Here is a 144,179-nt window from a genome sequence, read left to right as displayed (position 1 = left end):
GGAGGTAAACCAAGTAATTCTTCAGGAAACACATTCGCAAACTCATTGACCACCCGAATATCCTCGAGTCTCAAATCATCCCGCAGCGATTCCTTCACGTAAGCTAGGTACCCCTGACAACCATCCAAAAGTAACCTCCTCGCCTGCAAAGACGATAGAATCTGTGGCGTCGAACGCACATTCGATCCCACGAATTCATACTCCTACTTTCCAGGAGGTCTGAACACTACTACCTTTTCCGACAGTCAATCACTGCATAACCTGAGAACAATCAATCCATTCCCAGTATGATGTCAAAGCCCGACATGTCGTATACTACAAGAATTGCCGATAGCAGTCTCTCCTAAATTACAACTGGGCAGTTTCCTAACATCTTACTACAAATCGTTATACTCCCAGTCGGCATAGTTACAGACAACATCTCATTCATCACACTGGTTTCAACCCCACACAATTACACAAAACTAGTAGATATGAACGAATGGGTTGCCCCCAAATCAAATAACACAACAGCTCTATTCAAAAGCAGTAACATAGTACCTGTCACCACGTTCCCAGCGTGTTCTGCATCTGCTGGAGTAAGTGAATATACCCTCACCGGAGCTGTGGTTGCCTGGTAATTTTCCCGAGGCACCTGATTACTCCTACGGTTCTAGCTCTGTGCAGGTATAACCCTCCTCTGTTCCTGACAACTCTTTGTTATGTGGCTCGACTTGCCACAGTTGTAGCAGACACCCTAGAATGGCTGACATTCGCCATCGTGCCATTTACGACACTTGGCGCACGGTGCGGAAGATGGATCCTCTTGAGCATTCAACCACGCTGTGTCTTGCCAATAACCCGAGTTGTAGTTTTTCTTCTTCTTCCACTGACCCTGCCGAGGGCCACTCTGAGAACCAAAAGATACTGGCCTCTTCCCCCTGCTCATGTACCACCTTATCTCCCCAAAGGTCAGTCTCAACTATGGTGGCTTTATCCACCAGAACAGAGAATTCACGGATCTGTAGCATCCCCACAAGACGGCCGATGTCTTTCCTCAAACCCCTCTCGAACCTTTGAGACTTCTCGTGCTCATTCGGAACCAAGTACGGTGCGAATCGAGACAACTCGATAAATCTGGCAGCATACTTCTGCACTGTCTAAGTACCCTGTATTAGGCCCAAAAACTCATCGGCCTTCGCATCCCAAGTGGAGACCAGAAAGTATCTTTCGAAAAATACCTCCTTGAAATGGCCCCGTGTCATACCAAATGGACCAGCTCTCTGCCTCTCAAGTAGACTCACCGTCGTCCACCATCGCCCTGCCTCCCCAGTCAACTGGAAGGTAGCATACAAGACCTTTTACTTCCTAGTGCAGTGGAGGACTTCCAAAATTCTCTCGGTCTTCTCGACCCAATCCTCCGCCACTATCGGATCAGGTCCTCCTATAAATGTCGGAGGGTGCATGCGTGTGAACCTCTCGATGGTGCACCCGCATCAGTAGGAGAGCTCTCACGTCTCCTAACTCTCCGCCCAATTTCTCAGATCACCTGGCTCGCTAAACCACGAGACACAGAAGGAGACTCATTGCTCGCCGTCTCCTCAGAGCCACTGTCCAAGTTATTATCCTTGGGCTCCATTCTGAAAAAAAATAGGAATCGGTTAGAATTCCAATATCTTACATAGTTAACATAACCATACACCTAATCATGTCAACTATTACTCTCACAGGTATAAGTTGTTCCCGTCACACCGATACGAATCCATCAATGGTCTGCCCTGCCTTTACTGCAATCGTCATTCCAGGAAAAACATGGAATACAGTCTTTCTATACATAAATGGTATCATACCATGGTCTATACCATACAAGGATATACGTCCCTATGAATACATACATACTACGGGTGTCTACAAAATCCATCACAACAACTCGGTTACAAAAACTCGTACCTATCAGGCACTAGTAGTAGCTAAACGACACCCCCGCTTCCGAACGCTAGGATGCTAGTTTCGGCTACCCGAAGGACCTGAAAAACATTTATATATATTCGGGGTGAGACACCTCTCAGTAAGGAAGAAAACAGGTTATATCAGTGTGTGGCATACCAGTGTTATTTTACATACTTCATAACACTTTAAAATACGATAGAGTTTGAAACATTTCCATACAGTTTCATACAATTACAAATAGTTCCAATATTTTCACAAAACCATTCTAGTACATACGATACCCAAAACATACGGTCAGTGTCGTCACACTAGTACGCAACTACACAAGGTCACCTAGTATCACAGCGATTACATTGCTATATACGCAACTACACTGCGACGACCTAGGCCCACAATGATTACATTGCTCCATATGCAACTACACAAGGTCAACCAAGTCTCACAATGATTACATTGCTACATATGCAACTACGATGCGACGACTGGGGCCTACAGTGAATACATTGCTCCATACGGTGTAGAACACACCCTTTGGTGACCAGCCGAAACATACTGGTGATATTTCACACCCTGGATATAGAGCCGGCCACTCTCGCCCACGGTAGTTAATCGATATATAGCGCAGCGTATGGTAATTAGCCGCCACATAGCTATTTCGGCGTATGGTAATTAGCCGCCCCTATTTGATTTCACAAAACCTGGAATCATTTTGGAGCTCATACTCCTATACATATTAGCGTGTGGTAATAACCCGCCACATAACTGTTTTACAACATACTTGGAACAATTTCATACAACTATACATACCACACCTATTTGGTTTACGGAAAATCATATCATTTACAAACTCAAGTATACAGTTTATGCAAATATGGATTACGATCACCTCAATAATACAATTTTAACATTATCAACAGTTTTCCAAATAAAGTAGAGATGATTTTTGAAATCCCTAATTTTCTCAAAAACTGTAACCCAAAAATTACGCATTTTTACCCGATAGATTTCCCCAAACAAGTAATCAAATCATACATACGATCGTAGCCTACAAGCTTACTGATGCCGATTTCAAAAATAAACTGATATAAACAGAATCCCCTTACCATAACCCAAATTCCAACTACAAACTCTATGGTCCCCAAAACTACGAACCAGACTCCAAAACCTACATACCACAGTACAATACATGCTTACAACTTGCATTACTACATATATATTGAATCAGAAATGAAAACCGAGCCTTACCTCAATTTTAGCTTGAAACCCAAAAATCTTCGAAACGAGATTTCAATCCACTAGAAACGTAGAGAATTCTTTCCTAATCCTCGTAGTAACGTTGGATTTACAAATCAGGCAATGAACGACAAAGAAAACTAAAGAGAGAGTGTAAGCAGAGTTCTAGAGAGAAAGAGAGAGAGTTTAGGGAAACTTAGTCCCAAAGCAACCCAAAATATCATTTACAGCACCTTTGACCCGAGTGACTTCGTCGACGAATTGGCATCCTCATCGACGAATCCGCCATTAGCCTCGTCAATGAGTTGGTGGCCTTGTCGACGAACTAGATATTTCAATTTCTGCCGAACCTCTCGGCATTCCTTCATTGACGAGTTCTGAATTTCATCAACGAGGAGCCTTCAACCTTCGTCAACGAACCCTGTTCAATTTACCATTTTATCATTCTTTTACATAATTAACCCATATATCACAGTTCAGGTTCTTACAGAGAGAGAGACAAATTTGAGCAAGCCATGGTGTATAATTTATAGTGACAGTCGTAGGATATTAGTGACAGTTTTTTTCCATCACTAATATTCCACTATTAATGAAAATTTGAATATTCTGTCACTAATAAGTATTAGTATCTGCAACTATGGTGACAAAGTTAGAACCGTCACTAATACTGAGAGAACAGTCAATAATAGTATTAGTGACGATTTTTTGATTATTAGTGATGGTTTAAAACCGTCACATATAACCTTATTTCTTGTAGTGATTTTTCAAGTAAATGAGAGTATGGAAAATGATTTTCTCAAAATTTGACCTTTGAAATATCAAGAATATGAAGTTTTTGAGGCAAGTATATATAAGTGAATATATACTCAAAGTTTTCTTGAATAACCCAAAAGATTTTCTCCAAAAAGTATTTTCAAAAAGAAAGTAGAAGAAATTTCAATTTGATCTTTAGAAATGAGTATAAATAAAAACAAGAATCAAAGAATGTTTAAGTATGCTTTCAATATAATTCTCTATTAGCTTTGGTGTAATCCCAAGAGGGGGGCGTATTGGAATTTTAAAATCTATCCCCTAGGTCAATCCACTAGTAATAGTATTACACAAGCCTAAGGTCAATCTAATGCGTATAAAATAAATCAGTATATATATTTAGCGGAAATTAAACAGCACAAGTGATTTAACTAGGCATGCACAATAAAGCTGTAAAAGGATATGGCATCAAAAATGTTATTGAGGTTCAGTAAACTGCCTACGTCCCCGCCTTGGCACACATGCACAAGGATTACACTATATGCTCACTTCATGGGTAGAGTGGCACCAATTACATCCAGGTCAATTCACTAGGCTAACCTCAACCTTTACCTTATCAGGTTGGTGCACTTAACTTTCCTAACAGAGTCTAAGCCAATCCAGGACTATTCAATAGGGCTAGTCTCCCTTTTTAGGCTCACGCTTGGAATACAATAAATGTATGAAAATTTATGTACACGGAAATGCTTCTTACATAAGCGAATATGTACCACTAAGCACAGTATAATCAATCAATCAATGCACATCAATACTATAGGAACAGTAAGCTTAGTGATGTATATGTGTGCGATCAACCCTCAATGTAATGTTTATGTTCAATCAAGCACAAGAGTATTTCAACAAGCCTATCTTTGAAATTATGTATAAAATAACTCAATCTCAAGTTAGGGTTTCAAAGATTTTTAGCAAGTATAATCAAACAATTTCAACCAATGTTTTCTCAAGATGCTAGCACAAGATATGTTTGGAAATGAGATTGTGAAAATGCTTTTGCACACAAAAATATTGCTTAAGGAATCTTGCAATAACAATGCAAAGACCCTAAAGCCTCTGAGTTTACCCTACACAAGATTTATCAAATTAAATCCATGGGTAACTCTTGCTTAACTCTCTAAAAATTAAACATAATCAACAAACAACAATGAGTGTAACAACCCGAATTTAAAAATGAAATTTAAATAACAAGGAAAGGGAAATGAAAACCGGAAACAGAAGGAAGCTGTAGACTTCGTCGACGAATCCCCTGTATTCGTCGACGAAGGCTTAAGAGAATTCGTCGACGAACACAGGGCTTCGTCGACGAGAAAATTCCGAGAGAGATTCAGAGGCAGCCTGAATGTCTTCGACGAACATAGGGTCTCGTCGACAAAATTTGTGAAGGACTCATCGACGAAGGTCGGGCTCGTCGACGAAATCCTGTTTTATAAAAGTGAAAAATCTGGGAGAAATATCATATTTTTAAGAAAACTCTCTCTCTCCTCTCTCTCTCTCTCTCTCTACGATTCTCTCTCCCTTCTCTCTACGTGTTCGGCCCCACCAGTCGTCAGATTGACGATCCGAAGTCACCACGACGCTTTTGGCGGATTTTTCTCCAAATCTGCTGGAGCGGATCGTGGGAGAAAGTTAGTTGGAAATCATCCCAAAGTTGAGGTAAGAATTTTTAAGTCATATTTGGTCTTACGCTAGTTAGAAGAAGTGTCATACGCATGAAAATACTGAAGTTTAATACTGGGGGTTTTCAATTTCGGAATATTGGTCAAGAAACCCCTCAGGTGTTAAACTTGAATGCTTTTGGGCAAAAACTTTCTACCCAATATTTGAGTTTTTAGCAGTTGAGGAAAATATTGTATGCTTCGAAATACTGAACTTTAATTCTGAAATTTTTCATTTTCAGGGTGTTGATTTAGGAACCCTGCGGGGGCGGGGAAGATTTTCTTAGGGGCTATTCAGGAATCAGGTAAGGGGATAAACTAAGCTAGTTCTTTTTGTAATATGTATGTATATATTTATGACACTCGTTTTTAGGAAAAATACATATGTTATGTATATGTTTTATACTTGAGAAAACCCTGTTGAAAATAATGATATGTTGTATACGTGGAAAACTGGTTTAGTGTGGCATGAGTAGTAATGATTGTGACATATTGTTGTTCTGGGAATGTGGTGATATGGTTATTATGATGGGAAAACCGGCTTATGGGCCGAGATTTTTATGATGAGATTTTTTGTGATTTTCCAGAGTACGAGCTGTGCCATGTGATGTGAGTTGCCGGCGTATGGGCCGTGCTATGTGATGAGATTTGCCGGGGTACGGGCCGTGCGATGTGATGTGATTTTCCAGCGTATGGGTCGAGCTATGTGATGTGATGTGCCAGCGTACAGGCTGTGCTATGTGTAGCTGGTGTACGGGCCGAGCTACAATATAATGTGTAATACCGGTGTACAGGCCGATGATTTTCATGATACACTTATATATGTAAAATGATATGATTAATGTGAAAATTAAAGATATGATATATCTCTGTTTCACAATTTCAGTATATGTATATGTTATCAGAACCTGGTTGGTTGCTTTAGGCTAGCACTTGCACGGTACCATTGCTTTGTGTCCACGGTCTTCGTGATCATGATATCTATGTTAACGCCGCTGTACGGAGTGGTGTGAGATCGGATGGTCGATGTGGTTATGTTTGAGGAGTGTGTTGTTATCGCCCCTGGTGTATGGGTAGACCCATCGGACCTACAGAGTAGACTATCGACTTGACAGTGGTCGGCCAACCATTGTCAGGTCCTGCCTTCGGGCCACACAACCCAGTCATGTGGGGGTAATACATGACAACAGCCAGCTAACCTACTAGGATGTTTTTATGTTATTATTAGATATGAGATGAGTTATGTTATGAAATGCAGTATGATCTGCCATGATTTTGATATACGTATGTTTTCCCAGATTTGATAAATAGTATTGGATATGATATGTATGTTATATGTAGAATACGGATTACTCATGTTGTCACACACTAGTATTAGTTTATTTCCCTTACTGAGAGGTGTCTCACCCCTAAAATTCATACATTTTTCAGGAGCCCCTAATAGGAGAGCGGGAAAGGCCCCGCTGAACTAGATCAGTTGTTTGCCCTCTTTGGAAGGGTAAGTTTTGGTAGGGATAGTATGGTTTTGTGGGAATTGTCCCTAGATTTCATTTTTGAGATGTATATATGGGAGTACAGTGACTGTAAAAACTCTGGTACATTGTGATGTATGTTATGATAAAATAAATATGATTGTATATTTTTTGCTGCGTAGGCTTTTGCTGTATGTTGTGTTTTATCCTTGGTACCCATGGGTCCAGGTGAATGATGACCTGCTGAGTTGGATGTGGAATTTGTGTTATCGATATAAAATATATATATATATATATATATATGTGAAAAATGAGCAGGTCGTGACAATGAGAGTCTTAAGTAATATATGATGGATCTCTAGCACTCAAGGCACTCTCACTAAACTTGGTTTAATCAAGAAAATCGAATTGGGAAAGTGTATGGGAGTAGTATAAGCAAAATAGGGTTTTGAAAAATAGAGAGAATTTTAGCTTAATCTTATTTAGTAATCCATGCTTAATTTTTCTAAATGAATGGATATATATAGAGGAAGGGAAAATATAAAAGTGGGACACACTTGTCCTTTTAAAATTAATCTTACAATTTCCCTTAATTTTCTCAGGTAAAAATTCACCAACTCGAGAGTTTTGATCAACCGAACTTATGGTCCGGTCGCCCAAACTGACACAACTAAAAACACACATTTTCATTGTTCGGTAGCTCGAAAGAATGTTCGGGTGGCTAAATAAGGCAATTTACAAAAGGTCTATGATTCAATCGCCTATCCCTAAGTTTGGTAGCCCAAACATGTCAATTCGGTCGCCCGAGCGTAAAATGACCTATAGGTTCGGGTGCACAGGGACGATGAAAAAGTACATAGTACTGACTCGGTTGACCGAGGACCCTACGGTCCTTTCGAGTTCGGTCACCCAAACCCAAGTCAACATTTTGACCGGTTAGCTTTTCGGTCGACTGAGGCAAAATACATTGTCAGGATCGGTCGCCCGAAGTCATATGATTTTGCATTTAAAGTCCAATTTCAAAACATAAGACTCCCCAAATAATAGATGTGATAATGGGAACATTCCTAAGTGCAAGTGTTGGGACCTAGGGTCTTTCTAAGGCTTTTTTAAGTACGTCTAAAAATTTGGCGTTGGTTGACAGTTAGCCCTAAAGTCATTTGATTAACTTATGGTCTGCTTATGACATTTCTGAGCTTAGAGATCCTACATGCATGATATGTAGTGATTATTATAGATCCATTTGAAATGAAATTATTACAGACCCAAAATATATTAAAACAAATAATAAATATGTCAGGGTCTTCATATTTCTTCAAATTACTGCATGTCATCAATATGATCCAGTTAGTATGATCCTACACACAAACTTGAAGATCATCAAATACTTGAGTATTTGTTATTATCAAAACCGAGTATGACCTATAGGATCAATATTTCTCTAACATTCTCCAAGTGAAATGGTTTGGTATTTATAGGAAAATTTGAAATATGACCGTTTCATGGCCGTTGGGTAATAATAATAATAATAATAATAATAATAATAATAATAATAATAATAATAATAATATATTTCAAATTTTATGATCGTTTGGAGCTTAAAAAGGCTTTGACCCAAGAGCTCCGGTTGACTGACCCAAGGTTCGGTCGACCGGCCAAAGGGCGATTTCCCTTTTAGTGCAGTTTAGTCGGTTGGGCCTATGATTCGGTCTGCCAGATTATCTTTGTTTGAACACCGATCAACTGGACATATGATCCGGTCGAATGGCCTCTTAATAAAAATAAGTTTTTGGCCAACTTTGATTTCAAAACCATTTCAAACCTTTTTGTATAAGTTAAACATTTTAAATTAAAGGTTTTTCATACAAGATTAGAGTTCCTATGGTCAATCTAAGATCAGGTACGTAGAGCTTCAATTCAAATCAAAAGATCATTTATGCACAATTGAAACCTAAAAACAATACAACTGAAAAAATATAATGTATTTAAGCTTTACTCTTCACATATTCATGGAATGCGCCAAGATATGCTCGATACATGGCTTCCATTTTGTATCGGTCATCCATGCTTTCTGAAACTTAAACTTGTTTAAAATACTTAACGCACAAATGAGATGTTATGTTTTTTCATTATCAAAACGAGATAGGATTTAAAAAGTCAACACCCCTCTTGAAATTTATTAAGTATTCTTCTCTTTTTATAAAGCAAGTATTCAATATAATCAAGTCGTAAGACATGGCAAAATCTAAGATTGTGTCACCGGACTCATTTTTATCTCCATATTTATGACCTCCATGCATATATCCTCTTATACCTATATTATCCTTCCTAATGTGACCATTCAAATCAACTCCTATGAATGTCTTTTCGATCAGACATCGAAATCTCATGTAAAATACTATTCATATATTTCTAAAATTATTTTTTCAGATTTTCTACTAACTTATTTGGAGAACATATGCACTAATGACGTTCACTATCTCTAGGCCTAAAACTAACTTGATTGTAATGATCTTATTCCCTATTCTTTTAACATCTATTACATTATCTTTTAGGTTTCTATTTACAATAATACCTGCCTAGTTTTTATGCTTCTCTTTGTTAGTGTACCAAATTTTGAATCCTAATTTTTCAATTTTCCTGACTTTCTCTCCTGCCCATTTTGTCTCTTGAAGGCAGATTAAATTAATTTTCCTTCTAAATATTATTTCCACTATTTCCATTTTTAAAGATTTATTTGAATTTTTTTCAGGAATTTCGAAAATTTTCTATAAATAAATAAATAAATGAAACACAAAAGGGCCTAAACTTCTCAAGTGTCTCTTGAAGGCAGACTAAAAGATTAGGTACAACGAAAAAGTAAATTTATTTTTATTTTTTAAATTTGCTTTTCTCCAAATAGAAAATATTATCCAACAAGCACATCATTGACTATGGGATTTTTTTCTCAATAAATGTACTTTTTTCTTCATAAAAAAGGTATCGCTTAAAAAAATAATAAATTCATCCAAAAGGTTCTTTTAAGAATGTTCCTAATGGGCATAGTTCAAAATTTTTATTTTGCATGTTGAGTTTCAAACATTATAAGGTGAAGTAATGGAAAAGATATATATATAGATATAGATAACCTTGCTAAAAAGCAATGCAGAAGGTTCTTCATTAGATTTGCAGAGAATACACACGGGAGCAATACACCAACCTCTTTTATATGATAGTGCATGACACTCCATTCCCACATAATTAATCTTTATTTTTTATTGTTAATTATATATATAAATTTCTATTTTTAGTATTATTTGATTGATATAGAATAAAATATGTACAATGAAAAAAAAAATATATATATATATTTATTTATTTTCTTTGCTTAAAGTAGAAATTCTTTATGCTAGGCCGAGTCTAAAGTAATATAAAGCAAACATTGTTAGGGAAGCACCACACTACGGGATTTATTTCTCAATAAATGTACTTTTTTTTTACAAACTTTTTTTGTGAAATAAATTTATCAAAGTTGTTCTAAGGGATATCCTGACGGCAGAGTTTGAAACTTTTATTTTGCAAGTTTCAATTTCCAATATCAAGGTAGGCTGATTGATGATAGATATATCTCGGGGTCGTGGAATATATTTATTATACAGGCCCTGTGGCCTCCGATGAACAAAGAAAAAAAAAATACTGAGCGAGGGAGAAAGAGAGAAAGTATAACAAAACAAAGGGTAACTGCAATTTTATTAGTAAAAGCAGTCTTACTAATTTACATGCATGCAGCACATACTCTGATATGCATGGTGCGTCATATATCTAGCATGCATCTTCATCTCTGTAAAACTATATGAAAAAAGAAAAAGAAAGAAAGAGAAGGCAGCAGTCACCCATAGCTAGCTAGCGCTAGCTCTTGCCAGCTGCACCTTCACGTCACTCAGCTTGGCTAGGCAAAAGCAGAGGAACGGCAGATTCAATAGCAGCGGCAATACTGGCGCCCTTCGTCAGCCTGAAGCTTTCGGGGCACAGAGACTTCAAGCTGGGGCTTGGTTTCGGACAATCCGCATAGTCCTTGTTTGCAGAATCATAGTCGAAGCAGATATCGATCTCGTACAGCTGCACCACGCTCCCCGCCTTGTCTTTGTTGCACAGCAGGATGACCAGCTTCTTGTTCGCCAGACTTGAAATGGTTCCCGGAAAATCATCTTTTTTGGTCACCGTCTGGCCATGGGGAAACTTTCCCAGCGCGGTCAGCCGCGCACCCAGATTCACCTTGTCAAATAGATTGAGTCCCTGTTGAAAGAAGTCGCTGGGGGACAGCCCGGAGCACTTGCCGTGGGAGCTCCACTCGTGGTCCCAGAACTGCTGGTTCGTCTTGGTGCTGTAGCTGCCCCAGTCTGTGCCCATCCTGGTTTTGGTGGCCTCTGGGAATGTGTTCCAGTCGACGTTGTTGTCTCCGCAGGTGCCCTTGAACAGAGGCCAGAGGCCGTGAACGCTGAACCGGTTCGGCGGGCTGTTCTTGCACTTGGTGCCGGTATTGCACAGCGAGGTCGGCCAGGAAATGGCTAGTTTCATCAGCTTCTCCCCATTGCAGTGGGAGACTGGAGCGGAGAGAACCAAGAGAGTCACCAAGGCTGTAGTGCACACTGCAGGCAACATCTTTAGTTAAGATGTACAGGTAGCTTGTGCCTACGTTTCTGGTTTCTGCCCATTTCGTGTTTGCCGGAGCTATTATATACACAGCTGAAATTTTTGTTTTTTTTTTTTTTTTGGGCTAATCATCACCGTCTGTGCTTATGAGTTGATGCCACGTGCGATGAGGAGAAGGTTGAGAAGAAATTATACAGCCCCCTCCAAGTGGTGTGCCTATTTCCTTAATTATAAATAATTATTTATAAAAAGTTTCGGTTGGTTCATACCACCAATACAATTCAAATTCTTATTCTAATATTTCCAAAGAGTTTTAGTTAGTTCACACGGCCCATGCATTTCAAATTAATAAAAGAATAAAAGATATTGATGGTTTAATAAATTGCAAACAAATATTTTCAAAGAAAAAGAAAAAAAAAATTATAAAAAAATTACTCTGATATTTCCAAAGAGTTTCAATTGGTTCATACAACCAATACAATTCAAATTGTACTCAGTTCATGTTGGCCTGAGTTGTTTTTGAAAGATGGAAAAAGCCTTAATTATAAATTCCTTGAATAAGGATACTTTTTAAACAAGGAATACGTGGTGGGAGAGGTCTCCGCGTAATTTCTTTAAGGTTGAGTTAGGTACATAGCACACAAGAAAAAAACATTTCTCTCCCTACCATTTGAAAAAAAAGACAAAAAAAATGACAGATACTCTCCTAAAATTGGTCAAAAATTGCCTTTCTTAAAATAAAAGAGGAAATTTGTATTTTATTTTTTTTTGGGTAAAATTTAGGAGAGGTTCCCAAAAGTCTTGAACCCTAACTATATATTTTTGGCTCAGGAAAAGTTAATGTCTTTTATCTTAAAATATATATTTGATGGTTCATGGAGACATGAAGCTCAAAAATAGATACATATGCGTAATTGCCCTACATGAATTGAATAGTTAATTTCTAACAACTTTATTATCTTTCTTCTTTTTTTTTTTTAAGAAATATTCAATTGTTTTTGGTATAAAATTTTCCAATAATAAGATATTTTGGGTCTAATTCTATAAAACTAAATCGTGATTTATCAGGAGCCCGCTATGGGGCCGATTATGTAGTTCCGTAATTTGGTATCGATTAGATAAATTTAAAGGGATCATTCAAATAACAAATTTAAATATTTAAAAATAATAATAATATTTTTGTACAATACAGTACAAAAGATACATCACGTAATTGAAACTCGAATCATTCTTATCTATAATTCTAAAATCGCCTTAATACACATATAATGTGTGATCATAAGGAGTTGTCTCATCAAACCTAATCGAGATATAAAATCTACTAACATAAAAATACTTTTAAATTGTAATGGCCTCGACCAACTTCAATTAATAATAAACTAACTATTATTCATTTTGATTTACTACATTTATGTTTTATTTTATAAAAAATATATTGAATACTGACCATATTTATAAATTTAAGATTTTTCTTAATATGAATGTACTCCTAACGTTAACTTTATTATTATTATTATTATTATACATTAAAACCATGATTAAAGGTGGAGTTGATGATTAAAGGTGGAGTTGGGGTTGGAGAATATTATTGCGAATGATGCCTTTCGTGGCGAACGTGGGTGCGGGGAGATGGTGAAATTTAAGTCAACTGTCCGTTGCTTTTTTGTCATAATATATAAAATGGACTCTGCATTCAGTATTTGCCATGGGAACAGATGGCTTGATTCTGTTGGGCATTAAAAAAAAAAAGAATAATAATAATAATAATAATAAGGGGGATGGGACACGCCATGAGAGAGAGGAGAGAGAGGCCTTGGGGGCATAAGGATTGAATGGAACGCTAAAAGAGTATGTGAATAGTGCATTAAACATGCATGTATACGTCAATAGTATTTAAAATGACTTTTGAAAACACAGTTTTTACATAAAAAGATTAAAACTAAATTTTCAAAAGTCGATTTGGTCAGGATGATTCATTATATATTCAATCATCATCCCCCACCATCACTCATCCTTTCTCTTCTTTCATTTCATTCTTCTTCCTTGAACCTCCAACCACCTTCATCACCTTGCAGATAAACTCTATTTTTGAGAAGTCATAATAATTTCAAATTCATTAGTTAACAAAATTATGGTCTTATTATACATTGATGGTGATATTATTCATAGATCGACCAATATTGAGTACAACATATAAGTCCAACGAAGGTCATTCGAGTTCGAAAAAGGATGAAGTTAGAAAGTTTGAAATGAGAAATTTATCAAAGATTAGATATTGATCCAAAGGAGTACATGTTAAAATTGACATGTATCAAAATATCTACAATAAAGGGGTGGTGGAAATTTTTTGTACATTGATGCCACAATAAAAAATGATGCAGATGTCCTAATTGCATTGGACTCGCATAGTTCTTGTCCAGACGTTTATGTAATTGAGATTTTTGTTAAATGCATTCCTTGAAGCAATAGTATGGGTGGAGCTCCAACTATGCAGGGGGAAGCATTTATCCATTCTCAACCATATAACGAATATGATACTGGTGAGACGAGCAGACTATTTGATCACCTTTCATAGGTGACTGCGGCATTAGATTTAAATGACATCCCCGGTACATCATTTTAGCCAAAATTCTTGTCAATAGAGCTTTGATGTAAGGAGGCTACTTTGCAAGGATTCAATGTGAGAAGTAATTATTATCACGAACCACAACCATCAACAAAGTATAGGCATGACCAAAGTTCAACTAGAGGTGTGTTTGTACTAAACTTCTAAACGGTTCCATCTATTGTTGTAGTGACCCGAAAAATAATACTATTTAAATATTAAGAGGGAGAGAAATAGAAATAGAAACAGAAACAGAAGGAGGCCGTAGATTTCGTCGATGAACGCTCTGCGTTCGTCAACGACATTGCATTTTAGGGATAATTATAATTTCAGGAAAATTGCCAAACTTTGTCGACGAACACAGGGTTTCGTCAACGAGAAAATACCAAAAGACGGTTCGAGCTGCTTTGAATTTCGTCGACAAATATAAGGTTTCGTCAACGAATTTACTGAAAGATTCGTCGACGAAGTGACGTGTTTCATCGACAAATCTGGCCCTATAAATAGCTAAAAATCGGATTTTTATCCATTTTCAACGCTGCTCTCTCTCTCTCTCTACGTCTCTCTCTCTCTCTCTCTCTCTCTCTCTCTCTCTCTCTCTCTATCTCACTTTTCTCTTCGTTTTCGGGCCTGTTTCTCGCCGGATCGAAAATTTGAAGCCACTATGACATTCCTGGCATAGTTCTCTTCAAGGTTGTTAGGACGGATCGTTGGTGAAACGAAGTAGGAAATCATCCCTAAATTGAGGTAAGACTTTTTAAGTCAAATTTGATCTTATGGTAGTTATAAGAAATGATGTACACGTAGAAATACTGAAGTCTAGTACTGAGAATTTTCAGTTTCAAGGTATCGATTAGGAAATCCTTCGGGGATTAGGCCAGAATATTTAGGGGCTTTCCAGTAATCAGGTAAGGGAAATATGCTATGTTAGGTATTTTTAAAATATTATATAGTTTATTAAATGATGAAAATTATGTATTAAAGTATTGTGTGGCTTGTGATTATGAATATAGTACGAAAATATGTTTTACGATATTTCAGTATCCTAATTTTACGATATTTCAGTACCATGATTTTATGAATCTCACTACCATGATTATACGAATATCAATATTATGATTATGAAGTTTCACTGCTATGATTATACATTTCTTAGTATTACGACGTATGAATTACAATACAGTTTATGCAGCATCATGGTTATTACGATTATTTCAGAATCATGGTAAATCAGATAGTTGCATAAAGAAATACATTATATAGATCAAACCCTGTTAGACAATGCAGTTACAGAGCACGATACCGTTGCTACAGATATTATGTTACGTTATGAGTGCAACCACCTATTTAGATAATACATGGTAGTAGGTCAATCACCTAGACCCTTGACGTGGACAGACTCCCTATTAGATATGGATTAAGGTGGGCAGATCAGACCGATGAAGTATAGTGATTTATTCTTGGTTGGCTAGCCAAGGTAAATCTCGCCTATGGGCCGCACAACCCTGTCATGAGGGGTTAAATCATGACACACTGTTATCCACAGGGAACATTTTCAATTACTATTACATATATACGTATTACAAGAACAGGGAATAACTTATGTACACTAGAAGTATTGTGAATAGAAATCTACAATACTGTTATGTTAAGCAACATGAAAAAAGGTGGTGTATTTTATTGCTTATACTGTATTTACATATTCAGTTTTACATGTTTATATGAAAATAGATTTTCATAATATTGTAGCTCATTTGCCACACACTAGTAATAGTATATTTCGTCTTACTGAGTGTTGGCTCATCCCAGTGTTGAATCATTTTTCAGGTGATCCAGGTAAGCGAGCAGACCAGACTCGCAGATAGAGGGGCTTCGGTAGTGCCCTGTCAGTGAAGTGAGTATTGTGGAGGATTTTTGTATATCCCAACATAGTTAGGGATATTTTGGAAATAGTGATATGTGTATATTTTGTAAAACATGATAACACTCTGGTATTGTATTGTATATAATGGTTTATGGTTATGTTTATATGATTTCTGTTTCTAGCTGCTTAGGTTAATGATTGGGTTTATCCCGGTATGACATCAGAGCATGTAGAATATCATAGTATATAAAAAAAAACCAGTTTATTAAGCAGGTCGTTACAATTGTAATGAATGAGAGGGGGGCATACACGGTCCAGCCAATGCAACCTGGTATGGACTGTGACCATGAATTAGAGAAAGAAGAGGATTTACAATAGGATTTTGAAGAGGCGGACATGGGGGTAGATGAAGCCGGTGGTCAAAATGATCATGGGGTTCAGCATGAAGAAGTTGTGATGCCTCCTCAGAACACACATGTCGGTCATAGGAGGGTACTCAACGTGCCGCCATTAGTGTACATGGTCAATGTCAAAGCCAGTCATATCAGAAATGAAGTTGAAAGTTCTTTCAAGGGCACCCGATGGGATGGGGTCTTGAAATTTGGGAAATATATGTATGATTTTTGACACGAAGGATGATCTCATCCACTTTGTGTGTCCACCATGCATAAACACACAACTTTAAGGTGGTGCAATCCACCCCAGCAACATGGATGGTTAGGTGCAATGCATATGAGAGCTGTGTTTAGCCCGTTGTGTGCAACTCAACGTAGAAAGCATGAACTCTTTCACTACAAAAAACTAGTTTTTAGTGACGAAAATATTAGTGATGGTTTTGAATCCGTCACTAATACTTTCATCACTAAAAACTGATTTTTCTGCTCAAATCATTGCGGGAAACTAATTTTCGTGTAGAACTTATCCCGCGAAATTATTAGCAACGCTTCCTAGGGTATTAGTGATGAATTGAATCAATCACTAAAAGTAATTTATTAGTGACGATTAAGTATAACCATCACTACTATTATTGTATTAATAAATAAAAATAATTTAGTTAAGAATATTAGTGAGGATTTTGAAAATTTGTCACTAATAGTCAATTATTAGTGACGATTTAGAGAACGTACCGTCACTAATAGTTTTTTATTTAAAAAATATAAAATAATTTAGTTAAGAATATTAGTGACGATTTTAAAAATTTGTCACTAATAGTCAGTTATTAGTGGCGGTTTAGAGAACTGTCACTAATATTTTTTATTTAAAAAAATATAAAAATAATTTAGTTAACACTATTAGTGACGGTTTTGGAAATTCGTCACTAATAGTCAGTTATTAGTGACGGTTTAAAGAACCATTACTAATAGTTTTTCATTTAAAAATATAAAAATAATTTAATTAACACTATTAGTGATGGTTTTGAAAATTTGTCACTAATAATCAGTTATTAGTGGTAGTTTAGAGAACCGTCACTAATAATTTTTTATATAAAAAATAAAAAAATAATTTAATTAAGAATATTAGTGACGGTTTTGAAAATTCGCCACTTATAGTTAGTTCTAAACCATCACCAATAGTTTTTTTATATAAAAAAAAATATAAAAATAATTCAATTAAGAATATTAGTGACGGTTTTGAAAATTTTTCACTAATAGTCAGTTATTTGTGATAATTTGAACCATCACTAAAACTTTTTTATTTATAAAATATAAAAATAATTTAATTAAGAATATTACTGACGATTTTGAAAATCTGTCACTAAAAATAAAGTATTAGTGACGATTTTTTAAATTCGTTATTAATAGTGTATTTTATTTAAAAAGAATTTATGTAACTAATAGTGACAGTTTCAAAACCGTCATTGATACCCTCTCCGCACGATTTCCCCAATCTCCCACATTTATACTTTCCCAATATCCCTTTTTCCCTCCTCCCTTCTTTCCTCCTCTCTCATTTCTTCTTCAGGTCAGTGCACGTCCTCTCCAGCCTTCCCGTAACCCTCATTCAACTCGAACGAACAGGGCCCTAGCCCCTTTTGGCCCTTTGAAGCCCTTCGTGAATTCGTCTTGCACATTCAAACCAGCAAGAGCCTTCGTGATCCTTCGAACCAGCAGCATGAGCTCGTCTATGAGCCTTCGAACGAGCCAAAAACCTTTGCAATTTCGTCTTCGACCTTCGAACCAGGATCATAAGCTCGTATGTGGTTTTGATTTGATCTGGTGTTCGAGTGTGTGAGATCGGCCATTGGATCTTCTAAGTCCAGCCATTAACTTGTACTTTTCTAAACATGCATCGAGTCCTTCAAAACTTGTACCTAGCATTAAATCGGCAAAACAAAGCGAGTTTGTGGTCTTATCGTGTTCTCTTGATGTCTTCTAGCAAATCCCCAATGATGCAAGAAATTATTTGAAGATTTTCAGTTAGGAAGTGTTGGAATTGGTGTGATTCCAAAAGGGGGGGGGGGTGAATTTGACGTTTAAAACTTTTCGCTAATTTAAACAATTACGTCGATTTACCACTATATCTCATATCCCATTTGAAATAAAACATGTATGTAAAGTAAGTGAACAATGTGTGCATACATACACGTGTGCTGCATATCTCATTTAAATTAATTTTGTGCATATGCAAGATGGTTATAACAAAACATGATCAAACATACACATACTGAAATTAAAGAGTAGAAAGTAAATGAGATAGGTAGAGAGAGAGAGAGAGACACGATATTTGTTATCGAGGTTTGGCCAAACCAGCCTATGTCCCCACCTTAGGCATACTCCCTAAGGATTACACTAAACCTGCTCACTTAAATGGGCGGAGCAGAAGCCGTTTACATCCTCTCCTTACGGGACGAGAAAAACTCCAGTTCAACTACAAGGTTGAACCCAACTTGTTTCACTTAAGGGGCCGAGGCTCCCCAGTTCAATTTTCGAGTTGAATTAAATTGGTCTCACTTACGGGACTGAGACTCTTCAGTTCAATTTACGGGCTAAACCCATCCGGTCTATTAAAAACATTTTTGTATATATGAAAAAGCTTCTTTAACTAAGCTAAGATGTACAACATGCAAGTTATATAACATGCACTCTAAAATGATATGAGTTATGCTCAGTAAAGTAAGGGTGTTTTTCTAAAAATGATTTTGCAGTCTTTGAAAAGAATGTATATGATAAAAAGGTTCAAAGATTTAAACCCTACAAAAGATTTTCTCCAAACAATATTTTTCAAGAACAAACCAAAGAACCTAGGATTTTGGTTTCAAATAAGTTTGCACAAAAAAAATGCCTACACAAAATATTTTTTTGTAAAAATGATTTACAACTAAATGAAAGAGAGTTTTGGAGAGTAAAAAATTTGCCCCAAGAAAAGAGTTTTGCAATAAAAATGTATTTTGGGGGAACTTTGATTAGGATAAAATTAGAGTAAAAAATTGACTAATCAAAGTTGCTAATCTAAGTTATGAAAGTTATTTTTATAGTTTTTCAACAAAATATAACAGTTGGGGACAAATTAGGAATTTTGAAAATGTTTTAATTGAGTTTTAACCCTAATTACCCCGGTAAAAATTGGCAACCTGAGAGGTTCGATCGTCTGGTCTTTTGGGATGGTCACTCGAACAGATACAAATAGAAAAGTTACTTTTTCAAGTTTGGGTGCCCAAAGGTAAGTTCGGGTGGCTGGGTCAAGATGATTTTCCAAATGTTCAAGGTTCGATCGGTTGGTGAATGGTTCAGTCTACCAAACTTCATAATTTGGTTGCCCGGGGGGATTTTGAACTATAAGTTCGAGCGTCCGATTACAGTGAAAAAGTCAATGACAAGGGTTCGATCGACCGTGGAAAATGACTTCATTTTTGTTCGGTTGCCCGAGGCCCAGCCACCTAAATTACATTTTTTTCCTTATAAAAGATACATCACGTAATTGAAACTCGAATCATTCTTGTATGTAATTCTAATATCGCCTTAATACACATATAATATGTGATCATGAGGAGTTGTCTCATCTAATCTAATCGAGATATAAAATCTACTAACACAAAAATACATTTAAATTGTAATGGCCTCGATAAACTTCAATTAATATTAAACTAACTATTATCCATTTTGATTTACTACATTTATGTTTTTATTTTATAAAAAATATATTGAATACTGACCATATGAATGTTTAACTTCTTTTTTTATTATTTTACATTAAAACCATGATTAAGGGGTGGAGTAGGGGTTGGAGAATATTATTGCGAATGATGCCTTTCGTGGCGAACGTGGGCGCGGGGAGTCCGTGAAATTTAAGTCAACTGTCCCCCTTTGCTTTTTTGTCAGGGCCTTCATAATGTATAAAGTGGACCCTGCATTTATGGGAACAGATGGCTTGATTCTGTTTAGGTTTTGGGCATATATATAATATGTCCAATTCCAGCTCATAACTGTACGACTCAAATACAAATGAAATTAAACTTACATGTGAGAAATGCCCATCCACATATGAAATATGAATGAGCGGCCAGGCCTACTTATCTTTCTTAATTTTAATTTCACCCTATTTATATACTACTATAATTTTGTTATCAAATATTTGCAAATAAGTAAAAAAAAATAAAAATAAATAACCATGTAAATAAGGGACGTTGGAGTCAAAATATTTCTCAACATTACTATGAATATAATGTTTGTAACATACTACAGCAACAACAGCAGTAAGCTTTAAGACTTACTAGGCATGAATATATATTTTTTTAATTCACTCGATTCAAAGCATTTTCCTTTATTAGATTAAAAATTATTAAATCCTTCCTCACTACATCATTTCAAATAATTTTAGGCCTATTCCTACCATTTTTCATGTCAGAAACCATAACTAATTCAACTTTCCTCACAAACACTCTATTAGGCCCGCGTTTTAAATGTTCAAAACATCTAATCTTATTTTCAACCACTGCTATGCCTAAATTTTTACACATATATTCATTTCTTATTTTGTCTTTTAATGTTAGACTTCTTATCCATCTTAACATACTCATCTCAGCAACTTTCATTATTTGTATATGTTGCTTTTTAGTTCTCCAACATTTTGAAGCATAAAGCATAACTAGTCTTGTAGTTGTCTTAGAAAACTTTTTTTTATTTTTTTATTTTAAGGGTATTCTATGATCACACAACACACTTGACGCATTCCATTTTACAAAATCTGTCTTAATTCTATGCACTAGATCTTCTTCAATTTTCCCTTCACCGAGATATCTTAATCTATTAGTACTATTAATATTTTGATTATTCACTTTAATCTTCTCTATGTTGCTACTCCTTACATTACTAAAATTACATTTCATATATTTAGTTTTATCTCTACTTATCCTAAACTATTTAAACTCTAATGTGTCTCTCCAAAGTTCTAGTTTAGATTCCATTTCGCTCCTACTATCATTAATCAACACGATATCATCTGTGAACTACAAAGACCAAGGGATCTCATCTTTAATATTCCTATTAATTTTATCAATTACTAAAAGGTAAAAAGATAATGACTCAAAGTAGAACCTTGATGAACACCTATTGAGATTAGGAACTTTCTAGACTCTCCTCTTACGGCCCTAACGCTAGTCATTACTTCATACATATCATTAATGACCTATATATATCTACTGCAAACTCCTTTCTTTTCTAATACCCACTAAAACATTTTCCTAAGTACTCTACTATAAGCTTTCTCTATATCAATAAAAACCATATGTAAGTCCTTCTTTTTCCTAAAGCCTTCCATTAAACTTCTTAAAAAATAAATAACTTCTATTATTGATCTCCTAGACATAAAACTAAATAACTTCTTGCAGTTGGAGCAAGGGAGTGCCTCAGCTGCTAGTGGAGCTGCTGGAAAACTGCTAGAAAGCTGGAGAAGAAGGCTTTTTTTTGGAGAAAATCTTGCTCCCCTCCTCTCTGTGTTCAAAGTCCCTATGTTCCTCTTTATAAAAAAAATAATACTCCCAGCGACACCTCTCCCATGTCTTCATCCACGTGCACGCCCAGTTGTCCCTTTGAATTCTTGCTTCACAACTCACACACCCACAAATTTGGACTTTTCAAAATTAGATTTCCAAACCACCAATTTTTGACTTTTTTAATTACATATATATATATATATATATTTCAAAACCACTGTCTTTGACTTTTCCAATTTCATCTTTCCAAACTCTAAACACACACACACACACACACACACACACACACACACATAAATAAAGAAAAATCAAAAGAGAATATATATATATATATATATATATATATATATATTCTCTTTTGATTTTTCTTTATTTGTGTGAACGCAATCCTTTTCTCTTTCTCCATAAATTTTAATCGTCTTAATCGGAGCTTGGACAGAAAAAGTTATGCATGAAATACGAATAGGTGTCGGTTTCGGTTCTCGAGAATTTTCCTACGACAGAAAATTACCAAAAATTCATAAATGGTGCAATAAAACTCAAAAATGATAAATGTGGCACTTTATTAAAATATTGGATAAATTTGGACACTTAATTAAAAATATAAGCCGTAAAGATCGGATTAAAGTGCCCAATTATGCAGTTCTAACGCATAATCACATGTTTTTCTCCTAAAAGCGGCAGATGTAACTTCTTCCCATAAAGATAATCCTCGATCTGCATCCTCCTGAATCCAAAGTCTGTGCCATCAAACTTTTCTATTCCAAACGCTTTTCCTGCTTCCTCTGTCATTGCTCCCACTCGAACCTAACCCTAGGCTCTGATACTAGTTGTTGGGAATTAAGAACAAATTCCTGAAACCTGTGAGAAACAAAATAGAGAAAGAATACACGCCAAAGAAAAATCAATCACACGCACAAGACAGTATTTACGTGGTTTGAAAATTTTGCCTACGTCCACGGAGTTGTAGGAATTTCACTATTATCAAGAAGAAAATACAGAGGGTGCGGCGGTACAATGCTCTCCCTCTCGCTCTCTCGTGAAGTGTGACCGTATACCCTAATCACCCAGAAATAATCATTTTATATGTTGCGCACAGGGTTCCGAATGGGCCACAAAAGGCCTTGCGGTCCAATCCTTCGTTCCATGGACTAAACCTTAGGATAGAAAACTCTCATTAAAGAAAAGTCAGGTTATCATCCAAATTTAATGCAACTAAGCTCCACAAAAGCCCAACAGCCATTACAATTTAAATGTATTTTTATGTTTGTAGATTTTATATCTCGATTAGATTAGATGAGACAACTCCTCATGATCACACATTATATGTGTGTTTAGACAATTTTAGAATTATATATGTAAGAATCAATACGTTAGAGCAAATAGTAGCTAGCTAGTTTATTAAAATTGTAAAGAAAGTATTATTATTATTATTATTATTTTAATTATTCAATTTTTTTATTTGAATGATCCCTTTATATTTATTTGGACGACACCAAATTACGAAACTACGTAATTGATCCCATAGTTGGCTTCTGATAAATCAAGATTTAGTTTAATAGAATTAGGCCCAAAATATCTTATTATTGGAAAACTTTACACCAAAAATATTATTATTAGAGATAAGAAGAAATTTATTTTTTTATATTATATTTGTTCCCACCCGTCTTCGGACCTCAGGTGTGCTTGCAAAGCTGCAATGGAAGCACTGGCATCACTTTTGATAATTGCTATGATTTCATTTGCAACTAAACTGGACTTCAGTTGCAGGTGATCTTGCGAGAGAGTCTCATTTATGCATGTATGTGGCCCTTTGTATTGTGTAATTTTAAAGAGCCCATGCTTCTACGTTGAGTTGCACACAACCGCGAAGCACATCTCTCATCTGCATTGCACCTAACCATCCAAGTTGTTGGGGTGGATTGCACCACCTTAAAGTTGTGTGTTTACGCATGGTGGACACACACAAAGTGGATGAGGTCATCCTTCATATCGAAAATCATGCATTTCCCAAATTTCAAGGCACCATCCCATTAGGTGCCCTTGAAGGAACTTTCAACTTCAGTTATGATATGACTAGCTTCGACATCGACCATGTACACTAATGGCAGCACGTCGCGTACCCTCCTATGACCGACATGTGTGTTTTAAGAAGGCATCACAACTTCTTCATTCTAAACCCCATAATCATTCTGGCCACCGACTTCATCTACTCCTGTGTCTGCCTCTTCAAAATCCTGTTGTAAATCCTCTTCTTCCTCTAATTCACGGTCACAATCCATACTAGGTTGCATTGGCTGGACCGTGTATGCCCCCCTTTCATTCATGATAATAGATGGAACCGTTTAGAATTTTGGTACGGACACACCTCCAGTTGAACTTTGGTCATGCCTACAGTTTGTTGATGGTTGTGGTTCGTGATAATAACTACTTCTCGCATTGAATCCTTGTAAAGTAGCCTCCTTACATCAAAGCTCTATTGACAAGAATTTCGACTAAAATGATGTACCAGGGACGTCATTCAAATCTAATGCCACAGTCACCTGTGAAAGGTCATCAAATAGTCTGCTCGTCTCACCAGTGTCATATTCGTTATATGGTTGAGAATGGATAAATGTTTTCCCCTACACAATTAGAGCTCCACCCATACTGCTACTTCGAGGAATGTGTTTAACAAAAAATCTCAACTACATAAACGTCCAGAGGAGAATTCTGTGAGTCCAATGCAATTAGGACATCTGCATCATTTTTTATTGGAACGTCAATTTACAAAAAATTTCCATCACCCTCTTATTGTAGATATCTTGACGCATGTCATTTTTAACATGTACTCATTTGGATCATTATCTAATCCTTGATATATTTTTCATTTCAAACTTTCTAACTTGATCCTCTTTCGAACTCGTATGGCCTTCGTTGGACCTATGTTGTACTCAATACCAGTCGATCTATGAATAATCTCATCATTAATATATAATAAGACTGTAATTTTGTTAGCTAATGAATTTGATGTCATTATGACTTCTCAAAAATAGAGTTTATCTGCAAGGTGGTGAAGGAGGTCAGAGGATCAAGGAAGAAGAATGAAATGAAAGAATGAGTGATAGTGGGGGGATGATGAACAAATATATAAGGGATTGGGGTAACCAAACCGACTTTTGGAAATTCAGTTTTGACCTTTTTATGTACACATGCGTGCATGCATAGAGGGGCAGATGAAATTAATTTCATAACACCAAACCAACTTTTCAAAAGTTAGTTTGGATACTATTCACGTATACATGCATGTTTAATGCACTATTATTCATGTACTCTTTTAACGTCTTATATTTTATATATATATAAAATGGTAGCTGGTTGCATTAAAGTCAACCACCCCCCTCCCCTAACACCTATTGTAACGACCCAGAAAATATCCATATTCAAATATTAAAGAGAGAGGAAAATAGATACAGAAACAAAAGGAGGCCATAGGAGCGTTCGTCGACAACATTGTATTTTTGAGAATAAAAGAAATTCAAGAAATTACAAGGACTCATCGACGAATACAAGGATTCGTCGATGAGTGGTTAAGAAATTTCGTTGACGAATACAGGGTTTCGTCGACGAGAAATTACCGAGAGGGATTCTGAGGTAGCCTGAATTGAGTCGACAAATATAGGGTCTTGTCGACGAACACAGGGTCTTGTCGACGAAATCACCTGGTTTATAAATAGTAGAAATCCGGGATATTTTTCACTTTTCAAGGAGCTCTCTCTCTCTCTCTCTCTCTCTATGACTCTCTCTCCCTTCTCTCTTCATTTTCGGCCCCACCGGTCGCCGGATCGAAGATCCGAAGCTACCATGACGCTCCTGGCGGAGTTCTCCACAAGTTTACTGGAGCGGATCGTCGAGAAAACGAAATTGAATTTTATCCCAAATTCTGGGTAAGGTCTTTTATTGAGTTTTTGACTTCCTAACAATTATAGAAAATGATGTAAACTAAGAAATACTGAAGTTTTGTTCTAAGATATTGTGTTTTCAGGAGGTTGATCTAGGAATCCTGCGAGTATAGAGCCAGATTTTTATAGGGGCTTTTCAAAATTGAGGTAAGGGAAATATGCTATGTTAGGAATTTTTATAAAGTATTCAGAGATTTTATAGACATAGATTCATACCAGATTATTATTTAGTTTATACATAATATGAATTAAATGCTTGTGTGGCCTGAGTAGATTTTCATGAGATAAAGAATTTATATAGTTTTGTGATGTATCATACTATACTGAGTACATAGTTAATAATAGTATATGCAGTTTATAAAGCTTTTTTCAGTATGTGGACTTACACAGAACATATAGATATAGTTTTTGGCAGAGATGTGTATGTTTTTGGGATAGATAATTTTGGAGTAGCATTTTTGTGTATGCAAATGATACAATATGTTTTAAATAAAGAAAGAAAGTTATGCTTGAAAGATATGATTTATAGATGATTTATTGCATTACAGTTCAGTCATTATTTTAAAAGTATCTTTAACTTAGTTGCCACACACTAGTAATAACATATTTCCACTTACTAAGCGTCGACTCACCCCTTTATTCTCACATTTTTTAGGTGAGCCAGATAGACGAGTAGATCAGGCTCGCGGATTGAGAGAGTGTTTGGTCACCCTGGTTATAGGGTAAGTTTTTGGTAGAGATGTGTATGTTTTTGGGATAGATAATACTGGAGTAGCATTTTTGTGTATGGTCTGTATATTCTAGAATCTGGTATTGTACAGTTTATGTATAAATGGTTTCATGATATATGTTTCCGCTGTATAAGAATGTTTGCTGTATATATAAAAAAAAAAAAAAAATTTATAAGAAATTTGAGGTCGTTACACTTATCTCCTCACTCCCATCACGTGTCCCATCCCCTTATTATTATTATTATTATTATTATTATTATTTTTTTTTTTTTTTATTTTTAATGCCCAACATGCACGAAAACCCATCCCCTCTCCAAGTTTTTTTCCTATTTTAATATTATTTAATAATAAAATATTAAATAATATTTTATTTGAAAAAAAATTTCCCATTGAGGCTTAAGGATTACATATTGATGCTATGAAATCTAAACAAATCTCGCAAAATTTTGTATGGGACACTTCTCTCCTCCTTTTCTTTTTCTTCTTCACATGCTGCCTGTGCCTGCTTTTCTCCAAGCCTTCATCTTCTGCCAGGGAGAGAAAGTCTAGCTCCCCCTCTCTACCCACACGTTTGCAACCAGAATGCCTATAGTGATAGACAATTGGAAGCCAATGTTTAGAGCGCCTCCGTATCCGTATGGAGCCATCTCAGAGAGGTATAGTGGCACGGACTGCATTCACAAATTAAAAATGAACAACTTAAAACAAATTTCTCCGTACCCCAAATCGAACTGAATAATTTTATATTATATTATTTAATTATTGCATTAATGGAAGACAGTGAATAACTTTTTCTGGATCAATAGACACGTTATACAGCAAACAAAGGAGGACCACTGGTTCATGTTTATTTTTTAAGTTAATTAAAGAAAAAGAAAGCCAGAGCTGAGAAGGGAGATGAGAAGAGAGGGATGGATAAGTGTAATCCCTATCTTCTTTGACAGATCTGAAGAAAAAGTTGAGTTTCAAAACAGAGGAAAAAAGAGAACAGGGAAAATCGATTACATACATTTTTATATATTTTTCACTTTTCTCCATAGTTATATATTTTTTTTATAATATTTTTGTAAAAAACTCGTCCACACACATGTGCATGGGCATTATTTCATTTGTATTTGAGTCGTACAGTTATGAGCTGGAATTGGATCTATTACATATGTCCAAAACCTAAAATGGTATCCAGCCATCTGTTCCCCAAGCAGATAATAATTGCGGAGTCCATTTTATACATTATGAAGGCTCTGACAAAAAAGGAAAACGACACTTGACGATAAGATCAATACTTTAATATCACCAACTCCCCACCGCCCACGTTCGCCACCAAAGGCATCATTCGCAGTAATATTCTCCAACCCTTATCGTCTTCTGCTCTCCAGTCTACCTTTAATCATTTTTAATATAAAAAAAAAAAAGGAGCAATGTTAGATGTCACATTCACATTATGAAGATGATTAGTATTTAATATATTTTTTTATAAAATAGAAGCATAAATGTAGTAAATTGAAATAGATAATAGTTAGTTTAATATTAGTTAAAGTTGGTGGAGGCCGTTACAATTTAAATGTATTTTTATGTTAGTAAATTTTATATCTCGATTAAATTAGACGAGATGAGACAACTCATCGTGATTACACATTATATGTGTATTAAGGCGATTTTAGAATTATATATAAGAATCAATAGGTCAGAGCAAATAGTAGCTAGTTTATTAAAATTGTATAGAAAATATTATTATTTTTTAAATTATTCAAATTTTTTATTCGAATGATCCCTTTATATTTATTCGGACAGCACCAAATTACAAAACTACGTAATTGATCCCATAATTGGCTCCTGATAAATCAAGATTTAGTTTAATAGAATTAGGTCCAAAATATCTTATTATTGGAAAATTTTACACCAAAAATATTATTATTAGAGATAAAAAGAAATTTAATTTTTTTTATATTATATTTGCTCCCACCCTGGGACGGGACACTATTTGGGTGGTTTTTCGGCTCTTTTAAAAAAAAAAATTATTTATTCTCACCCATCTTGGGACTCTATACCAATACATTTTTTTTATAAAAATATAAATGACCTATTATCGAATTCAACTAGACTCCTAAATTGTTACCATTGCAATACTTTATTACCAAATGCCCTCAATTAAAAACTATATATTCTTGTAACGTCCCTCAATAAAATATAACATAATAAATAAAAATGGTCAACTCGAACCCGTGGGTAACGGGAACACCTGTCAATCACAGCGGAAATCTAAGTAGCAATAAACATAAAATCCAAATCATCAATCTATAAAACATAACATCAGAAGCATAACACCAGAGTTTACTACATCTCCAATTACTGTACTTATATACAACCATCAAAATATCAAAATGACTCTAGAATCATACAACAAAAATCTACTGATCCTAGTACAAAGCTTACCCTTCTAGTAGGAAAGCTCCACTCACTCAATGGCGGCCTTGACCCGTCGGTTTCTCTAGGTTTCCTGAAAAGTTAATTAAGTTCGGGGGTGAGACACTTCTCAGTAAGAGAAAATAAACTAAATATAGTCATGTGGTAATATGAACATTTAAAGTTCTTATACATATACAGTACATTTCATAACTTTGGAAATAATCATACTATCATACTGGATAATCATGTACTTTTATATTTGTCAATAAATCATAACATACATAAGCATCTGCTATAACTGTAATACTGAAAATATACCCAGGATGAATAGTTAGCTAATGTCATGTATTACCTCCCATGATGGGTTGTGTAGCTCGAAAGCGGGACCCGATAATGGCTAACCGACCACTGCCGAATCAAATATGTCTGTAAGTACGATGGGCCCGCTACACCCTGGTCCGGACTGCCAGGTGGACATCCACACTTTACTGAAAGCCACATCGACTATCCATCTCCTATCCCCTCTCGGAATGGTTAGCACTAATCTGATGTAGATATCTGATCTACAATATAGCTACGGTACTGAGCCCTGAACTGAACTAAACTTTACAATATAGCTACGGTACCGAGCCCTGAACTGAACTAAACTAACATCCTGGTTGTAAAAACATATAATACATGAACATACATAACATCATCACGGCCTCGTTCCGAAAACATAGATACGGCCTCGTGCTGAAATCATAAATACATGGTCTCGCACCAAAATCGTAAATACGGCCTCGTGCCGATAATATAAATACATGGCCTCGTGCCAAAACATGAATACGACCTTGTGCCGATAACATAAAATATATGGCCTCGTGCCAACATCATTTCAGGCATACATATTCTGAAAATAATTCATTTATCATACATTCGTCTAAATGATCGTAACATAACATATCTTTTCATAATACCTGAAATCATACTTTATTCATAAAATCTTTCATATCATAATATGTTCACATAACATAATATTCATGCCACACGTGCACTGTATAAAATCATACTTCTTTTTCTAAAATCATAATTCTCTGGCATCTCATAAATACATATATATATTTCATCATAATAGCAGTATTTCCCAAACGTACATTTCATCTATAATATACAGGTATAATATTTGCTTTTCTGAAAATAAATTTACTCATAATTAATAATAAATTACGTGAAAAATAACTGCTTTAGTTTATTCCCTTACCTAACTACTGAGAAAGCTCCTAAAATATTCTAATCTGACCCCCGTATGACATCCTGATCAATACCTGAAACTCAAAACTTTCAGTATTAAACATTAGTATTTTCATGCGTATATCAATTTCTATAACTACCATAAAGTCTAATTTAACTTAAAAAGCCTTACCTCAACCCAATGATGATTTCCAATTTCGTTTGCCCAACGATCCGCTCCTACAAACTCGTAGAGAACTCCGCCAGGAGCGTCATGGTAGTCTCAAATTTTCGATCCGGCGTAAAACTAGCCCAAAATCTAAGAGAGAGAGTGAGAGAGCCGAAGAGGAGAGAGAGAGAGAGAGTGGAGAGGAAGCTTGCAATGAAATAAAAATCAGATTTTTCATATATATAGACAGCGGAATTCGTCGACGAGCCCAACCTTCGTCGACGAGTCCTTTACAAATTTCGTCGACGAAATCCACTCCTCGTTGACGAAATTCAGTCAGCTCAGAAACCCCCTCTTGGCATTTTCTCGTTGACGAAACTCTGTGTTCGTCGACGAAATTTGGCAGCTTCCCTTCTATTCCCAACTTCCATTCTCCTTTCTTTTATTATTTAAATTCCACTTTTAAAATTCGGGTCGCTACAATTCTTATCTTAATCTACTCTATAAAAATATTGAATTAAATTTTTTAAAAAATTATCGATTAGGAGCTTACATAAATTTTTTTTTTTAAACAAAAATTTTTATAAGTCAAAGACTTTAATCGTAATTGAGCATCTCTTAAAGAAGAAAGATGATGAGTTCTTAGAAATTAACTATACATTCAATTCATGTAGGGCAATTATGCAGATGTATCTGACTTTTGGGGTCCATGCCTCCTTCCATGATCCATCAACCTCCGTTCCCCACACAAGAGAATAATGCGTGCTTGTGAAACTAATGGGACACTGCAAAATTAGTCTAAAAAACAGGATAAGGATTCCGGTGGTTCTATCTAAAAGCGAAGGGACAGCAGCCATGCCTTGAAAAATTTGGGAGAGAAATGTAAAAGCATTTTAAGCAGGTTGGCAGTTAATGATCCTTGTTCAGATAATTATGTGCTTTCTTGTTTGAATAATCCGACGGTCCAAGATGCATTCCATGCAAAGTTTACCAGTTGGACACTTACTTGCAGGTAAACAAAACCAGTGGGATTAATTCACACATAATAAATTAGGCACTCTGACTCACAAGACACGTGTATATATCCATTGCATGCATCGCGCTGGCCACGCATGCAGCCAGCTTAATGCCTGCATAGTCACCTGTCCACCCTCACACTCCTCCATCGCCACCTGGCTCCCATGCACTGTTGCTAAATATATATATTTATATTACATGCAATGCACACGCTGGATGGCTTCGGGGCCTGAGGAACGGTCAATAAATAAAAGAAGCTGAATGGATATTTTATTTAGAAAATGCGGAATTTATGATGTTTTTAATGGACACATCAATTACGAAAATAAAATTTCATCTAAATTTTTTAAAAATATTTTTATTTAAAATTAAATTAAATTTAGAAAAAACTAAGTATACGAGTTCGAGCGTGGATGCACGCGTGAATGATTAGCCAAAAAATAATAAATAAATAACAAAAAAGACAAAGTGCGGCAGGGGTAATTTGAGCTATGTATATAAACACGAAATGGGTAGAACGTAGGCACAAGCTAGCTATACATCTTAATTAACGATGTTGCCTGCAGTGTACACTACAGCCTTGGTGACTCTCTTGGTTCTCTCCGCTCCAGTCTCCTACTGCAATGGGGAGAAGCTGATGAAACTAGCCATTTCCTGGCCGACCTCGCTGTGCAATACCGGCACCAAGTGCAAGAACAGCCCGCCGAACCGGTTCAGCGTCCACGGCCTCTGGCCTCTGTTCAAGGGCACCTGCGGAGACAACAGCGTCGACTGGAACACATTCCCAGAGGCCACCAAAACCAGGATGACCACAGACTGGGGCAGCTACAGCACCAAGACGAACCAGCAGTTCTGGGACCACGAGTGGAGCTCCCACGGCAAGTGCTCCGGGCTGTCCGCCAGCGACTTCTTTCTACTGGGACTCAATCTATTTGACAAGGTGAATCTGGGTGCGCGGCTGACCGCGCTGGGAAAGTTTCCCAATGGCCAGACGGTGACCAAGGAAGATAATTTTCCGGGAACCATTTCAAGTCTGGCGAACAACAAGCTGGTCATCCTGCTGTGCAACAAAGACAAGGAGGGGAGCGTGGTGCAGCTGTACGAGATCGATATCTGCTTCGACTATGATTCTGCAAACAAGGACTATGCGGATTGTCCGAAACCAAGCTCCACCTTGAAGTCTCTGTGCCCCGAAAGCTTCAGGCTGACGAAGGCCGCCAGTATTGCGGCTGCTATTGAGTCTGCCGTTCCTCTGCTTTTGCCTAGCCAAGCTGAGTGACGTAAAGGTGCAGCTTGGATATATGATGCACCATAGCATATCAGCATATGTACTGTATGCGTGCATGTAAATCAATAAGACTTCCTTTGCTAATAAAATTGCAGTTACCCCTTGTTTTGTTATACTCTCTCTCTCCCGCCCCCCTTCACTCTCAGATTTTTTATTTTTTTTTCTTTCCTTCATTGGAGGTGAAAGGGCCTGTTTACACACAAGAAGACGGTCCATTTGCCATATCATATTGTTGAGAAGCATAACCTAAGAAGCTTATACGCGCACAGATCTAGCAAATTGACAGGGGAAAAAAGAAGAGAAAGTAAAAACACAATAATTTAAGAGATTCAACAATGCGCCTCCGGACCCTTTGGGTTCTCTCATCCTTTTTGTGAAATCTCCCACTCATTGCAAGCTTCAAGTTAATAAGTCATTTATTTATAAATATATTCCACAACTCCGACATATGTTTATCACCAATCAGCCTACCTTGATATTGGCAATTGAAACTTGTAAAATGAAAGTTTCAAACTCTACCGCCAGGATATCCCTAAGAACAACTTTGATGGATTTATTTCACATAAAAAGTTTTTTTTTTAAAAAGTACATTTATTGAGAAATAAATCCCGAAGTGTGGTGCTTGCTTAATAGTGTTTGCTTCATATTACTTTAAACTCGGCCTAGCATAAAGAATTTCTACTTTAAGCAAAGAAAATAAAATTTTTTTTTTCTTTGTACATATTTTATTCTATAAGCAGGCAGGTGGTCCACGGCCCACACTGCTTGAGTAAATGGGCATTTCTGGTCACATGTAACTTTTTTTTTTTTCTTAAATAAAAGCAAGAAATTATATTCACCGAAGCTCAAGCAAGATTTTGGCTGGTACACTTATGAGCTGGACTTGGTATATGTTACAAGTTTTAAGTCTATAGATTATAATATAAGGGAGATGATAAAGCTTGTCCAAAATCAAAAGGTTTTTTTTTTAAAAAAAAGAAAGTGGATATGGGTTTGTGAACTATTTTTCATCTTATTTGCTTAAAATCAAATTTGGAAGGAACCGTGATATTTATATATATTTACTCGGCACTAGACTTGACAAAAAGGATTGGTCGGATAATCCGTGGCATATTAGGTGGATTATCGAGTAAGGATATTACAATCCGTATCCGACTCATTTGAGTTGTGGATTTATGGTGATTCAGATGAGATAATAAATAGCGCGGATGGGGATAATCCGTCATTCCCATCCCTGATATAATTTTTTTTTTATCATCCAATAAACAATTTATTTTGTAACATAATAATTAAAATTATTTTTAAAATTAAATTTTGGGAATTGTAAAACATTTAATGAATACTTATAAAGTTATGATTTTTTTTAGAACATGAATTAGAGACTTTTGTTTTGATTAGGAGAAAATTGAATATTTAGGCTTGAGTTTGAATGTGGGCATGCGGCAAACCCAAAGACACATACAATAGTGCAAGAGTTGGGAGTGTGGGACAAAACCTTAATCAATAGAGTTTATGTCAATTGAATTGGTGCCTAATAAGCATGAACATATGAGATTATCAATGAATTTAAATATTAGTTGTTAGTGGGCAAGCGAATATCTATCGGAAAAAATCCTAAATCCATCAATCAACTTATTTAGAGGCGAATAAAAAAGTTTAAACCATATTTGACTAATTTAATATGCAGACCAATTATGAGTTGGCTTAAGCAGGTCAGATTCGGTTCGAATTGACGAATATTTATCTATTTTGTGAGGTCTACTTGTCACATGTGTGGGTGTACGATCCTATAATTAAGAACTAATTTTTTAAAATTTTATAATGGAAGGATATTAACTGTATCTCTTTATGTTTGTAAATAAGAGGTTTTGACAACAGGTTTATTATTCTAAATTCAGCTCTCTCTCTCCATTCTAAATTTTCACAGTCAATGAGAGGTCTAATTCATATGAATTAGATGAATATTCCAAACTTTCGTCTTTAATTGTCATCATTTGGTTTTCTTATGTTTTCCTCGGGTGTTTGTTTTGTAGGTAATTGTCATCAATTCACAAGTTATTCGTTTTTGTTTGTGTTTGTTTTTTTTTTTTTGGATTTCATATGGGCATGTTTAGTTTCGTTTAGTTGGTTAATGGAATGGATTCTTGATATAATTGGTGTAATCCCAATGGGTGGGGGGGGGTGAATTGAAGATTTAAAACTTCCTAGGTCAATTTAAGATCTTAGACAGTATTTCGCAACCTAGGGTCTTTTCTAAGTAGTCTCAATTCCCTTAATTAATTAAGTATGCAACTATTTAAAATAAATATGACATTCTCTACAATTTAAATATTTGCACACAAACATCACATCATATCCCAGGTAGAATTAAAAGCATGTATGTAAAATGGTCAAGCAATGAATGTGAACATACACGTGTTTAACATATCTCATTTAATTTAATGTGTGCATGTAAATAATTATAACAATCAATAAACAAGCATAAATATGTGGAAATTAAAGTGCAGAAATATAAATGAGAGAGAGAGAGAGAGAGAGAGAGAGAGAGAGAGAGAGAAAGACACACACACACACACACACACAATTTGTTATTAAGGTTCGGTCAAATTAAACTAATCTACGTCCCCGCCTTAGGCATACCTCCAAGGATTTTACTATCCTTACACTTAAATGAGCGAAGTAGAAGTCATTTACAACCTCTCCTTACAAGGTGAGGAATATCCCAACTGTACATACCGGTTTGAGCCATAAGATCAGCTGCACTTTACGGACGGGGCCACAACCCAACTCAATGATCAGGCTAAGCTCAACTGGTCTCTCTTACGGGGCGGAGACTCCCCAGTTCAATTTACCGGCCTGAATCAAACTGATCTCCCTTACGGTGCAAAGCCTTCCTAATTAATTTACACGTTGAACCACCAATACAATAAAACATTTTTGTACAAATGACATGTTTCTAAATACAAGTAGAGATGTACAATAATGAAGCTCAAAAAATACACTCTCAAATATGATATAAAATGTACTCAATTTAAACCCTAATAAAATATTCTCCCAAAAATATTTTTCAAGAAATTACAGGAGAACCTAGAGTATTTGCTCTTCAAAAATATTTTTGCCAGTATATAATCTTTAAATAAAAATGGAGTATGCAATGAAAAACTTCAAAGATCTTAAACCCTAAAATAATTTTCCCAAAAATGATATATGGAAAATATAGTTCAAGAGGAGCTAGGGTTTGTGCTCAAAAATAATTTTGTAATAAGAATATGAGCTTATGAATCTTGTAATGGATGTGCAAGATTCATGTGCGACAAAGAGTTTACCAAAGAAATTTATCAAGAAAATAATGTGGGAAAACTCTAAGAATACTCTCAAAATGATTTTAAAAAAAAATAAAATAAGTGAGAATATTATGCTTCGAATAAAAATGAATGCCCAAAATAAAATGCTCTCTTCAAATCTAGTTACAAACAGTTCGGTGTCTAATAAATGTGATTCTGCCCCACATAATCTAGCGCACTTCATAGACACAAACGAGTGTGTGGCTCCTGAATCAAATAATACAATAACTTTAAAAGAAAACATGCTAACCATACATGTTACCATGTCGCCGGCTGTTTCAGCATCACCCAACATCAAAGCAAAAACTCTGACTGGAGCCATATTCCTTTGCTGACCTCCACGTGGCACCTGATAGCCTCCCCGAGCAGGTCTAGAAGCGGGAGCAGCTCCAATCTGAGCCTGACAATCTCTCATTATATGTCCTGACTCCCCACAGCAGTAGCAGATATTTCGCCTGACACAACACTCACCCGGGTGTCTCTTCCCACAAGTCGGGCAAGTTAGAAATGGTTACATATCCTAAAACCCACGATTCCCTTACTCATGCCTCCGATCCCTATAGTAGCCACCTCTCTTCCACAAACCACGACTGAACCCCTGCTGGGAACTAGAACGTGTGGATCTCTTCCTCTGTCTCTGCTCCTCAGCCTCCAACCGCTCTCCAGCTTCTGCCATAGTTGCCATGTTTACCAGCTCAGCAAAATCTTGCAATTTCAATATCGACACTTGCTTATATAATTCTCTCCTCAGACCTCTTTAAAACTGCATTACCTTCTTCGTCTCATCTGGAATAATGTACGGGGCAAAGCGAGATAATTCAATGAACCTCGCCGCATACTGCTGCACTGTTTGCTGTCCCTGCTTCAGATTTAGAAACTCCTCAATCTTAGCCTCCCTAGACAAGGCTGGAAAATATCTATCGAAAAATATCTCCTTAAATTGCTCCCATGTCATCTCTATAGGCACTGTCCTCTGCTGCTCCAGGAGTTTCATTGTCGTCCACCATCTCTCGGCCTCTCTAGTCAATTTATACGTAGCAAATAGCACCCTCTGCTCCTCAGTACACTGTAGCACTGCAAACACTTTTTCAATCTCCTGCACCCAGTTTTCAGCGACTGCAGGATCATTTCCTCTTGAGAAAACTGGAGGATTCATCTTAATAAATTTCTTAATCGAACTATCGTAGCCTGCAGACGGGTCACCCTACTCTCTGGAGTTCCTGGCAATTTCAGTCATGACTTGCTGAGGCATGCTGCGCAATACTGCGACTAAATCACCACCTGCAGCGCCCGAGGGCCCAACATCCTCATTACCAATAGCATGGGCGCTACTACCTCTAGGTCCATCATGAAAAGACAATAAACTTAACTTAGGACCATATTACCATAACATATCATCTAACTAGTATATTATATCCTTAACTAATTCATCATTCCTAATCTTAATTCAAGGTTCAATCCTACAACCTAGATACCCAACCTGATAATAGTTTACCATGACTTTCTTAAAATCGTCACCCTAGGAAAGACACCCAAACCATCACGAAAGTCCTACATCTAGACTACAAACCAAATCTCAAATTCCCTTATCCTATACTCTGGTATTGTTACTGCTGCATTCTAGAGTCCATAAAACCTAGCATCCTAGGCTCTGATACCAAACTGTAACAACCTGCTTAATTTAATACATAACCAACCATATTAATTATCATTAACTTAAAAACATAACAAAGTCAGCCCGAACCCGTGGGTAACGGGGACACACCTGTCATGCACAGTGGAAGCTTAAGCAGCAGTAAACATAAATTTAATTCACCTAACCATAGAATACAATATATCAGAGTTATCTACATTCCACCAAATACTGTATAAATATACAATCCTCAAAATCACCAAAAGATAAAATTAGAATCTAATACCCAAAAACCAGCTAATCCTAGCTCGAAACTTACCCTCCTAGCAGGGTAGTAAAAACTGCCTCAACGGCGGCCTCAGTCTGCTGGGTTCCCTGAAATAGTTTAAACTGGGGTGAGACACCTCTCAGAAAGGGAAATAAACTAAATACAGTTGTGTGGCAACATGAATATTTAGTGCTATAATAAATATATAGTACATGTCTCATACTTGAAAACACTGATAATATCATATAACTGAATAAACATACAATTTTATAGTTTTACTAAATCATATTGTATTTCACTGTTCATAAAAATATATAATATAACTAGTAATTCTGAAATTTGCCCAGAATGAATAGCTAACTGATGTCATGTATTACCCCCCATGACGAGTTATGCAACTTGAAGGCGAGACCCAATAATAGCTAGTCAACCACTGCCGAGTCAAAAATGTTTGTAAGTACGATGGGCCCGCCGCACCCTGCTCCAGACTGCCAGGTGGACGTCTACAACTCTACATTGAAAGCCACATCGACTATTCATCTCCTACCCCCTCTACTAGTAAAGGCAGTTAGCACAAGTCTGAACTGTATAGCTATGGTACCGTGCTCCTGATGACTTATTTGAGCTATCATTCGGGTTCTGATAACATATAATACATGATAATATACTTTTTAACATAAATAAATTGATAGTATTTTTCTGAATTCTGTAATAACGTAAATAATTACGGCCTTGCGCCGAACACATTTATAACTGCGGCCTTGCGTCGAAAACATGCATAATTACGGCTTTGCGCCGAACATATCATTCATATTGATTTGAATAAATATACTATTTATCATATATTCTGAAATCATAGTTTACTATATTATCATGTTATTCTTGAAAATAACTGAAACATGTTTTTTTTGTAAAATTGACTTAACATAAAACAATATGCGTAAAATAATATTCATGCCACACAGACTAAATAAAATCATGAATTCTGTTCTAAAATCACATTTCCTAACATTTCATACTAAAAATATATATTCCTGTGTAACAACAGTATTTTCCCAAATATACATTTTCATAAATATACTCACATATAATACATGTTTTCTGAAAATTAATCAGTTATTAAATAATAATTTCATAAAAAATTACTACTTTAACTTACTCCCTTACCTGACTACTGAAAAGCCCCTAAAATGACTAGTCCTACACCCACAAGATTCCCCGTTTAACACCATGAAAACAACATCTCCCTTAACAAAATTTTAGTATTCATTCAAGTATTACATTTTCTACAACTGTAGGAAATCCAAATACTAAATAAAAAGTTTTACCTTGAATTTGGGATGAAGTCCAAGTTAGCCACACCAACGATCCACTCCAACAGACTTGAAGAGAAACTTCCCAAGACTGTCGTAGTGGCTTTGGATTGTTGAACCGGCAAGAGACCGGCCCAAAATCTTAGAGAGAAGGGAGAGGGGATGAACAAGAGAGAGAGAGAGAGAGAGAGAGAGAGAGAGAGAGAGAGAGAGAGAGAGAGAGAGGGAGGTTTTCGCATGATTTCTGAGAGAAAAATCAACTTTAGGCTATTTATACACTTGCACTCTTCAACGAGCCACGTTCGTCGACGAGGCCATGAAGGAAGTTTGTCAACGAATGCTTATTCCTCGTCGACGAAATTCAAAACTGAAAATACCCTCTCGGTACCTTCTCGTCGATGATACACATGTCCCTGTCGACGATCCCATCAAGCGTGTTCGTCGACAAATGTGCTGTGTTCGTCAACAAGACCCCTGTTCAGATTTTCAAATTACAGTTTATCTTTCTCTCTCCTTTCCCTTCTTATTTAATTATTATAATTTCTTCGGGTCTCTACAAATGATCTCTAAGACATGATCATTACCCATAAACACAGATCCAATTGAAACAGGTTCATATGAGTGGAACCAGTGTCGGCGAGAGGTCATATGCGAGGTTGCTCCTGAATCAATGATCCATACATCAGTAAGTTTCTTACCACCTTTAGAAATAGTTTCCGCTTCGTTGTATAGGATTTCGCCATCACTGGAGGTACTCGCAATGCATCCTTTAGAAGTGTTCTTCTCAGGAGCTTTCCCTGCATTCTTCTTCTTATGCCAACAATCCTTTAAGATGTGCCCCCTTTTCCACAATTGTAGCATTTAAAATTTTTCTTACTCCTTGACTTTGATCTACCATGATTGTGACTCCCACTAGAGCCACATTTTATTGATCTTCCTCTCGTCATCGTTCGTGCCTCAACTTGTTGAGAACTGGACAAAGCCACATTTTATTGATCTTCCTCTCGTCATCGTTAGTGCCTCAACTTGTTGAGAACTGGACAATCTGTCTTCCTTGTTTTTGCGTCTGGATTCCTATTCTAAAATAGCCGCTGCTACATCATCAAAGACTAGATTGTCTGACTTAATATTATTTGTTATGTTGATGATGAGTTGATCATAAAAATCTGGCAGACTTTGGAGTAAAAGCTTCCCTCGTTCGGTTGGTTCAATATTATGGCCTAACGTTGTCACTTGAGAGAACAACATATTAAGGTTATTGATGTGATCCATAACTGACGTGGATTTACTCATTCGAAGAGTGTAGAGTCGCCTCTTTAAGAAGATTTTATTGTGAAGTGACTTAACCTTATAGAGTTTTGTCAACACATCCCAAATTTGTTTTATTGACTTCTTCTCCGCAATGCTTGATAACACTGAATCTGCCAATGCTAGATGAAGATTGGCCACAACATTGTCATCCATCTCACTCCATTTTTCATTAGTTTTCCCTGTTGGTCTGTCTCTAATTACCGCTAAGAAATTGTCCTTTCTCAAGACTACCTTCACCTTCAATTTCCAAAGGGAGAAATTACTCCCATTGAACTTCTCAATTTTGTACTTTGTTGTCATTGTAGTAGATAAGATTTGCTCCTCCACTAAACCGGCTCCAACTTTTTTCACCGTGATCAATGCCGTATACATGAACAATATCGTAAATGAATGAAACTATATACTTGAACAAATCTTGTATACGTTCACAATACTGTAAAAGTATCTGGTGAAACGTGTGAATAGTAATCGTGAATAGTAACCTCAACCAAAAAGGCATAACCCAAGGCTCTGATACCACTGTTAGAAAATTAAATGGGTACAAACAGTATTTCATAACTAAAATAAGTAATTAGAAAATAGGAATTAACATCAAGATTTACATATAAAACTCTAAATAAATTGAGAAAAAATCACAAGTAAGGTTAGAAGGAATCCGCTATAAAAAGTGGATGATATAACTTCTCTCTAATTACAAGAAATGAATAATGATATTTATTTTTTAAATTAAAAATATAGAAATCTCTCTAATTATAATAAGAGAAATTTCACCAAAATAGCGTCACGCGGGGGCTTCTCATCCGCCGATCCGCGCATAAGCAGACAACCTTCACATGGGTGGGGTATGGCTTCACAACGTGATGGGCTGTCATGTGCGGCTGGTCTTCTCATGCCGGACATGGGCAGGAGATGGCATGCATCTCAACGGTCATGGGCCGTCCTGGTCTTCATGAGTAGCCGGTTCTGATTTATTTAAAAAAACAAATTCATGCAGGTCCCCACTCCTCATTTATTACATAAAACAAATTCATGCAGGCAGCCCACTCCACTTTATAAAATAAAGGGCTTTACTTTTTCACACATCAAACCGTAGCTTGGCTTGACAAATACTAATTAGTATAATATTGTCAAGCAGTTAAGCTACATAATTGAAGGGTGGGTCGGCGATGAGTACTCCACCGATCCAAGCTAGCTATATAAAAAAAAACACAGGCACATATATAGCTTTTATGTTTGTGATGAAATCAGATGGTTTGAAATTATAACAAAGTCTCGTGCATTCATGCAAGTTTCCTGTAGATATAATTTGCGTTTTCTTTTCTCTTTGTTATTTATTTATTTATTTCAGCTATTTATTTTGAAAAGAGAAGATATTAATTAGGACACAAAAGACTATTGTTCTCCTCAGATTTGGTAAAAATATAAGGACATTTCTTTAAGTTTTGAAAATTCAACGAACCGTTTAAGATTTCAAAATTTTCATAAATCTCCTCTGATATTTAATTTTTGAGAAAAGAGATTGTCGTCTTCCAAGGTTTGGTAAAAAATAAGGACATCCCCTAAGATTTTAAAATTTTCACATATTTCCGATAAGGTTTCATTAATTCCACAAACATTTTCTGACATTTAATTTTTTACACTTATACTACTTAAAAAATTTGTCTCTTTTTTCTCAAATATAAAGAGCGGTTTGCATCTTTTTCGACAAATCTAAACTGAAGTTTAAGAATTTTCTCAAATCTCAAGAGACAAAGCTTTAAAATTTTTGAAACCTTAAAGCCGATCCTTAACCTTTTGTTAAACCGCAAAGGAGGTCAGCCTCTTTCACCCTATTAATTGATTATTATTTATCAAAGAGAAGAATTTACAAATTTAGCTAGGTGCTAGATCGAGAGGCTTGTTTCAAAAAGGTAAACCTATAAAAATTTACAAAATTTATTCAAGGTGTATTGAAATTCTATTGATAATAAAGATGTATCTAGTATTTTTTTTTTTGTAAAAGATGGCGACGCCTCCTAAACTTTATTAGAAAACTCCTCACTTATGACGGATGAAAACCGTGGTTACAATTTTGAGCATTTGGGACAATAAAAGCAAAATTCCAAGACCCTAAAACTCACTTAACCAACATAAATCAAACCAAAAAATCAAAGACCAGCAACCAAAAAACTAAAAAACTGAACCACTAAAAGAGTAATAACACAAAACATCATGAGCGCAAAGAAGGAAAACCCAACAAGTCCAATCGAATCATTCCCCTGACTTGCTGAGGAAGATCATCTTGGCAACCATAGGATCGAGAAATACTAGATTCACCCTGTTTGGTAAAGAAATCTGCACTTTTATTCACCTCCCTGTAAACATGTTCCACTTTGAACTGTATGCCTCTTAATGCTAGCATAAGTTCTTCCCATAATTCCCATAAGTTCCAAATCGAGCACTTCCCAGAATTTATCCACTGAACCAACAAAGCAGAGTCACATGCAATCTCCACTTGATCAAATCCGAGATCTTTGCACAAATTAATCCTTAAAATAATTGTCTTCGATTCAGCCATGTTATTTGTTCCATAACCCAATAATGAGGGAAAAACTGCTTTAAATAAATATTTTTCATCTCTTATCACACCTCCACCACCACAATTCTCTGGGTTACCTCTATAGCTCCCATCCACATTTAACTTAACCCAACCTATCCCAGGTTTACACCATCTGACTACACGAGGAAGACAAATCCCCGCATTTTTTACTTGAATATCCAAAGCACGAAAGACTGCAATATCCGTGCCAGAAGCAGGTGCACATTTATTTAACTTGTCTGAAATGGATCTCAACCAATATTTAATATCAAGCCACACAGTTCTCACCGAATCATGAATTGATTCCATCCTGGCTCTACATTGACGAGTCCAGAGTTTCCAAATGATGAGACTAGGTATAAGACCTACCAAAATGCCTAACTGTGAGGCTCGTTTTGCACAACTAAACCAGACATTAACTCTTCCTTTCTAAGTACTTGTTGTCATACAACTAACACCCAACGCCACTGCTGCTTTTTTCCAAACCTCCTGAGTAAAAGATCCGGTGCAAAACACATGGTCTAGAGATTCAATCTTGGCATTTGAATAACAATCACATCGAGAGGCCATCTGGACACCTACTTTTTTAATACAAGTATCAATTAGAAGACAAGCAAACCAAGACTTCCACATACAAATTGACACCCTTTTTGGCAACATATGATGCCAAATCCATTTTGCAACTAAGAATTCCTCTTTATGCTCCCTTATAATTTCCCAAGCACTTGTCGTGGTGAATTTCCCATCTGTTGAAGGTTCCCAAATTACTGCATGTGGACCCTCCTTGCAAGAAATAGCAGAGTTCATTACTTCCTCGGCCTGATCTTTACCCAACAGATCCACTAATAAATCAACATTCCACCCATCTCTATCCCAACAATCTCGAGTTCGAAACTTATGGTTACTGATTGCCTGAACCTTAGCACCAAGTGGTCCGGAGGTTAACCAACGATCAAACCAGAAAGAAGCCGACCCTTCTTTAATTCGAACACGGACATGCTCTAAAACTTCAGGAATCACACGAACAATCGATCTCCAAAATTTGGTTCCTTTTTCTAGCTTCATTTCTCTCAAGTGGTGTTTCTTATACAAATACTTGGCTTTAAAGAATTGAGTCCACAAATTATCCATAGTTAACAATCTCCACACAAACTTCATATACAATGATTTTTTTACCTCCTCCAAATCCCTAACATCCAAACCACCCTCACAAACAGGCTTACATATATTAGACCAGGAACACCAATTCCTTTTCCTTTTGTCATTTACTCCACTCCAAAAAAATTTTGATAACATAGAATTTATCTTTTTGAAGACAGTAGTAGGAATGTCCAATACCGCCATTGATGATAATACATGCTTAATTAAAATTAGGCGGCCCCCTTGAGATAAAAGTTTAAATTTCCAACCCACTATCTTTTTATTCAATTTATCAACTAGGGGCTCTAAAATACAAGGGGTAAGCCGACCCGATACCAAAGGAACACCCAAATATGTAGTAGGAAAACCTCCTTCCGCAAAGCCAGTTGTCCTTAACAGAGATCTCTTCCGAGCAAAAGCAATTCTCTTTGACAAAAAAATACTTGACTTTTATTTATCAATTGACCAAACCAATCCTCATACTTCTTCAAAGTCTTAATAAGCATTCGAATGGAACTTCTCTTGTCATTGGTAAAAATAAGAATGTCATCCGCATAGAGAAGGTGAAATACCAAAGGCACCCCACGAGGATGATAGTAAGCCCCTATCTTATTCTCCATAAAATTTTTCTTTACAAGTCGAGAGAGAACTTTCTGTAAAATGATAAATAGATAAAGAGATAAAGGATCTCCTTGGCGAAGCCCTCGAGAAGGTTTAAAGAACCCTTTATAAGTGTCATTCATCATAATGGAGAACCAAGGAGAGGAAACACATTCCTCCACTAAACCACAAAATCTTCGTGAGAAACCAAAGCTTTCCAGAACTAAGTTTAAAAAATCTCAATCGACCCTATCATATGCCTTAGTCATGTCCACTTTGATCATTACATTTCCACCATTAGATTTCTTATACAGAAAATGAACCATTTCTTGTGCCAAAGAAATATTTTCAAATATACTTCTACTAGGAATGAAAGCTCCCTGTTCCGGAGAAATCAAAGCAGACAATAAACCTGTCATCCTTGCAACAATAAATTTTGAAAATTTTTTGTAGATAACACTATAAAGACTAATAGGCCTAAACTTGTCAAAACTCTGAGGATTCTGAACTTTTGAGATTAGAACAATGTAAGATGCAGAATAAAATCTAGGAAGAGAGGACCCAGCAAAAAAAATCTCTAGCTGCATCGATCGCGTCTTCTTTTACAATATCCCAGCAATCCTGGAAAAAAGCCGAGCCAAAACCATCTGAACTTGGGCTACTATTCTCGGGATAAAAAGAATAACATCCCTTATCTCCACCTCAGACGATTCACGACAAAGATCAATATTCTCCTCTTCAGAAACCATAGGAGATATTATATCAATAAGGTTAGTTGTTCGATTGGATCCTACACCTGTTAAGAACGTTCAAACATACCTTACTGCACCCTCATGAACAGCTTCCATAGAATCCAACACTTCTCCATTTGGAAGTTTCAATGAATGAATCATAGTATTCTTCCTCCTTTGGTTCACAAATGCATGAAAGAACTTTGTATTGTTATCCCCCGCCTCCAACCATTTCTTTTTGGCTATCTGAGAAATACGAATCTCCTCCCTCTTTTCCCATGCTTCCAGCATGAGTTTAGTAAGGAAAAAATCTTCCTCCATTTCTAGCGAATACCCTTCCAGAAGGTGAGCATTTAGAGCCTCCATACTTTCCTCCAAATTTTTAATGTTCTGTTGTACATGTCCAAAAACCTGTTTGTTCCAGTTTCGAATTGCAACTCTTTCATATGTTTCAATTTACCAGCAAGTCTAACTAAACCCGAACCATGAGACTCCTCCCTCTAGGCTTCCTTCACGCAATTCCAGGACATTGAATTCGACAAGCCATTCTTCTATCGGTACTCTGAAACATCCTTAATCAGGTATGTCTCTCTTCAATTTTCGTTGAAGTAAGACGCCTACAGTCTAGGATTCGATGGCAGCGCCTGCCGTTAGGGGATCCTCCACTAGTGGGGTCTCTTTCGAAAGGTAGTTCAGGACCTTTGTCGTATGCCCATATAGTATCATGTTCTTATGCTGTTAAACCGTTGTCTTCCTTTTTCAAACTGGCCATGAGATATCCGGTTGATGTTGATGGAGATATTGGTTTTATATTCTCGGAGGCTGAGATGAACAAAGTGGCGGAAGATTTTAGGTTTGCATTGGTTCTGAAATTTTTGCGATCTAAACCATCCATTGATGTTATCTGTTTGAATATCATAAAGTCGTGGGGCCTTTCGGAGATCCCTGCTATTAGTTTCATGAATGATTTTCACGTGCTGACTCAGATGAAGAATAAACGAGATTTTCTTCATGGATGGTCTTGTGAAGGAAGGATTTTGGCTAGATTTATGTTTCGTCTTTTTCGATAGACAAAGGATTTCAACCTAAAGCAGGAACCATCCTTGACCCATCAATGGTTATTTCTCCCTGGTCTTCCAATGCACATGTACAGACCTGATTGCTTACAAATTCTAACCACAAGGTTTGGTCGATACCTGAGAACTGACAATGCTACGCTTAATCGAACTAGGGCTACGGGTGCAAGAATGTGCGTGGAGGTGTATTTATTGACAGATCAGGTGGATGCTTTTTCGATTGTTGTTTCTGCAAATCAAAAAATTTGGCAAGAAGTGAGGTACGAAAAGTAAGGATTTTATTGTGAGAAATGTCATAGACAAGGGCATTCAAAGGTGGTATGCCGAGTGGGTGAAACGAAACAAAAAATTGGGGATAGAAGTAAGGATACGAAATATGGTAAACAAGTAAATTGACAAGAAGTTTGACGTGTGAAGAAATTGGAGAAAGGGAAGGAAGTTCAGAGAGAATTGATAGATTCATGCATTATCGAAGAACCAGTAGAGGGGGCTCAGGCTCAAGAGGGTGCAACGACATCACAAATTTTGTCAGTTGTTGAGATAGTTCCGCAACGTGAGATGGAAGAGGGGGAGTTTGTTATTGAAGATCCGAGGCCTGAAGTGGAGACTTTGCAGCGAAATATAAATTAGTATAAGATTGTGTAGAGGGAGATGTATCTAGTAATTGAACCTTAAAATAGATAAGAGTCTTTTAAAATAGGGAAAAACCTATCGCCTAGTTACGAGCGTCAAATGAAAGTTTAAAGTTTTAAACAGTTTAAATACTACAAAAAAAAAAAAATACTAGTTTAAACATGCATATTGCACTTTGTACTTATCATGTATTTTCTTTGGTCCACCTTTCACTTTTTATGTGTTTCGCACTTAACAAATACAAGCCCCTGCCGCACCCTTTGAATCATATCCCCTATCTTAGGGCAGCAAAATAAAGGCAAAACAAATTCAACTGGTCACACAAGTAACAAATTCTGATTTAGTTAAGTTAAACATGTTTATAATTAGCGCAAACAAATTCTAATAAATATATGTAAACATTTTTCTTATTTCATGCTATCATATTTTGGTATAAAACTGAAGAAGAATTTTGCAATCTCTAATATATATTGAAAGTTACCATCTCTTCAATTGGCAAAACCTCCAATCCAGCCCAAGGTTCAAACTAAATTAACTAGTTGGTATCGAACGAGTTTGAGTTTAATCAGTTCATAAACAGGTAAACAAAATAAATTTATAAATCATTTCATATAACTTATTAGCATTTCAACATATTTAAATCAAAGCATAAAGTTTTATCGCCCTGATTAACATTATCTGTATACTTTAAGGCTCTATATAATGAGCGTTTTCTCCTAAAGTCTTACTTTTAATGAGCCTTTTCTCCTAAAGTCTTACTTTTAACTCACCCATGAAAGGTTAAATAAAAGTCAATCAAGGTCAAATTTTGCTAACAGTTGAATAAATCATAAATGGAACATCCACATCTATTCAATTAATGAATAGGTTACAAACACAAACTATTAAATTGTGATAAATTTTTTTCTGTGTACTTTTCTAAATGTTTTATTACTAATCATAAACACTATTCATTTATTTATTTATTGATCAAAAAGAAGACACTTTAAAGTCGAACAAAGATCATAAAAAATCCTCCTTGGATATGATTAACACATTATTATAAACCTTAACTCATTATGTGACCGACAATTAATCTAATGAGCCAAAAATAGTGAATTAGGGAGATTATCAAGATTGTAGCTATGCACTGCCAATAGCTTTGTATTTCAAAGATCAAGCACCCAAAAAATAGAAAAACCAAAGGGACTGTATATTCAAAAACCAGAGTGATCCTAAAATATTCAAAGAAGAGATTCCCTACATATCATCACCATGTACAATTAAGTTGCTAAAAATATAATCCTTTTCCATTGACCCAATTCAACAACTCAATGGCTATTAATATCAGTTTTCCAAACAGAACTAGATGAAATATTGACATTACTTCCATTTTAAGTCCTAAAACTGGAATTATCTAATCAAACAAAGGACCATGTACCTGTCAACAAAGTCCCAACCATCTATTTAATTAAACTGTAGTTCATTTTCTTTTTTTTCTGTCTAATGCAAGAATAGCTTCAAAACTTTGGCATAAAAAAGGAAAATTCTTGTACATACACACACATATAGCACACTGGGGTATAATGAAGCACCGCAGAATAAGTAGACACAAATTCTTTCTATTAAAAAAAATACGAGATTTGAAAGGGATGAATATTTTGTGCAGCAATAACCCATTTGAGATTCATGATGGAGCAAGCACTTGCGCTGTACCCTACTTCCTCGCTGTAGTTGTTGGTTGCTTTGTCATTGTCCAAAATGCAGCATAGTAGTGATTCTGCACAGATCGAACTTAAGACATGTCAAACAACAGTGTAATGAAAAGTACCCTACATATCCTAAACACTCGATGCTCCTCGTGTACAAGATTCCAGATGGCACATAAGTGGTTATACTAGCATGGTAAATTTAATTGCCCACACTATCCCCATGCTTAGGAGCTTGGAGTTTGGATCATTTTGCACTGAATTGTCCAAATCTACATAAATAAAAGTTGAAGACCTGAAATCCATGCAGTCAAACGCATGAACCCCATCGATCATTTTCCAAAGATTCCAAAATTACTCCATTTCTCATATATGTTCACATGACCTCCATTGGTGCAGGTTATGGAACCTAAACCCAGCCAATCAAAAGATTACAGTATTTAGTTACAAATAATATTTAGAGAAGTTATCCAAGGATTTGAAGGTTCAGCCACTTCCAAATTAAAATAGCTGACATATAAAGGACAAAAAGAGGTAAGAAGAGTGAAATTCCACGAAAATGTTAAAAGGCATACTTGCATCATGGATTGAGGATTAGTCGTGTAGGTTGTCTCAATTGTTCGTTCTTTCTGCAGTCCATATTAAGTTAAAATTATCCATTAGAATCACCATAAACTGATGCAAAGGCAACATAAAGCAGATGGTTTTGAGATTACCTCCAACTGAAATCCATAATGCAAAGCAATTTTCTTCACATCTTCCAAACTTAGTTCAATGGACATTTCCTAGAAATAAAGAAGCAAGAAAACAATCAAAACCAACAGATTAAATAATAGACGCCTAATCCTTCCAGCATAGGGGGGAGTGCTACAAGAAAAAAGTATTACATCGTCTTGTCCATACATATCTGCAAAGTGATAAAGTAAAGGCCCCAAATTTATCCAAACCTGGCATCCAATTAAATCAATTAATCAATTTATATATTCCAGAAAGGGACGAGAAAGAAAGCAAGTCAGGAAACTGATCTAAGAGACTCACTCCCCCATCTTTTAGGATTCTTGATATGATCTCAATGTATTCAATGATGTTATGGGCTGTATCAAGGAAAAAACAGGTCACAAGTGCATCCCATACTCCTGCAAATTGCATAACAATCTTCAGATAAGTGCACTTATAAGGTGTAGGGTATATAGTATAATAGTATGAAAAATCTTCGGATGAGTGCGTCTGTAAATAAAGCTCGATACATGTATGGATACTTTTCAACCTTCACATTTCATCAACTATTTAGGTACTATTTGGAGCCACTTAAAAACACAAAAACAAACAACAAAAACAAAAACAAAAACGAACACAAAATTAATAGTAAGCTTAAAAATAAGTATTAAAGCAAAAAAAAAAAGTATTGTTTGGCTTGTACAAAACGAGTACTTTTCAAGAGGAAATGAGAGATTGCATTTTGGCTACTTATAAGCGGTTAGTATTGATAAGTAGTGCCATGTTTGTAATTTTTACCACTTGCAAGTAACAATTTCAAAATTTTCCAAAACTTTTCGTACCCTTTCTCTCTTCCTCTGTCTCTTGCTTGCCAGCCTTCTCTCTGCAGTCCCCACCCTCGCCATCACCAGCGTTCTCCATCCTCAATGGCCTCCTCTTTGTGCTACTGCCAAAACTCCCACTATCACCCCCCCAAGGGCACCATTGCATGCCACTGCCGTCAAATCAAAAACCCCCAAAACCCGCACTACCAACCCCCCCCCCCCCAAGGGCACCATTGCATGCCACTGCCGTCGAATCAAAAACCCAGCCTCCTCTATCCTCAATGGCCTCCTCTTTGTGCTACTGCCAAAACTCCCACTACCCCCCCCCCCCCCCCAAAGGGAACCATTGCACACCACTAACGTCGAATCAAAAACCCCCTTTTGCCTCTCTCTCTCTCGCATTGCTACACACCACCAAGCCCTCTCTTCCTCCTCTTCAGCCCCTCTCCTCAATGAACATTGATCAATTAATTAATTAGAAATTGATAATGAATGATGCAAATATTATGAAACTAATTATGCTATAAACATAAATTAATAAATCGTATTATTAACTAGATGTTAATAATAATATTCTACTTTATTTAATATAAAATATTGAAAAATGTAACAAAAAATAATAAAATATCAATTAAGATAAATATTAATCAAATTCGAGATAGAAAATATTAATATTGTTAATTAAAAATATTAATAGGAAATATTAATTAAAATTGTCAACTTTATAATTATGTATTATTTGTTATAAAGTATAACATAGTAATTATATAATGAAATATAATAACATTATTCATATGACAATAATATACTATTTTCATACAACACTTAATTAACATGAATATCCAAACATCACTTATTTTATGAATACTTATAACTGACACTTATTTTTAGACTCAGCCAAATAGTTCTTACGACTTTCAACACTTTTTTAGTTTAATATTATCATCAGTACATATTAAATCAGTGCTCTGTCAGAAAATATAAGTGGTTTCGAACAATACCTTAATCTTGATGTTTTTTCTTATTCTGTACATTGTATGGGTTATCGTAGGTTCATTCAACCTTTTAAACTGATGAAAAAAAGTAGTCCAAAATTATTTGGAAATTAATTACACAACAGATAATGTCAATTTACATGAAAATTGAAAACTATTTAAATATGGTATTTCATAGCAATGCATGGCATTGATTTGCCAACTGCACTGGTGAAGTTTAAGCCTATCCAGATTCAAGAGGCAATGCATAATTCAAGTTGTAAAAACAACCTCTTAGTTCAAAAGTGATGAAAGGCAAGAAGAATGACAATATCGAATTCACCCTCCCAAGAACCCTGCTTGACAAGATACGGTGCCTAACCTTTTTTAAATTGCATTGTATTGATTTATAAAAACTAAAACAAACGGAGGGAAAACTCTATAATATGATTCAAGTTAATAACTCTATAATATTTCATCTGATATGGTAAAACAAAGTATTCATCTATGTACTATTGTTCAACCATTTACAGATGGTTTAATAGGTCCCAAAATCCTGAATTAAGACTTTTTTTTTAATCCTAAAACTTCAATTTTTCTGACAAAACAACAATATTTGATAACCATGTCGCGACAAAGGAGAAGTGAAAGGCTTTGAACCTCATCCCCCTTGCCATCATCTGGTGTGCTTGGAAAGAAAGAAATAAGAGAGCCTTCAGAGATTCATCTACTCCATTTCAGACCTGCAAAGCCCAATGGATTACTACCATCTCCAGCTGGCTTAGTGGGAACATTGCTAATGAACATTTTGTAATCCTTGATGTTTGCAACACTCTACAAGGTGGTTGATGTTTGTATACCACGGGCTGGCATCCCCTTGATGCATTAAATATTAATATATTTTCCTTTTGCTGATCACCAAAAAAACAAAAAAAAAACATGTAATTGTTTCCCTACTGTTAATCACACCCATAAAAATATTAAAGAAATTGTAAAATTTACTCATCTCAGACTATCTTTAATAATGTGGCTAATAATGGCTCGTTAGTTTTGGTTAGAATACTATGTGGCACTTTTTGGCTCATACAGGGCCCACTCAAAGATGACATGCTGGTCATGTTGGCTTTGGGAAAAAATTTTGCTTTACTCTTGCATATCTTCTAAATCTACTTGATAATGAACCTCCCTTCCTTGCTACCTTGCATTTAACATTACAAAACTTCCCACCATTCATGCCAGCTCCAATACACCACTTATTGCAAATGTTGAGATATGAATAGTGGTGAACTAAGGACTAGGATATCAGGGCTACAAAGACGCACCACAACATGCATAAGAGGTGCTCAATTTGATGGATAGATTGACCACTAAATAGTTACTCTACAACCGTTTGATTGATTTTATAATGCATTGGCGATTTTTTTATCCCCAAAAGATTCATGATCATAACACCCTTTTCCTGCTATGTAACATAGCATTTGCTATGCCTGCCTTTCGCTACACACACCACAATTATGCTACACTACTCGCAATGACTATTTTATAGTATAAACTAGACTATAAACTTGGGAAAAGTACAGTTGGAATGTAAGAATTTAATATTTAGGCTTGTCATTCTTTGGGGTTCCCTCATCTTCTCAATATCTCCTCTGCTTTCACCTTCTTCTCCTTTCTATTCCCCTTTCACTTATCCTCTACTTCTCTTTCATCTCCTCCTCCCCACTTTCTTATACTGCTTTCAGCTAGAAGCTGTTTTGAGACTTTGACCATCTTCTTATTCAAGACATATTCCTAGGTTTGTCAAAGTCCACATTAGAAAAAATAATCAAGCCTCTTCATCCTTTTATCACTTTTCTCAATCATTACTCTTCTAATATTTAAATCTTTTCATTGACCAATCATTTATAGTGTAAGGACCTAACATGGACATTTTCTAGTTTGATTGTATGCCTTCTTTTCCTGTGGCAATTGTGCATCCCTCACCAATAAATTCATATTACAACAACAATGATACAAAATGATGATCTAACGAGTTAAAAACATAATCTATGCATAAGGAGGAAATTAACAGCAAAAATAAGTAAATAAAAAACAAAATATATTAAAAGAGAGCTAGCCTTGATCAATAGTAAGAGTATTACACTCAAAACCAAAATGTCACTCATTCAAGCCACAGAAACAACCCCTCCAATAGAAAAGGTCAGGCTGCATACACCATGCACTCTCTAGACCCAGTATGGCATGAAAGGTTTTTCTTTTCCTTATCAGCAAAGACAGAATTCATTGAATGGCACCCAAGGAGGTGTCACTCATGAATAGTGTCAACAGGAAAAATCACCTGTATACAAAATTTTCCAAAAAATCAAATATTGTAAATTGTCTGTCGTGTACAAGCCAATATACCAACTATTTAGAGTGGTAAGCCATCTACAACAACAACAACAAAAAAACCAAACCTTAGTCCCACTAGGTGGGGTCAGCTATATGAATCCTTTTCTGCAAATTTATGCGATCATGAACCATTTCTTATAGATTCAAGGATATTAAATCCTTACTCACTATCTCCTCCACCCCTACCCCTTCTACTGCCCCCCCACAATAACTAAGTCACTCTTCCTCACAGGTGCACTATGTGGCCTACGTTACAAGTGTCCATACAATCTGAGTCGTCCCTCCCTTATCTTATCTTCTATAGGAGCTACACCTGACTTATCACGAATATGTTCATTCTTTAATTTATCTTTCAATATTATATCACTCATCCATCTAACCATTCTCATTTCGGCAACTTTTACTTTTTGGATATTATGTTTTTTCGTCGCCCAACATTCTGATCCACATCGCATAGCTGGTCTTATAGTTGTCCTATAAAACTTCTCTTTCAATTTTAAGGGTATTCTACGATCACAGAGCACACTTGAAGCACTTCTCCATTTTACCCAACTTGCTTTAACTCTATGCATTACATCATCTTCAATTTCTCCTTCAGCTTACATAATAGATCCAAGGTATCGAAATCTACGAGTACTATTTATTTCTTTATCATCAAGTTTAACTTTGTCTCCAATATTCCTCCTATCATTACTAAAATTACATTTCATATATTCTGTCTGATAATATTCAGCAACATAGCTGATTCTTCGAAGGCTCATCTACCTTTTTTCCCTCCATGCAATCCAAAAAAAAAAATGGCAGGGAGAAATATGGTCAAAGCTTTCCTTCTTTCCTTAGTGGAACGAATACCTTTCCAGGCCCAGATTTCATTCTCTGCAGCTCTAGCCAGCTACTCAATGCTGCCCAGTCAAAGCAGTGGCCAACTCTCAAAAGTTTTTTGTCCAAGAACAGTGCAGGAGGATACACTCATTAGTATCAGAATCTTCCCCAAACAAAAACATCGGTTGACTAGAGGCAAGCCCCTTTTCAGCAGGCTGTTAATCATGATAATATTCCCAAGAGTTGCCTCCCACATGGAAAAAAAAAAAAAAAGGCAAGTTTTATGGGGGCAGGCGTCTTCTTGAATGGGTTTCAAGGGGAACATGGTACTGGTTACTGCATGACAAATGGATTTCTTATAGTAGGAGTCGACTGTAAAGCTTCCACATTTGTCCAGGTCCAGCGTGGTTCATTAGAAGTGTTGCAAAGGGAACTATACACAGGCTGTGAAAAAAAATCCACAAATTTTTGAATCTCTCAATCTTGGCTATTCCTTACTGGGGGGATGTCCCAAATAACGACATTGTCTGAAAGCTGAAGGCAATGACAAATTACAGCATCTTTGTGATAAGCTGAGCTGAAAATAATTGGATACCTTGCACTAAAGAGGGGCCACACCAAGTAAATCTTGTGTTAATAGCAGAAGTAAATTTTTTCCCCATTACCCATGTCAAAATTGATACAAAGTTGTCTTCCTAGCCTTTTCAGATAAATCTCCAAACTCCCACACCATAGGTTCTCTAAGTCATTTAGAAGCCCATTCTTTGTGATCAAAGCCATATTTTGAAGCAATGATCTTTCTTCAAAATAGATCTCGTTCATTAATGAACCTCCATAACCATTTTTTTCCAACAAGAGCTTTGCTGATCATGGAGAGGGCAAGCCCTAAGCCTTCATTTTGAATAAGTTGCTTGAGAGCCCCCAATTTGACAAGATTGCATTTCAAAGCCTCTCCCTTATTTTCAGATAATCCCATTGTATTAAAGCTGAAGGCCACTACTAATTTACAGAATTTTATCACGGGACATGCTGAAAATAATTGGAAATCTGGTGCTAGGAGGCATTAAGTGCCATGCCAAAAGTAAATATTTTCCCCATTACCCATGTATAAATTAATAAAAGAGAAGTTCTCCTAGCCTTTCCAATTAAATATCCAAACCCATTCATTCATGAACCTCCAAATCCATTTTCCAACAATGACTTTGTTGAACGTAGAGAGGGCATTGAGACTAGGGATATAAACAGATTTGCGTTTGTGGATATCCTGCCCTGATCTGCCTATACAGGCGGATTTGGCGGTTTCTAAATGAATTCGGAACAACAGTTAGAATGAATTCTATAACTCAAGGCGAATTTAGGGAAATAAGTAGAAAATGTAGTTTCCCACCCCAAATCCGCCCCATCCCGAATACTAACCCGTGTAACCAAAACACAGCCTAAATCCCCCCCGAATATAAATAAATGTATGAATATATATATATATATATATATATATTGTTTTTATTTTATTTTATTTTATTTTATATTAATCTACTACAAAGGTTATGCTTTTTTTTAGACAATAAAAGAAGCAATAATAGACAGAAAGAAGAGAAGGTACAATGTGCAGGGACAAGGAGTCCGCCAAATAACAACGAAAGACCATCAAAGAAAAAAGAAAGGAAGCAAAACACTCAAGATCCCAAAATAAAACTAGAGTAAATTAACCAAGGAAATCCCTTACATCATAATTTATCGAGCTCTTCAAATTCACTATCTCTCTTTGACCTTCATTTTTGAACTTTTGGTACCATCCAATCGCACTTCATTTCCTCTAATATCACTCAACTTTAAATCCATTTTATCCAAAAGATCTTGATCTTCTGCCTCCTTAGGAATCTCCTCATCTAATGTAGGCAAAATTCCATCCCCATTCTGTAAATTATCTAGCCCATCATTTAGAAAAATAGATACTCCCTCTAAAACTTCCAGCAGGAGAGGAAAAACATAAGATAAATCCCCAAGTTCATCACAAAAATAAAAAACATAACCATATTGTTCTCAAATCTCATCCAACAACAATTCCCCACCACAGTCGAACTAATAATATCGTCACTCTTTGAATCTGAAAAATCCCCCCATTTCTTTATCTCCTTTCCTTTACCTGCCCCATTGCTACCCCCAGATTCCTTCTTTCCATGAGTCTTCCCTACACTAAATTCTCCTTTAGAATCTCTCCTTAATATCTTTGGCACTGACTCACCATATTCTTCTCTCTTACCATTAAACATCTCCTTCATCTCCGCGGCCATACAAGCTGCCTTCCAACGAGCATAAACCTTGTTGCCTTTAAATCTGTTAGAATTTGGACAAAAAATATCAGAATCCCACCCCAAAAGACAGCTTCTAATTTTTTACTCCTTTTCACCCCACCTTTTGATCCCTCTTCAACACTAGTCTCATCTTTAATATCACAATCTTGTTTCAAAACTAACCTGCTGCTATTCTGATTTTGCTCCGAAACTTGATCATTTCGATTTATATTTTGGAGAGCTGCAGCCTGTGAAAGAAGTTCATTATCAAAAGGTAAAAAATCCCCCTTCCCCCTTATTGACTCTTGAATACTAGGAATGATATTTTGGGCATGCCCATTACTGAGACCCAACAAGTAAGTACCTAATCACCTTTTCCTAAACATGGAACCCCTAAAGATGTGGTCCTCCCTTAAATATCCATAGTATCGCCCACATCAGACTTACCTAAACATTGGGCCTACTCAAATAATTGACCCAGTTTAGACAGGAGAGAGATACCTCCTTTTTCAATTATTTGGACCATGTCCAATACAATAAAAAAAACAACGGGCCCACCCCTCTTCACAATCTCCCCTTGGAAATAACCGTAGCTGCCTTAAAAAGACATCCAGCTTCCCCTGAAATCCTAGATTCCTTCGCATTCTTGTCAGCTGATTCTGGTTGGTTAGCACTAGAACCCGTCTTCAAGAACTTATAATCCTATTCTTACAGCACTGCTCTTCTCTTTTGACGTCCCTATCCGGAATTTCAGATAGATCAACTTCTACTACCTTCACCTTCCTCTTTTTTACCTTCCCACGGCACCTAACTCCACGTTTTGGGACGAGAAGAACCAACTGCAATCTACTTTGATGATATATTGATCTATAGCCAGACTAGGAAGGAGCACCTTGTCCATTTGAGGAGAGTGTTTGAGGTTTTGAGGGAGCAGAAGTTGTATGCCAATTTAAGGAAGTGTACTTTCATGACTACACACGTCATCTTCCTTGGTTTTTTTGTGTCTGAGCATGGCATTTCTATTGACCCTGATAAGATCAAAGCCATTAGAAATTGGCCTACTCCCCAGAACATACATGATGCGAGGAGTTTTCATGGGTTAGCCACATTCTACAAGAGGTTCATTAGGAACTTTAGCACCATCATAGTCCCCATTACAAACTGCCTCAAGAAAGGAGAATTTACATGGTCGAAATTTGCGACAAAAACCTTTTTGGATATAAAAGATTTGATGATTAAGGCACCAGTGCTACACTTCTCAGAAGAAGTTAGTGCATAGACATATGAAATGGGTCAAATACATACAACAGTACACCTTTGTATTCAGATGGTGTTAAGAACAATGTTGTTGATGCTTTGAGCCGAATTGTAGCCACCATACAAACTCTTCAGGTGAAACTTGTTGGCTTCGATAGCATCAAGCAACAATACGCTCGGTGTAAAGACTTCTGTGATACCTTTTCTAATTTGTTGCAAGGAGTTCCTAGATCTCACCCAGACTTTGTGATTCATGATGGATTTCTTTTTAGAGGAGCTAGACTGTGTATTCCATCTACATCTCTACGTGACTAGCTGATTTGGGAATTACATGCTAGACATGCTGCGAGTCACTTCGATAAAGATAAGACCATAACTATGATTGAAGATAGGTTCTACTGGCCTAGTATGAAGAGCGATGTTGCTAGGATTGTTTAAAAATGTCGTACTTGTCAGACAACAAAGGGTAGGAAATAGAACTCAGGATTGTATACCCCTTTGCGCGAGCCACACATCCCATGGCAGGATATCAGTATGGACTTTGTGCTACGTCTCCCCAAGACTGCCAGAGGAAATGATTCAGTGTTTGTTGTTGTGGATAGATTTTCAAAAATGTCACATTTTATGCCATGCAACAAAACACATGATGCCTACAAGATTGCTACTATATTTTTCAAGCAGTGAGACTTCATGGTCTTCCTAAAACCATTGTTTCTGATAGGGATGTGAAGTTTGTGAGCTACTTCTAGAAAACCTTATGGGCATTACTAGGTACCAAGCTCAAATTTTCTAGTGCATATCACCCACAAACTAATGGGCAAACTGAAGTCGTAAATAGGAGCCTTGGGGACCTATTAAGATGTTTGGTAGGTGAGAACATCACAGCTTGGGACTTATGCCTTCCTATGGCCGAGTTTGCATTCAATAGTTCAGTGAATAGGACCACAGGACTTAGCCCATTTCAAGTTGTTACAAGATATAGTCCTAGGAAGCCTGTAGATCTCATTCCATTACCACCTGAGTCTAGAGTGAGCGAGCAGGTCGATATATTTCCAAAGCACATACATAATTTACACTCTTAGATAAGAATGTGAATTAATTTAAGCAATGAGCATTATAAATTTATTGCTGATGTATATAGCAGGTTGCATTCCTTCAGGAAAGGTAAGAAAGCTTCATGCTAAAAAGATGGGACCATTCAAAGTTCTCAAGAAAATAAGTTCTAATGCTTACATGTTAGATATTCCTGATGATTTTGTTCTAAGCAATGTATTTAATGTTGAAGATCTAACGCCTTTTGTGGAAGCTAATTCTTTTGCAAAACCTAGCCCTACTAAGTTTGCAGATGAACCGACTCCATTCATAACTCCAGTTGCACCAGAAAAGCCAAATTTACCTTTACAACCACCATTAGTCACACCAAAGAAACTCGAGCAAATTGAAGACATTCTGGATGTTAAAACAACAAACACACGAACTAGAACGTACCAAAAGTTTCTGGCCCATTGGAAAGTGAAGCCACTATCAGAAAGCAGTTGGATTCTTAAAGATCATGTCCTTCGTCTCACCCGAAGTTGTATACCGAGTACTTTCGACATAATTCTCTGGAAGAGAATCCTTTTCGGTCAAGGAGAGATGATGGGGATCAACATGCACCTCGAGTATCTTTCGCGGATATTGTGACACGTGAATGACCACCCGAAGTCCACCATTGGATGTGAACTTTATTTGCAACAATTGAAGCTTCTCTTGGAAGCTAGCTTGGAAAGAGGATGACAACTTGCAAGTCAAAGAGTCTTGGTTTTTCAAGAAGCATGACAACTTGCAAGTCAAAGAGTCTTGTTTTTTCAAGATGCATTTATTTCATTTTAAGTTCCTAGACTCCACTATCATAATTATTCCAATTCCTAGGCACCTATTTCCTATGACAAACTATTTCCTAGGATCCTCATTACCTATGTTTTAAATGTTTTATTTTTGTATTTTCTTTAATCTCTTAAGAAACCATGTGCAAGTCATGTGCATGCTCATGTAAGGCTATAAATATGCCAACACTTGTATTGTAAAAGGGGTCTTTGCATTATCAATTAAAAAGGAAGCCTTTGCTTAAACTTGTGAATCGTGTTCCTCTCCTTGCGAGTGGGTAGTGTGAGGCTACATTTCATCTCCCCGGAGATTGGGTGGTGAGAGACCACAACAACATCAACGTCACCATCAACACTACACGCCCACTCCTCTTTCATAGCTCACAGCCACAACCTTCCTCAAGCTTCATTCTTGTTTCAAGATTCCTAAGGATCAACAAGCTTGTTCATGGTGCGATTGAGTACTCATGTGTCTTGGTTTTTGTCATTCCAAACATTTTGGTAAGCTCTTTTCAATTCCTTATTTGTGACCATCTAAAACAGCCCCTAAAGGTACCTTGTAAGCCTTGAAACTATACCTGAATCTTTGATTGAAAAACCTTGTTCATTCTCTGACTCTTCCTAGATTTTCAACATGAACATGCTTGCTAGTACCATGCTTAGGGATATTTGATTTGTATGCTAGGACTTGTGATTTAAGACTTCTAATACAACTTATTTTAAAGTGAACTTGATTACTTGATTGAAATGATCAACTAAGGGCTTTTAAAACAAATCATATATGTTTTCAAAATCTCAACAACTTGTAATCATCAGAATATGTTTGTGATGTTCATGCTTGGTTAATTCAATTCTTCTCATAGATTGTGATATTGTGTGTACTCTTGATGAGGATAAGTTTTCCTCCTTTTCATAGGACTAGGGCTACTTAGAACCGTCCTACATCAGGTACTCTTGATGAGGATAAGTTTTCCTCCTTTTCATAGGTAGTTAATTTTCATCCAACAAGTGTTTCTCAAAAACTGTCAATAACTAGATTCCAAACTCTGTTCTCTTTAAATTTAGCTAAAAGAATGAGATGAAGATAAATTTATGGAAATGCCCTCAAATTCTAAAAGTGCCAAATAGAAAAGCCCCATCAACGCTGTCACCCATGGGGTTTGCTGTTTCCTAATTCGAACCTTAGGCTTGGAACTGCTTGAAAGCAAATGATAATGCACCTCAAATTGAAAAGTTGCTTAGGTTCCACCTCCAATAAGACAATGGTGTCATTAGCAAAGAGACGAGTAACTTCCATTCCTCTAATATCCCTCCCAATACTAAGACCTTTTAAAAGACCTTCTTCAGTGGTTTTTTGCTGTAGGAAGCTCGAAACTCGCATCACTACTATAAATTGTAAGGGAGATAAGGTATCACCTTGCCTCAACCTTCTAGAAGGTTGGAAATAGACTGAAGGCCAGCCATTAATGAGCATAGAAAATGTTGGGACTGGTAACGCAATTACAGATCCATTTACACAAACAATCCCCAAAAACCATCATTGTAGAAGAGAAAGTCCCAATTCATAAGGTCAAAGCTTTTTCCATATCTAGTTGGCAAACCACCCCTCTTTTCCACAGTTTCAGAGGCAAAAGGGCAATATCCATGATATGATTACCTGCTACAAAAGCATGTTGGTGCTGGCCAGTAACTTCCAGTACCACTTTCTTGAGTCTCAAGGCAAGCACCTTGGATAAGATTTTGAACATACTTCCCAATAATCTAATAAGCCAAAAACCCTTGATGTTTTAAGGCCCTTGCTTCCTTAGGATTCAGGACCACAAAGGTTGGATTAAGGCTCCCAGAAATCTACTTGATCTGTGAACGTGATAAAAATCCTAATTATGTCATGCTCAAAGGACCCATTTTTCTTGAGAGAAAGCCAAAGTGAAGTCTTCAGAGCCTGCGGCTTTGTCCCCATCCAATCCTTTGGGGCATGAAGAATTTCCTCCTCGCGGAAAGGCCTTTCCAGCCACTGCACAGTAGAGAGACTTAAATTTTTTAAAGCAATACCATCAACTTTTGATCTCCAACTGACAAGTTCAAAAAGGTTCTTATAAAAGTCACAAACAACATTCTTTATGGCCTCTTTCTCTACAAACTACAAAGTCTACCCCTCAATTTCAACTCTACTCAAGGTGCTGAACCTTCTGTAGGCATTTCGTGTCCAGCAGTAGAAATTGGTATTTTGAGCCATAAGGCCCTGTAAGTCTCCAAGCTGTTTCTTCCATGTTAATGACATCGAACATCTCTTTTATAATATATTAGACGAATTAATTGCAATAATCAAGTGTCCAAAGCTTTAGATGCTCATTAGCTATTACTAATCAATAATATCAATGGGATTATAAAGAAGTCATAGTGTCCTTACCTACTTGGCTTGGATCACCATAGACTTCCACAAAGTCACCACCACACATCGAAAAGCCTTCAGTAATCCCTGCACTGTTTGCAAACACAACAAAAAATAACTGCCGACAAGGAGCATTGAGGTACAAAGAAAAATTAGAGAAACATGGAATGCCTGTATTAAAATATCTGAAACATATTTGTTATTCCTCTATTATTTACCGATCAACAAATCATTGACTTTCAAAAATTTTAATGAAGAAAAATTTAGTGAAAATTATAAAAATCATTCTACAAATATATAATCATACTTCAAAAGGTCAAATCAATTTGTCTTTTGATGGTCAAGTAGAAATCTGGAAAGACGCCTTTGTTCTTTACGAGTCACACCACTAGTCAAAAAATAACAGCATCTAAGAAAAAAAATCATGATGCTATGAAGCATGGGTATGACATGAGGAAGGCATGACAGACATTAGGAGTTAGGTCAAACAAACACGTGTTGCCGAAAGTGCTAGAATGGGTTGCCTAGGAGCACAAGTTAGGAAAGGTGCTAAAAGATCAATTTGCGAAAAGGCAGCCAAGGCAAGGTGATGTTGTTCAGGTGACACCTAGGTGCTTATCTGGGTTCAGGCATAGGGCACTCAGGTGCTTATCTGGATTCAGAGAGAGTTGGCTCTATCCCTTTTTATTTCATTTCTAGAAAAAATTAGTTTCTTCTTTGTTTTAGAAAAAACATGTTTGTATTCTGCCATTTTCTATTTGCTCTCTTTTTCAAACTCAAATGATTTTTGGATGAAGAAAATTTAGTACAAGAAATAGAATTTCACAGCAAAAGAGTCAGTAAGCATAAAATTTAAAATATAATAATAATAATAATAATAATAAAAGAAGGTATAACAGATTGAGAAAGAGAAGTTACAACCTAAGGGGACAAGAGGTCCACCTGAAAAAATTAAAAACAGAAACAAAACAAAAAATAACAATAAAGATGAAAATTAAAAAATAAAATAAAAATAAAAATATAACTGAAAAGTACTCCTAACCAAGAAAACCCCCTTTCAGTCCCTTTCTATCATAATTCACTGAGCACTTTAAATTTGCAAGCCCCCTCTGACCTTTCTTTGCTTTGTACTTACCCCCATCAAAGCACACTTCAATTCCACCAACATCACAAATTTTTAAATCCAATTTATCCATTAAATCTTGGGTTTCTAAGTCCTTCCTAGAAATCACCTCCACTTGAAGTAGGTAAAATTCCATCATAGCACTGCAGTTTATTATTCAACCCATTGTTCTCAAAAATATTATTCCATCAAATATTAAGAAAGCCTATTTTGAAAAATTACAAAAAGTTCATATCATATATACATTTCATCAATTTATTTTGCTTTTATCTTATGCACAATCATCCATTTTAACGTTTCCGAAAGTTTTATTCATAATTTCCATAAATCACTACAATTTCCCAGTGTTTCTTTGTATCGAAATTGAAATTTCCATTGAAATTGAGATTGAATTCCTTGGTCTTGGAAATTGTTCACTTGTTGTCTAGGAATTTCTGATCTATTGAAAGAGCTACTTAGGATTCTTTACTCATTGAGTCTTTGGAATTTTCCATTCATTAAACTTTGGAACATCTTAGGATTTGTTGATGACAATGGTTTCAATGAGTCTATTTCATCCTATGCAGCTTATATGTTGAAAGTTTGAAACAGGCATTTTAAATTGTGTGAGAGTGTGAGACTAACATTTTTAGTGATCGCCTTTGCTTGATGTTATTTTTTCATGATTTCTATGTTAGTTAACTTTTTGGGTCAAAATCTTACTAATATCTTAACTAGCATTGCACTTTTTCTCAAGTGAGTGCTACCATGGCACCTAGTACCTTAGGTGATAAAAGGTTATGGCACCTTGCAGGCGCCTTGAGCTTTTGTCAACATTGACTAACATGTTGTTTGAAATAGAAGGTGATGGCCACTATGCATGAGGATAGAATGATTTTCGGTCATGTAGTTTTTCAGTTATGTATTCTCATCACTAACAAATACAAACAATGGGAGCATTCCCTAGAAAGTTTGTTCAGAGGCACATTGCACCTGGGCATTTTTTTTTTTTTTTTTGGCACGAACAAAAACTTTGAGCACAATTTTAACAATTGAAAACCATTGTAAACAGGGCTGTGTTGGTAAACATGTGAACCAGTTGGAGAACTAATGACGAGACCATTGCATTTTCTTCTTCATTGAACATTGTTGACAGAAGTTCGGTATAGGTTACGTCATCTAATGTGAAGGAGATGCTGTCCAGTTGGAAAAGTCTTTCAGCGTAGCAGTCAAAAATGTTGTACCTCAGTGTGAGAGATTGCATTTTTTGGGTTTCATGTGGACTGTTTGGAAAGAAATGAATTGAAGAACTTTTTAGGATGTTAGTGACAAGGTTGAAGGCCCAGATTATTCTTAATTTGTTTGAATGGTTTCAATCTATAGAAGGGAAAATATTTTCTTCTGCTCTTAGTTCTCTCATTCTTTAACATTTTCTTTGCTTGGGGCAGGGAACTCTACACAAGGAGGAAGGGGATTGGCCCAAAAGGGATAACTCCAATAAGAAATTGAAAGAAGAATTGCACCTTTAAATTCAGAAATTCTCTACAATAAAAATAAATAAATAAATAGATAGATAAGAAGAGCCCTAAACAAGAGGAAGTTGAAACTAGACAACGATGACAAAGACAAAATCCATAACACATAGGCTGCATACTATAGACACATCGTCGTCTGTCCGCCCCTTCCCCAGACTCCGCATATGCGGGAGCTTTGTGCACCGGGCTGCCCTTATAATGAGTTTTTGAGAAATTTAGGATTTAATTAAGTTGAAAACCAAAAGTATACTTGTAAAATGAAGCACTGAACATACTCAAAACAAAAAATAAAACAAAGGAAATGGGAAAAAAACTAACAGAACCTAATTAAGAAAACCCCTCTTTTGCTCCTGTCATAATAATTAACAGAAGAGCATAAGTTCGCTAATTCCCCTGGCCTTTCTTCACTTTATAGCATCACCATCATGATGAAATTCATTTACTCAGGGACCAGACAACCATAACCCCATCTTGTCAAAATTTGTTGGGCTGCTACATCCTTCCCATTAATTTCCTGTTTCCCCCAACTGAAACAGGAAAAACCCCATTCCTCCAAACCCTCCATCGGAGATGGTGGCACATACAATAGATCCCCACGTAAATCGGATTACTCGTACATATACCCATGACATACCCAAATTTCATTCAATAACAGACACCATCACATGCAAACTCACCAGCGACATCACTTTCATCCTCCAACATACCTCCCTACTGCTTTTTCTCTTTACCTTTAATATCCTTTTCTTTTGATTCTCTTTTTTGACATTAATATCCACTTCTCCACTGCCCAACAAAAATAAACCTTACTGCCTCTACCCTTATCCTTGCTAATTCCCTCATCTTTACTCTACTCCCCCAACAAACATCAAGTTCAGTCTGAACACCATCCCCATAACCTGCATGAGCCTCTGTATCCCTACCCCATCTACAATAGGTGAAGAATTCTGGTTAGCCAATTCCTCACCATGCCCACTCTTCTCAACCACTAAAGAAGCAGAACGATATCTGAATTCCCAGATCTACCTGTGCCATTCCTACTCTTCCCAAAACACCACTGAAAACACCAACAGATTCATTAGCTTGCCAAGATGTACCCACTTTCTTCCCAAATAGCATATAAATTTGTTTAGAAAGATTAGAAATTCCCTTCATCAGAGAATCTTGAAAGAGACTGCATCAGTCACTCATCTGCAGATTTTTTTTTCCCAGTTTCTTGCTCACACTGTGGGCCTGTATGTTGTGGAATTTATTGAGCCTTGTATGCTTTGGGTCTGTATGCTCTAGGCCAGCTGAAGAATGTCCATTGTTCATAGCATAGCCTTTTTGAATACCTAAAATGTGGCCCACATGCAAATTAATAATCAAAATGCCCAGTCAAACCCATCTGAGGGCCACACCATTTCCTTTCAACTCACCAGGCCCAGTTTCACAAGGCTGAGTACTACCATCTTCTCCACCTGCTCAGCCATTTTCAAAAACCCTAGCTTGCGATCACCGTAACCACCAAATGCCAAGGATTAACAACAGACAATGCATGGCCAGGATCTGACTCTTCCCTGCTGCCACGACCTTGCTCCGCAGTCAACCATTGCCCTGAACTCCCTCTCCAACCTCACCTATACCAGAATCAATTGCCATCTCACAAAATTCCTTAGCCAACACATACAGAAGTCCTGCATGAATCCTCTCCACACATCTCCTTTAGACCCACCAGGAATAAAAATGAAAATCTTTTACCTTTCCATCCCAACCCTACCTCCGAAAAATTCCCCATCTTCTTCGAGAAAATCACTAGGCAACACCTGACACTTCCAATCCCAAAGCCTCATCTTCCCACCCTTCCAAATGTTGACGAAATCCCCTCCAGGAACCATTCCAGCAACAACGAAGACAATCTTACCCATTGATTTCAATTTGAGTTTGCGCACAAGCACAAACAAAAACTCACCCTTTCCCACTCTATCCAGTCTAAATTGAAGGTTTTCCCTTCAATCTGGACAGATATCCTGTGATCCCCTTCCTTCAGGCCTACGATCACTATAGCAATGGGGTGAAGCTTCGATGAAAATAGGGAGCAAACAGGGAGAGGTTTCATGAAACATTTTTCTATTCTTAATCCTTCCAAAGTAGTCTTCAAAACATTCGATACCATAATGACAAATGCATGTTAAACAAGCAAAAGCTCAATAACAAACAAAAATTTTTGCTCCATAATTACTCTTGTAGGGTTTGATGACCCAAATTGGACCACTGATGATCCTTATTCCAGCATGATTTAAATCCACATGATCTAAACATGAACAAATTTTATTTATCATAACAAAATTACTTCATAACTACACTTATCTATTTTAATATTTTGAATAAATGTACCGAAAATATATTTACTAATAACATATCTTACTTTACCTATATACTTATATGAGAATATAAATAGTATATTAACTAAGATGCATATAAGAATTTAACAATACAATAGACATTGTATAATTAGGCATCTTAAATGGTTGGGTATATGTTAATGGCTAGGGTCATTGTGACTCATTTAGCCATTTATGGTCCATTTACACAGAAAAAATTTAATGTAATTATGACCCGGACCATTTAAAGATGGATCAACCTAATAACACATGTGATTTGGTTAGGTTGATGAGAAGTTCCATGTTGAAAGGGTTGTGCATGTAGCATAGTCAGATTTGGTTACAGATCATCCCGTTGAAAGGTTCCCATCAGCAACCTGCGCTTAGATGGAAAGGAATCTCCATTGCTGCAAGAGCTTCCGGCACTGACCATCATTTTAGGGCTCATACTAAAAATTTTGCCATTGGGATGTTGCCTAGCTCAGACACATGTTTAAATACTTTAAATGCAACTTCAGCTTGAAAACATTTCAACCAATTGAAAGAACAAAAGGAAAATAATTGAAAGAATTTCGAAAGATACAATTCATACTTCTGCCCAGTCATACTTTCATTCTATCCCAATCAAGCCCTTCTGTCTCCAATTCCCCTACCTCAATCCTAGAACCTTCATCTGTGGGTGAATCTTCTAATTTGCGCATAAGAATATAACAATACAACAGATCTGGTATAATTAGGCATGTTAAATGAGTGGCTATACGTAAAAATGGCTAGTCATTGTGACTCATTTAGCCATTTATGGTCCATTTACACAAAAATTTAACCTAATTATGACCCAACCCATTTAAAGATGGATCAGCCTATTAGCATATTTGATTTGACTAGAAAATGAGTCCACATGAATTGCACATGATTACATGTGAATAATATTATTTAGAACGTTTTATAATTTTTAAAAAATTAGATGAACAAATTAATGATATAATGTCCTAATTTAGTTTACAAATATTAAAGTATAAATATTCAAAAGTATATAAAAACTTACATTTTGTTTAAAACTATAAAATAAAATCATAAACATGAGAATACTATTATAACACCATATAATTCTTTGAGATATAAGATAGGATATGACAAAAATGAAAAAAATTAAGATATAATGTCCTAATTTAGTTTACAAATATTAAAGTATACATATTCAAAATTATTTATAAAAACTTATATTTTGTTTAAAACTATAGAATAAAATCATAAACATGAGATACTATTAGAACACCATGTAGCTACATGAACAAGAAAATTCTTTGAGATATAAGATAAGATTGACAGGAATGCTTTTAATTAACTTTATGCAAAATGATAAATCTTAATAATTATATCATTAAGATAAAAATACAATACATGGTTATATATTTATTAATATTTTTATTATTCCGTAAAAAATCTAAATATATGGCTTCTTCAGGTGAAAAATTAATAAATTTATTGCAATCTTTAAAGTGTGATACATTACATCAAATCTTTGTAATTATTTTTTTTTTTTTGTTACTGGATGATCAATTAATGAATTTTTTTAAAAAAAATTAAATTAAATTAAATTAAATTATTTGGGGATGCTTCCAGGTCAATAACATTGTTTCTAAAATTTATTATCTAAACAATTTCACAATATTTTTAGAATACATTAGAGAAATTTACATATTTTATTTTGGAATTTACCTCTTATTCATTACAGTACCATAATATTTATCGTATTTTTTAGTTAAGGGATTTAGGTTCAAATCTTAACCTAAAAATTTTTAAATTTATATTTATCTATTTTTTTTCTTGAATATGATTTTTTTTAGAAATTCTTTGTCATACTTTTAAAACATAATAAAACATTTTTTTTCCATAAAATGATATAAACCATTTGTATTTTTGTATAATGATATAGTCATTATCTGGTCTTCCACTGCAAGAGGGTCCGACACAGCCAGCCAGTCACACTGTGCATCCACAAAGCACATCCCCTAGAAACAGCTTGCTGCAAAAGCCCATAAAGAAGCCATATATTGTATCCTGTCCCATGGCAAATACCATGGTATCTTCTTCCCTCTAAAAACACAAACACTATTTCAACCAAATACCCAACAAAACAGCAAATAACCCACGCCTCCACAAGGCAGGCCCATCTTTACTCCTATCAAATTCCATAAAACAAATGCCAACAAATCCTCCACCGAGTCCCAGCAAACCCAGTTTTTTTCCAAAAGATACCAAACTCGTTCCATATCCTTCATGAGAAAAACAATGCAAGAACAAATGAGAGGCAGATTCAGAACTATCAAAGCAAAGAGTGCACACATCCGAAGATTAAGCCTTAGAAGGCCTCCTACTCTGCAACAGATTGTTTGTGTAAACTCTATTAAGAATAACCAACCAAATAAAAGCCTCATTTTTAGACAAAACTTTGGCCTTCCAAACACTAAAAGTCATGTTCTCATGATCTAACAAATATTTACAAGAATAATCTGTCAAAGAATCTAGAACTCATGTCCGCACATACTTCCTACTTCCTAGTTCCTATTGGAAGGACAGCATGCCTCCATAAAAACATAAAAAAAGATCAGAGTTCCTCCACCTCCCTATATCATTAAGAGAACTACAAAAATGGAAGACCTAAGAGATATTATCCCATTAGATATCAAGAAAGAAGAAACAACCCCATTAAGCAACAAGGAGAGACAATAGAAACAAGGAAAAGAAATGAGAAGTGCGGTCACCCACCCAAACGACTTTCTCATAAACAAATGTGGTGCTCATTACCACAAAAAATTTGGAATAAGGGATAAAAGTGAGTAGGGCAGCGATATACACCTCAAGGGACTATCAAAAGAAAGACACATAAAAATGGCAATCCCAAGAGAAATTATCCCCATTCAATATCAAGAAAGAAGAAACAACCCCATTGAGCAAATGGGAGAGATGATACAAATGAGAAAAAGAAATGTGAAATGCAGACACCCACCTTTCCTGGAAATGAAAATGGAGCCCATTACCCACAACAAATTTGGTGTAAGGGATAAAAGCAAATAGAGCTGCGATGTACACCTCTAAGATGACCAAAAAAATCATCCAAGCCCTTCATCTCTACCTAAAACTTTTCCTAACCATGACCTTATCCAGAAAATTCCAAATGACTCGATGATAAGTCTTTTCAAAATCCAATCAAAATAAACCCCCTCCCTTTTCCTATGCTCATCCTTGACAACCTCATTAGCTAAAATGATAAAACATTCACATAAGATAGGATGGTGATAGTAAAGGAACTCTTAAATCACCTCATCTTAAGTGATTCCATGGTTAGATTTTTTTAAAAAGAGCCAATAGGTTGCAATGGGAATACAGAAAGTAGGCATTGGCAAAACATAATTTAGATTATAATATTCACATGTGGCTATAAGCAGGTGAAACTCAACTCTAAACCTACATACTCTTAAATGCATCTAGGAGATTCTCATTTTTGCAGATAATAACGGACTAGCAATTTATTCAGCCACAAAATTTTGGAAAAATGGAAACTTTGGAGTTGTGAAATGCTTTGATGACTAAAAACAAAATATCATACAAAACAAAATTAAAAGCAGCACGAATACCTAGCTGGATGAATATCTGGAATTGAAACAGGACGCAGTTGGTCATCATCTGAAAGTGAATTGCAATTGCTATGGATCCAAGGATGTATTGTCCACTCTCCAGCAGTTTGAGTGCTAATAAAATAAACAAACCCAAAAAATAAAATAACATCAGAATGACAAGTTTAAAATATGATAGCATAAATTTTGCATTATTTTTTTCCTGGTGGAAGTATAGTAATAATATTAAAAAGCAAAGAACGAAATTAAAAAGACACTGTCGTAAAATTTGTACTTGTTAAGAATAAAACTTGAGCATATCATCATGTAGTATGAAAATTCATTTCCTTGGCTTATAAAACCTGTTATAAAGAAAATAACAAGTAATGTCAGACGCAATGTGAAAGGCACATCAAACTAGGACAAGCAAAATTTTGACATAAACTACATGCCTAGACTGGAAATCTCCAAAGCCAGCCGTCCAAGACCAGCACCAGGAACCAAACAGGCAGGAGGACTGTCAAATGAAATTTAATGTTTTAGTATGTAATCTAAAAAAAATTATTTAGTATCTACTCCAAACAAAAACATTATTCCACGCAAGAAAATAATAGCAACAGCTGCAGCAACACAACCATCTCCACCAGAATGAACAAGGCACCAGGCAGCGGTAAATCTACTCATTCTGAAGATAGTAAGAGTAACAGAGAGGAAACAACCACCTATCTTTCTGGCGATTAGGGAACAGACTATCAAGCTCTTCAAGAATAGGCTTATAACATTGATCACGTTCCTTTTGGCCCTGTATCAAAACAACAAGTGTAGAGCAAAAGAAGCATCCTCACAGAAATAATGGATGAAAGCAAATATCAAACACTGGAATTAATAGAGACTCAAGGAGTACCTCTGCTGCCCAGTCCCTAACAATATTTCTTATAATACAACGAACCTTACAAAAGGAAAAGGAAAGTAAACATCAGCATAGAAAGATTTTTACATTGAACGTTTAAAAAAAAAAAAAAAAAAAACACACATTATTCTTCAAATTTTAGCACATTGATAGGCCAAAATCATGATCAAGTAGTTTTTATAGCAATAAGATTATAATGATACCTTATCAACATCAACTAAAGGAACGTTCAATTGCAGTGACGGCTCCAACCAAGCATGAGACAAACAGGATACCTGGATAAACAATAGCAGCCAGGAATGTAGCATACATAATAAATTATAAAAATAAAAATAAAAATTTTGGAACTGTTTTTCTTCTTGTGCTTTAAGTGGGGTGAACACCTAGTTATTCAAGAATCTCAAAGAGCACAGCATGCAAAAATCTTAGGGGATTGATGAGTACCCATACCACCCTCTACCCACCAGGTACCTTAGTGGGACCAAACTATAATAGCATAAGGGCCTTTAACTGAGAGTTTGCTTCCATCAATGCAAGAAACAGGAACAAAAAGTAATTGAGCATGTCTTTTCAATTTTTTTTTTTAGGAATTTAGCATCTCTTTTATAGAGCATGCATTTGAGAAATCCCTACATACTACATAGTTCTAAAGAAGAAAAAAGTAATATTTTTTAAAAAGAAAAATATGCACTTAGCTCCCAAGGTGAGAAATAAATGTTCATTAGCAATTTGGTGGCCGTTAGATCAACACATAACGAACATAAAAGCCTATATTCTTTGTTTCTCTATTACATGGCAATATATGCCCCTCACACATTTCATTTTTTTCATAACTGTGCATGTGTTAGTAAGAGTGTGTTAACCCTTTCTACAAAGACAACCCCAAGCATACATAAAAGAGGAAGGTTGCCTTAATTAGATGACAGCCATTGCAAGAATTTTTCAAACCTCTATGAAATGGATCCTTATCAGTCCTTAGCCGAGGTGGCCCTATAAGGGATGCATTCACTTTCACCACATAGATGTAATGAAAAATGGGCAAGGATAGACAAAGACATTGCTGAGGAACAACACACCATTTTGGTGCTCAAGTGAGGTGTCAAATATGCAAAGGTTCCCATACCATTTTGGACATAATCCGGTAAAGAGGCAAGTTAAAGAGAGTAAGATTAGCTTAACAACTTGAAGCATGGGGACTCTGACCAGTAAAAGTATGAAAATAGTTGAGATAATGATCAGGAAAAAAAAAATACCAAAATTTACTTTCAAGAAACTAGATGAGTATGGGGAAAATCTAGAAAAATTGAAACGAATTATAAAAACTTTGATGTATAAGGGAAAGAAAACATAAGAAAAGTGAGACATCAACGTGAAAAGACCTAAAAGATAGCATAACAGATGTTAAAAGAGCAAGAGGCAGAATTATAAAACTAAAATAGTTTTAGGACAGGAGAAAATAAGTATAATTAGTACACCATAGTACTAATGTTCCTCCAGCAGGCATAGCTAAAAATGTTTTATGGATAATATTTTGTAGGGATAATGGAAACAAAAATATTTTTGTAGGAGAGGATTTAAGTGATCACATAGGAAAGGGTAATTAAGGTTATACAAGGATATATTATCAAAGGCAACTAAGTAATAGAAGTCAATATAGGCATAAACACCCAAAGGAATGGTATAGCTAGTTCTAATAGGAATATATGAACAAAAATATTAGGAGAACCCAATTGAAGAGAGCATTATTGGTGTACTGAGTTGGAGGGATGAGGAAATCCAAATAGTAGTTTAAAATGCAGTTTAGTATAGGACAACAATGTGCAAATAGGGAAAACTTAGAGCAATAATCAAGTGTATGGGCAGTAAATATGGTGACGAATGAATGGAAGTTTTTTGGGATACACTGCCGCAATAGTGAAAAGGAAGGGGAATAGGGGATCACGCAGCCTAAGATCCCTAGAAAGCTCAAAACGACTTAGCCTCCCTATTCACCAAGACCAGAAAAACCACAATGGAGAGACACCACAAATCCACTTCCTTCATTTTCCTCAAAACCTTTTCAGTCAAAGGCTTTTTCAAGATCCAATTCCAAAACCAAGCCTTACTTCTTTCTCCTAATTGCATCCTCAACCACCTCATTTGCTACCAACACAGCATCTTAAATATGTCTATCACCAATAAAAGCACTCTAATAATGGGAAATGGCATCTACCAAGACTGTTGCTAATCTCATAAATAAAACTTTAGTTAACTGGTAACCAAACTAATTGGTCTAAAGTCTTTAATTCTAGTAGCAGTATTTTTTTAGGCACTGATGTAATAGAAGTGGAGTTGATGCTCCTACCTACCACTCATTATCAAAAAACTCACGAAAGACTCTGAAAAGGCCATCCTTCAAATAAACCCAACAATCCTGGGAAAAAAAAATCAGCTAAAACCATCCAGCTGGCCAGGAGCTTTCTCTCCATCCATCTCAAACCTCAGCCCCTTTAATCCCCTCCTCCTCTAAGGGCCTCTCAAGCCACTCTGCTTTGTCATTCAAATAGGGCACCAATCCAACCCCTTCAATCATAGCTCTTCCTTCACCCTCCTCTAAAAAAATGTTTCTATAGAATTCTGCAATCATACCAGCAATGCGGTCAATGATCCCCTAACAAAACCCCTATCATCCCCAAGATCTTTTATAAAATTCCTTTTTCTCCTACCACTCACCATCCCATGAAACAATCTCGTGTTGCAATCACCATCCTTAAACCAATTCGTCCTAGATTTCTGCCCCCAACTCATATCTTCTCTCAAGAGAAGCTCAAGCTGACATCTTCTTCTGAGAGAGAACCCCCTTTTGTAGTACCACCTAACACAGCTAGTTCCTATAAATGCCACTTTTTCTTGACCATGAATCACCAAAAACTTCCAAATTTCAGATTCTAAGTTTTCTTCAAAAACTTCAATCTACTCATAAACCAAAATCCTTCCTAACCTTCTATGTTGCACTCCTCATCCCACTCTGTAGCCAACCTCTGAAAATCAGCGTGTTAACCACATGTTATCAAACCTAAGCAGAGATCACCCCCACTTCGAAGGATTAGGCTCCAGAACTAAAAGACAATGATTAAAGATCACTCTAAGGCATACTTCTTGAGTTAGGGAATGCATCCTCTCACACTGTAGTGAACAAAAACATATCAATCCTAGTAGCAACAGACCTAACAACATCAGCAGACCAAGTAAATTGGGCACCAGAAAGAGGAATACCCCCAAGTCAGAGTCCCTGATAAAACAGTCAAAGCCCTTCATGCTACAAGTAATCCTAGAACCTCCCAACTTCTCATTGGGGGATCTAATAACATTAAAATCTCCTCCTAGACACCAATTAGGAACACAAATCATAAAATGCACCAAGCTTATCCCAGAAAAGACCCCTCAAACCAGGGCAGTTAGGTTTGCGCACAAAGGTGACCCACCACTAACCCTAGCCCTAGAGTAGGGAAAATTTCCATCACTTGGTTTTACATTGCCCCTTTACTTGCCTTTCCTCTTTGGAGAGTTATCGTAGTAACATGTTAAGGAGTTTTGGTAAGATGAAAGAGAGGAAAGCTTCATGACACTGTACTGGCTATTACTTGGTGTATTTGATTGGAAAGAAACACTAGTCTTTAAAGATGTAGCCACTTCCAATAGAATGCTTTGGAGCAGAGTGATGTTTCCTTGAATCCCTTTGGTGCTTGGCAAATGTATTAATTCGTCATGCTTCACCAAAAGACTTATGGTGCTATTGGTTGGTGTTACTTTATTAGGATTGTCTTGTGGCTACTTTTTTTTTTTTTTCTTTTTTTTCTTGTTGTACTCCTTTCTTCCTTTAATACACTTCTTTGTCTATCCAAAAAAAAAAAATTGAGATATATCCACAAATTTATATGAAATTAAGCATGCGTTAAGAAGGATGAAAACTCAAAGCGTGGTGGTCAGATGGTATCCATGTCGAAGCTGAAATGCTTAGGGAATAACAGGGTAATTTGCTTGACTAGTCTATTTTTTCTAAAAAAAAAAAACAAAATATAAGGATTAAGAAAATGCTAGGTGAATAGAGGAAAAGTATTCCAGTACCTAAAAAATAAAGGTGATATTCAAAATCGCAATAACAAAAAGTGAGGTTAAAATGGGGGTTTCAAAAAATTAGTTTGGTATATGCTCAAGAGATCAACTTCCAAATCTATATATTAATTGAGAAGAATAATGGGAAAAAAAATTTGGGGGAGGGGGGGTATTTTTTAGGAAGGGAGGGAGCCTTTGCACATGGTTTTCACTGACCTATAGAAGGCCCAAGATAAGATACAAGGGGAAGTTCTATGGTCGGTTTTTGAGAAAAAGGGAGAAGATATCATATACATCATTGAGGATATGTAAATGGGGATCCTTTTAAGAATTCATCTCCAGATGTTTGTTCTCTTTGTTTTGAAATTTTAAGAATTCATCTCCAGATGTTTGTTCTATTTGCTTTGAAAGTTCACAATCTGTTTCTCACATGCTCCTTAATCGTGCTCCTTTTCGGGGAGGTTAATTGAGTATGTCTGCAGTAGATGGAGGATGTTTTGGCTATAGCATTTTCAGGTTTTAGGAGGGCTAAAGACGGCTTAGCAATGTGCAGGTGTGCAACTGTTGCAGTTTTGTGGAGTTTTTGGTATGCTTAGATTTTTATGGGAAAGAGGATGCCTTCTATTATACATTGGCATGGGACTTAGTATCTGGCCTCCTTCTGGCCGCTTTTACAGTGATATTTCAGGGGAGTTTCTTTTTCAGATTTACATAATGATTGGCTGATTGAGCTGTTTTAATTTTTTTATTTTTTTATTTTTTTATTTTTTTTGGTTCTTTTATCTTCTAAGGTGGATTTCTTATCCTTCTTGTTGTAATTCTTGTTCTCCTTAATAAAATGGCTTCTTTTTTTATTTAAAAAAATGAATAAATTGGGATAATAACTAGGGTCAGAACTACTGGAGGGAATCTACCAAATTTCCAATCATGATCGGCATCAAACAAAGGTCTTCTGGGAATCCTAATAATTTTCGCTTTAATTAAGGACGAACTCCTCAACATATCCAAAATGTGGTTCCATAGCGTATATTGTTTGCAGATTACATTTCGTAGATAATTGAAAACAAAAAATGAAGTAGAATCCAAGCTGAACTCAGAAGTTCTAAAATCTAGAGGTTTCAAGATAAACTAAACTAGAACACGATACATGAAATGCAACTTTAGTAATTTTAGGAAGAAAACAAAGAAAATAATAAACTTGAGGGTGAAAAAAGATAGCACTAATAGTAGTATATTTCAGAAACTTGGCTCTATCAAGAAGCTGCATTTTAAGAAAATGCAGAGAGTTAAAAAAGTTGAGTAAAATTGGAAAGGGTCTCAGGTGTGCTACTGTGCTGTGTGATTGTAGAATACCTCCAAAATTACAAGGAAAGTTATACAGAATGGCTGCAACACCCATATTTTATATTAATTGGAATGTTGAGCAACTAAGAAACGGCATATTCAAAAAGTAAATGAGGCAGAAATGAGAATGTTAAGATGGAGGCATATTATAATTCTAGAAAATAAAGGGATAAATATTCATGGTGTGTTAGGCATAACATCTGTAGAAGATAAAGAAAGGGCAGCTAAGATGGTTTTATAGGGACTTGCAATGTCCAAATAATGCTTCAATGGCAATAAGTTATCTAGTTGATATTAGAGACTGAAGGATAAGCAAGGATATACCTAAAATAACTTGGAAATAAGGATTTGATAGCACTCCAATTCTCTGAGGTTATTGCCCTAGATCATGCAGAATGGCAAGAAGGATTCACATAGTTGACCCCACCTAATGGGATAGAAGGACCCAGCACTTGGTGGTTGTTATTGTTGCTGTTGTAATAAAGGGAAGAACTAACGATACACACAAACACAAACTTCTTTTCATAGGAAAAAAAAAAGGGATTTATTGAGAGAGAGAGAGGGGGAGTAGAGGTAGACAAACCATACTCCAAAACCAAAGGCATCCAAGCACTTATTACATCTTGGTCCAAGCCAACTCTTAAAAAAATAATAAATAAATATACATTAAGGAATCCTCCAAATCAGATAAACACAAGTTAATGCAGCGTCTATTGACCTACATTGAGAATACCGAATCCAAGAACAATCAACATTTTTAAAGAATTTTAGACTGCACATCAGTTCAGCCATTTTTTCTCAAAAAATGTTGGATAGTCCACAAAAACAAGGGGACTTTGTGATGCAGATACAGTAGCCTTAACTGAAAATTGCAACCACTTGACATTCAAGTATCTGTTGATGCTAAGACTACGTTTGATTCAGATAATGTTTGATGCCCCTCTGCAACTGTGATCATCATATTTGATATCAATATTTTGTTACATTTTTGGACTCCCACTAATCTTATATGCCTTACTAAGGACAGATTACATTGATTTGGTGCTAAAGACATGCATCTTAGATATCACATTCCTGAGAAACCTGCCCACAATCCTCAAACCAAACACATCTGAAAATAATCATTTGCAACAAAGTCCTAGATCCTAATTTCTTACAAGATAATACGTACTAGTATACCACTAGGATTCATGTTCCATCCATAAAATCACATCTCCTATAGAGATAAGCATGACCTCTCTTTCAAAAAGATGACGTATACATTGCAAAATAACAGGATGAAATGAACTAGTCAACCTTACGTTTCCATTTGAATCAGTAGCAGAATGCAGTTTTCTCTGATTATTAATAATCCTAGCATCATCTCCACCATCTTTATTTGTTTCTTCATTATTTCCCAGGCCTGCAGGACCTTTCCCAGCAACAGGATCACAGAATCCTTGAACTCCAACCTCCTGATGTAATATACAGTTAAATTTCTAAATGAAAAATATAAGAATATTAAATAGAAACAACATAACACTGCAATAATAATTTTCCTCATTTATCAAGAATTTTATATAAACATTACAGAGACCTCACTTTCAGTCACCCTTTTTGGTGAACTACAAAATACACTGCTCTGTTCCCCACATCTGGCTTGATCAGATTTGCGACAATACATTCTTCCACTCGTTGAGGCAGCCTGACATGCACAATTAGTCCTCTCTCTAATGAGGATTTTATCATCTGGAGAATTCTCCAGATGTTGGTCTTCACAAACATCAATGTCCTGGCTCATATCAAGCGGTGGTTCAAATGCCTACCCAGTAATTGTATAAAAAAAAATGTTATAACATTCCTTAGACCAATCATAAAGCTTAGAGATTAAATACATTTCAAGTATTATCTACAATGCCCCTCTCAAGCAACTTGTACACTTCATTAATAAAAAGTTACAATATCAAAATGAATCAAAGAAAGGAATTAATGTGCATGCACACAAAGAGAGTGGCCACATGTGAAGAGAAAGAGAGAGAGAGAGATCATAGAAAAGGAGTTGGAAAGAAGGGATAGAGCAACAAATCACCTGAAGCACATTAAATATGAAAATTGTATTTACAGAAATACACCTGCAGGATAAAGAACCCAACCAGTTATCATATGCCATTCACATTCTAAGTTTATAAATGAAACAAAACCTTTGTTAGAGAGAAAAAAAAAAAAGGAAAAGGGCAGCTGCCAAGTTCTTGCATAAGAAAAATAGTAAAATGCTCACACAGACAAGCAAATATGACACTATAACGAACTTCCACATCCTAACTCCAGATCTATGATTCTAATCAGCTATCACACGTGGCTCATGCTTTCCAAGTGCAATGTGAAGCAAAGAGAAGTGGATTGATAGAGGGCACTAGGTATAACAGAAAAGGTAATAAGTATTTAAAAAATTCCCTTCTTTTGAAAGAACCTTTATACAGTTGTACTCAACATTTTTTATGAAGAAAAAAAAATAACCCAAACTGGAACAACTAAAAAAACAGAACATATACCCACTAAACCATTTGTATCTATTCTATTATTGCAATGCACCATAAAAGTGATAAACAAATGAGCAAGCTGCATATTGAACTTCATATAAGTGGTAGAAATGAGCTTCTGCACAAGTTTCTCCCAAACAAAAAAATGGCAATCAACTTTAATGTGTTTTGTTCACTCATGAGAGATTGGGTAGGAGGCAATATGAAAAGCAACTTGATTATCACCATGGTCTTAAATTTCCACGAAATTGTCGAAATTACCGTCTAAATTTCCGGTTTCCATGACCCTCGAAATCGAAATGGCAGCCAATTTCCGTCTTGCATAACTTCCATCGAAATCTAAACGAATCATCCCAAAATTTATCGAAATCTCAAAATTTCAGAGAAACTTGTTGAAACTTTAACTATACAATGAAATTTCCTTGGAATTCAAATAAGAGATTTAGGAGTGAAGTGAAATTTCTCTTTTAATTTATTTTATTTATTTTTATCAAAACAAAATATTATTATAAATGATTTTCAAATTATATGAAAAAATAAACTTACTGCAGCATTTTATTTAACCATTTATGTCTAAATTATCATTATTTTTGTAATAAATAATATTTAAATGATTTATGAATTTCATTTGTATGAGCTGAGTATGTTTACTATACATTATCTTACAAATATGTTTGATACACAAACTATATTACAACTTTTACACCTCATACACAACAGAGATGTATTTAACTTGTAATATATTAGTCATAAAACTTACATTATTATGTTTGCTAACCATTTCTAAAGTTTCACAAAGAATTCCATGCTTTACTACTGATTTTTGTTATTTTTTCAAATAGAAATCGAAATTTTCGTACTTTTGGAGCTTCGAAATTTGAGTCGAAATTGAAATTTAAGACCTTGATTATCACACATCAACTCCATAGATTGAGAATATGGACCAATTCTTCCAACCAACACGTTCTTCAACCGTTCACAAGTAGCGTGAGCCAAAGCTCTATATTCTAATTCAACACTTGACCTGGCAACAACAGTTTGTTTCTTACTCTTCCAAGAAACCAAATTACCACCAACCAAAATACAGTACCTAGTTGTGGATCTTCAACCAGAAGGCGACCTAGCCCAATCTGCACCTGTATATCCTTGAATATAAGTGTGACCCTAATCTTGATATAAAAGACCTCTCCCAAGTGCACCTTTGAGATATCTCAAGAAGCAAATCACTGCATCCTAATGAATTGTCCTTGGAGAATCCAAAAATTGACTAACAACATTTGTTGCAAAAGATATGTTCAGCCGAAAGAATGTGAGATAATTCAACTTTCAAACAAGTGTCCGGTATCATACAAGATTAGGCAACAAATTGCCTATATCTGGACTAATCTGCTGTTAGGATTCATCGGTGTATCAGCCGATTTGGATCCAATCCAGTTTCATCCAATAGATCAAGATCATGGTCTTAAATTTCCACAAAATTGTCGAAATTTCAGTTGAAATTTCCGTCACCAAAAAATTGAAATGCCTGTCGATTTCTGTCTTGCATAATTTCCGTCAAAATCTCAACAAATCATCTGAATTTATCAAAATCTCGAAATTTTAGCGAAACTTGTCAAAATTTGAACTATGTAATGAAATTTCCTCGGAATTCAAATGAGGAATTTAGGAGTAAAATGAAATTTCTCTTTTAATTTCTTTTTATCAAAACAAATGATTATTACAAGTGCTTTTAAAATTATATGAAAAAATAAACATACAACAACATTTTATTTAACCACTCATTTCTAAATTATCATTATTTGTATAATAAATAATATTTAAATGATTTATGAATTTCATTTGTATTAACTGATTCACTAAATATGTTTAATGTACATTATCTTACAAATATGTTTGACGCACATATTATATTACAACTTCTCCACCTTATACACAACATAGATGTATTTACTTGTAACATATTAGTCCTAAAACTTACATTATTATGTCTTTTAATCAATTCTAAAGCTTCACAAAACATTCCATGTTCTACTACTGGTTTCCATTATTTTTTCAAATCAAAATCAAAATTGACATCGAAATCGAAATTTCTGTCGAAATTTCGGTACTTTTTTAGCTTCGAAATTTGAGTCAAAATTAATATTTAAGACCTTGATCAAGATCATACTTCCTCTATGACAAAATAGTTCCCATACGTGATCTAGATACATCTTTACCAAAGAAATATTTCAACAGTCCCAAATCTTTGATCTAAAACTTAATCTGTAGAAAATTTTTATGACTCTGAATACCTCTATCATCATCACCTATAATAACAATATCATCCACATACACAGCAAGAAGGATCCTACCTAATGAAGTATGACGATGAAAACACAGAGTGATCCACTGCACACCTTTGAAGACCAAACTCAAATACTCCAGCATTGAATCAACCTAACCATGCTTTGGGAGACCGTTTTAAACTATATAGTGCTTTCTTGAGCCAACAAACTAGGCTTCAATCCCCCTAAACAACAAAATCAGGTGGTTGCTCCATATAACCACATCCTCAAGATCACCATGCAAGAAGGAATTGTTCACATCTAATTGATGCAGAGGCTAGTGACAAGTGGTAGCCAAAGAGATGAACAAACGTATTGATGTATGCTCAAAAAACAGTGAGAAGGTGTCAAAATAATCCAAACCATACAACTGAGTATGCCCCTTAGCAACAAGACGTGCCTTCAGACGAGCCACAAAACCATCAGGGTTGACTTTCACAACATATACCCAACGATGACCAACCACAGATTTGTCAAGAGGAAGAGATACCAAGTCCCATGTACCATTGTCCTATAAAGCACTCATCTCTTAAACCCTATCATTCCTCCACCCAGAGTGGGGTAAGGCTTCCGAAACAAATTTAGGAAGGGCAGCAGATGATATAGTAACAAAACAATAATAGGAGGGTGATAAGAAGCTATAGCAAACATAATTGAAAATTGGATGTTGTTTACATGCGTGTTTACCTTTTTAAATAGCAATGGAAGGATCAATATTATGAACTTCAGACAAGGAAACCAAAGGCATGGCAGTAGAAGCTAGAAGGACTCTCTTCCTTGAAGCCACCAACGTGAATACACCCAAAAATTAGAACGATCAAGACGATGAGAAGGACTCAAACTACATGAAGATATAAGTGGTTGATTGAGCAAGGACATCAAACTAGGATCTGGAAGATTAGGTAGAGGAAGAGGCTCATTGAGATCAAAAGCACTCAAGGACTGAGTGTAGAAAGTTGTAGACTCAAAGAAGGTAACATCTATAGAAGCAAAGAAGCGATGCAACGTAGGACTATAACAATGATATCCCTTTCAAGTATATGAGTAGCTCAGAAAGACACATTTCATAGCACGAGGATCCAACTTATTCACCCCGAGAGTTAGTTGAAGAACAAGGGATACACACCCAAATAAACAAGTAGGTAAAGAGAATTGAGGTGAATTAGGAAAGAGAATGGAGTAGGGAATTTTACCACTAAGAACAAAGATTGGCATTTTGTTGATAAGATAGCAAGCAGTACGTACAACATCACTCCTAACCACTTTAGGTACATGCATGTGATAAAGTATGGTGCAAGTGGTTTCAAGGATACGTCTATTTTTCCTCTCTGCAACCCCATTTTGCTAAGGAGTGTGGGCACAGGATGATTGATGAACAATACCAAACTTAGTCATATAAGTAGTGAATTGAGAACTAAAGTACTCTTTAGCATTTTCACTACAAAGTATTCAAACTAGCTAACGAAATTGAGTCTTTATTTCATAACAAAAGGCACAAAATATATGAAATAACTCACAACGATTTTTATTAAATAAAATAGCCAAGTCATCCTTGAATAATCATCCATAAAGGTTACAACATACTGGAAACCAAAACTTTGACACATTCTACTAGGATACCAAACATTAGAATGGACTACCATGAAAGGGCCTGTAGCCTGTTTATTGACTCAGGAAGCAAAAGGGACATGATGATGCTTTCCTAACTAAAAATATTCACAATCAAAACCAAACACACTCAAATCAGGAACTAGACGTTTCAACTTTTCCCACAAAGGATGACCAAGGCGACAATGAATTTGGAGATGTATGGCACCAGCATTCCAGGCAGTAGAAGGAGATAGTGACTCAAAGTAATAAAGTACACCAGCTTCATGCCCTCCACCAAGTCTTCCTCATCTTCAAAAAACCATAGAATTAGGGAATGTTAATGAACAATTCATGGATTTACTAATCTTGCTAACAGATATGTAGACACCCTAATTTTAACCAGGTATAAGACAGAAAGGAAACTTGGGAATGTACAAAATGGAAGGAAGAGAAATAGAAGAAGTGGCATTTACAATCCCAATTCCCTTAATGACAGTGGTGGATCCATCAACACGAGAAAAACATGGTAAATTTTCAAGATATCCTGGAGACGACAACAGAGTCTATAACCCAAGAACGAGGACAAAAAGTACTATATGACAGGCATGTTGTGGGATTACCTATTTGGGCAAGAGATGCAATGGGAAGAGACGCTTGTTGTGATGCTTGATACTGCTCGAACTGAGAATGCTCTTCCTCTAACATAGATACTATACGCTGCCCCCCACTTGGCCCCAAAGGTGTGGAGTCAGTGGTGGCTACATTGGCTGCCCCCCAAAGGCGTGGAGTCGATGGTGGTTGCATTGGAAACACGTGAAGATCTACTATGGAGATCCCAACACTATTCAATAGTATGATTACCTCGCCTACAATGAGTGCACTTGCAAGGAGTGCCTCTACCTCGACCATCTCTACCACCACGACTGCTTGAACCACCCCAATAACTTCTGTGGTTGTTTGGTGGAGAACAAAAATCACCATGTGCGGCAAAGGTTGTCCTCTCAAAGCCAAATGCAAGAGCAGGAGAATACGTGCTAAAGTACGAAGGACACGAGAATAAACATCGGTAAATGATGGCAACTCTGCACTACTAAGTATCTGTGACTGGACTGCCTCAAACTCAGGTCTCAAGTCCCCTAGAACCCGAAGAACTATCATCTGCTCCCTCTACTTTTGCATCTCACAAACGTCATTAATTATAGGTTGCACGATGTTAAGCTCCTCATGAATACATTTTATCTCTCCAAAATAATCTGCAATGCTCGTCTCCCTGTTGTAGATGAAAGTACTCCTGGGATAAATGATACATACGTGTAATGTTGCTAGAGTATAGAAGCTTGGCATAATCCCAAATCTCCTTGCATGTATCTAGATGCATGCACATCCGTCCAATCTAGGGCTCCATCAAATTCCACAAGAGGGAAACAATCAAGGCATCTTCTTGAGTTTACACTTCTATTCTCTTCTCATCAGAAGGATTAGATTGGAGCAAGTGGTTAGATTTTCCTAATCCTACTAAATAAGCCCAAACAACCTTAGACCATTGAACATAATTCTTTCCATCCAACTTTTCATTTGTTATCTGTGGCAGCAATTAAGGAAACATGCTTTTGGGATTCATAGACTCCATCCCAACACTCACAAACCAGCAGCCACACCAATATCAAACAAGAAGAACAATCAAAGCTAATCGGGACAACCACAAACGATGTGAAGCACCGAAACAACCACAGATGACGTGAACCACTTATAAACTGATATAGCACTGCCACAGCCACAAATCAACTTATGAACACTGCCACTGTGCCAAAAAAACTCACAAAAAAACCTTTACAAACACCAAACAACAACTAACGGATTACCACAAGTGCATTGTCGAAAAAAGTTGGATCTTTGAACAAAGAACATGTCCAACAGCTTGATAATATGATCTAGGGAAGGAATCATAACATGCTGGAGAAAAAAATTAGAAAAAGGTAGCCAGAATCACTCTCACGCGTTGGCGCATGGGATCAAGACTGCTGGCAGTCTGCCAACACATGGCGGCATGTGGGGAGCTTCCCAGCAATGGGATTTTGTAGGGTTGGGTTTCAGAGGGTTCTATTTCTGGCTATATGGTTGGTTTTGTGAAATAATGAAGGGTTGAGGTCGTTCTGAGAAGGGCAGAAAAGGGAGGGTGTTCTCCGGTGACAGCTGAGTTGATAGGGTTTAGGTTGGATCATGCTCTGACAATATATTGAGATTTTGATTAAATGAATGACCTAAACTGAAGATAGGTCCCTCCCTTTATTTATAATACAAATCAAATACATTCTAATGACCACAATACCCTTAATAACTCTCACTAATTAACATACTAACGCAATAATAGTACTAAAAGACTAAAATACCCTTTAACAAGAATTATTATGATCATTTTAATTACTATTATGACACAACATTCATTTCCATATAATATTCACCAAACATAAGGTAAGTTGACATAAGTGTACCTCCTTAGCCTTTGAAATTTTAATGGGTAATGGGGCAGCAAAGCCTGCAAAAGAAAAGGAAATTAAATGAAACGAGGAAAAAAGATAGAAGTTCCTATAACATCAATGATTGTGAAGAATAACAGTCCAAATATATTAAATATATCAGTTTACTACAAAAGACGAAGCAGGCATAGGGTTTCTTCTAACACCCTTAAACATAGGCATCATGAAGGCTGCAAGAAATCTAGAAATTGACCGAGAACACTAAACAAAACCCAACTAAACCCATATGGCCCATTCTTTGTTTTGCAAAATATTGGAATCAATTTTAATTCATATATATATATATATATATATATCATTATGATTCTACAAAAACAACAATTATATATATATATATATATCATTATGATTCTACAACAACAACAATAATAGTTAAGCCATTCTACCCCGTTTGGCATTTTGGATTTTGCTATATTCTCAAATAAAGATTCCACTACGCATGCCACCTATGATTCTAAATCTATAAAGCATATTAACTAACAAGAAATGTTGAATGATTTGAAGGACAATATCCCACATTCAGTTTTCCAATTAAGGTACCATTTCGTATCTAACAATAATCCTTTTCCCATGTCTATTCAAAGTCAAACATAATTTTCCACTGCATGTTTTTTACTCATATACTAGAAATATCATGGGGATATATGGGATATAGCATATCCACTTAAAATCTTTCATAAAAAACACTTGAAGTGGTAGTGCTCATACAAAATGCACCTAAGGTGCCAACTTCTAGCTTTACTTTCACATAAAGATAGAATAGAATAGGCAACCAAAGAAGAAAGAAAGTCTCAAAAAGGAATAATATGAACTTAATAAAGTTGAAAAATGTAAGTTAAAACCGAATTCTTTTGGCTCAAGTAAAGCCACCAATTTAGTGAACCAAAGAAAATATTATTAAAATTCACTTAAAAGTTGTCAAAGAATAATGAAGGTGATATTGATCCCAGTGATTTCACTCATTGTAGAAACTTGACTAAACACCTCTTGTTGCAAAGAGGTTTGCCAAAATTCAAAAGTTCCCTTTATCTCTTCTTTGTGATAAAAAATGAAAATCTTCATGATTAAATATTCCTTGAACAAAAGAAATGGTTTACACAAAGATCAACCACAGCAAGATTTGCACACGATAGGCACTTGCCAAACACTAGGTAAGTGTGTATCTTCACTACGTAGTTTATCTAGCAATAAATACCTTACATCCCTATATCTTCGTTATCAATGTAGGCATCATAAGGAACCTCAATATTCAAAAATTTCCCTTGGATGTGCGTCATAAATTGTAAGAGAGCTCCAACTCATAGACTGTCTTCTTCAAGTTGACATCTCCAAGACCACAATCTAGCATGACTAAGGGGGTAGTAATTCCCTTCTATTTGGACTTCCGCATGATCTCTTGCAAGTTTTGCACTTGTCACAAGAGTTGCACTATCATCTTCACAACTCTAACATCCACTAATATTGATCAAATCTCGAAACTAAAGAAGAAAAACACAAAAGAGCCACCCTTACCATTCAAAAAAATAGCGCAAAAAACACCAAAAGCTAGAGCCCAAAGGGAGGCTTGAAATATCACTCTCTCCCAAAAGCAGATAACAAGGTATCACTTGAACCTTATTCTACAATTCCTTCCTTCTACAGAACCTAAATGAGAATCAACCCAGCACACTGCTGTAACACCTTACCTAGCTCATTGATACCAAATGCCCAAAACCTTACACCAAAGCTCCTTGATCATGCATTTTTCTACCATATCCAACTCCTCCATGAATATTGCATCATTGCAAGCCAAAAGGTGCTTGGCCAGATCACAAGAAAGAAACAAATGATCACCCATCTCATTTGAAGCCACACACATCAAAGAATGTTTGCATTACATGCCTTATTAGGTTTTGTTGTTTGCCACAATTCATTAGTATAATTCTACAAAGAACCAAAGTCCAAGTGAATGTTGGAATTTTAGCAGGAACCATGACTTCCAACTTGCTTACTCTAGCGTTGCCGCTAGCATTGCATCGACCAGCCCCAACCTTCTTAGGGAAACCGTAAGTCAGCTTTTTTTAGAATCAGAGCTTCTCCTACTTGCCATTTAGCAGGTACGATTTATAATAATGGCTCAAAACAACTATATCATGCCACCATGAATTAAATAATATTATTTAAATGTCAAGGAAGGTCAATGTCATTTTAAAAAAATTAAGGGAGGTTCGCGTCTTTTTGGAAAAATCTAGAGGAAAAACTAAATTTTGCCCAAAAATGAAAAGTATCCATTAATTATTACCTAGCTCATAAATTTCCCTCTCAGATCACGTTAGATATTCCTTTATTTTCTTGGTCAATGGGGGGGAAGACTTGCTGCCAACCGTTTACGTAGATTCTTGTTTTGTGGTGAATGGGAAAGGTGTTCTCCAATCTATCTCACAACATCAAATCATTCCCATGTTTCGTTGGAGTCTAGAAAAGTTAAGTGGGCCCTTCTTTGTTTAGGTTCACAAGTATGCGTGGTCACAGGTCTTTTTGGTCCTTGGTTAAAAGTGCTTTGAGTGAGGATGTTGGGAAGCATTGGGAAGGTTTTAGGTTTATGTAAAAGCTTAAGCATCATAAAAAAGTGTCAAAAAAGTGGAATATTGAAGTTTTTAGGGATATTATGGTTTAAAAAAAAAAAAAAGCCTTCTTCATGAACTTGATATATTGGATAGGAAGGAATAAGGAGATCTTGTCAAGTATAATAAGTCTAAGAGGGTCTCATTGAAAAATAAGCTTGAGGAGGTAACTCTTACAGAAATGAGGAGTTGGAGACCAAAACAACTAAATTTAAATATGTTAAGGAGGGTATTTGCAATTCTAAATTCTTCCATAGGTTAGCTAATGGAAAGACGAGAAAGAATATGATTAGGGAATTGGAAGTGAGAGAGGTGAGTTTACATTTGTTCTTGCTTGACAGTAAGTAAGATTGTACAGTTTTTTTGATAATTTGTTTACAGAGGAGGATGCACGTGCTATGTTTGAGGAGTTAGAGTGGAGCTATTTCTAGAAATCACCAATCTTGGTTGTAGAGGCCTCTTGAGGCAATTGTGTTTAAGATGGATAGGGATAAGGCGCCAGGTCCAAATGGATTTATTATGGCATTCTTTCAAGATTGTTGGGCTGTGGTTAGAGGGGGTTTAATGAATATGTTTAATTAATTCTATTTTAATGGAATTTAGGGTAAAGTGCTCTCTCCTTTCATCACTTTGGTCCCTAAGAAAAATAACTGAATAGGTCCATTAAAGTGGCAGATTTTCGGCCTATTATTCTAGTTACCATGGTGAATTAAGAGTATTGCTGAAGTTTTGGCAAATAGGTTGAATTATGTGATAGGTGACACTATTTATGAGGCTCAAAGTGGAGATAGATTGTTGAAGTTAGTTTAGTAGCTAATGAGGTAGTAGAGGATGTTTGGAGGAGGAAAGAGAGGGGGCTTGTGTTTAAAGTGGATTTTGAAAAGGCTTAGGACTGAGTTAGATGGAATTTTCTATATAAAATCTTCATGAGGAAGGAGTTTCACAAGAGGTGACAGGATTGGATTAGGGGATGTTAGTCTAGTGACGTTTTTGTACATAGGTTAAATTATGTGATAGTTGATACTTGATAGGTGACACTACTTCTAAGAGTCAAAGTGCTTCTGTGGGAGGCAAACAGATTGTTGATGCTATTTTAGTAAGCTAACAAGGTAGTTGAGAATGTTTGGATGAGGAAAGAGAGGGGGCCTTGTGATTAATGTGGGTTCTTGGAAAAGCTTAGAGCTGAGCTAGTTGGAGTTTTCTAGATTAAGCCTTCACAAGGAGCGGTTTTGGTGAAAGTGACAGAGTTTGATGAGGAGGTGTTCCTCTGCTGCATTTTTTCTGTCATTATTAATGGGGAAAGTAAGTCACCGTTTAGAGCTTAGCGATGGGGTTAGACAAGGGGATCCTCTTTCTTCTTTTTCATTTGTACTTATTGTAGATATCTTGAACAGATTGGTTCATATGCCGATAAGAATAGGGCTAATATGATGCAAACTTCTGTAGCATTAGAACAAGAATTTCACAAATAAAGAGATGCAACCTTCTCTGAGCCATAAACTAATAAGGAGATGGTTGCTGTTAATTTCAGTTCAGCAAATAAGACAATTTCTAGGCACAACAGCAACTTAATCCTCAAATCAGTGCCCGTTTTAGCACTGTTTCAGAACTGTAAAGCAGCTTTCTGCTAGCCCCTTGCACCCCTAGCAGCGATGGAGGGATTGGTAGGCACCACGGGGTCAACTCCTCAAAACCAAAGCCTCCAAATCTTCAAACCCTTGCTAGTTTTGAGCTATGCTCTGGAGGAGAATTCTTCTCAAAGATAAAATGTCAAAACACCTCCAAGAGAAGTGGCTGAAGACTCCTATTTATACTAGGCTTGAAGCTTCCAAGAGAAATCAACTCTGTTGACCTTATAGGTCGCACCCAGTTTTGAAAATGACAAATACTGATATTTGATGATTGTCAAGTGTTTGTACAGGCTCAAATAAATATCCCAAGGAAGGACACTTGAAGAAACATGAAGACCCCGAAGACTTGTAATTTGTAATTGTAAATTTAATGTCTGTAGTATGGGTCTGTAATAGTAACCTAGGATGTGGTTTGTATGTTTCTTACCTGCACATCATGCATACAGGATATATCGTAAGTTCAATTAGACAATAGCAAGACCCTAGGCTCCAACACTCACACACATAATATATAATATATAAGTGTGTTGAAATTGTGCTCTAGTTGAACAAATCTAAGCATTTTGTGAGAGTTCGGGCGACCGAACCCTTGGAGTACAAAACTCCTCGAGCGCCCGAATGGTGACAAGTCAACATATTGACTAGGCTCTCGGGCGACCGACCCTTAAATGCACATACTGTCTCCGGGCGCCCGAACACCTTGAAAGGGACTATTCACCAACTCGGGCGACCGATTCTTTTAGTTCAAAACGAACCCCGCGCGACCGAACACATGTGTTCGGGCCACCGAATGTTAGACCGGGCACCCGAAGTCACAAAACTTTGCTACTGACTTTGATTCGGGGTGCCAAAGATCTATCCAAGTGACCGAAATTCATTAACCACCTTTTCAGCATGTGTCTTGCCGAGCGACTGAACTTGAATTCAGCCACACGAACCCCAGCCGGTTAAAATTATTTTAACCGCGGTAAAACTGGGTTAAGTCGGGCTAATTGGATTTTAATCTTTTGAGACCTTTTTAATTATTCCCATTATATCCCAAACGGTTATATCTTTACCCCTGACTATAAATATGAGTCCATTTGCATGATTAGGTATAGATTAGCAAATAGATTAGCCAAAATATCTTCTCTATTGAAAATACATCTTTTGGCCAAATACTCTCAAATTTCCGTTCGTTTGATATTTTCTGAGATTGTGTGAACATTTCTAGATTGCTATAGCTTGCTAGAAACTCCCATTTGAGTGATTGATTGCCATATTTCTTTTGGTGAGTTTTAGCTTAGGTTTATCCCACAAATTTGCTCATTATAAATCTTGTGTGGGGATAAACCAAGTAAGCTTAGGATATTTGCATATTTTTTGCAAGTATCCAATAGCTTGATTTTTGGTGTGCAAAGATTTCTCAAACAAGCACTTATTTTCAAACTAATGTTGTGCATCTTTCATTGAGGAAAACTCTTTTTGAACTAGTTTGATTATCTGATTTGAATACTTGGAATACTGATGCGCTATTGAAATACTTGTTTTTATTCCAAGTTACTGCTTGTGTTGAATACTCTTGAGCATCATACTGATTATACTGTGTTGAGTATTGATTGAACAAAACTTGCATCACTGAGCTTACACTATATCCATGCTATTGATGTGTGTGTGATTGTGCGTATTTGGGTACATTTCTGCTTTACTTGAGAGCACTATTTTTGTATCATTTGATTGTAAAATCTGAGTGATTCCAGGCGTGGCCTGAGGGGGCGATAATCCAGCCCCGTAAGAATTGTATGTAAGGGTTGAGGTCAGCCCTATGCTAATTGACCTGATTTCTATACACCCGTTTAAGTAAGCAAGTTATAGTGATAATCTTTGTGCTTGTTAGCCAAGGTAGGGACGTAGGCAATTGGCCGAAGCTCGATAACATTTCTGCGTGTCACCCTTACTTTACTGCTTTCCGGTGCATGTGTTTGATTAAATTGCTTTATTTACTTTCTGGTATACATTTACATTACTTGCACTAGATTGACCATAGGATTGTGAATATATTAGTGTTAGGAGATTGACGTAGGGCTTAAATTTTAAAAATACCAATTCCTCCCTTCTTGGGATCACGGTAAAGCTAACAAACTCCTATTTTGCACATAACCCCCTCAAAAACCACTTATCTTATAAAGCCCACCAAAAATAACTACAATCACAAAGATACCCCCTGAATATTACAAAATGACCCCCAAAGGTAATTTGACAAAAATAAACCCCCAAAAATTCAGAAATTACAAAAATACCCCTAGCACCCATAAATAGCAATGCTTGATATAAGCAGAAAATTAAATAAAGGCTAATGATTGCATTATTTCTTCCCTTCTTAGAAAAGACTCACCCCCATTCGAGTTGTCATCTTGGCTGTCTGGCACATGTCAGGGTCAATCTTCATGAATTCCTCCTCGCTAATCCATGAATTCTCATATCCAAGTCTGCCAATCCATTTAACCAAGAATCTGAAATAAATTCCAACCCTAGACTTCACCTGTCGCACATGTATGACAGCCTCAATTGTTTCTGCCTTGCTAGAAGTGACTTTGGCAGAGTTTTTGCACTCAACACTTTGTATATCACCATGGAATGGGTACAAATCCGCCACATTAAAGATTAGTGATATATCCAAACCATGAGGGAATTCAACTTCATTGGCATTTTCACCAAATTTGTGCTCCAATCTTCAACCTTTCAACTTATGGTAAGCACAAAAATCTCTATTTCTATAGGAAAACCATCACCCAGTCACCAACCTAATACTCCTTGAACTGCCTGCCTATGTGATTAACAGCTTCCTAAAAGAGTTGGTTCACAAATCTTGGCATCATTTAGCATATGCTCCCATTTGACTATCTAAGACTTTTGATGGTCAGGCTTTCCTTTCCAAATGACTAGAAATCTGAAGTGATTATTATTTTTTTCTTTTAGTTTCCTGCACCTCAATTGTCCTTTTCACCACGTCTTCTCCTTTGCAGGTAACCAGTTTTAAAATTTTCCTAGTTTGAAATGCATCACTATGACTGACTGCAGTTCATAGCCTAGCTGTCCACACACATTCTCGAAGTTCTATCCTTCTTAGGAGTGAGTAAAGCTGGTACAGCACAAGGACATAGGCTTTCTTGAATAAATCCCTTTCTAAGTTCCCTAACCTGCTTTTGAAGCTCTTCATGCTCCTCCGAGCTCATTCTATAATGCAGAAAATTAGGTAATGTAGCACCTGGTAAAAGATCAATTTGATGTTGTATATTCCTCACAGTGGGGAGTCCGTCAAGTAACTCATCCAATATCACATGTTTGAACTCATTATGCATCTCTTTGACAGCATTGGGAACTCCAACTGCAGCTTACCTTCCTTTTGAAAGAGGATGTAAATCAGCCCACTGTAATCACTTTCTTGAGTAAAATCCCTTTTATTTAGGAGAGAAAGAGAACAATCATTTTCTTGCCTCTTAACATTATCATCCTTTATTGGTTTCTGCATAAGCTTCCTCTTCCCCCCCCCCCCCCCCAATGTTTAAAAATAAATAAATAAATATTCTTGATACCATCATGGATTGTGTGCCCCTGCCATAATGGCAAGGCCGCCCAAGAAGAATATGGCATGTGTGATAACCATACCCTTTACGCCATGGTAAATTTAAACTACTTTGATAAATTAGTGTGACTTGCTTTGTTTTGCAATAATCAAGTTCATACTAGCCATGTTATTCATTTATTTGAGTTGTGTTAATGAATAAGACTAATAAGTCAAATTCCATTTGACTTATTAGTGGTGGGAGGGGCTTAGATGAAAGCAAATTATGAGGGTCAAGCTAAAACGTAAATAGCATAAGAGTGGGGGCAGAGAGAGAGAATTCAAAAAAAAAAAAAAAATTATGGGGCATGCTGAAACCAGGTGTAACACCAGGCAGCACTACAAACCAGCAGCAGCCACCTGGCAGTTCTGAAAAAACCAGAAGCAGACACCTAATACACAGATGTCAGCACTGCAGGACCCCTGTTGCCACCAGCTGCTATGGTACTGCCATATGTCCAGCTGCTTTATTGACTATTCCAAGCCTGCCGAGCAGACTGAACATACGCCAGAAGCCTACATGGGCAATCAGAGGAGAACACATTGGACGATGCGCCATAAAGAATACCACAAACTCTTGCTGAAAACCCTAGTTCTAGAGAGAGAGGGGGGGAGAGAAAGAGAAAGATAACTCTGCAGAAAATCAGGGAAATTCAGAGAAAATCAAGAGAAAATACAGGAAATTCAGAGGGAAACTTAGACTAAGTTGAAGAAGCTGAAAATCAAGGTAGGTGTTCTTAATTTTCGTTTATCCACCTAGGGATTTTTGTTATCCAAAGGAAACAAGGGTAGAAACTTGCATAAAGTTGAACCTAATAAGGAAGATTTAAGCTTTCTATCTCTAATTGCTTGATATGGCTGCATAACGCATATATGTTTTCTTGGTTATCATAGTTGCATATCTTGTTTAGTTGGGAAATTTTCATGTGATAGATATCCATCTGATGTAGGATGGTTCTAAGTAGCCCTAGTCCTACGGTTGACCCTCTTTGTAGCACACACACAATATCACAATCTATGGGAAGAATTGAATTAAACAAGCATGAACATCACAAACATATTCTAATGATCACAAGTTGTTGAGATTTTGAAAGCGTATATGATTTGGTTTAAAAGCCCTTAGTTGATCATTTCAAGTAATCAAGTTCACTTTAAAAGATGTCATATTAGAAGTCTTAGATCACAAGTCCTAGCATACAAATCAAATATCCCTAAGCACGGAACTAGCAAGCATGTTCAAGTTGAAAATCTAGGAAGAGTCAAAGAAAATGAACAAGGTTTTTCAATCGAGGATTCGGGTAGAGTTCCAATGCTTACAAGGTACTTTTAGGGGCTTTTTTAGATGGTCACAAACAAGGAATTGAAACGAGCTTACCAAAAGGTTCAGAATGTCAACACCAAGGCACACAAGTACTCGATCGCACCATGAACAAGCTTGTTGATCCTTAGGAATCTAGAGACAAGAATGAAGCTTGAGGAAGGTTGTGGCTGTGAGCTATGAAAGATGAGTGTGTGCATAGTGTTGATGATGAAAGAAAAAATAAAAAAAGAAAAATAAATAAAGCAAAAAAGTTAAGATCACAAAATAAAACTAGACAAAATTAACCAAGGAAACCCCTTTTCAAACCCTTTCGATCATAATTTACGAGCTCTACAGTAATAAGGGGTTTTTGCAAATGTGCTCACTATTTTACAATTGTTTGAGAGGGCTTCTTAAAAGTAAATTTGCGTAGGAGCCAGCTTTCTTCTATATATTAATGAATTTTCTTTTTCTATCCAAAAAAATATATAAATAAAGTGGGTCAGCTTGTATTAATTTGAGTGATTCAAGATCTGCTGTTTGGGTAGCTGGGTATGGTATTCCAGTTTGGCCAAAAACTTATCTACGACTGCTTTTGGGTGGTAACCCTAGATCCGTTGGGTTTGGGGATTTTGTAGTGGAGAAGGTGTCTAAGAGGCTAAATGGTTGGAAGGGTGCTTTATTATCCCTACGTGAAACTGTGAGAGGATCACCCTTATTCAGACTTATCTTTCTAGCATTCCTCCCGAATCCCAATTACTTGTCTATTTTTTAAAAATTCCTGCATGAGTAGCTAGAAATGGAGAGAGTTATGAGAGATTTTCTCTGCTCTGGAGTGAGGGAGAATAGGGATCATTTGGTTAATAGGGGGATTGTTTGTAGGTCGAAAAAGGGGGTTTGGGTCTCGGGAAGTTGTAGTCTAAACATTGCTCTAATGGATAAATGGCATTGGAAATTTCCATTAAGAGGAAATTTCACTTTGGCACACTGTTATTAAAGTAAATTTGGCATGCAATGTAACATTTGGGATGCCAATATGGGGCTAAAGGTTTCTTTTGGGAGCCCATGGAAGTGTATTTCTCATATTTACCCTCTCTTTATCCCTTTAACAAAATTTATTGTGGGTAGTGGGAAATGGGAATCTTATTCGATTTTTCACAGACATTTGGGTGGGTGATGCTGAGCTTTGCAATTCCTTTCCTTGTTTGGATCTATCATCCTCCTTGCATAATAGAATTATCTCTTCTTCTTTTTTTTCAATAGGGGATGAATTTTCTTGGGACTTTCATTTTGTTTGGAGCTCTCTTCTTTTTTGTGTTTGTTGGATTGGAGGGTAGCCGTCCTCCCATAATCATGGACTCTCGGTCATGGGTTCTTGATTCTTTGGGGAAGTACTCTTGCAGGTCTTTTTTTGAGTTTTTGATCCAAGAAGATCCGTCGTTTTCGTTTCATTGTTCTATTTGGAAGTCCAAAGTCCCCTCTAAGATTAAGGCTTTTAATTGATTAGTTGTCTTAATTTAATATATTTAACACTAACAATTGTTGCAGAGTAGGAACCCTATTAAATTAAGGCTTTGTTCTCTATGTTTTGAAGGTTCAGAATCTGCTTCTCACTTGTTTCTTCATTGTTAATTTTCTTGGAGGGTCCAGAACAAATTATTTGGAGTATTTGAAAGAGAGTTAGGTCTGTCAAGAGCCGGGGGAGGATCTGTTAACTATTTCTTTCAACGTTTTTGGATGAGATAGGGATGATTCCGCACTGTGGAGGTGCCAGTCTTTTGCTGTCTTGTGGGGTATTTGGTTCAAGAGGAATGCTAATAATGTCTCAGGGAAGAGGATGTCTTGCTCTATGCTATGAGGATTTCTTAAGATCCTGATTGTATTTTTCTCCTCTTCAATAAATTTTTTTCTTCTATCAAAAAGAAAGGAAAGCCAAAAATGAAAATCCCAAGAGAAAGAATTCGAATTTGATGAAATATTTTATGGTTAAAAAACAATGTCATTAAGAAGAGAAATAATTACAAGAAGAAGAGGACAAAACATTCTCCCTCTAACTCTTCTCAGAACCCCAAAATTTCACAACAAAAAATCATCGAAAATATATTCAGCTACCCAGTCCTCACCATAATAGGATAACAAAGAGTTCACAGCCATCCGACAAGAAGGAAAAAGATGAGATTATTCTCATTTTCCACATCGCACAGCACATAAACGTCTGGACTAAGAGCTTTATGAGTCCTACTGTATTAAGAACAAGAGTCCAGATGAAAGCTCAAATCTTAAAAGGAATTTTTGCTTTCCAAACAGCTCTGTTCAGACAGAAAGAGCTGGGATTTGAAGATTTCAAAAGATGATATAGAAAAGATTTTGAAGAGACAGACCCCAAAGAATCCCCAACCCACAACATAACAACTAACATTCCCACTCAAAGAGTAAGAAAAAAAGAATCCAGCACACCCAATAAAGAGATAAGGTTATCGATCTCTCTTTCATTGAGTGGTTCTCTTAATTAGCTAGCCTATTTTTTTTTATTTCTTTCATTTTTTTTTTTCCCTTGAGGATTTCTTGTCCTCTTTTATTTTGTATTTCTTCTCCTTTCTTAATATAATTTCTTTTCTTATCAAAATATAATAATTTATGGAATTAAATTGTAAAATTATTATTTTAAAAACTATAAAATATAATATAATAATATATATACTACTATAACCAAAAACTTATTTTAATAAATGACATCATTAAATTTTATAAATAAATATATCCATTGAATCATAAGATTTATAAATTTTTAATATAATTCATTGATTTAGATTTATAAATTATTAATATTAAAATACAAAAATTACATTATTAAAAATATTTATCTATATTGTATTGTATGGTTAGGTGTCATGGTAGAATTTGGTCCTTGGATTCGGGACTATACTAATCATCCCTACTTCATGTGTTTTTTCCTCTCTTATTGGGGTATATATGGGAAGCAAAAGTACAATCTAAGATAAAGGTGTTTGTATGTTTTCAGTCTTTAATGAGGAAGTGGTGCTGCCTTGGACAATTGACGCTTTTTTGCTGGTTCTGTACAGAGGTTTCAGCAGCAGTCAGAAAGAGATAATTTTGTGGAGGTCTGCTGTTTTTGCCTTTTTTTGGGCTTCATGGTTCGATAGGAATGCAAGGATTTTTAATGGCAGAACAACTCCTTCACATTTACTATGGGATGGAGTTCTCTTCCTTATTTTTTCTTTTGGGCTCATTCTTTTGGTTTTTTCAGTGAGTGTGATTCACTAGTCTCCAGAGGGAATGGAGAGGGGCCTTACTGTAACTGCATCTTGCATTTTTAGGAGGATATCTGATCCTCCATTCTTTGTATTTTATGTTCATAGAGTTCTTTTTCTATCATAAAAAAATAAAAAAATAAATAACAGTGTTTGTATGGCTACTGCCACTCAATAGAGATCACACGAACAATCTGTTGCAGAACAGGAAGTTTTCTAAAGATGTCTGCCAATATGTGTCTCATCTGTGGGAATAGTTTTAAGGACGCTTGTCATTTGTTTTGACATTGTTCATTTGCATGGGGCTTGTGGAATGCTCTTTTGTGAAGTGTGAATTTGTCCTAAGTCAGTGGAGAAGCTCTTGAATATACCTTTTACTAGTTTTGGGAAAGGTAAGGATGTCGAGAGGTTGTGGAGATGTGTTCTTTGTGCTGTGTAATGGGGAATTGAGCTAGTAAGGAATACTAAAATATTTTTCTGGTGAATGAGGCTTATTTGGGAAAGGGTACAGTAGCTAGCTTCTCTTCTGGCTTATAGTGCATGCTGTTTCAAGGTGTAGTTTTCAAGATGTCAAACCAAGATGGGTGGCTCTATTAAAGCCATGTCGTTTATTCTTCACAGTGTCCATGAGTAAGGACTTCTTGTTCTTCTTTATGGTGTTTGTTTCTCCTTCCTAATTTCAATAAAGCTCTTCTGTGAAAAGAAAATTATCTAAAAATCCAATAAATTAAATATATAAATTTATATACTTTAAATTTGAAATTACTATTTAATTACTATAAAATATAATTTAATAACAATTAATACTTTTTTTACAACAATTTATATATTATTAGCAGAAAAAATGAATTTATCATAAATTGCATAAATAAATTTTATGAATAAACATATTTACAAAATGAAATAATTATAAATTATTTTTATAAATTTTAATATAATTTGTATATTTTTTTAATCAAATTAATAGTATATTACTAAAACTAAACTATAATTTAATAAATTATATAATTAAATTTTTCAAAGGATTATATTTTAATTATATAATTAAATTCTATATGAAAAATATATTATATAATTAAATTTTATACAAAATACTATATATATTAAATTGTAAGAATAATAAATTGATATAGTTTTAATCAAATCAAATTGCACTTAGCAATAATCTATTCAAATGATTATTATTAATTTGTATTCATTTATGAGGCGCTAAGGCCATCACAATTTATTAAAGGATAAAATATGTGCCAATTTATTTAAAAATTCACTACTTATTATAAATGTGAGTAGTTAAATACAACTCATTTAACAAGTACAATGAGTATCTTCTTTTTGTATAGTACTTATAATTTCCGTAACTTATCCAATTCAGTATTTATTATCAGTACTTGTCAACCTTTCAACACATATTGATAGGTGGTTCTAACCAATCCCTATCAAAAGGGAGGTTTTACGCTCACTTGGGTTTTTAAGCAACACAATTCATCACCAAGACCCCACCCATTAGGGTTGCCACTTGGGAAAACAATAACATAAAATCCAACTAGGGCTCAAGTTGTCATAACTTATAAATAAAAAAATTCTAAGTTTTTCTAATTGACAAGTGGTTCTAAACAATCCCTATAAAAAGGTGGGGGTTAGTTTCACTTGGATTTTTAAGCAATCCAATTCATCACCACTAACCCACCCCTTAGGGTTGCCACTTGGGGAAACAATAACATAGAATCTGTTAGAGGTTATTTTTGTCTTTTAGTATTATAATTATGAAGTGTGTTAGTATGTTAGTTAGTGAGAGTTAGTAAGGATATTATTGTCATTAGAATGTATTTAATTTGTATTATAAATAGAGGGAGAGGTCTATCTTCAAGTTAGGTTATTCATTTTAATCAAAATCTCAACACGGTATCAAAGTGCAATCCAACCTAAACCCTACTCCTCTCAGCCGTCTCCGAAAAAGCCATTGTCGTAGTTGTCCTTCTCAAATCCACCTCCACACCTCATTTTCCTTTGCCATGTTCTGAATCCTTCACCAGACAATAATCAAGCTGTTGGGCCAGTTTTTTGCTCAAAAATCCAACCTTTTTTGACCATGCACCCGCAGTACTCCATTAATCTCAGTTCGGGGTTTGTAAAGGCTTCTTTGTGAGTTTTTTGAATCAGTGGCAGCGTTTGTATGTCCAGTTGTGAGGCTGTGGCAGTGCTATATCCGTCGGTGAGTTGTTCACCTCATCCGTGGTTGTGTCGATGCTTCACATAGTTTGTGATTGTCCCAATTAGTTTTGATTTTTCTTCTTGTTTGACATTGGTGTGGCTGCTGATTTGTGAGTGCTAGAACGGAATCTATGAATCCAAAAAATTTTCTTCCTACATTGCCGCCACAGATAACGACTCAAAAGATGGATGGAAAGAACTATGTTCAATGGTCTAAAGCTGTTCGGGTTTATTTAGCAAGATTAGGAAAATCCACATATGTGTATGCATCTAGATGCGTGCAAAGAGATTTGGGATTATGTCAAACTTCTACACTCTAATAACCTTGCACGTATGTATGATTATCCCAAGAGTACTTTTAGTTACAACAAGGAGATAGGAGTATTGCATATTATTTTGGAGAAATGAAGCATATTCATGAGGAGCTTAATGTCATGCAACCTATAACTGCCGACATTCGTGAGATGAGGAAGCTGAGGGAGCATATGACAATCCTTTCCAAATTCATTGTCGCCTTGGTCATCCTTCACTGAAAAGTCAAAATGTCTTGTTCCTAGTTTGAGTTCTGTGCCAAGTCTTGATTGTGAGTCTTGTCAATTGGGAAAGCACCATCATGTCCATTTCGCTTACCGAATCAATAAATGGGCTGCAAGCCCTTTTATGTTATTACCGAATCAATAAATGGGCTGCAAGCCCTTTTATGTTAGTTCATTTTGATGTTTGAGGTCCTAGTAGAGTTGTGTCCAAGTTGGCTTTCCAGTACTTTGTAACCTTTGTGGATTGATCATTCAAGAATGACTTGGTTATATTTAATAAAAGATCATTCTGATTTATTTCATCTATTTTTAGCCTTTTGTTCTGAAATAAAGACTCAATTTGGTTTGCCAGTTCTAATTCTTCGAAGTGAGAATGCTAAAGAGTATTTCAGTGCACAATTCACTACTTATATAACTCAATTTGGCAATGTCCATCGATCATCTTGTGCCCACACTCCTCATATAATGGGGTTGCAGAGAGGAAAAAAAGACATTCTTGAAATCACTCGCACCTTACTTTATCAAATGCATGCACCTAAAGTGTTTTGGAGTGATGTTGTACTTACTGGTTACTGCTTTTTAGCTAATCAACAGGATGTCATCCTCTATTCTTAGTGGTAAAATTCCCTACTCCATTCTCTTTCCTAATTCACCTTTATTATCTCTCCCACCTCGTATATTTAGGTGTGTTTCCTCTACTCATCAACTAACTCCTAGGGTGGATAAGTTGGATCCTCATGCTATAAAATGTGTCTTTCTAAGCTAGTCAAATACTCAAAAGGGATATCATTGTTATAGTCCTCTATTGCATCGCTTCTTTGTTTCTGCCAATGTTACCTTCTTTGAGTCTACACCTTACTACACCTTGTCCCTGAGTGCTTCTGAGCTCAATAAATCCCTTCCTTTGCCTAATCTTCCAAATTCTAGTTTGTTGTCCTTGCCCAATCAACCATCTGAGTCTCCATCTAGTTCGAGTCGTTCGCATTGTCTTGATCATCCTAATTTTCAGGTGAATTCATGAAGGCGACTCCAAGGAAGAGAGTCCCCTTTAGCTTCTACTACCACACCTTTGGTTTCCTCGTCTGATGATCATACTCCCCATGATCTTGATCCTCCTATTGTTGTTCAGAAAGGTAAATGCACATGTACCCAACATCCCATTTCCAACTATGTTTGTTATGACTCCTTATCATCCTCCTACTATTGTTTTGTTACTGTTTTATCATTTACTATCCTTCCTAAATCTTTTTTGGAAGCCTTAGCCCATTTTCGGTGAAGAATGCTATGGTTGAAGAGATTAATGTTTTACATGACAATGGCACTTGGGACTTGGTACCTCTTCCTCCTAACAAGTTTGTGTTGGTTGTTGTTGTGTTTACACTATGAAAGTCAACCCTAATGATTTTGTGGCTCATCTAAAAGTCCGTTTTGTTGCTAAGGGATATACTAAGTGTATGGTATAGATTATTCTGATACTTTTTCTCCAATTGCCAAACTTACATTAGTACATCTGTTCGGCTCCTTGGCTACTACTGGTCACTAGCCTCAACATCAATTAGATGTGAAGAATGTCTTCTTGCATAGTGACCTTGAGGAGGAGGTTTATATGGAGCAACCACCTGGGTTTGTTGCTCAAGGGGAGTCAGGCTTACTGTGTCGGCTCAAGAAGGCTCTATATGACTTAAAATAGTCTCGTAGAACATGTTTTGGTCCTTTTAGTGTTGTAGTACTTGAGTTTAGTCTTCGACGGTGTGCAGTGGATCATTCTGTGTCGTTTTGTCATATTTCATCAGGTAGAATCCTTCTTATTGTTTCTGTGGATGATATTGCTATTACAGGTGATGTTGATAAAGGCATTCAAAGTCTCAAACTTTTTCTACAGACTAAGTTTCAAGCCAAAGATTTGGGACCGTGGAAATACATCTTGGCTATAGAAGTATCAAGATATCGTATGGAAACAGTTTTGTCACAGAGGAAGTATGTTCTTAATCTATTGAATTAAATTGGATTGTTGGGATTTAAACTGGTTGATACACCCATAGATCCTAACAAGAAGTTAGTGTCGGATATGGGTGATTTACCATCTAGTCCCGGACAATACCAGAGACTTGTTGGACAGTTGAATTACCTCACAGTCACTCGGTCGGATATATCAACAAGTGTTGTGAGTCAATTTATAGATTCTCTGAGGACAAGCATTGGGACGCAGTAATTTGCATCTTGAGATATTTCAAAGTTGCATCCAAGAGAGGTCTTTTATATCGGGATTAGGGTCACACTTATATCCATGGATATACAGATGCAGATTGGGCTGGGTTGCCTTCTGACCGGAGATCCCAACTAGGTACTATATCTTGGTTAGTGGCAATTTGGTTTCTTGGAACAATAAGAAACAAACTATGGTGGCAAGTCAAGTGCTGAATCAGAATACTGGTTGAAGAACATGTTGGGAGAATTGGGTATTTCTCATTCTCAGCCTATGAAGTTGATGTGTGACAATCAAGTTGCTCTTCATTTTGCCTCCAACCCGGTCTTTCATGAGTGGACGAAGCACATTGAAGATGATTGCCACTTTGTTCGGAAGAAACTTGCGCAGAAGCTCATTACTACCGCTTATGTGAAATCTGCTATGCAACTTGCTGATTTGTTTACCAAATCACGTGTTAAATTTCTTTGTAACAAGCTAGGATCATATGAAATTTATGCTCCAGCTTGAGGGGGAGTGTTAGAGGTTATTTATGTCTTTTGGTATTATTATTATCACCTGTGTTAGTATGTTAATTAGTGAGAGTTAGTAAGGGTATTATTGTGGAGAGAACTATTTCAAGTTAGGGCATTCATTTTAATCAAAATCTCAGCCGAATCCAACTAGGACTCAAGCTGTTAACTTATAAATTAAAAACAAATCTAATTTTTTTCTAATTGCTTAATTTCCAATCTAAAAACACACTCCGAACTGAATTCAAAGTAGAACTAGAAAATGGAGATCCTGAAATTTTTCAACACTTGGTTAAAACAGGAAACTTCTTAAGTAAGCAATTTTGAGTGAAGATTGCTTCATAAATTCTATACTAGACTACTCAAATCCAAAAAAAGCAAATTCGAAAACCAAATACCTATGAGGAATTGAGCAACATAACAGACAACTCTATTACTTAAATATTACCAACATATCCCTAATAAACTGACAAAAGAAGATTACTATTGAACAACTAAAAAAGGGCATCCCCAGACCACAAGGCTCTGTGCTTTGCAAGGGTAGGGGAACGGCTGTCACAGTGTACGCAGACTTATCCCTGCTTTTATGCGAAGAGACTGTTTACTTAGACTCAAACCCATGACAACCAGTCACAAAGAAGCAACCTTATCGTTTATCCAAGCGCCACCCTCTACTATTGAACAATTATATTATCAAAATGATGACTCAAGGCTCAAGCCCCTATCCTGAACAGTTTTCCTCTCAATCAAATTGCTTCTTGACAAGCATAAGGCCTACAATATTCACAACTGAATCATGATTAATATACAGATGTTCTGCCTCCCACACTTCCTGTACCATATGAATAGGACCAGTAGATGCAGCAGTGTAAATTTTAGCATCTTTTACAAAGCACATTAAATATAAAATCTGTTAGATAACTTAGATCCATGAGTACTCGTCACCAGACACGGCAACCAGATTATATTAACTGCAGAAAGCTAATCAGAGTGTGGATTCTTTCAAGAACATGGCATTTACAAAAATGTTATAAAATTCTAGTCATCTATATGTAAGCCAGTTCCTTTAATTGTTTCATTGCTTCATTACAACTCCAAAAATTTGCTCATAACAAAAAACTCTTAGCCAAATAGAGAAGGTAATTACCTTATGGGCGAGTGGAAGCTTTTTAAAAGACCTTTCATATCTTCTGACATCTTCTTCTGCAGCATCTGGGTAACTATATACAAGTCCATAGAAGATAAGAAAATATGATCAACAAGGAGTAAAAAGAAACAGTATACACACAATCACGCAGATGAAAAATAAAAGCATAAACCTCATTGTCCCCCTGCCCATGCATGATATAAAATTATTGAAGGGTACACTTGAAGCTTACAAATCAAATAAATATACAAGCAAATAGTGACAAAGCACATACATTGATTAAGGCGAACATATACAATCATGCAATAAAGCTGATGTCACTTCAAAACACAGATTAATCAAACAGCTGCACTGCATAAGTTGTCAAATCAAGATTTGAATCATGAATTGAAATCTTCATTCTAGGAATCATGAAATGAGAATCGAATTGAATCGTAAAGATTAGGTGGGTACAAATTTTCAAAATTGATTCCAAATGATATCCACATACGAAAATACATACACCAAACAAAATAGTAAAACACATTTAAATTTTAACAATAAAGAAAATCATATATCATGTGTATGCTTTCTCTAAACAATTAAAAAGAAAGGAGTCAAGAAAAAATGAAAAATTAACAAAAAACAAAACTTTATGTTGTTTAAGGAAAAGAAACAATAAAAAATAATAATAAACTACACTTTTGGTGTATCAAAAAAAAAAAAACATATTTCATGCATAATATAATTAAAAAGTAAAAAAAAATAACTTGAAAAAAACTGATAAATTTTTTAACAAGCAACTACAAACTCAAAAATGTGGTTTATATCTTAACAACACAGCAAATGTGAGTACCACCTTAGCCAATCGGTGTTCTTCCCCTCTTTCTCAATGGCAAAACGTCATACTCCTCCGAGAGCAAAGAACGGTTTTGTGAGGCAACAGAAGCCCTCAAGTTCTGTTTTCTCCTCTTTTTCAGCAAAGAACTGATGTAAAGAAGAAATGGAAGGCAGCCGTGTAAAAAAGCAATAACAAAAGTTGTTTCTAGAGGGCTTAAAACAGTTGAGACTTACTAGATTTAAGAGAATCAAGTCAATTGATTAATATCTATTCATTAGATTTGGGGGGAAAATCAATGGACTCAACAACTGTTGTTTTCTGATTCTCTAGCAAGAATCAAAATCGATTTGGTGTAATTAATACGAACCAAGATGATTCAAATCACAAATCGTAAGATTCTAATAACTATGCTCACTACAGCCACAAAGGATGCCATTCAAATGATCAAGCAAACAAATTAGTACCGCCCTTACATGACACCAACAAAATGATACATGAAATTAATTGTATAAAGCATAAACTAAATAATCACTGAGATAGTGCTCTCCTATGTCGTATGTTGAACCCAATGTACGTTGATGTACATCAATTATTCAATGAGTTAAAAGGAGAAGTTGAGCTCTCGCGATGGTCTTCTCTCTCGTGCATTCACCCTTTCTTCTATCTTCTCTCTCTCGTCTGTTATCATGTTATAAGTTAGGTGAGATGGCGGGGGTTCGCTCTATCTAGATCGAAGGGATGAGGTAGGGAAAACTGCATCTGTTTTTGTTCTAGAAAATAATCGGAGGTGCAGTTGAAGGTACGTCTTTCTTTTAGAGCAACTTTAAGGTTTTCTCAAGGGTTCTTGGCTCTTGCTAGTAGTTTAGGCAAAAGATTTCGAAGATTCAAGGTGGGCTATATTGATTATTGGATGGGATTCATGTGACCAAGGCTGGGAAATCGTGGAATCAAGACGTGGATGGAAGGAAAAGAAGTATTCCATCTTTGTTCCTGAAGGGCTAAAATAGGGAGGAGGTTTCGATTTGGGGATGCCTTTGTTGCTTTGAAGAGTTCTTGTCGGTCAAGCTCGAATGGAGCAAATAGCAAGAAGATCAACAGAAAGTGCTCATGCAGACAGGTCGTTGCTGGAAGCATAGGCTACGGTGGAGGTCTATTGGCTTCTAAGAACATGCAAGAGATGGTCTATGCTCATCGTGGGGGAAAGTTGCAAGAGCAGCTCATTCAATTAGCTTCTCAAGAACAACTGGCGGTCTTGAAGGCGACGTTGCCAGCTGGGCAGTTGAAAACAAAGGCAACTAAGGTTTCTCATGTGAATGACGAGAAGACGAAGATTGAGGCGGCTAGGGTTTCTAGCATGGAAGATGGGTTGATGAAGATAGAGTGGGTTGGGCTTGGCTTATTCTCAACTAACATTGATTTGGACTGGTCGTTCGAAAATATAAGATCCTATTGAACTCTCTGTTGGGCATATTGGTTAAGGAGGCCCAAAAGCAATTATTTGATTTAAAACATAGAGCTTAGGTAGTGGGAAGCTTCATCAAAAGAGCACATGGGCCACTTAACAGGGAAGGCCCAAATGTCTCTACAATCCCTTGGAAGGATATGGGGAGTTATCATCCTTCGAAGCAGCAACAAATCAAACAATGTCCATCTTCAAATGGTGTACAAGGTGATCCAATATGCTCTTCTTCTAAAAACATCTTTGATGGCCATGAAGAGGGATGCTCCAACAAAAATAAAGTGCAAGAGGCGATGGAAGGAGGAAGGACTAATACGTAGGTTGCTTGTCCTCAACCGGAGGATAATGCCATTAGGGGGATGCTCTATGAATGTAAGGGAGGAGTCTGGCTCTAAGAATCTTAATTTTGTGATTTTTAAAATTAAGATTTCATTTTTGGTTCAGTGGGAAATCAACTTGGAAAGGGAGTCTATTAGGATAATTTGAGGAGTAGTAAAGTGTATGCACATCATAAGGAAATACAAATGGATTCTGAAGGGAGGAAAATTATTGAAGATAAGCGAGAATAATCTAGTGATAAAACACATAAAATTATAAAAAAAAAAAGGGATTCCATAGGGGTCTTAAGTATACAGGAAGAGCCAATTGATGGAGAGAATTTTTTAGCAAGGAAAGTAAGAGATGGGAAGATATTTAGGATTAGGATGCATAGAGAGTGGTGATTTTGAAAACGTATATTATGGGGCCATATTCAAAAAAAGTGGGGATATTCCTCTGATTCTTCCATTGATTGTCTTGAGGATTTAACCTACGCGCCGCCTTCTTCATTAGAAGGTTTATAAGGTATTAATCTTCTTGAAAAGGAGGCCCCCAAAGATGTTATAAAGGTTAAGGATGGAATTCTGCCTACTCTAATTCAAGACAAAATTCCTAGAAGGAAATTGAAGCTTAAAGGTTGTTGAGTGATTTGGGCCTCATGTTGTCTAATCAAGGAGGTAATCAAGTCAAGCTTGATAGTGGCGAGTCCTGGTCAGAGGGAATTAATTAATTTGAACAGTTTGGTGAACTATGATGGTAAGGGTTTAAAGAGAGGATTTCTTGGCATTTTAGTAGTTGTAATGTGCCATTTTTGCTTTGGCTGTAGTTTTTTTTTTTTTTTTTCCTTTTTGAGTTTTTCTTTTCTTTTTTTTTTTTAGTATAGTTTTATCCTAGCTTTGATTGTACATTCTCTACCTTAATACATCTTCTTCTTTTTTTTATTTTTTTTTAAAGTATAAACTAACACTAACAAAATGATTTTAAAATGAAAGTAAAAATTGACATCCTAACAATGCAAGTTTGGGATTTGAGGGTCGATCACTTCACACAAAAAAATAGAAAGCTAGGGGGTTAGGACCATAAACAAACCACCTCCTAGATTTGTTCGCCAAGCCATACGAAAAAAAAATAAAAAAATAGACCTCAATGCAACCTTGCTAGAAGCTAAATCAATGACTAGCCACACTCCGGCAGTCCTTCACTAAAATACTGAAATTTTAAAGCAACACAACAATATACTACATCTACTCCACCACATAATTAATGATAAACCAGGCATTGACTATGCATTAACAACTCTCCTCTCACTACCCGATTACCCTAATCAATGCTCCACGTATCTGGGCCTTCTGTTGAACAATTTGAATTTCGAAGTCCCTCCTAAACCACTATCCCAACCCATTCACCTCACCCTAGACACCCCCCTCGCCCCAAAAAAAAAATTAAATTAAATTAACATTTGTGGCATACTACCACTTCCTAATCCATAGAAAGTATACCTTTCTATAAAAGAAACAACACAAAAACAAACTGTAAAATTGAAGCTCTAAATAGTGCACCCCTACTGATTTTCATTCACTTAAAAGTTCTCCAAACTATCACCTTCAAGCAAAACTTGACTTTGCAGCAGATTGGACATGTTAGCAAATAGGATAGAGATGTATCAGCCCACCAGCACATCTTATTTCGAACAGCCTCCATCCTCCTCAATGAAATAGCTTGATAAAAAGTCATCACCATAACGGTCATTAGTTAAAGTGCCCTTCACATGAGAGATCCTATATTTTCCTAATTCCAATTTCTTAGTCCAGGATCCAAACAGTGGAATGAAGAGGAGAAATTTCCAAAACTCTTAAGCTGTCATCCTAACAACCCAAAATCCAATCGACATCTTTTCCAAAGAAAAAATAGTTGCATCTTTGTTATTCAAGAATGTGGCCTTCCTTGGTTCTTGTAGAGAAAAACTTGCTGTAGTGAGCTAGGGCCTGAAACTGCTATATTATACAAACTCACAAAGCACAATGTGTAAAGGTTTAAGAGGAGCATGAAAAGAGACTATTCATCATCCACAGTGTACAGAGCATAAGAGGTCTAAAGCAGATATTGAAAAGTCTTTCCATTTCTCCTTTTGTCATTTCCCCCCTTTAGAAAGAAGGTGGGTTAGGCAGGTTTAGGAGACCTGATTGTCAGTAAAAAAAAAAAAAGGAAAATTACATAAACCCTCCCTATGGTTTAATCAAAAAATAAAGAGCCACTATGTGGTTTTATTATGATCACTAAACTTCCCTTATTTTCAAAACCATGACAGTTATGGAAATCAATATGTGAGATCCAAGTGCTATTTTATGGACAAGTGCTATTTTATGGACAAATGCCCTTAAACAATAAGCACGTTTTTTTAAACCTCCAAAGAACCATACATCACAATTTTGTGTAAACTATATATTATATCACAATTCTTTAAATATTGGAGAGTATTTTTATGCATCACGAAATTGAACCTTGTAAATGCTAATTGATTGAGCATAAATGATGCAAAATTACAAACATGGAATTGCATATACGTACTTGTAATAACATAATTCTGCAATCAATTACATAATTGCGTACATATGATCTATATACTCACGTACATATGTAAGGGTTATTTTGTGGCGACCTCGTCGGAATATTGCTCACGACAACTAAATCTTGTCTTTCAACCCAAATTATAACATGCATATGTAATTAATAACATATTAATTACACACATTACATATGTATGTGTGTGTGTGTGTGTGTGTATAATTAAATAAATACCTCGAGAACAAGATCAAAGATACGTATATATCTCTATATATGTATATATATAGCCAGATATACACTTATGTACATAAAAATTTGTATAATTGTGTAATTACATACATATCTAACACATTTAGGTGTATTAATAGAGTTAACAGTTAACTCCAACAATCTGCTGCAGATTTGTAGAGCATACATTGATCTCTCTCCTTATGTGTATTTTAGGAGTTATGCTAGTAGTTAGGATCATGCTCATATTTCTTCATTGCTCTACGGCTTGGTGCTTATGGGAAAAAATGTTGAGTTTGTTGGGAGAGTGTTGGGTTATCCTCATTGTTTGGATGTTTTCATGTTGTTTGATTATAAAGGCATTGGGAGACAAAAGAATGTGAGCATTTTGTGCAATGTGCAGTTTTTTGCAGATATAGGGGTAATCTGGCTTGAGAGAAATGCCTAGATTTTTGGTGCTTCATCTATAGATTTGATTTCGGCAGGATTGTTCTTCGCTTCCATCTGGGTGCTCCCTACTGAGTGCTTTGGCAGCGTAGTTGTCTCTGATATCCAACATGATTTGTTGGCTCTATTAGCTTAACTTACTTTTTTTTTCTCTTTGCATTAGCTTCCTTTTGGTTTTTAATCTTTTGATTTGTTTTTCTAAGATTTTTCATCCTCTTCATACATCTTTCTTTCTTAATGAATTTATTTTTTATTGAATATATATATAGTTATTTGGTGTGTACAGTGTATATTATTTGCAGATAATACATAATTAATTAAATAAATAATTGCTTGAATTGTTGTGACACAATTTAAGAATCTACAGTTAGGCCAATGCTTTGGATCCACTCGTGTATTTGCTACACCATAACCACACTCACTTAACCAAGATTTGACCCCATCACCCCAAATTCTTTTTTTTTTTTTGTGAAAATGCCCTCAGCTAAGACCCTTCCTCCTATAAATGTTTATTGTGTGACACTGCACATGTTTTTTATCTGGTATGATATAAATTAATTAGAGAGAGAGAGAGAGAGAGAGAGAGAGAGAGAGAGACGTTTAACCAAGAACAAAGACAACCCAAACAAGTGTTTAGAGATACAGATGGTATTCTTCCAATGGTAGAAAATCAACAAGTCCAGTGCATCTCGGAACCCATTTCGAGCTAGCATAAAATAATGTCAAATTCAGAACGACGCCTCAATCAACTATCTGATAAAAAAACAAAAAACAAAAAACCAAAAAAGGCAGCGAGCAATGGTTTTGCGTTTCATCAATGTCAAAATAAATGATTTTACCAACAACAACAACAACAAAGAAAAAAAAAAAAAAAAGTGAGAAAGACAATGCAACAGCCTATGGCAATCAATGAGAATTTTGAGCAAACAAAATCAGCGGATCAATAAAGAAACAGAGTCAGTGTGTGGGAGCAGCCAGAAATGCGTCAGTCTGTGAGAGAAGTGAGGCGCCATACTTGAGGTAGGCGCTGATGATGCGCCTGAGAGATTGCACTTCGAGGGCTTCTTCCAGCTTCCTTTGACGACGTCGTTCCTCTTCCTCCTCCCGCGACATCATCCTGGCAAAGCTCAAAAGCACACGCCTGAGAGAGAGAGAAAGAGAGAGAGAGAGAGAGAGAGAGAGAGGTCAATTTATAAACCAACGTCTTGGGCTGGGCTTCGCTTCGCTTTTCGACATTGGGCTTGGCTTTTTTTTAGACGTTGATGTGTCCTGCCCACCCGTTTAAAGACTGGGCCGGGTTTCCCTTAAGAAGGGTGGACTATGAGGTCCATGACTCATGTTAAAGCTGAAGTAATATTTGGTTTACACTTAAATAAATACTTATTTTAAAAAGTAATTTTTAAAATTTTTTAAAAAAAAATTTAAATATTTTTGAAAAAAAAACTTATTTGAATGTCGCAACGTCCCGTAAAAGGGTCCGAAATGACGAGAAATAATAATATTGAAATGTCAATTGCACTTTATGGCTTGTATTGTAAAATACTCCCAAAAAAGAAATGAATAAATTTTAGATGTGAAGTAATTTTAGTTATGATAAACATTCATATTCCTGAGTTTTCTTTTTGATAAATAATAGCAATCACCAACAAGAATAAATTCATTAAAGGAGAATCTTATCAAAAAAAAATTTTATTGAAAAAAAAAAAAAAAAACAAGACTATAGCAATTAGCTACTTCAAAATTCACATTTTTATTCACCCTAAAGTTCATGCTTTCTTGCTTTGAATATGAAACTATTACACAATTAACAAGTTAAAAAAAAATTAAAAAAAAATTGAGAACTAATGATGCACAAACACATTGTAACAATACTTTAATATCCTTAATCTCATCTAACTTATCATCACCTAAATTGGAGAGAGAAATCACGATTTATAATACCATTGTTAGATAAAATTTAATACATAATCAAAGTTGTCAAGCTCACAGAATTATATTTGTTCACATTTTATAATCCTAACCAACACTTATTGACAAATTTTACTTCTGAAGCAATTTGAATATCACACCTTGAATAAGCATTTTCAAGGTATATAAATTTTCTATATGAAATACAAAATATTATTTTGATAAAGAATGGGTGTGAAGACTAAAGAGACATTAAAAAAAGAGAAGAGGAAAGAAGAAGTGTTCATTGATATTCCCCGCATGTGTTGTTAATTAATACAAAAATTAATCAATTTTTTTGTAAAATTTTACCATTGTGAATTTTTGTCACAAGTCTTTTTTGCTTATAATGTTATGTCTCTATGGTCTTGAATTGATAACTAATAATTATAATTAAATTCTACTTGCAACTACCATATTAATTTGAACTTTGAACGACTAAGATCATATGTGTAGACATCTCATTTTGTCTAAAACTTTTATATAGTAAATTTATTTTTCATTAGTATAATAAAAAATCAAAAAATAAATAAATAAATAATAGATAATGTACATGAAAAAAAAGACAAAAAAACAACTTCAAGATGACCTGCACACATAAAAAGGGCTAGTAATTGGTGAATAAATGTAAATAAATCAAAATAAATGCTAACTATTTTGTTTCAATTATGATCAATCAATCAAAATAAAAGTAAGACAATTTGTTTTAATTTTAACAGATCAATCAAAATAAAAATCATTTAATTTGTTTTAAAATTTATTGATCAATCAAAATTGATCAACCAATCAAAATTAATTGATTGTTCCCCTTTTAGTCTGTCAATGGAGCACTTCATAGGAATGAAGGAGAGGAAAAGAATTGATGCTAAGAAAGGAGAGATAAAAGTGAGATTGGGAAATTGGAAGAAAGGTTTTGCCAAGAGGAAGAGAAGAAGGAGCAGTAAGGAAGTTGTAAAGGAGAAAGACAAAATAAGGAGTTTAAAGAAGAAGAGATTTGAGTTGAAATAATAAAGTATGAGTAAAAGATGACATACTAAAGGTAAGTACCTATTCTCAGTTGCTCTAAATTCGAATTAATATTTGACTAGGTTAATTAGAGTATTTGATTTTTTTGGATGGATTAATAGGTTGCATTGATTTCATTTCAATCTCCCCTACTTCTTAAACAGTACCCCAAAATTCAAAAAATCTCCCAAATAGCCAAAATTAGCATTAAAAAAAAAAAAAGTGGTGCACGTGTCATCGTGTGAACGGTGATATGTGGCATCATAGGGACTACGAGTTTAAGAGATAATGTGGCATGATTCTAGTCGTCTAAATGGCGTTTTCTTTGGACGGTTGGATCGCTGCCATATAAATGATACGTTTTCAGCTCCTTGCACCCATCACCCTCTACCACGTGATGGGTGATGTCATGCTGACATCATTCTACCATGCGATATCTCCTAATTAAAAATAAATAAATGAATAATTGTCTGATTGTTGCCATGTGTCACCTCGCATAGTTGACATGTGGCAACTCCATCCTTAGATTGCTCCATTTTTTTTAAACAAAATTATTACTTTATTTTTAATTCCAAAAATTAGAAAATAGTAAAAAAATCAAGAAAAACAAAAAAAAAAATTTGAGTCCTTTTTGACTAGAGGATCTAAAAAAAGTGACCAAAAAAAATATCAAATAAATAAATGAAGATTTTTTTTAAATCCCAGAAAATTGCCAAAAATTCCTAAAAATTCCTGAAAATTTAGAAATGTTTTGAAGATCCTTTTTTCCCAAATTTGATGCATTTTCAGGATCACTTTGTATGATCATATTTGTATATATCATGTATTGTGTACGTGTGCATGTGTGCATCCTAATGATAAAACAAAGGGTGAAGAAATGTTTTAGATCTCACTTATATCATTTTTTAGGTGAGTTTATCTAATAAGATCCCTTACTTTGTAGTTCTTATTAAACATTTATAAATCACACTTGATTTAACATTTTCTTTTGAAATTTCAATATTTATTGGATTGTTTAAGAGTTAATTAAGGACCATCTAATTCAATTTGACTAATTCATAGGTAAATAGGTATCGTTCATTGAACAGGTGTGTAGGAAGTGTTAATACCTTCTCCTTACATAATTGTACTCCTAATCTCAATTCTGGTAAAAGCAAACCGAAACTACTGGTCCCTTAACCTTATGATTAGTTTAGAGACCAATTCACGAGTAACAAGTAGGTAAACTAACTGCACCTAGGAAAATAACAAGTTAGTAGCAACTCTATTAAAGTATCAATATTATTATCACCTCTCATCATTTTAGAACCTCTTAAGGATGTTGCAACAATATGGATAACCATATACATACTTTTATAAAAAAATATGCTCAAAATGATAGGATAAAACCTAGTTTTTTGCACTTGCATGATACAAAAAGCTACATATGTAACGACCCGAAGAATAATGATATTTAAATAATAAAGAGAAAAGAGAATGGAAATAGTAATAGAAGGAGGCAGCCGACTTTGTCGACGACATTGCATTTTGGAGGTGATAATTCCAAGAAATTTCTCAGGCCTCATCGACGAACACAGGGGTTTCATCTACGAGGGTTCTTTAGGATCTCATCGATAAGGTTCCGTCTCGTCTATGAGAAGATACCGAGAAAAGATTTTTGGAAGATTGGAATTCATCGATGAGGGTGTAGGTTCGTCGACGAACTTTCTACAGGACTCGTCACCGAGGCAACGCGGCTCGTCGACAAAGGTCGCAATATAAATAGTGTCAAACTCATTTTTCTGCGTTGGAAATTCACCGAAACCTCTCTTCTCTCTCCTCGACGGTCCTTCCCTCTTCTCTCTTCAATTTCGGCCCCGTCAGTCACCGAATCGACAATCTAAGGTCACCACAACGCTCCTGACGGAGTTCTCTTCAAGTCTGCTAGAGCGGATCGTCGGTGGGATCGAGTCGAATTTCTTCCTAGAATCAGGGTAAGGCCTTTTAGTCAATATTTGACCTTCTGGCAGTTGTAGGAAATGATGTAGGCAAAGAAATATTGATTTTCTGTTATGGCAAATGTTGTTTTCAGGGTGTCGAGTAGGAAGCCCCATAAGGGTAGGACCAGCATACAGTAAGAGCTTTTTAATAGTCAGGTAAGAGGAAATATTTTATGCTAGGCAAATTTACTATGATTTTCAGTATGAAATGTATATTTTTATTAGATTATTATTCATGGCAGAAATTTATAGAGTTTATCAATTATGTATAATATGTTTTAAATTATTGTGTGGCCTGAGAATATAGATATAGTACAGAGACATGCCTTACAGTATTTTTCAGAGCTATATTTTACAGAATATACAGACAGTGAATATATTTTATAGTAAGTACAAAATACCATGATTATACAGTTGATATAGATACAGTTTATCACAACTTCATGGTTTATACAGTTATTACAGAATCATGGTAAAACAGATAGTTGTATATAGAAATGTATTATATCGTATCAGACCTTGATGAACATTATAGATATAGTTTACAGAGCACGGTACCGTAACTATATACAGTATAGAGTACAACCACCTATTCAGATAATACGTGGTATAAAGGTTGATCGCATAGAGCCCACGAGTGGACAGGCTCCCCATCAGATATGGGTTTAGGAGGGCTTATCAGACCGATGGAATATAGTGGTTTATCCTGGTCGGCCAGTCAGGATAGATCCCGCCTACGGGCCGCACAACTCTATCATGAGGGGTTAAATCATGACACACAGTTATCCACAGGGAAGTTTTCAGTCATTATTATGTATATAAAGATTTACAAAGACAGAGAATATATTTATGTACATTAGAAGTATTTTGAGTAGAAACCTAAAGTATAGATATGTTAAGTAACATGGAAAAGATGGTGGTTTATATTACTTGTATTGTATTTACAGATTCAGTTATACATGATTATATAGTAGTAGATTTTCATAGTATTGTAACTCATTTGCCACACACTAGCAATAGCATATTTCGTCTTACTGAGCGTTGGCTCATCCCATTACTTTAACATTTTTCAGGTGATCTAGGTAGGCGAACAGACCAGGCTCGCAGATAGAGGAGCCTCAGTATTGCCTTGATAGTAGAGTAAGTATTTTGGGAGTATTTTTGTATAGCCCTAACCAGTTGAGGGTAGTTTTGGAAAACAGTCATATATGTATATTTTGGGAAATATTTTAGCACTCTCGTATTGTATATAATTATATATGGTTGTGTTCATTTGATTTCCGCTTCTCACTACTTAGGTTGATGGTTGGGTTTAATTCAATTTGGTATTAGAGCATTATAAATGTTATAGTATATAAAAAAAAAAAACCCGAGTTAAATAGCAGGTCGTTACAACATATGTACTCCCCTAAAGCATGTGTTTTTTTTTTAAGAAAGGGTAATTTCATAAAAGGGAAGACAAGTAAGCAGCTTGAATCCTCCAAAGCGGGAAGAGAATAGAGATGGGAGAGATGGGAGATGTGAGTGATATCACCCTCCCAATTTAGTACAAATATAGGAAAACTCTTCCCAATCTAAATATGACAAAGAGGAATTAGACTTAATCCAATGGTACAAATTTAATAAACATCTATCATACACAATTGCGGCTATAAAGTATTTCTCCCTGAAGATTTTTTCATTCCTCTCATTCCAAATTTCCCAGAAAATAACTGCTGGGATAGTTGTTTTCAACCTTCTAAGAAACCCTTCAAGATTTGAGAAGTTCCATGCTAAGAACATTGATGTCAAGGTATTCAGCTTGACCATGTGATTACACATCCTCATGTAATAACCCTATTCAACCTTCTAAGAAACCCTTTAAGATTCTAGAAGTCCCATGCTAAGAACATTGATGTTAAGGTATTTGGCATGACCATGTGATTACACATCTTCATATAGTAACCCTATGTGTTATTAGTGCCCTATAGCCCATTGGGAAATGCACATGTGCACATGTGGCAGTTCATAAAGTCCCACAAGCTACGTACCCATGGTTAGTCCCATAAACTATATCTTGTGGAAGATACATAGTTATAGGTACATTGTTATTTTCTATATTTTTCAAAATATGAGAACTTTGCATTTAATATCTCTCTAATATATCAATGTAACACATTTGTTTTCTTCATTTTTCAATATGTCGCAATCTTATTATAAATATCTCCTAAATGTGTTGTGCATGGTTTTGAAAATCCCATTGAAGGATACATTCATTTTGAACATTTTCTAACATAATCAAATGTAAAAACATATATCAATACACTTGAAGTGAATTGTGATGTGAACTCACATTCTAACATTTTAAACCTTAGTCAACAACATTTGCCATTAGGGCAAGTTCTTCTAATTAAAAAGAAGAATCAACTCTCTTTAAGGATTGAAGCTTGAGTTAAGATCACGAGGATTAATTAAGATTTTCTATATTGTGACATTTTTAGTGTGACTGCATAGTCTCATATGTGATTTGAGGGGTCATCATTTGGGTAACCTATTTAGGTATTTGATAGGATCAAGATAGCATAGGGTAGTCAATGCCATAAGTTGGAAAGAGAGCTAGAGTTCATAACATTTACACAAGAATAAATCATTGCAACATATTTAGACAACCCAATCACAAAAATGGTTATGAAACTCCTGTTGTCAAAAATGAAAGAAGAAATACACTGCAAGAAAACATAGAAGTAAAAACTAAATCTTGGAGAGAAAACAAATCTTCAACCTGTATTATTTCTTGCATATCATCATGTACATCACGATGGTTACAGGGCAAACCATCGACGGTTACAGGGCAAACCGTGGACGGTTTCAGACAGAGAGTAAACTGTTGGTGAAATCATTGTAACCGTCGACGATTTCGTTGACGGTTTTATCTTGAAACATCCTGAAGCTTGCCTTGAATTCATTGATACACCATGTTGACTTCCATGCTAGCTTCTTCATTAATATAAGTCATAAAATTTGATACTCCCCCTCGAGATGGAGTATAAATATTTATAACACTTATTTTGGATAGAATATTAGTGAAACGACTGTAACCAAGGGGCTTAGTTAAAATATCGGCTAACTGACTAGCTGAAGAAAAATGTAACGCTTTCAGAGTGCCTGCCAACAATTTTTCTCTAACAATATGGCAATCAATGTCACTATGTTTAGTATGTTCATGAAAAATTGGGTTGGCAGTTATATGCAATGCAGCCTTATTGTCACAAAAAAACACAATTGGTTTACATTGAATTGCAAGTAAATCTTTTGACAAATGTTGCAGCAAAGTAATTTCACATGTAGTTGACGCCACGGCACGATAATCAGCCTCTGCTATAGACCTAGACACGGTATTATGCTTCTTGGATTTCCATGAAATGAAGGATTGTCCAAGAAACACACAAAAACCAATAATGGATTTTCTAGTGTCTCTACATACAACCCAATCTGCATCACAAAAAGCCTTTAATTGCAAATCATTTACTGATGGAAAAAATAGCCCTTGACTAGGATTGCTTTTAATGTATCTCAAGACACGATAAGCAATAGCCAAATGAGTTTCGGTGGGATTTGCAACATACTGACTTAATATTTGAATAGAAAGTAACAAGTTAGGTCTTGTAATGGTTAAGTAGAGAAGTCTACTTATGGGGATCAGCATGCATTACCCCTTTCTTTTGTAGATATGGTAACACGTGGACGACTTCCCGACGTCCACTCCTTTGCAGATATGGTGACATGTGGACGACCTCTGGATATCTACTATCATTAAATTTGTTTTTGTAGGTTCACATGGGATGATTTGGAGACTTCTGATTTGAAGACTTTTGATTGTTATGTTCATTTTATATTGTGCTTGGACATGTTATTTCAAGAATGTTAGGTGCTTGAAGACCCTCAAGTGAAGTATGGAAGCAAAATCCAACTCAAGACCCACGTGGGCCCCATACAATCATGTGGACCCCACACGACTCCATGGGCCCCACATAGATTTGAATTCCTTTTGACTAATGTTTTATATTTAATTTGTAATAATGTAAGACAACCAAGCTTGCATGTGTGTGTGCTTAGTAAGTTGTTAGAGTATTTAATTTGTTAGGATTTAGTGAGTATTAATTATCTATGTCTCTTATGCTTGTGTGGGAATTGTTAGCTAATAATGCTTTGTTCCCCCATGCTAGCTAAGCTTGTTAATGCTTTATTCCCCTATGCTAGCTATATATATCCCTCCATTCTAAGAACTCAAAGTTAAGCTAAGTTTGAATATTGAAAGAATTCCTTTTGCTAAAGCTTGTTTAGTCTTGTCCAATCTATCTATTGTGTAGTGTGAGACTACAACGTTCTCTTCGGAGATCAAGTGGTGAGAGATCACTCTATCCAGCGACACCATCACCATCTCCTCCCTCTCTCCCACACGACCATTGTAATGACCTGAAATTTATGCTTCTTCAGAGATCAAGTGGTGAGAGATCACTCTATCCAACGACACCATCACCATCTCCTCCCTCTCGCCCACACGACCACTGTAATGACCTAAAATTTATGCTATATTTTTTTTCCCACATAATAATTATCATAATAACTCTGATACCATAATATACTAACAAACTCAAAGTCACCCAGACCCATAGGTACAGGGGATATACCAGCTGTCACGCCCCGAACCCGGCAATGGGACCAAGGGTGCGATGTGGTAACCTAACCTATCCCTGTATCATACATACTACTATAATGAATGAGGGTCTGACCCCGTGGGATTCCTGTACACCCTATACACATTCACAAACACGATATATACGCAGCTGAAAAGTTCATCCCATACATACGTAGTACTATACCAGAGTTTATACGAATAGAGTCTGAGCTCCATATTACAAAACACAATCCAGGGTGCCCACAGTACCCAAAACGACAACCTTGTTACAGTCCAAGTACTTACACAAGTACTTTACGTAGTAAACCGGCCACCACGCTCCCAACACTAGGATGCTAGTTCTGGTTACTCGAAGGACCTGAAAACATGTACGTACGATAGGGGTGAGACACTTCTCAGTAAGGCAGAATTAGGTTATATCGGTGTGTGGCATCTGAGTGTTATCATGACATAAAACATACAAAGTTCAATACAGTTCCAGTATCTTTCACAAAATAGTTCCGGTATAGTTCTCAACACGCACACACACATGATCAAGTAACCTGGTGTCATCACACCTTTCGGCACAAAGTCGGCCCACATAATACAACGTCCCCAGAACATTGCATAGCCCCAGGCTCCCATGGCATCATACCGGTACATTTGGTGGATCCACACCCTTCGGTGATCAGCCGGTAAGGATATTTCATGCCCTCGGATATAGAGCCGGATACTCTTGCCACTGTCAGGTGGTATTTCACACCCTCGGATATAGAGCTGGACACTCTTTCACAACATGGAACAATTCGGAACTCACGTTCCCATATCTCAACTCAATGCATATTCATATAACAGTTTATTCCACACACATTTGGTAATCACAAAATCACGATTTTCAAAATACAGTTTAAAACAAGTCAAGGCACGACCATCTCCACAACACAATATGTTCAACAATACATCCACGGTTTTCCAACTAAACTAGAGATGCAACTCAATGCCCCCTTTTTCCCAAAACTGTAACATGAACACCCAATAATTTTTACTCATTAGATTTCCCCAAGTAAGTAGCAAAAACCCACACAGGATCGTGAACCACAATTCTACCAAATCCGATTTCGAAAATAACCGATATAAACAGAATCCCTTACCTTTCCTTAAAAATCCAACCTGAACTCTATGGCTCCAAAACAACGAACCGAGTTCCGAAAACCTATAAACCACAGTACAATAATGACTTACAATCTTACTCCCTACAGCTCTACTGAAATGGAAATGAAAACTAAACCCTACCTCAACTTTGGGTCAAAACCCGAAAATTCTTGAAATGAAATTTCGTTCCACAGAACACATAGAGATTCCTTCTTTGATCCTTGCAGTAACATCAGATTATTGATTCTAACAACGAACGACAAAGAAATCTAGAGAGAATGAGAGATGCTCTGAATTCTAGAGAGAAAGGGAGAGGATTTTTGATAACTTAGCCTCAAAACAACCCCAATCGACGAGGCGGTGTCTTCGTCGACGAGTCAACAAAGGGAGTTCGTCGACGTCATGGTGGCTTCGTCGATAAGCCTGAGATTTCTAAATTTCTTAAAATCTCTCGGCTTTTCCCCGTTGACGAACCTTTGAATTTTGTCGCTGAACAATAGAAGGGCCTTCGTTGATGAAAACACTAGCTTCGTCGACAAAGCTTGCTCAAATTATTGTTTTGCCCTTTTCTTATTTATTTATTCCATATCTCATGGGTCGGGTTCTTACAACCTCCCCTCCTTACAACAATTTTCGTCCTCGAAATTTGTAATCTCTCATTTACGAACTCATCCACACAACCAAAAACACATACTTAACTTTAGGAAGAGTCGGCGGCCACTTACAATGCAGCCCCATCACAATACATACACACCCTCTGTGACGACCTGCTCAATTTCCATATATATATATATATATATATATATTTTCCCTTTTATAATAAAACAAATATAATAAATCCAGCATATCATAATCCACTTGGACCCATGGGTACCAGGGATATAACAGACACACAAAACGGAAGCCTAAGCAGCAGGAAACATAAAATCATAATATCATAAACACAAAACCATCAATCTCAACACCAAAATTATTACATCCATTATATTTAGGTATATACATCCCAAAAAGAAAGTCCTAGGGACATTTCCCACAAAATCTATCTGTCTCCACCGAAACTTACCCTTCAAAGAGGGCAGATCCATAGTACTATCTCAGCGGAGTTTTATCCGCTCTCCTATCAGGGGCTCTTGAAATGTTCATATAATTCAGAGTGAGACACCTCTCAGTAAGGGAAATAAACTAATACTAGTGTGTGACAACATGAGTATTTCGTGTTATACATAAATCATACAGAAACATATTTAGTAAATTGTTATGTCATATCTGGGAAAACATATATCATCATAGCATAACAGAACATACCACATTTTCATAAACACAATTCATCTCATATAATAATGATAATACGAAAACACCCCTGGTAGGTTAGCTGACTGTTGTCATGTATTACCCCTACATGACTGCGTTGTGTGGCCCGAAGGCGGGACCTGACAATGGTTGGCCGACTACTACCAAGTCAAAAATACAGTCTGTAAGTCCGACGGGTCTGCGAGACCTGGTCCGTACACCAAGGGCGCTCACACTTCTTAAAACCACATCGACTATCCATCCTCACGCTATTTCGTACAGCAGCGTTAACACAATATCATGATGATCACGAACACATAGCAGTTGTACCGTGCAAGTGCTAGCCTAAACCAAGCCAACTAGGTTCTGATAACATATATCATATAATGAAACTGTGATACATGGATATTTCATACCATTAATTACTAAATCAATATCATCATATCATTTTGCATTTATATATACATCATGAAAATCATCGGTTCGTACGCCGGCATTTCATATTTTACCATAGCTCAGCTCGTACGCCTACAAATCATAACCATAGCTCGGCCCGTACGCCGGCAAAACATTTCCATAGTTCGGTCCGTACGCTGGCAAATATATCCATAGCTCGGCCCGTACGCCGACAAATCATATCCATAGCTCGGCCCATACGCCGACAAATCATATAAAATTCTCGGCCCATAAACCGATTTTTCATTATAAAAATCCATATCTTTATCATATTCCTAGAAAACAGTATTTCATTATAAATTATACTCATGCCACATGAAATAGGTTTCATACATATTTAAACATATCATCTTTTACAGTAGTATTTCCCAAACATAAAGCATATATAAATATATTTATTTTCCTGAAATCAGACATTGTAATAACATACATACATTTTCATAAAATAACTAGCTTAGTTTATCCCCTTACCTGATTCCTGAAAAGCCCCTAAAACAATCAACTCAACACCCGCTGGGTTCCCTGGTCAACATCCTGAAAATGACTTTTCCCATAATTAAACTTTAGTATTTCTATGCATAGTATGTTTTCTACAACTACAGGTAAAGCCAAATATCAAGTAAAAGCCTTATCTTGAATTAGAGATGAATTTAAAACCAACTCCACCAACGATCAGCTCCGGCAAACTTGCAGAGAACTTCACTAGGAGCGTCATGGTGGCCTCAGATCTTCGATCAGGCAAGAAATGGAGCCAAAATCGAAGAGAGAAGGGGAATGGAGGGTTTTTAGAAAGAGAGAAGGGGACTCTGGGTTAAAATTTTGTCAAAATCTGATTTTAGAAGTACTTATAGACCCGGATTCGTCGACGAGACACGTCATATCGTCGACGAGTCCTGAAGAAAGTTCATCGACGAACCTGCCCCATCGTCGACGAGTTTCAAACTTCAAAAATTCTCCTCTCGGTATCTTCTCGTCAATGAGACGTGTCTTCATCGACGAGGTCCTCATAATCCTTCGTCGACGAAACCCCTGTGTTCATCGACGAAGCCTTGATAAATTTCTTGAGTTATTACACTATCCCCTCTTTATAAAATTTCGTCCTCGAAATTTACTATTCATATAACTTATCATCCCTTAAAAGCAAAAAAGTCTACTTATTTTATTACTTACCCTCACTTATGGCGGAGGAATATCGTGATTACATTCCGAGTCTTAGAAGATTACATATTCAAAAGAAAATTCTCCCAAAACTAAAATGCTACTTACTAACTAAACTTTTACATGTACCTGCAAAAGAAAAATCATCTATTTTCTTACATTTTACTTGTCAAATCTCTTAGAATAGCTGCGGATAATTCTGCTTCATCTGCTCCTCGGACTCCCAAGAAGCTTCTTCCACTACATGATTCCTTCACAAAATTTTACCAGAAGAATCTTTTTGTTACGTAATTCATGTACTTTCCTATCCAGAATCTGTACTGCTACCTCCTCATACACCAGTGAATCACTGAACTCTAATTCACCATATAATATGAGAAGGGTCTGGGACGTACTTCCTTAACATGGAAACGTGGAATACGTCATGCATCCTAGATAATACAGGTGGCAAAGCTAACCTGTAGGCAACCGGCCCCACTTTATCTAGAATCTCAAATGGACCGATAAACCTAGGGTTAAGTTTACCCTTCTTTCTAAATCGCATAACCTCTTTTAACAGAGCTATCTTCAAAAATACATGATTACCCACATCAAATTCCAAATTCTTGTGGCGATTATCAGCGTAACTCTTATGTTGGCTCCGAGCTGCACTGATTCTATCTATGATAAGTCGAACTTTATCACAAGCTTGTTGTACCAGCTCTGGCCCCACAACACGCCACTCACCCATCTCATCCTAGAATAAAGGAGAACGACATCTCCTACCATATAGTGCTTCAAACGGTGCCATGCCAATGCTGGTCTGATAACTGTTATTTTACACAAATTCCGCCAGCGGCATAAACTAAGTCCAACTACCCCCAAAATTTAATACGCATGCTCGGAGCATATCTTCCAATATCTGTATCGTCCTCTCAGTCTGTCTGTCCGACTAAGGATGAAATGTCATGCTAAAAGATAACTGAGACCCTAGAGCTTCCAACAAGCTCCCTTAAAAACATGATGTAAAGCGCGGGTTTCGATCTGACACAATAGATACTGGCACCCTATGTGAACAAACTATCTCCTGAATGTAAATTTTCGCCAACTTGTTGAGGGAGTAGATGATCTTGATAGGCAAGAAATGGGCAGTCTTAGTCAAACGATCAACAATCACCCAAATGGCATTCTGTCCGTGCAACGCCGTCGAGAGTCCTGACAAAAAATCCATAGATATATGATCCCACTTCCACTCTGGAATAAATAACGGCTGCAACCACCCTGCCGGCCTCTGGTGCTCAGCTTTTATCTACTGGCACGTTAAACACTGCGCTGCATACTCGGCAATTTTCTTCTTTATACCACTCCACCTGTAAAGCTTTCGCAGATCCCTGTATATTTTCGTACTGCCGGGATGAACTGTATACAAAGATCTATGAGCCTCCTCCAATATAGTCTTCCTGATGTCAGCTTCGATAGGAACACATAACCTGGAACGGAACCGCAAAGCTCCATCATCAGAAATACAAAATTCCTCCCCTTGACCAGTCCGCACTCTCACCATCACCTCTGCTATTCTAGGTCTTCCTTCTGAGCAGCTTTAATCCTTCACTACAGAGTAGGTTGCCCCACTAAACCAGCAATACGAGCCTGAGAACCACTCTCGACCAACTCTATACCGAATCTCTCCAGATCCATCATGATCGGATACTGAATCTCTATAGCCGCCAATACTGATTCCCTAGATTTCCTGCTCAACGCATCAATTACCACGTTAGCCTTCCCTGGGTGGTAACTGATAGTGCAATCAAAATCCTTAATAAACTCTGACCACCTTCTCTGCCTTATATTCAGTTCGCTCTAAGTGAAAAAGTACTTTAAACTCTTGTGGTCGGAAAAGATATCACACCGCTCGCCATACAGGTAATGCCTCCAAATTTTTAACTCATGTACTACTGCAGCCAATTCAAGATCATGAGTAGGGTAATTCTTTTCATATTCTTTCAACTATCTGGAAGCATACGCCACTACCTTGCCATGCTACACCAACATACAACCAAGTTCTTTCAAGGACACATCATAAATGACATAATCCTTACCCCTGACGTGATGATCAATACTGGTGTTGTGACTAACCTCTGCTTCAATTCCTAAAAACTCTGCTCACAACTATCGTTCCACTCAAATATGAAATTCTTCCTAGTCATTCATGTCAGAGGTTTTGATAATGCTAAGAATCCCTCAATGAAACCACGGTAATACCCCACTAGCCCCAAGAAACTCCTCATCTCTTGGACATTCCTTGGTCTAGCCCAATTCACTACCACCTCAATCTTACTGGGATCCATAGAAATACCATCTCCAGATATAACATGCCCCAAAAACACGACCTTCTCAAGCCAGAAGTCACATTTACTGAACTTAGCATACAACTTCTTTTCCCGTAGTGTCTGTAGAACCTGTCTCAAGTGTGTCTCATGCTCCTCATAGCTCCTCGAATAGACCAGTACATCACCAATAAAAACAACAACAAACTGATCTAGATATGGATAAAAAATCCTATTCCTCAAATCTAAAAATTTAGTAGGAGCATTCATCAGACCAAATGGCATAACAAGAAACTCGTAATGCCCGTACCCAGTCCTAAAGGTCGTCTTCGAGACGTCTTCTGCTTTCACTTTTATCTAATGATAGCCAAATCTAAGATCAATCTTCGAATACACCCGTGTACCCTAGAACTGAGTATACAGGGTAGAGGATATTTTTTCTTGATCATCACTTTATTAATCTCCCTATAATCTATGCACATCCTCATATGCCCGTCTATCTTCTTTACAAACAAAATTAGAGCTCCCCATGGAGATACACTGGGTCGTATGAAACCCTTATCAAGCAGATCTTGCAATTGATCCTTCAATTTTGCCAATTTTGATGGAGCCATTCAGTAAGGTACTTTGGAAATCGACGTTGTACCTAGAAGTAGATCAATAGGAAAATCTACCTCGCGATCAGGTGGCAAGCCCGGTAACTCATTTGGAAAAACATCTGTAAACTCTTTTACTACAGGCATGCTAGCAAGTTTCAATTCATTCTAAAACATCTCCTTCACAATTGCCACAAATCCTCGACAACCACTTCACAGTAGTCTCCTGGCCTGGATAGCTGAAACTAGCTGAGGTAGGGATTGCACTCGTGACCCTACGAACTTGAATTCTACTCGTCCCGGAGATCTGAATATCACTTCTCGTGCATGACAATCTATGCTGGAAAAATTAGCTGCTAGCCAATCCATACCAAATATTATATCAAACCCATGCAGGTTTAGTACTATTAAATTGGCAGACAAGATTTTCCCCTGAATTTCAACTGAACAACCCCGGAGCACCCTATTACACCTCACTGCTGACCCAGTTGGTGTAGATACTAACAATTACGTATCTAACAACTGTGTTTCTACCCCACATAGTCTATTGCACCCCAAGGACACAAACAAGTGTGTAGCTCCTAAATTAAACAATGCAATAACTTTAAAGGAAAGCATACTAACCATACTTGTCACCTCGTCGTCGGCTATCTCAGTGTCACTCGGCGTCAGAGCGAACACTCTAGCTGGAGCCGTATTCCTCTCCTAGCCCCCTCCTAGTGCCTGATAACCTCCCCTACATGGTCTGTAAGCAGGAACTGCATCTGGTGGTGTAGGGCAATCTCGAACCATATGACCCTCCCTACTGCAGCGGTAGCAAACAACTCCACCTACTCGACACTCTCCCCAGTGTCTCCTCCCACAAGTCTGGCAGACAGGAGGACCCTGCACTACCTGTACCTCACGATCTCTAGTCTTTTGCCTTCGTCCTTTACCATGGTTTCCTCTCCTTTGCTGATTTTTTCTAGAACCCTGCTGCTAGCCTAAAGATGCAGATTTCTTCCTCTATCCTTGCTCCTCTACATCCAGACGCTCCCCAACCTCTGCCAAGGCTGCTTTATCAACTAACTCAACAAAATTCTGGATTCATAGCATTACCACCTGCTTAAGTATACTTCACTTCAAACCTCACTCAAACTGCCTCGCCTTTTAAGCCTCATGGCAAATAATATACGGAGCGAAGCGAGAGAGCTCGATAAAATGTGCCGTATACTGCTAGACTGATAATTGTCCCTGCTTCAGACTCAAGAACTCCTCCACTTTAGCCTCCCTAACAGTAGCTGGAAAATATCTATCGAAGAACAATTCCTTAAACTGATCCCAGGTCATGACTATCGGTGTCGTCCTCTGCTGCTCCAACAATCTCACAGCTATCCACCACCTCTCGACTTCCCCCGTCAATTTATAGGTGGCGAAGAGGACCCTCAGTTCCTCCGTACATTGCAACACGGTCAAGGCTTTCTCAATCTCCTGCATCCAATTCTCAGCGGTTGCAGGATCGACCCCTCCTGAAAATGCTGGAGGATTCATCTTTGTAAACTTTTCTATGATACACCCATGGCCTGCAGATGGACCACTCTACTCTCTAGAGCTCCTAGCGATCTTAGCCATAACCTGCTAAGCCATGCTATGTAATACTGCGTCAGAGTCTGTCTCGCCTGTACCTGAGGGCCCTGCCCCATCACTGCCACTCGCATGTGCACTACCTCCTCCTGGATCCATCCTGAAAAACAACAAACACAACTCAATAATCCTATACTTTTACCTTACACACCTAACATAGTCCCCCACTTTGACTTCCTTAACTCATTCCTAACCCCAGTCTTGCATTCTAGGAACAAAACCCGACAATAGTTTACTATGGTTTTCCTGAAATCGTCACCCTAGGAAAAACAAAGAAACCACCACGGAAGTCCTGCCTTTAGACTGTAGAACAAAACCTTAAATCATTTCCTATACTCTGGTATCCTTTTCGCTACATCCTAAAGTCTACAGAACCTAACAACCTAGGCTCTGATACCAAACTGTGATGACCTGCTCAATTTCCATATATATATATATATTCCCTTTTATAATAAAACCAATATAATAAATCCAACAGATCATAATCCACCTGGATCCGTGGGTACCAGGGATATAACAGACACACAAAACGGAAGCATAAGCAGCAGGAAACATAAAATCATAATATCATAAACATAAAACCATCCATCTCAACACCAGAATTACTACATCCATTGTATATACATCCCAAAAAGAAAGTCGTAGGGACATTTCCCACAAAATATATTTGTCCCCACCAAAACTTACCCTTCAAAGAGGGCGGATCCATAGTACTATCTCAGCGGAGCCTTATCCGCTCTCCTATCAGGGGCTCCTGAAATGTTCATATAATTCGGGGTGAGATACCTCTCAGTAAGAGAAATAAACTAATACTAGTGTGTGGCAACATGAGTATTTCTTGTTGTACATAAACCATACAAAAACACATTTAGTAAACTATTATGTCATATCGAGAAAAACATATATCATCATAGCATGGCAGAATATACTACATTTTCATAAACATAATTCATCTCATAGAATAATAATACGAAAACAACCCTGGTAGGTTAGCTGGTTGTTGTCATGTATTACCCCCACATGACTAGGTTGTGTGGCCCGAAGGCGGGACCTAACAATGGTTGGTTGACCACTATCAAGTCAAAAATACAGTCTGTAAGTCCGATGGGTCTGCCAGATCTGGTCCGTACACCAGGGGCGCTCACACTTCTTAAAACCACATTGACTAGCATCCTCACGCTACTCCGTACAGTAGCGTTAACACAATATTGTGATGATCACAAACACATAGCAACAGTACCGTACAAGTGCTAACCTAAACCAAGCCAACTAGGTTTTGATAACATATATCATATAATGAAACTGTGATACATGGATATTTCATACCATTAATTACCAAATCAATATCATCATATCATTTTGCATTTATATATACATCATGAAAATCATCGACCCGTACGTCGGCATTTCATATTTTACCATAGCTCGGCTCGTACGCCGGAAAAACATTTTCATAACTCGGCCCGTACGCCGGCAAATATATCCATCGCTCAATTTGTACGCCGACAAATCATATCCCTAACTTGGCCCATACGCTGGCAAATCATATAAAATTCTCGATCCGTACGCCGATTTTTCATTATAAAAATCCATATCTTTATCATATTCTCAGAAAAATAGTATTTCATTATAAATTCTACTCATGCCACACGAAATAGGTTTCATACGTATTTAATCATCTTTTACAGCAGTATTTCCCAAACATAAAGTGTATATAAATATATTTATCTTCCTGAAATCAGACGCTGTAATAATATCCATATATTTTCATAAAATAACTAGCTTAGTTTATCCGCTTACCTGATTCTTGAAAAAGCCCCTAAAACAATCAACTAAACACTCGCTGGGTTCCCTAGTCAACACCTTGAAAATGACATTTCTCAAAATTAAACTTTAGTATTTCTACGCGTACTATGTTTTCTACAACTACAGGGAAAGCCAAATATCAACTAAAAGCCTTACCCTGAATTAGGGATGAATTTCAAACCAACTCCACCAACGATCAGCTCCAGCAGACTTGCAGAGAACTTCACTAGGAGCATTGTGGTGGTCTTAGATCTTCGATCCAGTAAGAAACAGAGCCGGGATGGAAGAGAGAAGGGCTAGGGAGCGTTTTTAGATAGAGAGAGGGGGACTCTGCGTTAAAATTATGTCAAAATCCGATTTTAGAAGTACTTATAGACCCGGATTCGTCGACGACACGTCATCTCGTCGACAAGTCCAACAGAAAGTTTGTCGATGAACCTGCCCCATCGTCGATGAGTTTTAGAATTCCAAAAATCCCTCTTGGTATCTTCTCGTCAATGAGACGTGTCTTTGTTGACGAGGTCCTTATGATCCTTCATCGACGAAACCCCTGTGTTCGTCGATGAAGCCTTGATAAATTTCTTGGGTTATTACACCCTCACTTACGGCGAAGGAATACCGTGGTTACATACATAAATCGCCTCGGGAGTTCAAAATACCTCACACCCTTCCAAAGACTAACCACATATCATAACACAATAGTAGATCCGCGTAACTCTTACCCTCCACCTTGAACTCCAACATACGATGGCGAACATTCGCGTAACTCTTCTAACGACTTTGAGCCGATTTAATCCTATCCCGGATCAAACCCACCTTCTCAGACACCTGCTATACGAGTTCGGGTCCTAAAACCTGATGTTCACCAACCTCATCCCAGTATAGAGAAGATTGACACCTCCGACCATACAGAGCCTCGAATAGAACCATCCCGATACTAGCCTGGAAGCTATTGTTATAGGCAAACTTGACAAAAACTGCATCCAACTACCACCGAAGTCTAACACGCAAGCCCGTAACATATCCTCCAAGATCTGTATTGTTCTCTCCAACTGTCCATTAGTTTGGGGGTGGAACGTTGTACTGAAAGTAAGCTTCGTCCCTAGTGCTTCCTGCAAGCTCTTCCAGAATCGAGAGGTAAACCTCGGGTCTCGATTTGACACAATGGACACTGGTACTCCGTGCATTCTGACCATCTCATGCATATACAGGTCTACTAGCATACTCAATGGGTAGCTAACCTTCATCGATATAAAGTAAGCAGATTTCGTCAACCTGTCCACGATTACCCAAATGGTATTTTGCCTGTGAAGCGCTGGTGGCAATCCAGTAATAAAGTCTATGGAAATATGCTCCCATTTCCACTCCAGAATAACTAAGGGCTGTAACGGCCCTATCGACCTCTAGTGTTCAGCTTTCACTTGTTGACACGTCAGAAACTGCTCCACGAACTGAGTAATCCCCCTTTTCATACCACTCCACCAGAAGGTCTCACGCAAATCCCGATACATCTTCGTACTACCAGGATGTACCGTATACAAAGAACGATACGCTTCCTTCAGAATCGTCCTTCTGATCTCGTCATCGTTTGGAACATATAACCTAGTCCCAAACTCAACACTCCTTCCTCATAGATGTTAAAATTCGCAGCCAACCCCTGCAACACTTTCTCCACAATCTCAACTAACTCCGTATCATTAGCCTGCGCGGCTTTAATACGCTCAAACAAAGTCAGCTGGATCACCAAGCTAGTAATGAAAGACTGATGATCTCCGACCACCAACTCTATGCCAAAGGTTTCCATATCTCATTTGATGTGATGTTGAGCTACCACTGCAGATAGTGCCGCATGCTCTGACTTCCGACTCAGCGCATCAGCTACCATGTTAGCTTTCCTCGGGTGATAACTGATGGTGCAATCGTAGTATTTGATCAGCTCAAGCCACCTTATCTGCCTTATGTTTAACCTCCTTTTGCATGAAAAAGTACTTAAGGCTTTTGTGGTCAGTGAAAATCTCTCACTAAACACCATACAGGTAGTGTCGCCAGATCTTTAGTGCATAAATTACAGCAACCAATTCCAGATCATGCATAGGGTAATTCTTCTCATATTCCTTGAGTTGTGGAGAAGCATAAGCTATTACCTTACCTTGTTGCATAAGCACACATCCTAAACCCTTTAGAGATACATCACTATAAATCACAAAACTGCCATCCCCAGAAGGAATGGTCAAGACCGGAGCAGTAACCAACCGCTGTTTCATCTCCTAGAAACACCGCTCGCAATCTTTGGTCCAATCAAACTTCACCCCTTTCCTGGTGAATCATGTTAGAGGTTTAGATAACTTAGAGAATCCCTCCACGTACCGACGATAATAACCCGCCAGTCCTAGGAAACTTCAAACCTCCTGCACACTCTTCAGTCTCACCTAATCGACGACAACTTCAACCTTGCTAGGATCAACTAAGATACCACCCTTAGACACCACATGGCCTAAAAACACAACCTGATTCAACCAGAACTCGCATTTCTTCAGCGTGGCATACAACTTCCTCTCTCGCAAAATCTGTAGCACCAACCTTAGATGGTTTTCATGCTCTTTCAGACTCCTCGAGTATATCAGAATGTCATCGATAAAAACCACTACAAACTGATCCAGGTACTCATGGAAAACCTTATTCATCATATCCATGAACACTGCCGGAGCATTAGTCAACCCAAAAGGCATGACTAAGAACTCGTAATGGCCATATCTGGTTCGGAAAGCAGTCTTCGCAATGTTCTTAGATCTAACCCTTACCTAATGATACCCTGATCGTAGGTTGATGTTCGAAAATACCTTCGTCCCCTGTAGCTGGTCAAAGAGATCATCGATACGAGGCAACGGGTAACGGTTCTTCACAGTCACCTTGTTGATCTCACGGTAATCAATGCACATACGCATCGACCCGTCCTTCTTCTTCATGAATAAAACTGGAGCTCCCCAGGGTGAAACACTAGGTCAGATAAAGCCCTTGTCTAGTAATTCCTGCAACTGCTCCTTCAACTCTTGAAATTCTGCTGGAGCCATCTGGTATTGAGCTTTAGAGATCGGTACCTTGCTAGGTAGCAACTCTATCGTAAACTCCACATCACGATCTGGAGGTAAACCAGGTAAGTTTTCTGGAAACACATATGGGAACTTGTCAACTACTCGAATATCCTCGAGCTTCAACTCATCCCACAGTGGTTCCTTCACGCAAGCTAGGTATGTAACGACCCGAAGAATAATGGTATTTAAATAATAAACGAATGGGAAATGGAAATTGAGAACAGAAGAAGGCAGTTGACTTCGTCGACGAACGCGAATTTGAAAGGATAATCCCAAGAATTTTTCAACTCCTTGTTGACGAATACAGGGGACTTGTCAATGAGGGTACAATAGGAGCTCGTCGATGAGGCTAGGATTCGTCGACGAGAAGATACTGGGAGAGGTTATGGGCTTTCTGAATTTCATCGACGAAGGGGAGAGTTCGTCGACGAATTTTGTATTGACCTCATCGACAAGGTGACGTGGCTCGTCGACGAAGGCCACAGTTTAAATAGGCCTAAAGTTCATTTTTGGATGAAATTTTCTGCATAGGTCATTTCTCTCCTACCCTTCGGTCCCTCCTCCTTCTCTCTTCGATTTCGGGCCGGATTTACATCGATTCAACTATCTGAAGCCACCACGACGCTCCTTGGAAAGTTCTCTACAAGTCTGCCGGAGTGGATGGTCAGTGGGGCTGAGTTGGAAGCCATTCCAAATTCAGGGAAAGACTTTCTACTTAGTATTTGGTTATTTGACAGTTGTAGAAAGTGATATACGCGTAGAAATATTGAACTTTAGTTCTGGGGAATGTTGTTTCCAAGGTGTTTAGTTGGGAACCTTGCGGGTGCGGGACAAATTTTCTTATGGGTTTTTTTTTAGGAATCAAGTAAGGGGATAAACTAAGCTACTTCTTTTTAAGAAAATGTATGTATATATAACATTTGATTTTAGGAAAGTAAATATGTTCATATATATGATTTATATTTGATAAAATACTGTTAAAATGATGGTATGTTGAATATGTGAAAAATCTGTTAGTGTGGCATGAGTAGAAATTGTTTTGAAATACTGTTTTTTGGAAATGTGATTATGATACAGATTTTTATAATGGAAAACCGGCATACGGGCAGAGATTTTTATATATGTTTGTCGGCGTACGGGTCGTGCTATGTGTATGATTTACCAGCGTACGGGATGAGCTATGGACATATTTTTTCGGCGTACAGGCGGTGCTTTGGATGTGATTTGCTAGCGTACGGGCTGTGCTACGATTTGCAAGCGTACGGGCCGAGCTATAGAAAAATGTGTAATACCGACGTATGGGCCGATGATTTTCATGATATACATATATATGCAAAATGATATGATTGATCTGATAATTAATGATATGAAATATCCATATATCATATTTTCAGTATATGTTATATGATATCAGAACCTAGTTGGCTTGGTCTAGGCTAGCACTTGCACGGTACCGTTGTTATGTGTCCATGGTCTTCGTAATCATGATATTTGTGTTAACGCTGCTGTACGGAGTGGTGTGAGATTGGATGGTCGATGTGGTTTTTAAGAAGTGTGTGAGCGCCCCTGGTGTGCGGACCAGGTTTGGCAGACCCATCAGACTTACAAACTGTACTTTTGACTTGGCAGTGGCCGGCCAACTATTGTCAGGTCCCGCCTTCAGGCCACACAACCCAGTCATGCGGGGGTAATACATGACAACAACCAGTTAACCTACCAGGAATGTTTTTGTATTATTATTATATGAGATGAGATATGTTTATGAAAATGCAGTATGTTCTGCCATGTTATAATGATATTTATGTTTTCCCAGATTTGAAAAAGCAGTTACTGGATATATTCTATGTGGCATATGTATAACACGGAATACTCATGTTGCCACGCACTGGTTTAGTTTATTTCCCTTACTGAGAGGTGTCTCACCCCAAAATTTTATAAACTTTTCAGGAGCCCCTGATAGTAGAGCGGGTAAAGCCCCGCTGATCTAGTACGGTAGATCTGCCCTTCTAGAAGGGTAAGTATTTTGATAGGGTTAGCTGTATTTTGTGGAAATGACCCTAAGACATCTTTTTGGATTGAGTGTTGTGTATATATGTATAGAGTGATTGTAATAACTCTGGTATTGTGATGTATGATATAAAGAGATATATATATATATATATATATATATATATATATATATATGATTGTATGTTTCCTGCTGCTTAGGCTTCTGCTATATGTTCTGATATATTCTTGGTACCCACGGGTCCAGGTGGATTATGATCTGCTAAGCTGGATTTATGATATTGATTTTATTATACAAAAAAAAAATACCGAGTTAAATAGCAGGTCGTCACAAGGTACCCTTGACATTCGTCCAAAAGTAGCCTCCATGCTTGTAATACCGATAGAATCTGTGGCGTCGAATGCACACACGATCCTACAAATTCATACTCCTGCTCCCCAAGAGGTCTGAACACTACTACCTTTCCCCTACAATCGATCATAGCATAACGTGAAGATAACCAATCCATCCTAGTATGACGTCAAAACCAGACATATCGTACACCACAAGATTCGCTGGTAGTAGCCTTCCCTAAATTTTCACTGGGCATCTTCCTAACATCCTCCTAAAGGACGTTACACTCCTAGATGGTGTAGCTACAGATAGCCCCTTATTCATAACTTGGGTCTCAACCCCACACAGCTTTATGAAGCTTATGGATACAAATGAGTGGGTTACCCCTGAATCAAATAAAACAACAGCTATATTTGAAAGTAATAACAAGGTACCTGGTAGTACATTCCCCACATGATCAACATCTGCTGGAGTAAGAGAATATACCCTTGTCGGAGCTGTGTTCGTCTGGATGGTTCCCTGAGGTATTTAATTGCTACCGCAGTTCACACTAGATGCAAGCATGTCTCTCTTCGGTGCACAGCAATCACGAGCCATGTGGCCTAATTTACCACAACTGTAACAGTTACCCCCAAATGACTGACATTCACCATCATGCCATTTGTGGTACCTGATACAACGATCACACGACTAATCCACCTGAGAACCCTGACGCTCGGTATTCTAGCGGTAGCCCGAGCCATCGTTCCTCTTCTTCCATGATCCTTGATGAGAACCAGATGAAACTGGCCTCTTCTTCGGTTCCTGATCCACCTCATCCTCCCGGATACCGGTCTCGATCACAATGGCCTTATCCAACCAAATCGAAAACTCACGGATCTGTAGCATACCCACTAATCTGCAGATGTCTTTCCTTAGGCCCTTCTCGAATCTCCGAGCCTTCTCATACTCATTCGAGATCAAGCACAGCGCGAAACGGGATATCTCTATATACCAAGCAGCATACCCCTGCACCATCATATCTCCATGTATCAAAATAGAGAACTCATCCGCATTAGCATCGCGTGTGGAGGCCGGCAAGTATCTCTTAAAGAACACTTCCTTGAAGCAGCTCCACGTCATCTCTGTTGGTCTAACACTCTGCTTTTCCAGCAGACTCACTGTAGTCCACCATCGCCTAGCCTCCCCAGACAGCTGGAAGGTAGCATAGAGGACTCTTTGCTTATCTATGTAGTGTATGATCTCCAGGATCCTTTTGGTCTTCTTGACCCAAGCCTCCGCCATCATCAATCGGGTCGTCCTGAAAACGTCAAAGGGTGCAAACGTGTGAACCTCTCGATGGTACACCCTGCAGCAGTAGGAGAATGTTCACGTCTCCTAACACTCAGCTTGATCTCCCGCATAACTTGCCTTGTCAACCCCTGAGGCACAGAAAGAGACTCATCGCTCGCAGTCCCCTCAGAGCAACTATCCAAGTTGTTATCCTTGGGCTCCATTCCGAAAATAGAATAGGAATAGGTTAGAATTCCTACGTCATATACAGCTTACATAGTCATTGACATCTAATCATGTTAACTACCAATCTCACGGGTCCAGGTCTGTCCTATCACACAGACACGAAACCATCAATGGTTTGCCGTGATTTTATTGAAATCGTCATTCCATAAAAAACACAGAACACCGCCAATAAGTCCCTGTCTAGCAGCAAAACAACCCTCAACCTATTTTACCAATTTCTTACATCTTATACTCTAGTATGTAAACATAGCTACGTCTAACCAAGTCTACAAGACCTAGCAACTTGGTTAGCTCTAATATCAATCTGTCACGCCCTGAACCCGGCAATGGGACCCAGGGTGTGATGTAGTAACCTAACCTATCCCTGTATCATACATACTACTATAATGAATGAGGGTTCGACCCTGTGAGGTTCCCGTACACCCTATACACATTCACATACACGGTATATATGCAGTGAAAAAGTTCATTCCATACATACATAGTATCATACCAAAGTCTGTACGAATAGAGTCTAAGCTTCATATTACAAAACACAATCCAGGGTGCCCACGGTACCCAAAATGACAACCCTGTTACGGTCCAAGTACTTACACTAGTACTTTACGCAGTAAACCGACCACCAGGCTCCCAACACTAGGACGCCAGTTCCGGTTACTCGAAGGACTTGAAAACATGTACATACGAGAGGGGTGAGACACTTCTTAGTAAGGCAGAATCAGGTTATATCGGTGTGTGACATCTGAGTGTTATCATGACATAAAGCATACACAGTTCAATACAGTTCCAATATCTTTCACAAAATAGTTCCAGTATAGTTCTCAACACGCACACACACATGATCAAGTAACCTGGTGTCGTCACACCTTTCGGCACAAAGCCGGCCCACATAATACAACGTCCCCGACACATGGCATCGTACCAGTACATATGGTGGATCCACACCCTTCGGTGATCAGCCGGTAAGAGGCGATATTTCATGCCCTCGGATATAGATTCGGACACTCTTGCCACTTGTAGATGGTATTTCACACCCTCGGATATAGAGTCGGACACTCTTTCACAACCTGAAACAATTCGGAACTCACGTTCCCATATCTCATTTCAACAAATCATAACTCAATGCATATTCATATAACAGTTCATTCCACACACATTTGGTAATCACAAAATCACGATTTTCAAAATACAGTTTAAAACAAGTCAAGGCACGACCATCTCCATAACACAATATATTCAATAATATATCCACAGTTTTCCAACAAAACCAGAGATGCAACCCAACGCCCCCTTTTTCCCAAATCTGTAACATGTAAACCCCGTAATTTTTACCCGCTAAATTTCCCCAAATAAGTAGCCAAAACACACAGGATCGTGAACCATAGTTCTACCAAATCCGATTTTGAAAATAATCGATATAAATAGAATCCCTTACCTTTCCCTGAAAATCCAACCCGAACTCTACGATTCCTAAACAGCGAACCGAGTTCTCAAAACCTATATACCACAGTACAATAATTACTTACAATCTTACTCCCTACAAATCTACTGAAATGGAAATGAAAATCGAATCCTACCTTGATTTTGGGTCAAAACCCAAAAATCCTCGAAATGAAATTCCGTTCCACATAACACATAGAGATTCCTTCTCTGATCCTCGCAGCAACGTCAGATCGTCGATTCTAACAACGAACGATGAAGAAATCTAAAGAGAAGGAGAGATGTTTTGAATTCTAGAGAGAGAGGGAGAGGATTTTTGATAACTTAGCCTCAAAGCAACCCCAAAAGATATTTATAGTACCTTTGACTCAGCCAACCTCGTCGACGAGGCGGCGTCTTCATTAATGAATCAACGAAGGGAATTTGTCGACGTCGTGGTGGCTTCGTCGACGAGCCTGAGATTTCCGAATTTCCCAAAATCTCTCGGCTTCTCCTCGTCGACAATTCACTATCTTCTTGTTCAGAGGACATGAACAATACACCAAACATGAACAACCAACCTACATATTCATCTAAGACAACGTATATATAAAATTCCCGTAAGTTTTCCCTCCAAACCTCAACCAACTTAATGTCCCTTATTCAAAATTTGAAATTTGCGCTGGGTTCCTTGAGCCGAACCATCGATGGTTTCAGGCAGAGAGTAAAATCTTGCAGGCAGTGCTCCAAATCATCGACGGTTACAAGGCTACCATCGACGATTTCCCCCGCTGCACCCTGATTTCCATCATGTTTTCTCTTTGTACATATCTTCCACTCAGTATGTGAGCCACATATCACAACATAAGACCCTTCTATAAAGGAGGACTACTCAAATAAAACACAAGATCATACAACCTAATTATTAGGCTAAAAATATGGGTGTAACAACTATAAATTTTCCATAACAACTAGTCAAATCACGAATCAAAGCTTTGTAACAATTAGACTTATTTTTAGTTTTCATTCCTAGAATAGATCATGTATACTTGTATATATATCTCTACAAACATTTGTAATGTATGTGTGAAATATTCTTCATGAGAGCAATAAGAAATTTACTGTCAATATTTTTTAAACTTCATCACCATTCTCAATTGATAGTGTTAGAAATCATTTTAAAAAATTCAACCTATTACTTTAGTGTGACCTCGCCTGCCATATTTAGAAGAATTTTACCTAGAAAAATTAATATCCATAATAGTTTTAGTGCTAGGAATCATTTGAGCTTCCCAATTGATTTTTCAAATTCAAAAAAGGGATAACATTCAAAATTATATAATGTTGTGTTGGGGAATATAGATTTGAGGTTTTGAACTTGGATTTATGTAAATTTGGATAAATATATATATATTTGTATATATATATATATATATATATATGTATATATATATTTGAAAGAAGGTAAGAAGAATATATTAAGCATAGGAGAAAGAAAAACATATCAAACAGAAAATAAACCCAACCCAGGAAAGGGAACAGAAGCAACTAGTTTTGAAAAAGAGCCATGGAGAAATGATCACTATATACGTTTTTTCCCGAAACCAAACATGTGGTTAGTACAAAGATGAAGATTTGATGTCCCCAACAGGACTGAACACAATCGCATCAATAAAAGCAGCCAGGTTCTCAAAATCACTCTATTTCTAACCCTCCATAATTGTAAAATGCAGGCAGCGACGAAAAGCTTTTGCGATCATCAGCAGCAGGTGCAGGCTTTAACTTATTAAGCCTAAAGAGAAGTACTATTGTTACCAAACCAGCATAAGCTTTCTCATAGAGGATACTAGTGAAATAGCACATGAAAAAGAGACGGTCTCTAGCTCTAGATTCTGGTTTGTTGTAGCAGCAGCATCATGCAATGAGAACTTCAATAATTCTATCCATAGTTTTCAATCTGTTCCAAGCACCCAAGTTGGAGGCGAAAGCATGTATCGGTATATGTCAAATAACTCCAGCACAAGAGACCTCTTTAGCTTTATGCAAGCTTAAGGAGCTGATTAGCTGAAACAATTAGTACAAAGGACTAGTTTATCTTTCTATAGAGAACATGATCAAAGTTGAGAGCACCTTTTATTTTTCATTGATAGAGCCAGAGATTCTTCTAGGCTAATGCCAACCCCCTTCGAAGTCTATACAACTTCATTTTGTGCATAATAAAATGTTATTGCTGTTAATTCTGTAGTTAATTTTGTAATGATTTATTTCCTCTCATGTTTTTTACATTAAAAGAATACATTTAAATAGAAAACTTTCAATCCTATTTTGGTAATAAAGATATCACAGCAATTACTACAGATATAACAACAATGAGGATTTACATCTACAACTATGTTTCCTAAATCAATTTCTCACAGCTCATGTAACGACCAGCTACTTATATATATTATTTTTTTCTTCCATAATAATATTTATAAAATATATCACCAGCTGACTAAAATACTACTAAAACATCTCAGGCCCAAAAGAGTACTGAGGAACTTGGTACTCCATACATACCTAAGCAGCAGTATACAAGAAACAGTAAACTGTCATATATATACAATACCAGAAAGTTATAATATTCTGAGGTATATTCACAACACAAAATACCCAGTGATAACATCAAAAACCTGAAATCTACCCCAACTCACTGATATCATAAAACACCTACCCTCCCAGCAAAGGCAGCGCAAGACAACCTCTACCCGTGAACTTGATCTACTCGCCTAACTGGATCTTTTGAAAAATAGTAAGTCACTGGGATGAGACAACGCTCAGTAAGAGGAAATATGCTATTACTAGTGTGTGGTGGCTGAGTTGCACATTTAATATACTGAAATAATACTGATACTGTAAAATGAGTAAGCTGATATACTGTACAAAACACATGTCACGTAGTTTAAAATACAGCTGTGTATCTGAGTTTACTATCTGTACATACTACTAATATAATAATATAACTGCTGCTGTGTGATATATCTATACATAGGAACTTTTGCTATACCCTGGGATTTGTATGTCATGATTTAATCCCTCATGATAGGGTTGTGCGGCCCATAGGCTGGACTTACTCTGGTTGGCCTATCAGGAAAGTCAATTTGTCTCTAACATCCGCCAATCTAGCCCACTACAAACTCTCCGGACAATCTCCAAATCTAACATCGTCTAACCGGCCACCTAAACCCAGTTTACTGGGGAGACTGCAATCTCTCCTGACACGGTTAGGCGGAATCCACATACTATCTGAGTTATATGGTTACAATCTATCTGTACTAGTAACGGTACCGTGCTCTGCTGTATATCTATGTCTGTAATTTCCTCAGGGATCTAATACTGTGTAATACTATATAGAAAATTATCTTACTGCTTTTAACATGATTTCAAAGCAACCATAACACTATAAATCTGAACTGTAAAATATGAAATATTTGTAATATCTAAAATATCTATCTGATGTTTCTGTAATATCTGTCTATAATATCTGAAATATCTATCTAATGTTTCTATAATATCTATCTGTAATATCTGAAATGTCTATCTGATGTTTCCGTAATATCTGTCTGAGTGTTATGGTTTAGAAATCATGTTATATTGAATATGCTATAAATCTTACTTTTTGCTAATAAACTTGTATAATTGGATATTTGTAAAACTTCATAATTAACATATTAAACTATAATAGACTCAGGTCACACAACTGTGTAATTAAAATCTCATACCTCATAACTGTAATTTTTCTGAAATAATAATACTCATGATATTCTGGAAAAATAAACTGATCAACATGCTTGTAAATATTTATACAAAATCTATTGTTATACATTCTAAAACTTCCTAGCATAGCATATTTCCCTTACCTAATTTCTGAAAAACCCTTATTGTACTCTGACCCTACACCCACAGGGTTCCCCGCTCAATATCCTGAAAATAACATCTCCCATAACAAAACATCAGTATTTTTTCGTATACTATATTTCTTATAACCGTGCGAAAGACAAATACTTAATAAAATGTCTTACCCTGAAATTGGGATGACTTTCAAACCAGCCCCACCAACGATCCGTTCCAGCAGACTTGAAGAGAACTTTCTTAAAAGCATCGTGGTGGCCTCGGATCGTCGAATTAGCGAGAATTCAGCCTGAAAACCTAGAGAGAAGGTAGGAGAGAGAGAGAGAGAGAGAGAGGGAATATCGTGCATGAATTTCAATTGAAAAATGAAGTTCAGGCTATTTATACACTGGCCTTCGTCGACGAGC

The 144,179-nt window shown here is 36.6% G+C and overlaps 4 protein-coding genes across 5 annotated transcripts; 1 reads left to right on the top strand and 3 right to left on the bottom strand.

The window, feature by feature from the left end:
- Positions 1 to 10,798: 10,798 nt before the first annotated feature.
- On the bottom strand, positions 10,799 to 11,783 carry LOC131159281 (ribonuclease S-7-like). The gene has a single exon (XM_058114036.1). The coding sequence runs from the start codon at positions 11,735 to 11,737 to the stop codon at positions 11,012 to 11,014; it is 726 nt and encodes a 241-aa protein (XP_057970019.1). The 5' UTR covers positions 11,738 to 11,783; the 3' UTR covers positions 10,799 to 11,011.
- A 20,035-nt stretch (positions 11,784 to 31,818) lies between these two features.
- Positions 31,819 to 33,006, top strand: LOC131159280 (ribonuclease S-7-like). Its single transcript, XM_058114035.1, has one exon. The coding sequence runs from the start codon at positions 32,159 to 32,161 to the stop codon at positions 32,882 to 32,884; it is 726 nt and encodes a 241-aa protein (XP_057970018.1). The 5' UTR covers positions 31,819 to 32,158; the 3' UTR covers positions 32,885 to 33,006.
- A 15,935-nt stretch (positions 33,007 to 48,941) lies between these two features.
- On the bottom strand, positions 48,942 to 112,712 carry LOC131159279 (uncharacterized). 2 transcript variants are annotated; one of them, XM_058114034.1, is made up of 18 exons: positions 112,552 to 112,710; positions 105,700 to 105,772; positions 86,633 to 86,676; positions 79,776 to 79,818; positions 79,284 to 79,508; positions 79,009 to 79,161; positions 72,472 to 72,543; positions 72,263 to 72,307; positions 72,081 to 72,160; positions 71,811 to 71,875; positions 71,654 to 71,720; positions 71,380 to 71,493; positions 62,760 to 62,833; positions 50,247 to 50,344; positions 50,096 to 50,155; positions 49,925 to 49,993; positions 49,784 to 49,837; positions 48,942 to 49,279 (listed from the first exon to the last, which is right to left on the bottom strand). In XM_058114034.1, exons 1-18 carry the CDS (start codon positions 112,650 to 112,652, stop codon positions 49,217 to 49,219), a joined length of 1,500 nt encoding a protein of 499 aa, XP_057970017.1. In that variant the 5' UTR covers positions 112,653 to 112,710; the 3' UTR covers positions 48,942 to 49,216. The 2 variants fall into 2 exon arrangements, with proteins under 2 accessions (XP_057970017.1, XP_057970016.1); XM_058114033.1 differs by having other exon boundaries at positions 48,942 to 49,837; positions 112,552 to 112,712.
- A 24,955-nt stretch (positions 112,713 to 137,667) lies between these two features.
- LOC131160951 (uncharacterized) lies at positions 137,668 to 138,228 on the bottom strand. Its single transcript, XM_058116821.1, has one exon. It carries the CDS (start codon positions 138,226 to 138,228, stop codon positions 137,668 to 137,670), a length of 561 nt encoding a protein of 186 aa, XP_057972804.1.
- Between the last annotated feature and the right edge of the window lie 5,951 nt (positions 138,229 to 144,179).

This window comes from Malania oleifera, chromosome 7, assembly GCF_029873635.1.
Source record: "Malania oleifera isolate guangnan ecotype guangnan chromosome 7, ASM2987363v1, whole genome shotgun sequence".
In the NCBI taxonomy this organism is placed as follows: domain Eukaryota; kingdom Viridiplantae; phylum Streptophyta; class Magnoliopsida; order Santalales; family Ximeniaceae; genus Malania; species Malania oleifera.
The sequence above is the reverse complement of the archived record's forward strand: the minus strand, read 5'-3'. Positions and strand labels throughout refer to the sequence as shown.

Bases quoted from the DNA above. Each gene is read 5' to 3' on its own strand.
- LOC131159279 (XM_058114033.1), bottom strand. From the start codon at position 112,652: ATGATGTCGCGGGAGGAGGAAGAGGAACGACGTCGTCAAAGGAAGCTG. The intron at 72,308-72,471 runs GTATCATTATAA...TCCTTTTGTAAG, and splicing joins CTTTAGTTGATGTTGATAAG to GTTCGTTGTATTATAAGAAA. The intron at 62,834-71,379 runs GTATTCGTGCTG...GTTTGCAAACAG, and splicing joins CCAGATATTCATCCAGCTAG to TGCAGGGATTACTGAAGGCT.
- LOC131160951 (XM_058116821.1), bottom strand. From the start codon at position 138,228: ATGGCGGAGGCTTGGGTCAAGAAGACCAAAAGGATCCTGGAGATCATA.
- LOC131159281 (XM_058114036.1), bottom strand. From the start codon at position 11,737: ATGTTGCCTGCAGTGTGCACTACAGCCTTGGTGACTCTCTTGGTTCTC.
- LOC131159280 (XM_058114035.1), top strand. From the start codon at position 32,159: ATGTTGCCTGCAGTGTACACTACAGCCTTGGTGACTCTCTTGGTTCTC.